We start from the raw sequence: 125963 nt of genomic DNA, 5'->3' as shown, positions 1-125963 counted from the left end.
GGGTTTTGGAACAAAATGTGCAAGTCTTGAAAGATAGAAAATTTAGTTCGCAATTAACATAGATGTTGGTTTACTAACATTATCATCATAGATGTTGGTTTACTAACATTCCCATTAATATAGATGTTCTGGTAATGTTCAAATATATATTACAACTGCTTCTCAAAAATACATTGATCTACTTATAGGCTAACCTTTTATTTTTTTATTTTTTTTTGAATTCACCCAAGCCGGGCGCCAATATATTCATCTGAAGTCAGAATAGGTTGTTACATACCCTTCCGCTGTTCATTCAGAGACAGACAAGAAGCTAGTGGTAGTACCCACAAGTGGTACATACATATAGTCCTACTCATTATACACTCAAAAGCGAAGAAATAGCGGATATCCTCCTTCGGTACTACTCCAGAGACGCTAGAAAGACATAGAGTGTTCCTAATACAAGGAATTTATTGTAATTAGACAAAACTAAAAACATAGGGATTGGGCCTAGGGCAAAAACCTAACCCAAACATAGCCAGTCCAGAGCAACATCAAGAAAAGGCCCGCCCAAGCCCATTAGGACTGGCTTGGCCCAGACCCAGCCTCCACCTCAAGCAGACGCTTAACCAACACTGTAGTTGCAGTTCCGCCGACCCACGTCGCCGCCACGACTGCTCCACCAGGATCCTTGCTGCCACGCACCAAACGTCACAACCAGAACCCACGAACCAGCCGCCACAACCCGCATCGCCCCGAACCTGCACCGATCTAGCACCCTCCGATCCTTGTCCCCCTGCATCGTCGACGACTCAGGAGCATCAAATGAGGACCATCAATCCTGCACCGCATGGCCTTGCATCCCGAAGATTTCCACTCGAAATCTGAAACCAAAAACCAGCCTGCAGGAACTCCGAGCAACACCCCTCTAGATCCCCCGGAATGTTAGCATCAATCCCCGTCCGGCAACAGACCGAGCGGCGTAGGCGGGCCTATGCCAGGGCCGCCACAGGACGAGGGTGATCTGTCAGTTGGAAAACCCGCCGCCGACTAGGGTTTTGGACGAGGACGAGTTCCTCTGTCAGTTTTCTCTCATATATTTTACTTATAGGCTAACCTAGTTAGAACTGTTGCTTCATTTATTTGCCAAAAAGAGATGTGAAAAATACAAAAAGTGACATCAATGGCTGAGAAGTTAGCCTAGTGATGATTAGCTGTGGAGGTTGTCCAAAAAGCTGCTTCCTCCATTTCTATTTACACAAAAAGTGACATGATATTTCTGTCCATTTTTTCCTTGTTCACAGTGTCTGTGGATGATGCTGCTGAATCAATGCTTCCCTCCCTGTTATTATCAAAGTAAGAAGTTATAGAAGAAGTCAAAGAAGTGATAGGTAACCAATCATATTTGCATAAAAGGATTTTTAAAACCTCTAAGCATAGCACAAAGCAGAGAAAAACATAGAGAATTCTCTTTTTAGCAGAGAATATCTAACCTCATGTCATCGAAATAAAGCAGAAACAATGATTGATCAACTCCATACAATAATCCAATAGACAATAATCCAGAAGTTGAATTGTGTGCAAGAGGTACAGATTTTTTTCTTTTCTAAAACTTCAGAAATTATCATTTTGGTTATTCAAAACTCCTTAATTACTGCAAGAGATGCATGCTTTGAGTTGCTCTAGAAACAAATTTTAAAATTTTAAAACATGCATCTGTCACACATGCCCTTGTATTGAAATATGATTGAAAATAATCTTCAATTTTGCCCAATCTGCGATCATTGTTCAATAATACTAATGTTAATATCTCTGTTAGTGTTGCTTAGGTAGATTAGATTAGATAAGTGTGTATATAATAAGCAACCCGGGCATACTTGATTGCTTCTACTACAAAATCATAATCAATTTTATAATTTGATCATTGATTAATGGTCATGAAACATTGGAAAATAATTTGTCTCCATAGAAAGTAAAAAAAGCGAGAGATAACAATCATGACAAACCATACCTCAAGAGAAAGGCAACTTCATCAAGCAAGCAAAGAACAACAATCCAAAAATCAGAGGACAGAGCAATACTACCACCTCCCGTTTTTGTTTATTCAAATCCCTACCAAATGTCATTTCATGGTTAATAACAGGGAAAGTTTCTAGAGAGAGAGGGTCCTCATTCTCTCTAGAAATTTTCTCAAATCAGCCATCATTTTGAGAGTCTCACCATCACCTCCGTTTCCACCACCACCACCACCACTTTTATCTCCATCTCCACTCCATCCACCCAGCCTTTTTCTTGACCAGATCTGCCCTATTCCTTCAGTTTCCTTCTCTTTCTCTTCCCTCTATTTCCTTCAAGTTCTCCATCTACCCATCACTTGCTGCTGCCATCATGAGCTTTGCCATGACTGGGCGAGCTCTCACTCTCACCAACCACATCACCTCTCCACCTTTTCACTCCATCACTACAACCCAAATCCTATCTCACATCAACTCTTCATCAATTTTTTAGCACAGATCTTCCTCCTCCTTTGTTATTGTTTTTGTTTGACAGGTTTGACCAATTTAGTTTTCAGATCGGCTCCATGCTCCACCACCTCTAAACAAACTTTCACCTGTTAGTGGATTTTTGTTATCTCAACTGAGGGTGCCCAGATTACCTCGGTAATCACTCCCTCTTCGGTTACTCGGTTTCTATTGGGCGTTCTTGAGCCCGGCGTGTGTCACAACTGGTGGAGAAGGCAGTACGATCTGATGCTGCGGCGGCGAATTGACGTCAAGCGACAACTTGATTACTGCGGCTGATGAAGATGTGGTGGCTGTTAGAAAGTTTAGGGTTTCTTTCTTTTACCTTTAGGCTTCTGACTTGTAATTTAGCCATACCCATTATGGGTTGTATCTTGTTTATGTTGGGCCTAAGTGCCTCTTGATGCTGGGGTCTTTTGTACCTCTTGTATTTGGATGTACCAGTTGGACCATCTAATACATATTTTTCATTGGCCAAAAAAAAAATCCCTACCAAATGCAGACAATTTTATGTTACTACAATGAAAACAAAAAACTGAAAGATAAATCACAGAATCTTAGATTAAAGAAAAAAAAAAAAAACAACAACAACAACAACAAATCAGAGCAAATACCCACCGCTTCTCTTTTTTCAATCAAGCAACAGCCCATCTCCTCTCCTTCTCCTTCTTTCAAGCAAGCAAGACCTCCGCTCCTCTGTGTTTGACAAATAACAAAACCCAAAAACAAAAAAGATTTCATCAGGTCCCAAAACAAACCCAAACTCTATAAACCTTTAATGAACAACTAAAACTGACAATCCCAAGATTATGAACAAATGGAACAAAACTCATCAAAACTATGAATCCTAATCAATAATAGACCCATATCAATTTTCGGACAAAAAAAAAATCAAAAAATCTCAGCCAAGATCGTACTCTCCGCAAAACCTCCAACAAATATCTTTCTCCACAAAAAAAGAACGATGCAGCCTAAACAATAAACGATAGTTCATAAGTAAGTCGGAGAGATCCATCATGCAGAATCAAAGGCAATAATTTAGTCCAAAATCAATAGCTCACCCACCCCTTAATCTTTAGCTGTAAATTTCTCTCCCATTTCTTCCACAATCACCCTCCATCTTCTCGCCCAAATCAATCACACACCTAAGAATCTGTCAAAAAAACACCAAATTAGACACACACCAAACAGTCTCTCACAAAAACCCAACAAATAAGTGCCCAACCGAACAAAAATGCACAAAACAACGACATGCAGAACCCATCACCCAACAACTGCATGCCTCTAGATGCGAAGAGCCCAGCCAAGAATGAAGATAGAAAGAGAGAGAGCAGATCACGTCAATCACCCCAACACCTTTTTGATCTAACAAAAACAAAACAAACAACGATGACTGTTAGCCAAATAGCCACCCTCAAGTATAATGGCCAAATTATAGTGTAGGGATTATGAGTAGGGGATATCGTACCCAAGGGATTGGAAAACCCACTCTAGCTAAGGAAAACCTAAAGGGTGCTAGATGAATATGCAAATGTGCAAATCACAAACAAGGGCACACAAGTAAACCAAAGTTCATGGTGAATATATGCAAGATGGTGTAGTGGTTTGATTTTTGTGTTGGATATGGTTTAAACTCAAATGAACACACAATAAAAACTTGAAATGTAAACTAGGCTATGCTAAACTAGATGTGATAGAATGAATGGAAGTTAGAGCTTTGGGTTGTTCACCATAGCCTCCCTTGCATGCATTGATGTTCAAACTATAAGTAATGCAATCCCAAGTATCCAATTACCCTCTTAGCATCCGGATAAGACTACTAAGGCCTACACTCCTTTGATTTTATCAATTCCCACAGGATAAGTGCGAAACTAACTATCCAAGAACAAGTTATATTACCGGATAAGTATCAATTCCTTGCTCCTAGATGCATAAAGGTTTGAGTTTAGATAATCAAGCAAGCAAACCAATTCTAGGTCTATGTGATTTTAACTCACTACATTCACATACACACCTAGTATGCTATCATGCTATTAATGTTCAAAGCTAGCTACTCTCTAAACATTGTTCATGTAATGACAAATGCAAAGTATTCCAATTAGCTAGATTCAAATACAATCATTCACTTCTTGAATTAGCATGTGAAGATGATCATGGAAATTGCATCAAATAAGATTCAAACATCAATTCATTACAAGTTTGGCTAGGGCTTTCAATTAACCCTAGCCCCAACAATAGACTACTCACACATATCTACATAAACTAGCATCAACATAGTGGAAAACATTAAGCTATCAAAGAATAGAGTTTAGAAATAACTAGGGATATATGATCACAAGTGAAGGATGATGAAGTGGTTGATTATGGAAACTTTGTCATGGAAATGATGTGGTGGCTCCTCTTGTGCTCTAGCTTCTTCCTTGAACTCCTTCTTCAAGACTTGAGATGATGATGATGCTTATTATATGTAAGATGTTATGAGTAGGGATGTAGTTGGGAAATGAAGTGGTGGAGATGAAGGTTTTATGTAGGAGATGGTCGTGGATTATGTAGAGAATAAAGAGAGAAAGATGTAGTGGCTAAGTGTGGGTGATCTCCCCTTTCTTGAGATAATGGGTGCTTAAATAGATGGAAAGAGGGGTGTCTAATGGTGTTGTGAAGTAAAAGGGAGCAGCTCACAACTTCCAAGAAGCATGGAGGTGGAGTAGAAAAGTGGTAATAGATCCCAAAATTAAGGGAAAATGTCCTGGGAGTGATGGAGTAGGAAATGATGTTTAGGGTAGGAAATGATGAGTGAGGGATGATGATTAAGCCTAAAACATGATGGATATTGGAGTATTGATGATGATGGACTTTTGGATAATAGAGTGTTTGGTTGAATTAGAACCAAAATGGTTAGAATTTGGTTGAGATAGAATGATGGTGAATGGATGTAATGACATGGATGCTATGGTACTCATCCTCCATGCTCCTCCATGAATGTGGCAGGAAAATACATGGCACCACCGTGAGTGATGGTGCGCCGCCTCTTGTGCCGCCAAAAGTGGTGGTGCACGGAAAATTTGCTGGAATTTCACTTTTTTCTCCTCTTGTCAAGATTTTCTACAAAACATGGAATTAGATTAGTCAATATTAAATTGGACTTTAGAACAAGTAATTTCCATGTTTTAGGGCAAGAATATGTATATGAATTATGATCCAACAATGACGACAGGCAGGAAACGGAGAAAAAAACATTAACCAATTGAAGCAATTCCAAACCTCATCATCCCTCTCCTTGCTAAGAACAAATTCAATTTCACAATCACCAAAACGTCAAATCAGTCACATGCAAGGAACAAACAAACTCTAAATCGAAGAAAAACAAACATGATGACGACATGCAGAACCTGTTCTCTGTAAATCTCTCCTAAGAACACAGAGGTCAGGCAAAAACGAAGAGAAATAAAAAGCATCGCGTTCACCACTCCATCATGTTTTATAGCTAGGTCAACATGAAACCGCAATTAAGCCAACAAACGAAGGGCAAAATCGTCCTTTCACAACTCCGGCTCGGCTCAAGCCAGCACTGTTACTAAGCCGATGAACAGTTAACTGAGAATTCAAAGATATGAAATATTCATCCAATTACGGTCCGTACCGTGCTTGACGTTTGGCTCCTTATAAATTTTAGTACCTCACGTTTGAAAAATATCAATACGGTACCTCAGGTTCTCAGCCCGGCCAATGATTGGTACATATGGCCGTTACCTTCGTTACGGAGCTAGCAAGCTGGCAATTTTAAACTTAAAATGACTAATTTACCCTTTTTTTTTTCTTAGTTGTGCTTCTTCATATAATAAAAAAAAGCAAAAGAAATTTTTATTGGAGGACATGGGCGGTGGCGGTAGTGCTGGGCTGGACCAAAAAAGTGGCCACAACATCAAAATCCTGGTTGGATCCAGGTTGTGGGTGGGAGAGAATGGCGACTCGGGGGAGAGTGAATTTCCACTGGGTGAAGCTCTGTGAGGTTAAGGAGGAAGTTGTAGCCGTTGATGTACTCCTTCAGCTCCGGCTTTGTCGGGTTATCGGGGATCCACCGGTAAATCGAGAACGTCTTCATTTGGATCACATACGGGGCTTGGAATGGTGACCCACACCGCTCCATCTTTTGGATACTCAATTCAATTTCCCCAAATCAAATAGAGAAGCCTTCATTTCAATTTCATTTTCAATTTCTGTTCATATTGAGATTGGGATTGAGAGAGAGAGAGAGAGAGAGAGAGAGAGATTGAGGGTTATGTAAACTCTCCCTATCTCTCTCACATGTTAATTTGCTGCAAAATGCTCTTGGCTGTTATGATTGGCGATAGGATACCTTCAGTGCCTTGGTCAATCATCATAGTGGACAATTTTAAGCTAGTAGTAATGTGTTAGTGAACACACCTGTTGTGGTCAAAATGTGGAATTTTGCATCCAGTTGCATAGATGGAAGTGTTGGATTGAAAAATGACTCTCTAAGGCCAACACAAGCTACTCCGATGATGAGGGTTCTTCTGGTGTCAACAGAGAGCAAGGATTAGAGTGCCGCATATGCTGGAAATCTTTCAATATTATTGAAAATGTGCCCTATGTTTTATGGTGTGCTGAATTAATTGTCTGAGTTTAGTTGTCTTGATTTCCTTGTCCAGATTTATAACAGAGGCGGTGGCTGAGGCGAGAGAGAGAGAGAAAGAGAAGTACACCAATCTAATGCTACTTAAACCAAGCAACGTCCCAAAACCCCAACAGTTTTATGAACCCAGATTTTGATTTATGTAGGAATTGAGGACTCAATTTTATGAACCCAGATTTTATAGAACCAATTAGCAAAATCAAATCAAAGTGACCAGGACGAATTAGATTACCAAAAGGAGGATATTAATTTGAGGCATTCACAGGACTTGTTCTCTAATCTAAACACGAACTATTTGGATTGAATCAAAGACCTAAAAGAGAGAGGGACTTGTTTTGATCTAAAAAGAGGAAGAAAGATGATAAGAAAGAAGAGAGAGGAAAAGATTTTTTGAAATAAATAAAAATAATAATAGATTAAGCCTTGAAGGGACGATGATACCCTTAAAAATTGCAAACGGGCAAATCTCTGTAACGGAGCTAACGGTCATATGTACCAATCCTCGGTCGGGCTGAGAATCTGAGGTACTGTTTTGATATTTTTCAAACGTGAGGTACCGAAATTTATAAGGAGCCAAACGTCAAGCACCGTACAGACCATTTTCCCTTACCAACTACATGAATCATTTAGTGCATGAGGCAAAACAAAAACAACAGACTTACTGATAACAAGTTTTCAGTAGAAATGCTACTATTCATCTTCATTGCACCTTGTTTATCTGAGTTATGAGAACAAACAAACCATGCTTGCTCCTTAAAATTATTACGCTTTATTCGCTTATATCATATTGGGAGGCTACGGTAAAAAAACACCACATAACATAAAATCAACTCAATTTGAGCAAACCTGAAAGCAATCACAATGTCGACAAACTTAATTAAACAGCAAAGAAGATTAATCAACTTCTATTTCCACAACAGTTTGAGAAACTAATTCAGAACACATACTAAGCTCATCATCAAGTTCAAGAGCCCTATGGAAAGGAGAGACAATGATTCAGAAAGTTTGAATGTGTCCATAAATCATGTTCGAACCTGAGAAGATCTACTCTTCAACAACACTGATTTTTACCTTTTTCCAGCAAGTCATAGAATGTCCTGTTTCTCCTCTGTTCATTTCATTGATGCATTTTCCGAAGGATTCCAGCAGCCAAAGCAAGCACCAAGCCAATGACTATCTGTCAAGGTCCTCTGAGCGAGGCATAAGCAATATGTGACAAGCCATTTCACTTAATCCGCAATTCAGAAAGTCTCACATTGTCAATTCCTTTGGATTCTTAGGTGTTTTGGATCTGTTACACATAAATGGTATGACGATGAGCAGCGGGATGGTCAACTTTGAATTTACATTTTTTGAACCATTTTTTTGTCAAGATAAAAAGAATATCATTCAGAAGCCTGATTAGGATCTTAACTTTAGCACACATAGGTTACTCGAAAGAGTTGTGGATTTCTCTTGAAAATTATCACTGCTTTGATTCATTTACATGAAAGAAACTGAGAATACGAGAACTATAACCAGGTAGCATCTCAAATTGAGTAAAACCACAAAAGGGAATCACAATGAATGAAGCAAACAACTTCTGTTCAAAACAACACTGTTTATACTTGAAAGTATCCATAAATTCATGATGGGGCTAATATAGCAGTTTAGCATCTTATTTCATCAACAAGACTGATTTCTTCATGTTTATCTAGCAAATCATAGAATTAGTACCTTCGCTTTCCTCTAGTCATTCCAGTGATGCATTAAAGCAAGCACAGTGATGCTACATATCTCATTGACAACACTTGGTCCTTCAGCATCAGCAATCTCGTTACCAGCCATTTCACTTAATCCTGCAACTCGAAAAAATTTCATTAATTACATGATAAGTATCAGGCCTATCATTACATCCAAAACATAACACAGAGAATCTATAGGAAAGTATCGCTTGTAATAATTCAATTAGATTCATATATTATAATTGTAATTAGGATTATTTACCATATATGTATTCCTAGATTGTATTAGGAATCTTGGACGTCAAGATATCTCTTGTATTAATATACTCTGTATGAATCACTGAAATCATCTTCAACCAATATTTTCTCTTTTTCATGGTATCAGAGCAGGTATCACAATCCAATCTCATCTCTTAAGACTCTGCACTCTACTTCTCGCGTGTAATATCTTTTTTTTTTCATCAATATACGTTCTTCAAGAAGGCATCACTGAAATATACTTGGACGTCAACATATCTCCTGTATTAATATACTCTGTATGAATCACTGAAATCATCTTCAACCAATATTTTCTCTTTTTCATGGTATCAGAGCGGTTATCAAAATCTGATCTCATCTCTTAAGCCTCCGCACTCTACTTCTCGTGTGTAGGTTTTTTTTTTTTTTTTTTTCAATCATGAAGAATGATATACGTTCTTCAAGAAGGCAGCAAGTCTGACATCTCCAATCCCTATTTTATTCACCACTATGATCATCCAGGGTTGGTGTTGGTCACAAAACCTCTCAATGGTGACAACTATTTGACGGGGCAAAGAGCCATGTCAATCTCCTTAAATGCCAAGAATAAACATGGTTTTGTCAATGGCACCATTAAGGCCCCTTCATCAGAAATTAATCCTCACAGTTATGCAACATAGTCTCGTTGCAATGATATGGTTCATTCTTGGATTGTGAATTCAATTACTCCAAACATCTCTGATAATGTGATTTACTACACTACTGCTGGCAAAGTTTGAGAGGATCTTCGTGACCGCTTTTCTCAAAGCAATGCTCCATGCATCTTCCAAATTTAGCGGGAGATTGCTTATCTCAAACAAGAACAACTTTCTGTTGCAACCTGCTACACCAAGTTGAAAAGTTTGTGGGATTAATTGGCCTCTTATACAAATTCAATATGCACTTGTGGAGTACAACAAGATTGTCAAAGGCAGATGCAATTTCTTATAGAACTCAAAGAGTAGTATGTTGCTGCTCGTGGACAAATCCTTCTAATGAATCGACTTCTATTGGTGCATTAAGCTTACTCTTCTATTTATCAAGATGAGTGACAACGTGCTTTTGGTACCACTCAAGGGTTAAACGACACAACCAGTGCCGCCATGGCGGTTGGGAATGGAAGACAAAATCCCTTTCCTCGCTCAAATCAACAAAATCGGTGTATTGGTTCCTCTAGTATACGTCCCCATTGCTCTCATTGTAATGAAGATGGCCATTTTATTAAAACTTGTTGGAAGCCGCATGGTTATCCTCCTAGGCATTCAAAGCATAAATCCAAGAATAATGGAAATCGTGGAAGTGTGACCTCTGTGAATAATGTCTCTGAAAGCACAAGTAACGATGATTTGAAGTCGATTGTCTCAGGTCTCTCAGATACACAAATTCAACAACTTTTGACAATGTTGAAATAAACGGCAAAGGTAGTAATGGAAAGACTCCTCAAGTTAATGCTACAGCAACACCAGGTTTGTCTGAAACTTTATCTCGCCACTGGATACTTGATAGTGGCGCTATAGATCATATAGTTTCATCATCAGGCGTGTTGACATGTAGTAATAAAAATCATACCTTTCCTCCTGTATTACTGCCAAGTGGAGAAAAAGCACAAATCACTTCTATGAGATCAGTACCATTGAATTCATATTATTATCTCAGATTAAATACTTGTTACTCCCTCTATTTTACTCCATAAAACAGTTCAATCCAAAATTTTTAAATTAAACAGATTAGTCTTTATTCTCTCTAATTATCACACAATAGCACTACAACAAAAAGTCTTTTTAGCGACCAATTTTTTTACGAGGAATTTATTTTCCTCAATAAATGTCACTTTTTATGAGGAATATTTCGATTCCTCACTAAATGTCATTAGGTATTTTGTGAGAAACATATTTTCCTCACTGTACACTACTTTCTACGACGAATGTTTCGGTTCATTACTAAAGGTGACCATAGTTTGGTCTCCTAAATCAACATGTTATTAGCGAGGAAATATGAGACTCGGGTGAGGAATTTTTTCATCGCTAAAATGACTTTCAACGAGGAAATAATGATTTCGTCGTTATTAGTTTGGCGGAAAATTATGTAAACCCGCCAAATTCAAAGGCGACAAAACTATGGTTTCCTCGCTAAAAATCTGGGTTTTACGAGGAACTATTTCCTTATCAAAAGAAGCAATTGGCGAGGAAATAACGATTTCGTCGTTATTTGTTTGGTAGAAAATTTTTGTAACACTACCAAATATCAAATAGAAACAAACCTCGATTAATACCCACTGAAATTTTTGTATTGTCATTGACTTGTGTGTTCAGATATTTGAAGCAATTCACACTGATTGAAGGAACAAGAATCACATACTAGGATGATTTATTGCTTGTATTCTTGTAGATAAGGGGAGCTTGCACTGGAAGGAGATCATTATTTGACAACAGGGGAGCTTGTGAGTCTCAGTGAGCAGCAGCTTGTGGACTGTGATCATGAGGTTTGCTCATAATTTACAATCTTATATATGTTTATCCTTAAAAGTATTGAACTTTTTATCCGCGGAACCTAAAGGCTGAAGCTTTAGCTAATTTCTTAACTGAGTTTAAGGCTTTAAGCCTAGCTAATTCGACAGTGGTAGAATCTGAATCTCCGTCATGTATATATTAGTATGTTGCTGATGGAATATTAAGTAGATCTATGATGTATCTTTACTTCAAGATATTGAACTTTTCCAGATGATTGAGTGAGTGTACATTTTGACATTACAGATTTCAAGTTGGTTGGAATTACTTACTTTTTGAAGTTTTTATCTGCACTCTGCATACGAAGATCAAACAGAAAGCATAATGTTGATTGAGATGGTTTTTTGTATATCCTTTTCCTGCTTAAAATATGAGTCTCCTCATAATCCTGTTTGTTAGGACTTGGGTGCTTCTTTTTTTTATGTGTATTGGGATTTCAAGTAGGATTCACATACATTCATTTTATAATATCTGCAAAGTTTTCAGTACTGGTGGTAGAAGCTGTGTTTGTTTAGGCAGTTGGTTGCTTTCTTATCTCAAATGGATTGATGATGCACTATAGTTGACTTGATTGTTATGATGGCATGGCATGGCATTGTCTTATGAGCCTGTACATTTTGCAGTGTGATCCAGAAGAATACGGTTCATGTGACTCAGGCTGTACTGGTACGGTTCGTGTGACTCAGGCTGTACTGGTGGACTAAGTCAAGGCTGGTGGTTTGGAGCAAGAGAAGGACTACCCTTAAAAACAGTGGGACTGATCGTGGTACCTGCAAATTTGACAAGAGTAAAGATGTTGCTACTGTATCCAACTTCAGCATTCTTTCCCTTGACGAAGATCAAATTGCTGCAAATTTGGTCCACAATGTACTTTTGCCATTGAAATATAGGTTTGGATCGTTTCCTTCAAGTCTGAGAATAATGAACTACCAAGAGAGTTGTGTACTCTAGACCATATGTAAACCATGTTTGCTGCAATATAAGTTTCTTTTGTTCCAAAATCCCTGTTATGTGCTTTTATTTCCTTTATTATTTTGTTGAATGTTTAACTAGTCTTGAATAAGAATCCTCTTTGTAAAATAAAATAATTGATATGCATCGCCAACAGGTCCTATTGTAATTAGATAACAGCAACAAAAAGAATATTTCCCCACTATAGACTTTAGATCTTATACCGATGAAAAAAAGCTTTCCTCGTTGTTGAGTATCTTTAGCGAGAAAAAATCTGAAGGATACATGTTACGATGAAATAAATTTTCTCGCTAAAAACAGCTTATAGCAAGGAAAAACTTCCTCGCCCAAAGCGATTTATAACAACGAAAAGATTTTCGTCCCAAAAACCGGAGTTTAATTCTTTTATTATTTATAGTTTTCAAATTATTAATTATCATTAGCGAGAAAATAATTAATTTAGCGACGAAATTTAATTTGTCGGAAAATATATTTAACGACTATTTTCTAATCCTCAAACTTTTTTAACGAGAAAAAAATATGAGTTTGGGTGAGGAAAAAAAATGTCGCTAAAGAATAACAACGAGAGAAATTAATTTCATTGTGAAAAGAGTTTGGCGAGGAAATTATTTTTTCATCGCTGAAGCTTTTCTTGACGAGCATTCTCCGACGAATTGAAGACGAAAAAAATTTCCTCGCAGAAATACTATAGCGACGAAATGTCGGTTTTCAGCGAGGAATAAGTTCCTCGTAAATGAGGTTTTCTGTTGTAGTGTAGGTCTAAAATGACTATTTTACCCCTCACTTTTTATTTTTTTAATTATTCTCTCTCTCTTTTTTTTTCTTTTTTGCTGCTACTCTCTCTCTCCCCTCCTAAAAACAATCCCTAGACTCCATGAAATCACAGTGATTCGATCATAATAAAAAGATCAATACTCGAAGGAGGCCTCCTTCATATCCATCTCATCAGTAAATTCAATTCCCCCAATTTTGTGTTAAGTTTTTATTTTATTTTTGTTTTATTTTTTTATTTTTTTTGTCGTTGCCCTAGTTTTGTGTATTTTGGGATTGTAATAGGTTTTGTGTTCTCAAAAATTTGAGATGGACGGAAACAAAACGATGCCTTGAAATCGCACCCGCACCCTAAAGTTCTTGGCTACAACTCGTTGTCCCATTCCGTCGTTACCGATCGACGATCTGTTATCGTTGATTAAGAAAGACTCCGATCCTTCGCCGGCTTCAGATGGCGCCAAAACTACAGATGGGTCGTTCGGGTCGGGTTTGGGTATGCCTCAGCTCTGTCAAAGGACTTGGGCAGCTACCGGATCTGGGTCGTCCTTGGCGAGTGGCTATACGGAGAAGCAGGTTACGATTGTGAGGCAATTGAATAAGAAGAAGGATTGTTATGAGATTTTGGGGGTGGAGAGGAGTTGTAGTGTTGAAGATGTTCGAAAAGCTTATAGGAAGCTGTCTTTGAAGGTTCATCCGGATAAGAACAAGTAGAAAAAATAAATAAAAAAAAGAGAGAAACATAAAAAAAAGATAGAGAAAAATTTTAAAAATAAAAAATGAGGGATAAAATAGTCATTTTGGACATATTGTATGAGAATTAGAGAGATTAAGGACAAACCTCTTTAATTTAAAATTTATGGAGTAAAGTACAGGGAGTAACAAGTATTTAATATAATATTTATCTCCATAATGTGTTATGTGTACCAAATTTTAAAGTTGACCTGATGTCTATTAGTCAGCTTACAAGAGGATTGAATTGTTCAGTGACTTTTTTTCCCTATTTGTGTATTTTGCAGGATTTGGTTTCGAGGACGATTGGTTTGGGTAAGCAACTTGATGATCTCTACTATTTGGTGGCATTAGCGACAGAGAAAAACACGTCCAAACTACACCACTCATCACCCATTCAACCTGCCTGTCACCTCACAACATCCTCTACCAACCTTTGGCATCGTCGTTTGGGCCATATTTCGTCTACTCGTCTAGATTATATTGTTAAACTTTTTAAAAATATTTCTCTTAATTCCAATCATGCTTGCGATGTTTGTCCATTAGCAAAGCAGAGTCGTCTTTCTTTAGGTAATAGTTCTATCTCATCTGTTAAACCTTTTGATCTTATTCATTGTTATATTTGGGGTCCTTATAAGCATTCTTCTCTTTCTGGGGCTTATTATTTTCTTATTGTTGTGGATGATTATTCTCATTTTACTTGGGTTTTTTTAATGCAACATAAGCATGAAACTCAATATTTGGCAAAACATTTTTTTGCTTATGCCTCAAATCAATTATGTTCTCAAATCAAAAGTTTTCATAGTGATAATGGGGCTGAGTTCCTTTCTCTTCAAATTTTTTTCAAAGATAATGGCGTCCTTTTCCATCATTCTTATGTTTATACGCCCCAACAAAATGGGGTAGTGGAACGCAAGCATTGTCACCTCCTCCAAGTTGCATGCGCTTTTAAATTCCAAGCTCTTTCCCTTCAAAATTTTGGGGAGAATGTGTACTCATAGCTGTCCATGTTATTAATCATTTACCCACTCCGCTTCTCTCTTTTAAAATACCTTTTGAACGTCTTTATTCCACACCTTTTCTCTCTTTTAAAACACCTTTTGAACGTCTTTATTCCACACCTCCTTCCTTTCATCATCTTCATGTTTTGGTTGTCTAGCTTCTGCTACCAATGTCAATATCACACATAAGTTTGCTCCTAGAGCAGTCAAGTGCATCTTCATTGGCTATCCCATTGGTCAAAAGGCCTATAAACTCTACGATCTCTTTAGTCACAAAATTTTTACTAGTCGTGATGTAGTTTTTCATGAAAATATTTTTCCATATAAGTTTGTTGATCTCAAGCGCAATTCCCTTCACATTCATCACTTGGCCCAAATAACAGCTCCCACTTCCTCCACTCAGTCAACCCAGACGACCCAGCACATCCAATCCGCAAGAATCAATAGAAAAGGCAAATCCCTTATGATATAACAAATCCGGCTTGGTTATTGATAGAGTGAATAGATCTGCCATTTTTTGAAATCTGTCTTCTGATTCAAAATCGTGGTGTAACGTGTATCCCCCCTGTTCCGGTCATGGAATAGATGAAATAAATCACAAAATAGATTTTGTTCAAGAATGAACTCTTATTGGAACTGTCCAGTTCATCCTTTGGAACCATATCACATCCCAGATCTGATGAGCTCAGTGGTGACTTGCATTTTATGAAAATGTTTTCCGGAGAGTATTTCCGGAATTAAGTACGATTTTTGATTTATTATAGTTTTCGACGAATTGTTTTCCAATGCTATTTCTAGAATTGAAATATATTTTTATTCTGTGATAGTGAGCTTTTTGAAAGATTTTTGAAAAGCGAATTTTCAATGGAAACTATACTTATCTAATAATTTATCAGCATTTGGTTTTGACATTGGGAATGCTTTAGCGATGATATCCTTGAGTTCCGTTAGAAGTCGGATTTGGATATTGTTTATGATATATTGTTTATAATTTAAGCTAGCAAGTTATTATTGATTATGATTTTCCTTTAAGAGATTTATTTAATTAGTAAATTACCACTAGCTACACTTTTAGCCTAATATTTACCATTAGCAGGCCTTTTTTTTTTTTTTTCCCTTGCGGTACTGTTCCTGACCCATGTGCAAGACCCAAACCCTGTGCGGCCTATTTCCTTACGAAAATGCCTCTAAATATACTAATAGAGGTAGATAAGCGACAAAGATAGAGATAAAGATGGAGATGGGGAGAGAAAGTCAGAGAGAGAGAGAACAAATCTAAATTGAGATCGCTCGAGATTGAGATTGAAATCAATCAAGACGATGAATTTGAAATTCTCATTCAAACTGGAAGTTTGAATAGTAAGAGAGAGAGAGAGAGAGAGAATGAGAAGACAACGAATATGAAATTCATTCTCAAAAATGAAGTTTGACTGGAGGGACCTCAGAAAAATAAAAAAAAGTGAGCTCAGCAGACAAAAGAATGAATGCATCTCAACTGTTGGCAGTGTTCCAAGCTAACCATGAAGTTTAGAATCAGGAAACCGCACCAAAAATCTGTGAAGATCTACTTTTCAGTTCAAGGATTGATTGAGAAGGTTAGTAAATCCCCTAATCTCTGTAAACATTTAATCTTCACTGTACCCTTTAGTACTGAAAGAAAAAAAAAAAAAAAAAAAAAAAAAGGAAAAAAACCTCTCCTCTCTCTCTCTCTCTCTCTCTATTGCTCATGTTTAACTCTTCGGAAACACTCACAAAGAAGAATTAAAAATTAAGCCAATATCACTTTCACAGTCAACAATTAGATGCAATTGATATTCATACAATTTCCCAAAAAAAAAAAAAAGAGATAAATTGAAAGAGCACTCAGTTTTTTCAATTACACGGTCAGATCAAGTTGATATGCAAGTCACAACAGAAAGCAAAGCAACTAAGGACGAACATAATAGGTATACTTGCAAGACACAAAACAAATCCCCAAACCCAATCACTAAACACCAATATTTTGAACCCAAACAACCAAAACACCAGTATCTTGAACTCAAATCAAGAACGAAGACCATTACCTGGTCAGATTGACCAATGAAAGAAGCAAAAACAGAAAGATTCCCCGGTACCCGTAGACTCTGAGATTTCACACTCGTTTTCAACCCAACCTCTGTATCTCAAAGCCTGATTGATGGGGTTGACACTTGACCCTGATGCTACGCTATCGGACAGATTGATGGCCACGGCTGTATCACCAAACTCAAAGGAGTAAATTTTGGGGTTTGAGGTGAATTTTGACTTGGGTGTGAGAGATTAGAGTGGCTTGTGGAGACAACACCCGACTTGGATTTGAAATCTACGATGAAGAAACGGTAGAAGAAGCTGGTATTGGAGGAAGAGCCGCAGTTGAGGAAGTGATTTAGGAAGCAGGAGGAAGAAAAGAGAGAGAGTAAGAAGTCGGTTTGGGAGGCTTCTCCTCCAGGAAGAGAGAGGGAAAAAAAAAACAATAGGGCAGTGACAGAGGCGTAAAAAAAATCCAAATGAGGGCAAAATAGTCTTTTTACCCACGAATGAACAGTAACCCTGAATGAACAGTGAACTCATCTTTTATATATAGTATAATTTGTAAATTTAACTATTTGAGGTATGTATTTATGTACTTTGTTTCTCACTTCCATTTCTGTTGAAATTCATAATTGGTTTTTCTGTATGTGGAGTTTTTTTTTTCCTTTACACATTTGTTCATTCAATTTTTGATTATGTTCGTGGTGTTGTCATCAAGTGCTAACTGATATGTATAATTTTTTTTTTTTCTAGCTAATACATTTGATTTTGCTTAATTGTTGGAAAACTATTGCTCTAGTGTGCGGTGTTTGGGTTTTCACAACTCTGTTTTGATGAAGTAGTTGGTTAATTCACGAATCCTTCTTGCTGGGCTTTTTAATTTGTATGGGGTACTTGAGTTATTTTTATATAACACAATTTGCTACAATTACATATATTGACGGTAAATTTCTTAGAATTTCTAGATTATCCACTCAATCTCTATTGACCCTCAGTAGATTTTAGCCTGATGCTATTGACCTTCAATACAATTACTTTATTCCTACTGATCCTCAATAACAATAATCCATTTTCATAATGTCCATGCGTATTCATATAGACTTGCAGTCAATTCCCTACTTACCCTCAGTGGTAGTTACACAATCTTCTACTACCCTCAGTTGCAATTACTCAATTTTGTACTAATCCTCAGTAGAAAACACGTCCTTGCTACTGACAGTCAGGGAATAATATACTACTCAATGTATCACTTACATTTAGTAGTAGTTACCCAACTTTCACTTATAATGAGCAAGTACTATCTAATCTCTCACAGATTTTATTAGCAATTACACAACTCTACTAACTGTCAATAACGATTACACAATTATACTGACTCTCAGTAGCAATAGCAAAATTCCCTACCAAACACTAAGTAGTCATCATCCAATGGATACTAATGAGTTTAAATGTCTTTCATATGAACTTTATGTATTGAGCAGATTTAATAGTTTATTTCTCTATCCATACCTATCGATAACCTCACTTTTAGCATGTATTTCATTATTATTTAGATATATAAATAAGTCGCACCAACAAATATTGCATATTAGTAAATTTATTATACATTATAACAATTGACATGTTAATGATGTGTTCATTATTTGCAGTTTCACACAATACCTACTTAGAAAGGTTCATAAATTGTGGATAACATGTAGATCGAGAGTGCAAACAAAAAGGAGGAAGTACAAACAAGCAAAAAACTCAATGTCAGGAAGAGCAGCAAGACCAAGAATATAACACAGAAGAAAATATTGTGTTACAGTGCAAGATCAATCTCAAATTTTACTTGTTATTATAGTTAAAGGTGCTTTTGGGATGTCAAAAGCTAATGCGAAATAGCAAGATTGTGAATGTACGTTACGGTTAGTCAATAGTATTGTATTGTATAACACTTGGTCTTGGTTTTGATTGAAATGGTTCAATTAAATGTTCTTAGTTTATTTTAGAGGTTTTTACCAATAAGGTAAAGGTAAAGAATCCAAGTCAAAGTACCAACTATAAATCAGCCCAACTTTTTCCATGCGCAGGCCCAATTTTAATGAAATCCACGCGGTACATCGAATTACCCCATGTGCAAGGGCCAAGCCCATGCGTCGTTCATTCCAGATTATGTATAATTCTCAGTAGTTTAAGACCATTTCAAGAAGTAGTGGCAATCTTGTAATTATGTACAATTTTAATGTTTATTTTGGTGCCTCATCGATGTTAGTGGTCTGCATGGTGCAAACGACAATTGTCTCTGCGCATGGTACTTTGACCTGGACTCTTTACCTTATTGGTAAAAACCTCTTATTTAATCGCATTGGTACTTGCATTTATTTTCCTTTGCGATTATGGATTTAATTATTTATGCAAGATTTTTTGGGAAAAGTTTTATGTTGGTTTTTAAATTATTTTCTTCACCATTCTTGGGTTGTATTTATACTGCTAGCTAGCTTATTGTTCCCCTCACAATACCTTGTGGGTTGCAGTTGAGCCATTAGTCTGGGAGGCTATTACAAGAGCCTGGGAGGCTCTCTTTATCGTATGGTGACTTTTCTTTCCCCATGTTTTACGTTTATGCTTAACCAGTGGGGTTGGTTTTTTTTTTTTAAGAAAATTACGTTTTTTTTTTTAAACATTGCATGCATCGAAGATTTTAAATAATAAAGCAAGAAAGTATTAAAGTTATTTTTTTTCTTGATTAATTAGTTTTTGTCCACTCACGCTAATGTGTTTTCGAATACTTTTCACTGGGCCATTCGATTTCAAATGCTCAATTTGCAGATTAAATTAGTTGACGTCGGGCGTACCTGGAGTCAAGGCATAATCAACATCACAACTTACATATTTACCCGATTTTTATTTTCTTTTATACCTTGTGGATTAGAATTGCTCGATAACCAATCTATTGTATAAACTAGATAATTCTCCCACGCGATGCTACGGATTTTCTTTGTCTCAAATTTGTATGTCATAGTTCAGTCCCTTGAATTTCATTGTATCACTTCAATATATGTACTTACATAACATACTTTCACTACTACTATACCATAGAATCCTAGAATATGCACAGTTTTGAACCTCCACATATTTGCTTTTGCAATCAGTGACCCGTTAAATATAGATTCTTGAGCAGCCCTTAAAGCTGCTAATTCCATCCTCAAATTTGAAATTGTTCTATCCAGTGTTCTGTATTTTGTAAGATTCATAAGATATAACATTGTGACAACATCAGTAAGAGTTAGATAAGGTTAGGTATTGGCATACTGCATAGCATGTAACACCCCGTACTCGGAAATACTATCCCTTAATTTATTTGCATTGCATTTAGATATTTCAATTCATCGTATCGTTAAATTAGTCTTCTTAATAGGAAATTATTTTTTTGGAGTTTCCATTTTTTTTTTCTTAGCATGGAAAAATAGAGCACGACAATACGAGAGCGTAGGCGCAAACGGTTCGTTAAACGGAGTTGTAACGAGAAAGTTATAAGTATTTTCGTGTGAGGGGTATTTTGGTTAATCCCCCCCCAATCCATTTTTCAAGTGAGAAACAAATCAAGGAGAGAGAGAGAACGAGCTCTAGCTCTTGCCGCCCATACTTTCCGTCGTCGACTTCGACTCCGATTCCGGCCAAATCCGGCCACAATTTTTACACCATTCTCTTCCTCTCTTCATGCATGGGCTTTCTATTGATATATGCTTCAAGACCTATCATCAAGTGTGCTCGACGAATCGAAGGAGAGAAGATTGAGTGATTTTCTGACTATTTTTCAAATTTCGGCCAAACCATTGAGAATTTGGAGAAACCCCAAGGTATAAAGTTGTTCACTACCTCATGGGCTTTCTTTTGAGTATAGTATTGCATATATATTTGAGGATTTTTGAAATTGAAATTCCGGCCACCATAAGCCACAGCGGCCTTTCATGGCCATTTTGAGCGTTTTTGAGCATTATTATGCTTCCTAGGATGTGTTAGTACTAGCCCAAGTATAATTGTTGAATTTTGGATGAGAAATTAGAATTTGGTGTTGGGAATAAATTGGGAAAATTTGTTTTTGGAGGTGTTGGAGTTGGAGGGAAGCTAGTGGAAGAGACTTAAGATGATTATTTGATGATAGAAAGACTTGGGTGACTTTACGTCGAGGAGAGGATACGATTTCCTAGGATGCATTCACGTTTCTTTACTTAGTTTTTCGGGATTTAACTTAATTTATTTATAAATTATTATTGGCTAGGTAATCCGGTTGAGCAAGCTTCCGAGGACATTCCCGAGACGGGACTCACCTAGTCACCCTTTATTGTGAGTTGGACCTTGTTTTAAAGAAATGCATGCAATTACTTCGATTCTTTGATATTTGATTTCTTTAATTATCTATTTAATATTCAAGAAGTTTATTGTGATTTCTCGTAAATTAATTGTTGTGGTCATTATGCAATTTTATAATTTGTGTTTGAAGTAAATTGCTTATTTTTGGGAAAGAAAGAACCTTTTCAAATGGTCTATTAGATATGAAGTTTTAAATGTTGTTACGTGTATGAAAAGAAAGAACCTTATATTTTGGCAAAGTAAATTGGATTTCAACTTACCTTACGAGTACCCAACCCCAGCAAGATACAGCGATACTTCATCAGTTTTCCGGTTACGTGCATGTATACCCTCATGCTCTGCTTGTGTACCGGCGGACGCACAAGTGTATGACCGGCTTCCCCGCTCTGCCTGATGCACACAAGTGTACGACCAGTTCTTCCCCCTCCCCCGCTCTGCTCATGTTGAGTTCGCTCGGCATGAGTGTATGACCAGTTGTCCGCCACGCTCTACCTATTTTGATTTAGATCATTGTAGGTGTATGACTAGTTTTTGGGTACAAGTTTGGTAATGCTTTGTAGTTTTGGAAGTTATGAAAAATGCTTTTGGACTGAGTTACCTTTTGCAAGTAAATATTGAGTTAGCCCCCAGTTATTATTTCAGTTTTCTTATGAGACATTACTAAAGCAAAGTGCTTATTTTGTTACAAGTTTATCTTACAAATGGGTATGTGAAAGTATTTGTGACTTATAACCTTTGAACTTGTCTTTTTACTATAAGTGGTCAATTGCATGCCAAAGGTTTACGAAAGAGAAATGATTTTAAGAAAAATAAGATTTATCAAAAGTAGTTTCAAATACTAAATCATTTTTGTCCTCTCACTGAGCTTGTCTCACATTTTCTAGGGGCTCTTTGGATTTCCGTTTTGCCCAGGTAGTAGATTTCGCTGAGGTCGGACCGCACCACGTTGAGGCATTCTCCTTATCCACCTTCATCCATCTTGACTTGTAGGGTTTGTTCTCTTTCGTACTCTTACGTTTCTTACTTAATTGGACCGTGTAATTTATGCTTTGATGTAACCATAAATTGAGTATTGGATTCCTAAGTTGTAATTGTTGGGTTAGAACCCTCGTATTTGGTTGGTGGTGGATGTTTTTGGAGATTTATGATATTAGAAGTATATTATTGGATTTACAGGTTCTTGGGTAGTTCATTTTTAGGGGAGCTTATGTCGAATTTTCGATAAAACCTTTCTGTAACTTGGTCTATACGGATCCACCTCGGATACCACCTTGGAATCCGGGAGCGGGTCTGACATAGCATGCATAATGAGTCTTTGAAACTTGCCCTTAAATATTAGTTGGTTCTTGTTCTACATCCCATCTAAACAAAAGAAATGAAACCAACACATCAAATTTTTGACAAACTAGCAGATCAAGGTAAACAAAAGATAACTAAAGAAGAAAAGGTGATGTACTCACAATAGATGAATCACAACAAGATAATAACTTCAGCTTGTCACTATCAACTCTTGTTGTCAAATTTAACTCACAAAAAATATACTTCCACTGAATCCATGTGTTTAAACTTTAAACCAAAGAACTTCAAGTTATGTTTAGATATGTGTAGCTTACCAATATATATCAACCCATCAGCTTGAAATTCCGATGTCGTTGCAAATGTTTTTAGCTTGATGTGGGAGCTAAAGCAATATCCTGTACAATGGATACATTGTTAGTTAAATGAAGACGACCAGTTCCAAACACGACTTATGTTGCTTCATGACTCCCGTCACGATGACCGGATTAAGAGCTTTTTCTAAGAGGTTCATGAGCTTTATATCAAGGCAAGTTACTCCTTACCGGCCCCCTTTCTAAACTTCCACGTTACAGTTCCATGATATGTTCTTAAAGTAGGACAGACATGTTCTTTATGCATTTCCACACGTTGTCTATTATAATTTCTTATCCTATAGTCGTAGGATGGTAAGAAATGAGTACAGGCAGGTTATGTATGTTCTTCCATGCCATTTTGTAATTATAGGACTTTAAATGTCAGCTAACCTGTTTAAATTAGTACACACTAATTGTCTGATGTCAAGAATAAGAGAAATTGATGAAAATTCAATCACCAAAATAGTCATTTCTCTATAGGTCTATCGATCATTTGTTTCAAAAAAATTTGTGTAGTGATCAGTAATTATAAATAGGGAAAATTTCGCAAACAGTACACCAAGTAAATGCCACTAATAATTCTTATACATAAAGTTCCAAACCAAACATTTCGGTACACGAAATCTGAAACTCGACCCACTATCAGTACACGACGTCAATTTTTGACACCAAAATGTCCATTATGCCCTCAGTTCTTTTTTTTTTAATAATTTTTTTTTTCTGTTTTTTTTTTTTTTCCTTCGTTTTTATCTCTTTCTTCTTCCTTCTTCCGGGCTCACTCCCTCGCTTCCAACGCCGCCCTTGCCCTCCAATTGAACACCCATTCCTCCACCCGAGAGCAGGTTCTGCTCTAAATTTAGGAGCTGGGTTTTTGAATTTGATTGTGATTCTTGTGGTACAACTCTGAATTGTTGCATATCTTGTTCAAAGTTTGGATCTTTCTTATCTGGGCGTGTTGCTTTTAATTCGAATTAGGAGGTTTCTCTATCTGGGTCTTTGATTTTGAAGCAGGAGTTAGATTGTCCCATTGTTTTTCTCTCTCTCTCTCTCACTTCTTCTCACTCTAAAAACTCTCACACACTCTCTCTCTCTCTCTCTCTACGAGACAAATTGTGGTCGATCTCGCAGATCAGATGAAGCTGTTGGCAACTCCAAAACATCAGTTGAAACTGGAGATGACATGGAATCATCAAAGAAAGCTATACTAGACAAGTTAGAGGAGAGGAGAAGAGAATTGGTTCGTTGCTCTTTCTTTTGATCTTAAAATTTTCTCACATCTTGTTCTTTTTTCAGAGTGCGTGTGCACCTGTGTTATCTTATTTTGGTGGCTGAGAAGTTAACAGAGGTGGGTGAGCTCGGGCTTCTTCTCACATGAAAACAGAGGTGGGTTTCGTGGAGCCGGAAGAAGGAAGAAGAAAGAGATAAAAACGAAGGAAAAAAAATAACAGAAAAAAAATTATTAAAAAAAAAAAACTGAGGGCATAATGGACATTTTGGTGTCAAAAATTGACGTCGTGTACTGATAGTGGGTTGAGTTTCAGATTTCGTGTACCGAAATGTTTGGTTTGGAACTTTATGTATAAGAATTATTAGTGGCCTTTACTTGGTGTACTGTTTGTGAAATTTTCCCTTATAAATAACAAAATGAATAGCATATACCTGTAACAATAATAAGGCTTTATTGCTGGAGATTATGGTTTATCAGGTTGGTGTATCTCTGTATCTGCAAAAGAACTTTGTCAAAGTCAGTCCCAACAAATAAATCTGATCTAAAATAATTATATTGGAACTAAACAAAGACTATTTTGCAAAAGAACAATTTTATGTGGCTATGAGCAACTTCAACTGTAATATGTTTATGTTGGGAATACTAACAGATAAGAATATCATCGATATAGACTGCTTGCAAAAAGCATCTTGACCTTTATGCATCTAGACAAAAGATTTGGTGTTTTTATGTTAAAAGAAATGATTAAATTCAGTTTACCTCCCTGAGGTTTGGGGGTAACTTCATGTTAGTCCCTGTGGTCTCAATTTAATCAGAAACACCCTTGAACTTTCCAATTTCAATTAGCCGTGTCCAATTACTCAAGCTCCGTCCAAATTGGACGTTCACTGCTGACGCGGACCCAAACTTAAGGTTAAATTACGCTTGTAACCCTAGGCTTAAAAATCAACTTCACCTTCTTCTTCCTCAGTTCTTCCTCTCCCCAATTTTGTTTCTGCTCCAAAAAAGTCACAATTTGTGTGCTTCAATATTTGCTCAATTTTATCTCTAGTTTCAAAATTTCTGTCTAGGTCTAATCATTGATTGATGCCCAATTTGGTCTGAGGTCTCAACTTTGTGTTTCATTGCTTAAGTTTTCTGCTTGTAGTCTCAAAATTTCCATCTCCCCGAAAACAACCAAAGCTTCCTCACTCCTCCCATTCTAGTCAAGCCCAGCAATCATGGAAGTCCACGAAATGGCATTCTTCCCAGAAATCACCTCAAACAGTTTCTTAATTAGCATCTTCCACTCTTCCATAGATAAAACATCCATGAATCATCTATTCAAAAAAAAAAAAAATCCATGAATCATTGAGTTCCACGCAGCCACATCCCTTGCGGACATTTTCTGAAACAAGCACTCTGCCATCTCAACTTCACCAAACTACAAGTACCCATTCATCATCGTCGTCCATGACACGACACTCTTTTCAGGCATTCCATCAAACAGCTCCTTAATTAGCCTTACCCAAATCCCCACAATCCAAACACTTTTTTGATCTTCACATTCCAAGAGATGACATCTCTCTCAGCACTAGCTCATAATAATCTCCATAGGACTCAAACAACCAGTAATGAAATTTGAGACTGAAATGAGTCTAGACGGACGAGATCCTACCCTAGGTTTCTCCGGGTATAAGAGAGAGTGAATATGTTGATTTTGGGTTTCTCGACCTGCGTTAATAGAGGGGACTTCTCCTTCGTGACGGCGCCACCATCAGTCTCTGATGCTGACGACTGCATGATTACGTTCTGCCATTGTCAATTGTCTCATCACTCATCCCAATTTGGAGTCAGGTTGGTCGGAGTAGGGGGTGGGTCTTCGGGTTTGGAGAGGAGAGGAAGGGAGTGGAGTGGACTGGAGAGGGATGACAAGTCATAGAGGGCTTGTTGGGTTCCTCGGAGCTGCCCACCAGAGCTGAGAGAGAGAAGGGGAAGAGGATCAGAGGAAGATGAGAAGGTTCATAAAGAGGGTTTCAGAGAAGAGAGAGGAAATGACCATTTTAGCCCTTATAGTAGGCCCATTATCGGAGTTAACGTCTAATTTAGACGGAGCACAGTGAAATTGGAAACGGCTGACTGCAATCAGAAAGCTCATGGGTGTTTCTGATTAAATTGAGACTACAGGGACTAACATGAAGTTACCCCCAAACCTCAGGGGAGTAAACTGAATTTCATCCTAAAAGAAAAGTATGATTCAAGTACAACAAAATAATAATAGTCTTTTAGGGTGTGTCCTGTAACATTTTATGAAACTATTTTTGTAATACTGGATTGTAGAATGAAAACGGGGAATTAAACTATAAGTTTTTAAGATGTAAATACATGTTCGGTACAAGTATTTCAAAACTTGAAATATTAAAAACATATCTATCATTTAAAAAAAAAACATATCTATAGCACTCTGTTTAGTTTTTCCTCAGTAATCATGAAAGATTGACTATTTTGTTTGTATTGATTATGAATCATTTATTGGTTGTTATGAGAAAAGAAACAGAGTATTGTGAAGGAGATTGAACAAGAAGAATCAAATCCCTCAATTTTGTTTATAAAATATATCATATGAAGTTGCAAGCTCTTGAATCTTTAGTTCAAAAAGATAATTCAATCAAATGTCTCAACCTTAGTTGTTAATTCCTCTTGCCCATGAGATAATCCAATTATATTGAAGCATAAAATACCGAACCTTTCTTCCTAAATCATCCGTATAAATTATATCTGACACGTGAAAGAGAGATTTTCTAAATCCTTCATTCTTCTCTACTGCATGATTCTGCAAGTTTCAATTGATTGAAAAAGACGGGGAGAAGAAAGTTCAAACAACAGATAAAGTAGATGAGATCATGAGAAGAGAGGATAAGTCTCAGTGGAAATTGTGGGAAAGAAAGAGAGAAAGATCAAAAGAGAGGAGAAGAGTTTGTGGATATATGTGTTTAAAAGTTAAAAAGTTTTTCTCTAATTGCAGGGCAGGTTGTTTTCAGAAAACAATGAAAACGTCAAAAAGTCATTTCCCATATTTATTCATAGTTCTTGAATTGTTTCCTAAAATTTGTTTACCTTGTTTTTCAAATTTAATGCACCGAACGCAAATTACATAAGTTTTTGAATTCGTAAAACAAAAAATAATAACTCAAAATGATACCGAACGGGCCCTTAAGTATTAGAGAAATTTCTGTAACAGCTTTCTACATAAAAGCTGTCTATAATGGTGTTATATCAGTTGGATGTAAAATAAGCATTCATCCTCAATTGTCTCAAAGGAAGTGGTGATTATGGCCATTCCTTTAATATCCCAAGGAAAGACTTATCATGGAAAAGAAATAAATGACATCAAATATTTGATGAGAAAAATTCAAAATTAATACCAAAAAGAAAAAGAAAAGTAGCAAAGCAGATGAACCAATTTCAACTATACAATATAAATGTCAGTGTTCTGTGATCACTCAAAGATATTATTAATTTACATAAGTAATATCTTCACAATAGCTGATTTGCTTCTAATGCCTATCTCTATGATATGATGCTATTAGTATTTGGTATGTATAAAAGAAAAGAACTCCATTCCCCAAAGTTATCCTCTGTTATTTTGGTGTAGTTCTGTTTCTATTTCAACTGTAACATGTTTGAGTGATGATGCTATTTCGGTATAGTTATGTTTTTCTCTGTTATTTTGGTATAGTTACAAGGGTCTTTTTCCCATTAGGTGAACATTGTAAAGGGTCCTTTGAAACAAAATATTGATAGGAACTCACATTGGCTTTGACTAACTTTAAAGCCTGAGATTGCTATAAACCGAAAAAGAGGGTTTTTGAAAACCCCAAATATTTTAACCAAATTTGAAATTTTTGAAGCAATTGCAGCTTACTCAAGGTACACCATGCAATAATAAATATCAACAAAAAAAATTTATAGAAACAAAAAGAAATAAAAAAAACTGGCAAACCAAGACGTACATTGATGGAGTCTCAGTTGAAACTACTCAAAGAACTATGGCAAGCCTTAAAATAGCTTCAAACTCATGGTGATGAAATTTTAAACAAAAAAGGGCCGAACCCAACAAAATTGATCGCAAAATTTACATAAAAAAGTTACCTTTTACCTTTGAAGATTGAAACTTTGAAGGTGAAACAGATATTCCCAAATTGGGAACGGACTGAAAACCCTCCTTCTCCTTCTCTTGATTTCTAATTTAACTATCCTGAAAACCCAATCGACCAAGACATCCCTTCCTCCTCTCTAGACTTTCCTTCAGCAAATCTTCTTCTTCTTTTAATTGGCAGTGAAACGTCCCCTCCCTCCTTCTCCCTCTCTGTCTCTCACTCTATGCAAGTCCAGCAAAAGGTCTCTCTCTCTCTATGGAAGTCGGAGCAAAACAAATAGAAGGAAGTGGTGCAAAACGATAAAGAGGCAGTCAGGGGCAAAATTGTCAAATCACTTGAAGAGTATTGTTCATCTGTCTCCCGTGTTTTAGAATAGAGAATTGTGTAATTTGGGTAGATACAGACTTTTGTATATGTTATGGAGTTTGATATGGAAATAGGGAGTAGGTAGGCTCTAGGAGTTGAGGTTGGTTGTGAAATTTCTAGAAGTGTCAATATAGTCTTCATAGGTTTTTGGGTAGTCTATTTTTAGGAGCAATTATGCCGAATTTTCGGTAGAGTTATTCCTGAAGTGGACCCTACATGACCAACTCGGATTTCATCATGAAATCCGGGGTGGGTCCTGTCAGAGTCAAATATAGTAGAACCTCTGGTTAGGTACATAATTACCTAGTAATTATTCCCCTACTCTTGTTAGGTCCTTATCATGCTAGAAAATGATGGAGAAGCATGGAAATGCACTAAAAAATCAACCTTAGCACATTTTCCTACTCCGGCTATGAGAAATCGAGCTAAGCAAGGAGGGAGGAGCGGCAGCCTGATTAAATGAACTCTAAGTGAGCTGAAATTTTACGGAAATATTCTAAACATCCTAAGGATAATTTCGTATGAAGAGTGCAAGAGCTCGTTCGGAGTGGAAGGACTTCAAAAGATCGGTGCAAGTTTCTGCACTAGAAGACGAAAACTGCAAAACTAGACCTGTACGGATTCCGGCAGAATTTTCGGTCAAACCACGGTGAACTAAACTTTGAAATTTTATCAGGATGATCTACATTCATGGAGGAACATTTGGTATGAAGAAAGGAAACGCCCATTTCGAAGTCTTGGTGGATATTGAATTGAAGGAAGATAGGAGAAGAAAGTGCCCAAACGAATGAAAAATGGGTCAACACTGGTCAACGAAGGATTCCAGCCATTTCCGGCCAAGTTAGCCGGCCAAGAACATGTGTGGAAGGCAATAAAGAGTTGTTGACTAGAGTTAGAGACTTTACGTGGGAAGATGTGGAGTATGTTGTTTTGAAATTCAAAATTTGAAATATGACAAGTGGTCCCCCTCTTACATCTTACACATTTGTCTCCTATTTATTGTCTTGTTCTTTTGCACAATGACTCTTCTACCTTTACTTTAACTTCCCCACCAAAATATCTATGGGCTTTCTAAGTCATTTTCATGTGGAGTTAAAGACTAGATCCACATTTTGTGCTTACACATTTGTCAATTACATCTCATCATTGATTCCTTTTGATCTCCACGTACCCTTGATTTGAATTGCCTTGGCCTTTAAATAGTCAATTCTCATTCCTAAAACCGGGCATCCCCTTTATTCCCTCATTTTGGAACATTAAAATCTCTCTTTTATCTAGTTTTAGGTTAGTTTTTCATAGCTTGTACATAGTTCTTTGAGTTTGTGTGAGAAATAGGTGTGTAGGCACTTGGGTTTCACCAAACCCGAACTTACTACACACTCTAAATCAATCACAACACTTGCTTTCACAAATCCAAGCTTTTGTCCTTGCTTGTTCTTGAGTTTTGTGGATGTGTATGGTGTTTTGGGTTGTAAAAACCGAAAATCTCATACCTTGAAGCAATTCTCTTATCATTTGACATCTTTGAGTGCTAGGTGGGAGCTTTGAGATCTCACTTTGACTCCACCATGAGTCAAACCCATGGGTAGTTCTTCATTTTTTCCTTCATTCTCTCTTTAATTTGATGTTCATGGCTTGTATTTGTAATAACATGTGTTGTGAATAGTTAGATTTGAGGCTAGGGCCAAACTTATGTACAAATAATGTAAATTTCCATGTGTTTTGATTTTTATGCATGTTTTGAATCTATGGGCTTCTAAACTTTAATGCTTACTAAATGTGTTTGCTAGCTTAGTTACTTAGAAAACATGTTTAGGAAACTAATGAATAAGAAACTTGAACTTGACAACTTCTTGAATCTATAAGCATAGCTGGTGGCTTAATGATTCTTATGGGAATTGTTAAGTTGTTTGAATTTCTTACTTCAAATGCCCAAGAAGGTCCACCTCTTAGACCAGGCCCACCCTCATCATTAAGTGACAAGTGAGGGTGGCAAGACACTCCTTACAAGCCCATAAAATAAGGCCCAACAACCTGAATTTGAGCCAAGGCCCAAAGACCCCAGCCCAAACCCGAGTAAACTGGGCAGAAGCCCTAGGCCGCCATCGCCATCACCAAATTGTCCCACGGCCGGCCTTACCAGCAGTCCATCAAGCGCCGAAAGCCTGCAAGTAAATTTGCTGCCTTTGCATGCACAGATCAACATCTCAATCCAAGTCCAAAATCGACTGGAGTTAAGAACAAAACCAATCACCAGCACACTGATAGGAATCAAGACCGCGTCCTCGTTGCACTGCTGATCGTGGATATTACACCATCGGCTGCTTGGAGACGACCTCCGCAACAGATCGATGTCAAACCCCTTCGGCGCGCTCTACCAAAACATGAACCGGCGACAACCCAATTCGATCGTCCGATACCCGCGACGGCGTGATCTTACCGCACTAGATCCGTCGGTCTGGCAAGGTCTGACGCCGCATTCTTCTCTGCTCAAACCCTAGAGCAGCTGTATAAAGCTGAGATTTCCGTACTTAAAATTTACGAAAATTTCGGTCAATATTGATATCCAAAAAATAATTTTGAATATATGTTGGATATTACTTAAGTATTGATAAGATCAAATTACAGAAAATTGGATGAAAATTTTAATAATTTTAAAGAAATTTAAACTCTTGTAATATATGACGTCCATTTTAAATGGCTTTGGTCCGATCATATTAAATGTAGGGACATTTGTACCGCGGAGGCTTTTGGCAGTTACCCAGAGTCTTCAACTCTTCATACGGATAGATGACTTTGGTCGCAGGCGTTTAAACCATTTTTTCCCACAGAAAAAAGAAAGAAAAAACAATCCAAAAGCAAAACGAAAACCCTAGTTGAGTTTCAAAAGTACGAGTAACAAGGAGGACGCATGGTTTGACCAGCTAGGTTTGAGTGGGTGTGGACTAAACATCCCCTTTGTGGCGGCGTTTAACACACATCCGTGAATGATGCACTCTGGGTCCCAAATTACAGAGGCACGCCTCCCCACCACTCCAAATCCGACGGTCCACCACTCCCCCAACCCAATCGTACGGCCAGAATTACAGGAATCTCTCGTGATCGCTGTACGCATTTAAGGCCGTTGAACGTTGATAAAATAAGGGCACGTTGCCTTCCTCCCTTTTTTTTACTTTCCCCAACTCCTTTTTTAGCTTCTCTCTAATAAAATTTAAAAAGTTAAATTAAAAAAAAATATATGCAGCTTTATTTTTTCCTTTTTTGTCGACGACCGCCTTAGCATCTCTCGGTTTCCTCTGAGTGTTTTCCAAATCATCTAATTAGAATCCAGGGTATTATATAACACCGCTTCTCTTGCTTTACCCTAGTTTCTTTCCCTCTGCCGTTTTTTTCGACTCTTTAGTCTCTACCACTTCATCTTCCACCGCCCATCAAGGGTCTGATGTTGTTCTTTCTTCTTGCTTTCTAGTTATTTTGGGTTCTGCTTTTCATTACGGATTGAATTTACCAACTGGGTTTTGATTTGTTTCATCAGAAACTGGACAGCTATCTTGAACGACAACTACAACAGCAGCAGAGTGCAAAGATTGGGGCCGACTTCAACAGAGCTATGGTACTTTTGTTGCATTGCTCTGCTTTGTTTTGTTGGTGGTTAAAGTTCGAATCTTTGATTCAAAGAAGGGTTCTTTTTTAGTTGGGTTGTTGATTTTTTGAATTGGTTTTTTTTTTCTTATAGGTGAGTTCGATTGCGATTGGTCGAATGGGGAAGGAAGAGGATGAGAGGACTCCTCCCTGGTTGAAACCAATGCTTCGGGCAAAGTATTTCAACTCGTGTTCGATTCATTGTGATTCCAACAAGAGTGAATGCAACCATTTCTGTTTGGATTGTAGAGGCCCTGCTTTGTGCCCTTCCTGTTTGATTCATCACCAAGGTCATCATTATGTTCAGGTTTTGTCACATTTTCCTCTCCTCTACTATTTCCGTGCTGAGTTATAGATTGATTTTTAATCCTTCGGAATCCGTCGAGCTGATGTTGTTGAATAAAGAATGTCATTCTTTAGCTATGCTTGCTAAAATGTTGAGATTAATGTGTGGTATGGTTGGTCTTGTGTAGATAAGAAGGTCGTCCTACCATAATGTGGTGAGAGTGAGTGAGATTCAGAGGTACATAGACATTTCGTGCGTGCAGACGTACATCATTAACAGTGCAAAGATTGTGTTTCTGAATGAGAGACCCCAGCCGAGGCCTGGAAAGGGGGTTACCTACACTTGTGAGATTTGCTGCAGAAGCCTGGTCGATGCCTTTAGGTTCTGCTCATTGGGTTGCAAGGTGATGAACAATCCTAACTCTAGCTTTGTTCAATGTCACATTTTTCTTTTCTTATGTTTCCTTTAGTTGTTATTCATTGTTCAAGTTCCAAACTGATTTCATGGTTTGATGGTTAGAAGTTTCAAGCTTTAGTTCAGTGGGGATTTTGACTAATTGAAATTCTGTTTCTTTCTTGACTTGAGCAAGTATACATCCATACATCATTACTTGCTTTGTGTTAATGTATTGGGTTTGAAGTTTGTGAGAAACGTGAAATGCTCTTTAATTTCGTTTGGTATCTGACAACTTGATATTTTATAGCTCGGAGGTATGGAGCGTGGTGACCATGACCTTTCATTTACAGTGAGGTTTCCAAAAGCGACTCAGATGAATCAAATGTATAACCATATAAGGGGGTCAGAATCAGATGAATCAACAACCCCAAAGAAGATTGCAAAGACAACTCAAATGTTCAACCGTTTGATGATGGGGGAAGGCAATGCTACTTCCTCTGATGATGAGGCCACTGCCAATAATCTCTCTCCCTCCACTCCTCCCCTCTACAATGATCGCAATGCTGGAAGACGCAGACGTAAGGGTATACCTCATCGTGCACCCTTCTTTTGAGGTTCTCATTCCAGTAAATCAAACCACAGAAGAATCATAAACTTTTTAATATAGTTATAGATCAAGTAGTGGAAGATGAAGTATATATCTTATAATATTTCAGAGTTTGGGAGTGATGTATAGAAGTCATGGACTCACAGTTGTGTGAATACTAGGGGAAAGATCAAAGGCAGCACGTCTCTATGGTTCTTTAATCAATTACTGTTTGTACATTAGTTATAAACTAGGGGATACATGATAAATATGCTGGCTAAGCTAGTGTGATCTTGTACAAAATATGACATATACATGGTTTTTTTTCTTTGTAGATGTTGGAGAAGATGAGAATGATTTTATAATTTTAGTTTGTGCATGTATAATGCTCTTATGTCCATAGAAGTACAGATCATTTGAGTGTTTACTTATTCTTCTACTGTTGGTGTTCTTGTGTGCATGTTATATGATGAGGCAGGACCATAAGTTTGTTGAGGAACATAGAACTGATTTAGATTCTTGATCATCCGAATTATATTCCTAGGTTGTTTGTGTGTATGATGCGATGATAAGCATGCAATTCTACTTTGGGAAGTCATCAACTAATGTTGCTTGGCTTAATTAGGATGCTGTGGTGCGATTGATTTAATTAGTGAGGAATGTATTCCGTAATTGTCTTGATAGCTCCAAATGTCTTATGCACTGTGGTTTATTGGTGTGATGTTAATTTGTTCTAGTCTGAATCCAGATCTTGAAAGTCTCGTCTGGTGGTCTTATAGTGTCTGTTGTTCAACAGAGTCCAGACTAAATCGTATGAACAGTCGACTCATGGAGAAGATACCAAACTGGTCCTTGATGATCTGATAGATTTTTCCTTTTGTTAGATATCAGTAGTTAATTACAATGATAATGATAGAATTTGGACTTTGGAGATGAGATGAGGTGTGGTGATTAGGGATGTAGCTATCAAGGAAAAAGCTTAATTGGTAGACACGTAAACCCCACCACACCACAAGAAGTGAGAAGGATAAGGACTGGTACAGAGATTAGTAGTACTAGTGCCACACCCAGATGCTCTCCTCGATCTCTTTCCCGTTGTCACTTTCACTGATTGATGACTATGAATATGATTCATATAAATGATCCTCCCATGAATGAATTTATGTATATAAACAAGTGCACAAGTGGATTAAGCAGAGCCGTGAAGAATCTGAAGGCTTAGGCTACCTCACTTGTGTCTTCCATTCCTCTCCATCCTTTCTCATCCATTCGTTTCTCAATATACTATATGATTCTTATTCTAGATAAATAAAACGTGAGAGGTGCCAAAATTGAGGGAGAAGGTTAAAGATCATGAACTTTTGGATTTTTCTGGCGAGCCAATTTAGCACTACGTGGTAGCAAACGTAGCAAGAGTGTTTAGGGAAAATCTATCGGGTATATTTAAGTATCATATCCCTTGATTCGGCTGAAAATCAAGAAAAATGTGGTAATTTAAACTGATTAGCATCAAGATAGCGCTGCGTGTACTAATGCGATTGTTGTAAAGAAAATACACGTATTGTCCTGCATGATGAATTTTATGAGGTGATGGCGAGCAAATATTGGTATAAATTTAAAATTAGACTATCTAGATCACGTAATAGTTCGGCTCATAAATTCTCTCGAAGTGACATGAACTTATTGAACTATAAACGGGTTTCGGTCATCGGTTTGTTTCCTGAGGTGTAAAATGAGTCATTGGATCTTTGTTCCCAGGGTTGCCACGTTTTGGCGATGACTGTTGCTTGCTTGACACATTGCAGGGTAGTGTCGAATGGGTTCGTTTTCATCGGGCTTTGAACCTCGTCCTGGTGTAGGAGATAGGATAGGATAGACTAGTTGAGATGAACAGAACAAGGTTGATAGTGAGGAAGGGACAAAAATATGTTTGGCTAGGAGGACAATAATTGATGGTACTAACTTAGTCTTGTGTCATCATCGACGAAGTAGTGCCGTAGTGGGATTTATCGGATGGCGGCCACTGTGGATGATGGACTCGAACCTTTTTCTTTTCAATTAGTTTTCTAGTTCAACATGCAAAAGCTCCAATATTAATACTAATGGGACATGACACGACGAATCTAAAGTGGGATCTTTTTCCATAATAGAAATGTCCCAACTTTTTGTTATTTCAGTATTGGTAAAATCCTCAAATGGTACTCAAACAATTACGAAATGCACTTTTTGGTACCTACAAATTTTCAGAGAGTCTAGTAGTACCTGTAGTATCTCTCCGTTAACCCTTTTAGTACTTCCGTCAATTATTCCGTTAAAGTAGGGATAAAATTGTAAAAACCCTATTTTTTTTACAATTTTTTTATAAAACTAAATTAAACTTGGTTTAAAAAAAAAAAAAAAGAGCTAGAATTGAATTTAATTAGTGAATATCTACATTTACCATTTACTTACTACTTCCATTGGTTAATCCTATTAATTGTTTGAGAAAAAATTATCTCATTAGTTGACCAAATGAATATATATTAATTTTTATAAAAAATAACTAAACACAAACAAAATACTTAAATTAATTACCCCAAGTAACCAGAGAATAGGGAAGAACGGATTGGGTATTATTTTTATTTTTTATGTGTCAAATTACTTTTTAATTATAGACCTTCAATATATTATAATACTATAATTCTATATATGAATGAAAATACTATTTTACCCTTGTTATTTTACTCACATGAGTCTCACATGGCCGCTACGTAGGCATTTTTAACGGAATAATGGATGGAGGTACCATAGGGGCTAACGGAGGAATAGTGTAGGTACCACTAGACTCTCTAAAAATTTATAGGTACTAAAAAGTGCATTTGGTGATAATTCGGGTACCATTTGAGGATTTTACCCTTTCAGTATAGTTTCACGTTTTAGGGCATGACCACAATTTTGATTGGATTGAGGTTGGAGGAAGATTTAAAAGAATTTGAAAGAAAAAAATTTGAGTTTCAATAAATGTTCGTAAGACGTAAGATAAGGTGAATATAAATCTGAAATTATCATACACTATAAATTCGTTGAGATAAATGTGTACAACACATGACTCACACTGCCAGAATATTTCTTCATTGTTCATAATTTCTTGTCCCTAAGAGTTTTGTTACTCAATTGAAGTTTATTACGGGTCTTGAGGTCTGTTTGTTGTTGTCATGAACATAGATGTACTAATTAGCTTCTTGCTTCTGTTGAGTTGCTTCAAGAAATTTGTAGGAAAAAGGAAAGATACCTCCATCTCCATTTCATTGGATGTCATTATGAATGTTCAAATTCTTTATGCTGATGTACAAGACTACAAGTCCTGAAACAGTAAATCAAGGAGAAACTTCTACTACTCTCTCTTGGATTTCTTGGTTTTGCGGCTTGTTTATCCTCTCACATCGACTATGACGTAGATTAGTCAATTATTAAGGGAACCACTTTGGCTATATTAAGAGTATTCATTTTGTTAGCCAAAATGGGTACAAAAATTACATATAAATTCTTATTAAATTCAAGATTATTTAATAATACAGGGGTAAGAAGGTATATAACAAAATCAAAATTGAAAAATATAAGAAATTTTTTTACTCCTCTGTAGTTAACTTCCCACCATGCATTTTACCCATGAAATTAGAAACTGTGTACAGTAACTTCCCACTTCTTTAAATAAATTTTCTCAAACCTATTTAATTAATTCTTCACACTCACCGTGTGTCTCTTTTAGTATTGACAAAGATATCGGTAAATTTGACTTCCAAAGTGTTTGTAAATTTATTATTTTTTGAATCTGGTGCTTCTTGAAGAAATCTTCCTCAATTTCAAGGCGTGTTATGCCTCGGCTCATAGTTACTTTATTCCTTTTACTTTCAAGGTACAAATGGAGAAATTATAGTCGAGTGTGACGTGGTTACGTATAGAGCTGCGAACGCTTTCTTATTTGGTTCCCTCCATTGGATGTTAGGGATGTTATCATATTCGAGGTCTATGGCTTTTCGATCAAGCCATGGTATTGGTCCGAATTTATGATGATGTTTTTGATTTGCACACGGACCCTCTTTGTTTCTTGAAAGTGTGGGTACAACTCCATAACTTCCTCTAGCTTCTTGGTTGGAAAAGGTCGCAAAGACAACTGGTTACCATGAGGAAACTATCATCTGTTGATTGGCTCAGTGTCAATTCATTCTTGGAGGTGTTATCGATTCGTATAAAACACAATATGGAAGATATATCAATTTGACTATCAACATTCTTGGGGTGGTTTTCGCGGTGCACGCTATTAGAGCATCTTGCAAAATGGGGGTCCAGTTTCTAGGTTTGTCGGAGGAGGAGTCGACAAGAAGCCGGTTGCAAAATACATTTGTGGGGAAGTAGTCTTCTCTCATTTCAGGCATATTTTTTCCAGTCTAGTAATGTACACTGGCTTGGTTGTATAATATGAGTAGTTATATTTTCAGCCAAATTGATGATTTTTTGGATATTTATAATCGTGATTTATTATTATGAATATGAACAGTTCACGTTGGACAAATTCGGTTTGTCTATTAATTTGATCTAGTTCGGTACCTTAACCATTATCAATTTGGCTGAAAATTTGCATAAGTGATCTATGCATAGAGACCTAAAAACTGAGCGGTCAAGATGCTGATATGTGACATCGTCTCGTGAAGCCGCCACCACCGTTTCTGAAATCTGGTGCCGCAATCGCTCTTGCTGCTAGCGAAATTGGATGTGCTGACCAACCACTACCAAACCTCCATGTCCAGCAAACCCAAAGAGCCAAAGATAAGGCCTGTAAACATCACTCGTCCGGCAGCAGCGCCACAAATCAACGCAGCCAAAGACCACACTGATGCAGGCCACCACCGGACGAGCTCTGGCTTGATATGCCGGAACAGAAGCGGCTGGGTCGAAAAGGTTTGTGCGGCTAGGTGAAAAAAGCTTACCTTAATTATATATATATGGGGAAATGATCATTTACCCAATTTCAACTTAAAAATTGTCCACTTGCTCCACTAACAGTTTTTTAACCCCATTTACCCAAAACACTCTAAGAGATTATTTCCCTAATACCCAGTTAATTCTTTTTTTATTCTTTTTATTTATTTTTGGGACTTTTTTGCCCTCTCCTTCTTTCTCACTTAGAGAGAAAAGTCATCCACCACATTGCTGTGCTTCGGTGACCAGTGGCCGGCCGCGGACTCCGGCGACCGATGACTGGAATCCGGCTACCGGACTGCTGACCGGATTCCGGCGTCTGAATTTATTGCCCCCTAATAATACCCAGTAACCATATTATTGCCCCCCAGTAATCATATTATTGCTCCCCAATACTCATATTATTGCCTCCAACAATCATATTATTGCCCTCCAATGAATTGCATAAACTCCCAAAACCAAAATGAATACACTACAGGCACAATTGATCAATTTATATACATATTATTGCCCCCAATACTCATATTATTGTCATCCAATAATCATATTATTGCCCATCGGTGAATTGCATAAACTCCCAAAATCAAAATAAATACACTTCAGGCACAATTGATCAATTTATATGTTCAATTTTACATATTTAATAATAATAATAATAATAATAATAATAATAATTTCTTCACGGCGGCCTACCCACCAGATCGTCCTTCGTCCCCGCCAACCCATAAGGAACTGCAGCACCGCCTCCCCTTCACCGGAGTCATCTGCAGCACCAACCACCTGCAACACCGATCCCAACCGCCTGCATTCCAGCCTTCGATCCAGCCTCCTCACCGGAGCCTCCCAGCCTTTGATCTAGCCTCCACCCACGCCTAGTCCCCCTCTTGCTCGCACAGCAGCATCCCATCGTCCTCTTACCCACGCGGCCAGCACTCCCGCGCCGGCCAACCCGCGTAGATCCCAACACAGATCGCTGCAGAATCCGGCAGCCCTGCCCCGCCGCCTGCGCAACACAGCACACCCACGTCTTGCGCAGCCCAACGCCTGCCCATCCCAGCGCCACCCCGCCTGCGCACGCCCAGCACGCTGCCACAGAGAGGGAGAGAGAGAGAGAGAGATCGGAGAATGGGGGATGAGAGAGAAAGAACAGATCGGGGAGAGTGGAGAGAGACAAGGATATGCACATGTAATTAAATAATTGAGTTAATGGCAAAATTGTACTTAAATATTAAATTGGGTAAATGAGAATAAAAAACTCTTAGTGGAGTAAGTGGGAGTATATTGATCCAAATTTGGATAAGTGGTCACGGCCCCTATATATATTCATTAACTTACAAATAATTTGTTTTTAGTTATCCATGAAAAATTTTCATCAAAAAAAAAAAAACAATTTAACTTTTTTTTTTTTTTAATAACTAACAATTAATTTAGGGAACCAAATTGTGTGAAGCATTGTCTAAATATCCACCGGGCGGGTCCCAATGGATCCCCGATCTTATTGGGAGAGATTTAGGGATGAATTGGGGAATGAAGACAGGAGCCTCTGATTTCCGCTTTCTTTTTGGGTTTTTGTTGCTTCGTTCTGAGGTCTGAGCACATCACATATCTCACTTATCACCTTCTCACTCGTGTCTCTTGGTGGGCTCGCCTCAAAGGCTCTAGTCTTCTGTGGGTGGCGTCGTGGCGACGAGTCTCACTAGCATGGAGTTTTTGTGATCGTCTCACTTTGAGTCTTTGATACCGATGGTTGGCAAGGCGGTGGTAAGGTCTATTCTTGATTTTGGGCTTTGCATTGGATCCAAAATTTGGTGGACTTCTTATGCAGGCTTGGAACTCATGTCGCCTGCGTTTTTGTACTCATTCAAGACCTTCCCTCGAAACATTGCAGGTTTTGGTATGAGAAGATAAGGAGTTTTTTTCGAGTAGATGAGAATATAAGGAGTTGATTAGGCTACCACATTTTATTGATCAATTTGTCATGAGAATTTCTATTGAGACCTCCAAATTTGCTCATTTGACCTCTCATACTCTCTACACCTCCTTTGAGCTTTTAAATACAAAAATTTACTCACTAAACCTCCTTTTGAATTCCTCAAATAACCTTAGTTATATTATTCATATACAAAAAAATAAAATACTCACTATACCTCTAATTCACTAACTACACATCCATTCCTTTTTTTTTTTTTTTTTGTTCTTTTTTGCCTGCAAACCTAAAAAATGCCCAAAATAAATATCTAGAACTTTAAATCATGAATCGAACAGTCATAACACATAAATTGATCAAGCAGTCATAAATCAAAGGGTTTGAAAATGATTCCTATGTTTCTAACCCTTATAAAAAATGAAAGGTTATTAAAAAAAAATGAAAGCTTACAGAAATTGAAATAAATTAAAAAAAAAAACTCGGAACACAAAAAAAAAAAAACAAACAAACAAAACAAAACAAAGAAAGAAATACACAGCTCATGAAGACAGAAGAAGAAAAAAAAAAACCATCATTTCCCACCCAAAACTCATCCTCCAACCAAACCTTGAACGAAGTCTATACTAGGAACTCAATAAAAGTTCAGAACAATTTCTTATTCTTTAATTTGTGTTAAAATTAGGCGGAGAGATTTGTAAAGAAAATATATATTAGTTGATTATAATTCATTGTCTATAATTGTCATTTTACAAGAGGATATATATATGTAATTCAATAATTTAAAAGATATAGAGGTCAAATGAGCAAATTTGGAGGTTTCAATAGAAATCCTCATTTGTCATTAATCTACTATGTATGAGTAGTTGCTAACCTTGTGATATTATTACTAGAGGGTCTTTATTTTTCATGTCACTTGGTACCGGAAGAAATTAGCTGTTCCCAAATCCTCTGTGCCAGTTCTGTCACACGCTCTAAATTGTGACACATGTCCTCATTAACTTAGAGGTGTTAACGCCGTTACATCTATTAATTTTTTTTTTTTCTATTAACAATACGCAGGTCGTGTTCCTCTCTTCAGCTCTTCTGGGAATTCATCTTCTTTTCTTGCTCTTTCAAAACTCGGTATCTTTTCTACCACCCCTAGAATAATAGTGATTGATAAAATCATCGAGTAATTATCAAAACCAACGAAGTTGATCTGATCAAAACTAATTCGAAAGTTGAATCGTTATTCATTGCACTAGAATAATAGGTTTATGATAAAACCCGGAAACCATTTTTTCTCTCAACTCTTGAATGAATCCAAAACAACCATAAACCTGATCTTTTTTCAGCGCCTTAATTTGGAACCTCGGTGCCTTCTCTAAATTTTGGATTCGTTTTTTTTATCACCCTCTGATTAATCATCTTTCCAGAATTTCATGTTTTGTTGTCTCCATCACCAAAATCGAAGCAAAGAGAATGAATGCTAATGATTTTAAATCTGTCCTTGAAACAGAAGAAGGTTTTGAATCAATCAGTTGAGGTTAAGCTTGCTTTTATCTTGGACAATAGAGAGATAATCTTTTTTATACATGTTGAACCAAAACAAGTTTGAATGGGTGAAAACCAATCAGAACCTCTGCAACCCAGAATCTAAGGAAGAAACAAATAAGCAAGAAATATTGATTGCATCTGGTGTGCCGCCATCTGAGTTATATAAGAACGACTGCAAAAGAGGTTCTGGGTTCTTGACATCTTTTTTGAAGAAGATGGGTCCTGTAGTAATTGAAGCTCTACAAATTTTTTTTTTCAAAGAAATGAAAAGAGGAGAAGGAAAGAAAAGGTAAATTTTCATATGTAGAAACAGCCTGAGATGCAGCACGGCTCGGTAATTCTCCAAGATACCAATATATTCAAGGGAATCGAGTTGTTAATTTTCTTTTTAAAATTATTTTTGATGGTGTTAGAGCTCGGTTAGATACAAGGATACGTGGTAATAAACTAAGCAAGTACCAGAATTGGCACAGGGGATTTGGGGACAGCTGATTTTCTCCGACTTGGTACCTATCATATTACCACATTATCAATATTAATATCCTTTTTGCAAAATGAAAAAAAATTAATAAATATTACCGAACTGAGAAATTCTTACGTAGGGCAAACGTACCAAGTAGCTGGAAGGGCTGCCCAATCAGTGAAGATGCAAGGGGGTATTTTATGTATTTCATTTTAATAAGTAAGGATAGTTTCAGAATACACTTAAAATTTTTTAGGTTATGATTGGGCTGCCCTACCGCCACGTGGTATGTTTGCCCTATGTAAGAATTTCTCGACTAAACTTATAACTCAATTATTATTTCTGCTTTTGTTTTGTTAATACTTAATAATTATAACAAATTACACATAAGTTATTGACAAAAGATGACTTAACAGATACATCCTTTAAAAATTGAATTAAACATATAAGTGTTCAAGTAAAACCTAATTTGTGTTTAGCCCAAACTCTAGGTTACTTGACCTAGTGGTAATATGGTTAAATTAGAAGAATCTAGATTCCTATTCAATGTAAGATTACTTTCCTTGTATGATTGAGATTCTATGCATTGTAATCCTCTATATAAAGAGGCCCCTATTATCAATGAGAAGACACAGGGAATTTCTCTCAATTTCAGTTTCTCTACAACACGTTATCAGCACGAAGCCCTAACCCTGAAACAAATAGCCAAACCCTGATTCAAGAAGCTAAAAACCTTGAATCCGAATACAAAACGTTGAAGCCTTTTCTGCCTCCACCTCACACATTGAAGAACTCGATCCCAGGAGTCTAGAACCGGCGGCGCCACCCCAAGAACTGGCCGAAAATCTACCGAACCGGCCACCGGAAGCTCCATACAACCCGCATCACATATGCCACCGGTTCACCATCTTCCGGACATCCAATTCCCACCAAATTTTGATAGCAGAAGCCTCTTGATCTGAAGTTTCAATAACCGGAAGAAAAACACTGAAAACCGGTCTAAAACTCACTGAACCGGACGTCTGAATCATCCGGCAGAAGAAGAAAAGAAGAAGAAAGAGAGAAGAAAAGAAGGCCCAGCCCAGAAGAAGAAATAAGGCCCAGAAGCCCACTGACCCAAGCCCAGAAGCCGCTGACGTCAGCTCTAGGACCCTCTGCCACGTCAGCACTGGACCACTGCCACGTCAGCTCGGTCAGCCCCTGGTCAACGCCGATCAACAGTCAACAGGTCAACGACCGCCGGCCACTTTTCCGGCCATTTCCGGGCACTTTTTCCGGCGTCTTTTTCCGACCAAATTTTCCGGCGACCTATTTCAATGTATTTTTTACTAAACGTTCCCGTTTTTTAGAGTTTTTTAATTCAATTTCTCTTCTTTTTCTGGGACTTGCAACCTCCCTTCTTCTACCCCCCTTTCTTCATTATAGGGGAGATCAAATTAAGCCGAACTGTGGGGGTTCGTGCTCACTCCAAGCTTAGAGCTTGTTGAGATCTCCAAACTTAGAGTTTGTAGAGAATTTATGACCGACCACTTACGTCATTGTTTCGATCTAATCCAATATCTCTTGGAATCAAATTTCTTGGAAGCGACTACGCTCGGAAATTCCTAATTTCTTGGAAGCGATTATGCTCAGAAATTTCATATGTTTTCGTGGTAGCCTATTTCGCTCCGAAACTAACCCTAATTTCTTGTTCTCTTTCAGGATGAGTAACCTGAACAAATTGGACTTTGCTCCATTGGGAACAACTGGCTCTGGATATCACAGGTGGGTTCGTGATATCCGCCAGCATCTCAAGGCTGATGGAATCCTGGATATGATTCTCGAGCCTAGCCAGGACGTGCTAACTGTTGAGCAAGCTCAAGCTTTGGAAGCAAATAGAGCAGCCTTAGAGGCAAATAAGGCGAAAGCCATCATCCTAATGACTCGTCATATGGATGATTCGCTCCAGTACGAGTGTATGAATGAAGAAGACCCCAGAAGGTTGTGGGTCTCACTCGAAGAAAGATTTGGCAACGTCCGTGACTCCTTGCTTCCTGACCTAGAAGTGAGATGGCATAGCCTCCGCTTCTGTGATTTCAAGTCAGTTCTTGACTATAACTCGGAAGCACTTCACATTAAATCCTTAATGGAATTCTGTGGTAAAGGGATCATAGATGCGATGTTGATTGAGAAGACTCTCTCTACCTTCCCCGTCTCTGCATTGATGATTGCTAAGAACTATCAAATCGATGTTAATGCAAGACGGATCACAAGGTTTCATGAGCTCATTGGAGCTATGAATGTCGCTGAAAAGCATGACAATATCTTTGTGAAGAACTATAATTAGAGATCCGTGGAAACAGAGCATATTCCGGAATCCAATTATAGTCGCACCTCTAAGAGAGGGCGCCAAGAGCGAAACCCTAATCTTAGGGATACTTCTGGACATTCTGGTCCATATAATCGCTCTACTTGGGAAAGTAACCGCCAAAATAGGCGAACACGGAACTGAAGAGGTAAACGTGGAAAGAGAGAGGGAGGCAACGCCTCTGGCCATGTTGGTGGCGCCACCAACACTAAGAGCCATCTAAATGACGCTTTCAAAGCGCCTCAATCAATGGAGTTCGAGCAAAGAGATGTATGATCTCGATGTGGAGTGTCTGATCATTGGGCACACATTTGTAGAGCTCGTGAAGAACTTGTCACCGCCTACAAAGCATATTGTGAAGCAAGAGAAGCTCACTCTGTGGAACAAGAAGATCAAGAAGATGATCTAGAGTGAAGGGTTGAAGACTATAAATCTGGCTGGGATCAATAGATCATCAATTCTGTTTAAGTCTTTATTTTTCCAAGAGATGTAATAGGCAATTGCCATATACTTTGTAGTAAATGCCAATGGTTTAGTCTTTCTTCAAAGTAGGCTCACCCAAAGTAAGTGTGATGTCTAGGAAGGTTATGAGATTAGTGGTACTTAAGCGAACCTTGCTCCACCGACATCTCTCTACTCACCTGGTCACATTTATTTTGGAATTACCGAAAGAAGTTAGACGACTACCATTGTTTTGCATTAGCTAGCATTTGGATTAGATTCTCCTAAATGGTTAAGAGACAATGATGTACTCTGTTGGCTTATGAATAAAATTTCGAGTTCTTTCCATTATGACTCCATTTTGATTCTGAGCATATGACTTTGTGACTACGATGGCTGGGCCATCAGTATTAATTCAAGGACATGGAATAGCCCAAGTTCCACTTGCCAAATGGCACCTTGATTACAGCTATCACAGAAACTCTCTACGCTCTTAGGGCAAATCGTACCCTATGAATAGCCAACGAATTCCATGCGAAAATGCATGTAGAGAACGGAAATGAATTCCTTTGCAATACCTTTAATGATTGCGAACAAAGGCGCATCTTAGAGAAGTTTATGTGTCTCTCTAGTGGACTCTATGTCACTATTCGAGCTATTAATCCAATAAAAGTTATGAGAGAAGATCTCTTGGATTTAGACACATATTGGCTTTTTCACAACATATAGATCATCCTAGTCATGATATGATGATCCGTCTACAAAAGACTTCACACGGACATCTTTTCTCTCGAGCGAAATGAAGCATGAATCAAAAGTTGATTCCTAGACTAAGTGTGACTAACGCTGCTGCCTAGGGCACCGCCTCCGTCCACCATCAGCCTAGGGCTGGCGTAGTCCCTATCCATGACGCCATGGATGGCGTCCATCATGGTGATGGCGCCCCAGGTGATGCTGCAATCACCAACTTGCTTCAGAATAGCATTTCAGACGCTCAGGCCTAACCAAAATTCTCATTGGTTGCTTCTTAAGCCTCTCGCTCGTTTTACAAAGCCCGTTCCTTAGGGAAACTAGGACTGAGACCGTCCTATGCAAAAGATATGAAAATACTCATTATGTTCTTACATAGAATCCGTAGGGATTCTCTGGACTGATTCAACCAACTTGCGGACGTTTAAATATCTCACGATGTTGGTTGACATGCAAACACGCTGGTCACGTGTTGTGCCATTGTCCACTTGTAATGCTGCTTATGAAACACTCCTAGCACACATCAAATGACAACGGGCTCACTCCCCGAATCATCCTATTCAGTCAATTAGATTTGACTATGCTAGTGAGTTTACATCGAAGACTTTCGATGGTTATTGCATTTGGGACTGATGTTGGACATCATATTCCCATGAGCACACCCAAATGGTCTCGCGGAAACGACTTCGATGGTAGTCCGGACATTGGTAATGCTCACCAACCACCTTATATCCGCTTGGGATGATGCAATATCGCATGCAGCTATGCTAATTCGTCTACGACCCACCGCCACTCAATCTACCTCTACGTTACAGCTAGTAACTGGGTACAAGTATCGTACTTACGCATCTTTGAGTGTGCCATTTATATGCCAATTGCGCCGCCACAGTGCTCTATGATGGGTCCTCACAGACGAATGGGCAACTACGTTGGATTTGAGACTCCAACAATCGTCCGCCACTTCATGCCCTTGCTAGGCGATCTCCTTACCGCTAGATTTGCGGATGTCACTTTGATGAGACAGTCTTCCCATCATTAGGTGGAGATAAGAACACAAATGTTCAGCAGGAACAACAAGAATTGTCGTGGTCTGTCCCCATTATGTCTCATCTCGATCCCTACTAAAGTGACGAGATCACACAAATATGCTGCAAACATGCCTGCAAGGAAGGACGTCCCTACGAGAGGATGTAGCTCCACCCTACACGGAGGTAGGCATGGCCCCAACGCCAAAGAGAGTGGCACTCTGGCGTTACAGGCCATGGCCCCAGCTAGGATGCATGGAAGGCCCGTGGGTTTCGAATGATACTTTGGCACATTGCAATCCTTTGATCATCGACACTCAAAATCCGTCTCATGAGTATCTTCCGGGTTATAGTTATCGTTGGGGGACGCCTCAACGTCAGAACCTATTCCTGAGAATATAGAGCTCTATGAAACTTACACTAGAGTACATGAGACGTGGGATAGAAACTCCATCATAATTGATGATGTAGTTGCGCATGAGTTTGTTGAGTCAGATGATATCGAACCACGCTCCGTTGATGAATGAATGCCAACGTAGAGAAATCTGGCCTAAATGGAAAAATGCGATCCATGTTAAGTTGGATTCTCTAACGAAGAGGAAGGTTTTTGAGCCAGTGATGCCAACACCTCCTGACATAAAACCTATTGACTAATGGGTCTTCGTTAGAAAGCGTAGTGAGAAAAAGATATGGTAATCTCGCCTTATGGCGCAAGGCTTCTCATAAAACGCCCTGGAATCGACTACGATGAGACATATTCTTTCGTAATGGATGTCATTGCATTCCACTACCCTTTCAGTTTGGTAGTTTCCGAATAACTGAACATGCAGCTTACAAATGTTGTCACTACGTATCTGTATAGGGATCTAGATACAAAATATACATGAAGGTTCATGGTGAACTTCATTTACCCAAGTCAAGTAGCTCTATGACCACGGAGCGCGTTTACAAAGAGGTTGAAACGCTCACTAAAGTGACTACTTGATTGGGAAGGAATATGCCCACGCGTTTCCATAACAAGTTTCGGATTCTATCACGGTTCATGTTGGACATGATCTTCATTAGAAGCTCTTAAAGAGTTAAGGGAAACCGCTGAACACTTGAAATCCGATTTTGAGATGAAGGATTATGAGAGAACACGATTATGTCTCGGTTTGGAACTTGAGCATCGTGTTGATAGATGCTTAGGCATTTTGACAAGGTCAAACCTTCAAGCACCCCCATGATCATCCGTAGTCTTGATCCTGAAAAGGATTCTCTTCGTTCGAAGGATGATGACGAAGATGCACTAGGGGCAGAAATGCCCTAGTTAAGTACAATAGGAGCATTATTGTACCTAGCTCAATGCACAAGACCGGACATCTCATTTACCATGAACTTGTTAGCTAAGATATAGCTCTGCACCAACGCGACGCCATTAGATTGGTGTAAAAGATATCCTTCAGTACTTGAGATGTACGATTGATATGGGCTTGTTCTATCCCTACATAGAGACGATGGATTCAAACTCATCACACACCAGGAATGCCGCCAACACTGGCCTGCGTCCATTATCCCCATCCCAAAACGACATGTGTTTTGGAAGGTTTTGCTGATATTGGGTATCTCTCTGACCCATACAAAGGTCATTCCCAAACTGGTTAATTGTTCACCATGGGTAAAGACAGTGATATCTTGGAGGCCTACAGAAATAGACCCTAGTCGCTATATCTTCGAACAATGCAGAGATCATTGCTCTTCACGAAATGGTTCGTGAATGTATATGGATTGGATCCATAATTACGCATGTTCGAAAAGTTGTGGTTTGAAGTCTACCACAAATGAGCCTACACAAATGAAGCAAGGCTACATCAAAAGCGACAACACCAAGGATAATCAGCAACAACAGACTCTCCTCAAGATCAAAATGAATTAGGTTTGATATGAGGACAGTGTGGCAGACTTGCTCACTAAGTCATTGCCTAAATTCCACTTTCGAGACTTAGTGCCTAAATTCCACTTTCGAGAAACATGTTGGTAGCATCATTTGCGGAAGTTATCCAAACTCCCATGACCGTAGTCATCAGGGGGAGATGCAGACATCAGGGGGAGATGTCTACATGTATGGTCTCGAAACGTGAAGGGTGTGTTGTGCTCTTTTTCCCCTTCGACCGAGGTTATTTTTGTCCCACTGGGTTTTTGTTACAAGGCAATGTTTTTAATGAGGCAACGAGAGAAGCACCGTGTTTGGGCAAACACAAGGGGGAGTGTTCAAGTAAAACCTAATTTGTGTTTAGCCCAAACTCTAGGTTACTTGACCTAGTGGTAATAGGGTTAAATTAGAAGGATCTAGATTCCTATTCAATGTAAGATTACTTTTCTTGTATGATTGAGATTCTATGCATTGTAATCCTCTGTATAAAGAGACCCCTATTATCAATGAGAAGACACAGCGAATTTCTCTCAATTTCAGTTTCTCTACAACAATAAGGACTAAATCTTACAAATAAGGACAATCTTCTCTCCACTTGCCACCTGTCATGAGTTAATTTACTTTTTTACCCTTAACTACTTCTTTTAACTTCTAATCCCTTTATGTTACTTCTTAAAGAAAAAAAAAAATTCTCTTTCTGTTACACGTTGCTAAGAGAGAATCTCAGAGCTCTTCGTCAAACTTCTTCTTCTTCTTTATCGCTAAACGTGTCTTTGGTTCTGTAGCAGCTTCATTTGCAGTAGCAGTAGCAGGAGCAGGAACAATAGCAGTAGTAGTAGCAAGACTAAACAGATCAAAACCCAAGCCCAAGGAAGCAGTAGCAGTAGCAATCAACAATAAGATAAACCAAGGATTTCCTCTTCTACTGCGATTTTCCATGAAGCAGAAGCAATCAACAATAAAGATCAAAACATATTCATAATCAACAAAAACCACAAGATAGAAGCTATCAACAATAAAGATCGAAACATATTCATAATCAACAAAAACCACGAGACAGAAGCAATCAACAATAAAGATCGAAACATATTCATAATCAACAAAAACCACGAGACACTAATTGAACAACCTATATTGTTTATTCTCAGCTAGTAGAGAGTGCAATTTACAGAAATGAAATTGCAACAAACAAGATAATGAATATAGGAAATTTACATAGAATAAGAGCGATAGAAGAGTAAGGGCTTACCTTATCGACCTCCATTGAAGCCAGATTCGAGCTAGCTGCTACTGCTTCGGTCCTCCAAGCCCTAATCGAAGGCGGCTTCGAATTCTGCCCTCCAATTCAAGCCGCCACAATCCCCTTACTATGCAGCTTTTAAGGACGTCGACCCCGCCGCCGGCTCCGGCAAAACCCTCGCCTTCGTGGTCCCACTCGTCGATATCCTACGCCGCGCTTCTACCAACCCCAAACCTCACCAGGTCTGATTCAAACTCAAAGCCCTAATCTATGTCGATTTTGACCTCTACTACTGCTTTGGCTCCGTCGCTTTTACCGATTATAGAGCTTCGCTAACGACCGCCATGATTGAGTAGCATTTGAGCTCTGGGTTTTGGCGTTTCGGTTTTGGGGTTCTGTTTTGGGTGTTAAGTATTGGATTCACTCAGTGACATGCACGTAAATTTTTCATCAAACCAAACATTTTGGTCAATTTCCATTAAAATTCGGAGTCAGGCCTGCTTCATTTGGTTTTTGGGCCTGGACTCGTGTTCTTATTTTTATAAATCTATTTGAATGTGGGTTTTCTGTGTTTACATCTTTGGTCTTATGCTACTGTTTAATTTTCTATAATAATTACTGGTATTTAATCTAATAGTTTCTTTGTTTTAGTTATCCAAGAAAAATTTCATGAAAAAGATAATTTGCTACCTTATGATGGGAAATGAGGTCTAAATGGCTCATTCGCATCCTTGCAAAATATATAAAAAATTGAATATTATAGTTGTTTGAATTTGAAAATTGAGTGTGGTACTCTTTCCATTACCAATGTCTATGTCTGACAGGGTTTAACGAGACCATTATAGACTCCTTGATTATAAGTATGTTTGACCAAAAAAAAAAACTATTGATTTTTAATTATTTCAATAGCTTACAACTGACTCAGGGAATCAAAATGTGTGACCTCAAAAAACTTTGTCCGAAGTAGAATTGACAAATAACTACACCGGGGTTAGGTCTTAAGATAAGCTAGCATCAATCCTTGAAAAGTTTTAAGGCATGGCATGCCATAAAAATGTAAGCTTTTCCATACTTGCAAGCTCTATTTTGAAAAAAAAAAAAAATGGAGACTACGTCTTGATCTCAAATTGTATGAATAGTAGTTCGACTTCCAGATACCAATTGCTAGCGCTGACCAGGATGCCTCTTCAGATCAAGCATGTTTAGCATGTTTACTGGAGAATGGATCATTGAAGTCCTACTTTGACAGCTGAAAGTCCTGCCTTGACATACATAGATATTGATGTAAATATTACTTAATGTTTTTATAGAGGTGAGTAGCGCATAAGAACATTTACTAAGAGGAGGGATTACTACTTTGAATGAAGCACGTTCATCATGCATTATTGAGGTAGATAAGGGATGTATCGTGCATTATTAGACAACATTTTTCAAAGGATCGAGATTATGATGGAGAAGAATATTTGGTCATCATACAATCACTTCGAAACATTCTGATTTTAAATGTGCAGACAAATTCCAAGACATGTTCGGACAGAAGCAGCGGAGCCCCATACATATCTGATCAATGATTCAAGACACGTAGATATGTTGGCTTCATTAAGTGGTTTGGTTTTGTTTTGTTTTTAACATATATATCAATTCTAACTTCTACCATCAAGTTTCAAGAGTTCCATCTAAATTTTCCTTTAAGTTCCCAGCATTAGATATGTATGGGGTATAAAAACAAGCAGTCAATAATATGGTGTATGAAAAACTATTGTACGGAAAGAATTTACGTGATCAAAATGAGAAGATATTGCTGGATTATTGCAATTATTGCTGTAATACCTTTGGACCTACAGAATTGGATAAATCTTTCATTTACCACTGAATGATCCACAGAAGGGCCTCTATATATGTTGGAAATCCTCGATCTGTTAGTGAGTGTATCACCCAAGCCATGGACAATAGATAGATTGCTTCTTTACCTTGATCAAGATACTGCCAGAAACATTAAGAATAGTTAGGTGTTAGTGGAAGATTCTCTCTCAAATCTGCTACTTGGCTACAATTAACAGTACGTAACCACCCAACCAAGCTTTAATATTTGGGGTTTGAATGTTCTTCCCAAGATCAAAATTTTCAGTTTGCTCCTTACCAGATACCACCAAACCAAGCTCTGAAAGACTCAAAAGATTTCCGTGTTGTTATTTTCCCTTGATAATTGAAGGAAAAAAAAAACAATAATAGTAACATAAAAGCTCCGTATATGCAGACCAGATCTTGCCGTGTAATTGTGAATGATTCTCAGAATCTGGAGATCCCAATTAATTAAAAAAAACACATGCTCCTTTTACATTTATATTCTGGTCCTAGTTTGTCTTCTTTCTAGGTGCCATGGGTTCCCCCAGGATTTTACTGGTTACTTAAAAGCCGGGTTTTACTCGTTTTCGTGTCGTTTGATTGGTCTCCTCAAACTGTTCTAGATGGTAACTTCTTCTCATCTTCTGTTGCATCTTTTCAGTCAACATCTGGGTTAGGCTTTGTTTTGGTCAGCTACTCTGTTACTTACAATTCCGGTCCAACAAGTTGTCGTTAGGTCTTTAGCTTGGCCGTTTGTCCCCCTTTGTCCTTTGTCCTTTGTCCTGTACTACATTGGCCGTTTGTAGCCTCCGTGGGCCCGTTACTCCGAGGAGTATTGAGTATTGACCGTGGTACATTTATTCTATATGCTTTTCTTGCATGAGAGGTAAATTATTGCTCAAGAAAACCGCAAGCTTGTTTTGATTTTCTTGTCCTGCTATAATAGCCTATTATGACTTCAACTATAATATACTAAAAATATTCACATACCCCATGAATTTAGGAGTGAAGAAGTTACCTAAAGAATTTGGGTAAAATACAGTTTATGCAGGTTTTTTTTAAAAAAAATTATTTTTTTTCTGTTATGTTCGGCTTACTTGTTTACCTTTCTAATAATTTGGTTTTATGGTATTTCAACATATAAAAGATATTCACGTAAAAAAATTTCTGCAGATGCTTTCACTTCTGTTAGTCATAATAATCTCCCTCGTTTAAAGATTTGGTTCAACTCTATTTCAAAAGCGGTTCTTTCTGCCCTTTGCTTTAATATTTTAAATTTTGATTGCCCAAAGAATTTTATGTTGTAATTTTCTTTCTCTCCTCAAATAAAAAACAAAGAAAGAAGAGTTTTGACCCTCGTGTACTTATTGCACGGAGCTTCGGAGGAAATTATTGCTCAAGAAAACCGCGCGAAGCAGCAGCATCATCAGCAGAATTTCGATTTGAAGCGCGTTTACACGTCATCGCTTAGCCACACCACTGACGAGCCCTGCCGTCCCTTTCTATCTCAAACCGTAACTTCTTGACGACTTCGCTTATTACGCCCGGACTCTCATATAGTCATATCCCACACAATAATTGTTATTATATTCTTTCCCAATCCCCTTTCCTCCTTTATTTATTGAACCGACACACCCCCTCCCTTCCTCACTTTCCTTCTTTCTCACATTCACAAACCCTCCTTTCTCTCTCCCTCTTCCAGTTCCCACTGTCGACTAGGAACTGTTTCGAACAATCTGGAAAACCAAACATGGGTGGATGCTTCTCCGTGACCGCTTTTGAACCTTCTCTTCATTCTTCGTCTCCCACCGCCAAGGTTGTCTCCGCGAACGGAAGTCTCATAGAATACCCTGTTCCCGTTTCCGTCTCGCAAGTCCTCACGCTCGAGAAGGCAGCTTCTCCCTCTTCCTCCACGGCGTCGTTTTTCGTCTGCAACTCTGACCGGTTTAACTACGACTCTTATATTCCTGCTTTGGTTTCGGACCACCAACTCGAGGCTGATCAGATCTACTTCGTACTCCCGGTTGCTAAGCTCCAGCGGCGGCTGACTGCCTCGGATATGGCCGCTTTGGCTGTCAGGGCCAGCCTCGCCCTCCAAAATGCGTCCACGGCTTCTTCCTCGGGAAAAAAGGATCGTACTCGTCGCCGGAACAAGAACCGGGTTTCTCCCATTCTCGTTGTCAAGTCGGAGCCCAGATCGGAGTACGATTTTGTGGATTACGAGGCTGATTTTACGATTGGGCCCTCCAATTCTCTTATGAAGAAGAAGGTGATGGCGCCGGAGAAGGCTGCTTTGGGGGTTTCGAGATCTGGGTCCGTCCGGAAGTTGCAGAGATACTCATCTAAAAGAGTATTGAAGAGGGCCGTTCGGTCGTTTAAACTCAGATTGACCCCAATACAAGAAGGTACCGAGGTATTTTGAGCCTGGTGATACAAGTAATGTATTGTCGTACAATCATCGAAGAGAAGAACAGTATTTTTTTGTTGTTCTTGTTTACATTTATTTTTCTTGTTTAAATGTAAATTATAACATAACAGTGAAATCGGAGTGTCTATCACTTTGTCTTGGCTTCTTTTAGCTTTCATGTATTAAACGATCAGTTATGTAAGTAATTTGTTTATCTGGAATGAGATTAAATCAAAGTGATGTTATTTTACAGAAAAGAAACCAATTACAAATTAAAACTTCGATCACAAGTTCACAACATTGAAGTTAAATTTATGTGCTTTTTTATGTAGAACATATGTCGATTTAATTTCTTAAGTAATTCAACCCGCATAAAAGTTCGTGAAGAACCTAAAATATGAAATATGGTGACTTTGATTCACAATGTTTGATTACGAAACCTCTAAATAAGTTCTCCTTTTTAGAATGGATTGGCAAAGGCGAAAAAAATTCCGTGTTATACTCGATCTCATGTATATGGTCCAGGAATTTAAATTTGCATTTAAAACTTACGGCAATTTTACGATTCTTTGTTACATTATTTAGAACTTATTGCATAGTCATGCTTTTTGACTTCATGGATTGATCTCATGTCCTCTGTTTGACACTAGATAGACTGACCTTTGTATGATTGTATCATATGTTTCAATGCCTTAATAAATCCTTAGAAGGGAGTGGAACACAATATTCTCATCACCATCCTGCAAATCTCTAGCTTCTAAATCAGAATATGCATGAAGTGTTATGGTAATTACCCTGTATCTAGTAAATTAAGATGTGATGATATAATTAGACGAAAAGAAAAGAAGAATGCGGAATATTGTGCATGCGTGACTAGTAATTGCCTAAGAAGTGGGGAGAACACAGTTTGGGAAAAACAAGGACATGACTGGTACCTTGGTTTTGAACTTTTGACACAAGAACTGAAGAAAGAGTGTAGAAGCATAGAAAAGTATGGAGTGGGAAATGAAGAAAGAAGTTCCAGCTTGCCTTAAAAGTCAACCGAGCACGCGGCATATAATGAATGCAACACATTCGCAAATTGACCGCAACAATATCTGTTTTGTCTTTCCTAGGTCCTCGTCTAGTTTTTGCTTTTACATTTGAAAGATTGAGTTAGTTTGAAACATTAGGATATCAGAGATGATAGCGACGTGTGTGCATGTCCCCCATTTTTGACCTTTGCATTACTATATGCTTTCACACAGGTCTACTTAAATTATTCTATATATTCACTTGATGGTATACGGAACTATGGATCCTTCCAATTAACCCGGTTTGAACCCGAAAACTTTTACCGGGTAGGAAAGTAGGTATGCAGGGGATTCAAGTCGTTTACTATGTGGACGGACAGAAGGTCTGAATGTTTGGTTACAAGACTCGTTCATATTTGAGATTATTCTTTTTGGTTCATCAAAATAAAGAACTTAATTTCATTGATAACGTATGGTCAATTACAACCTTACTTAATCAGAGGTAAAAAAGAGTATCATCCCCATACATCAGAAATTCTATCATTAGGTAAAACTGCTTCCAACCAAGGTGATCCAGCTTTCTTCCAAAATCTCATTTCAGTTGCCCTTAGCGCTCGCTTTGCCAAAGTATGAGCAACCTGGTTACAACTATGATGACTTTTCCTCCATTTCAAAGCTTCAAATTCTGGCACCAAGTCACCAACGTACGAATCTCATGAAAGATATATATATGGCTCCTTCAACACTTTATTTGAGACAATTCTAATTGAAGTATGTAATAACCCGTCCTTATATTTTCATTTTTTATTTTATTTCCTATTTTCTCTTGCAGATGGTATTCTTTTGAGAAACAAAATTTTCTGGTTTGAATTCTTTCATGACTTAGTAGAGGTTTAATTAGGAGTTATTGCATACAACATTATTAGCCTGGTATAATTGCGCTCTGCATCTTCACGTGAAATCAGTTAAAGATTTGTCAGTACTCAACAAACGTCTACCTAAAATGTCGGGAAAGTAAAGATGTGGGTCATGCATGAGTTGTTTCAATTACGCACTGTTATGTATGTTTGTGAAACCAGTTATATATTTATCTACTAGTTCAAAAATTTCTTTACTTGAAATGTTATTTCAAAACTAATTGACTTTTTCTTTGTGCTCTGTACTGTCACATGAAATTAGTAAAAGATTTGTCAGTAGCTCAACAAGCGTCTACCTAAAATGTTGTGAAAGTTGAAATGTGTGTCATAAGCTGTTTCAATTGGCTTTCAAATGCTACGACATATTTTCACATGAAACTGTTTAAATATTTTTCTTTATTAGTTCATCAATTCATTACCTTATATGTTATTATAAAATTAATTGGCTTTTTCTTTTTGTTGGTGATTTGAATTTTAAAATGTGTGTCATAGGCTGTTTCAATTGGCTTTTAGCTTCTACGATATATTTTCACGTGAAACTGTTTGAATATTTGTGCCTATTAGTTCATCAACTATTTATCTTATATGTTATTATAAGATTAATTGGTTTTTCCTTTCAGTTGCTACTCTGTACTTTCACATAAAATTAGTAAACGGTTTGCCAGAAATTCAACAAACGTCTGCCTAAAATATTGTGAAAGTTAAGATATGTGTCAGAAACTGTTTCAATTCACTTTCGCTTATTTTCACTCGAAATTTTTGAAAATTTCAAACTTTAACCCATTGATTGTGTCGCCCCAAAGTTCTATATATAGGTCCCAAGGGGCCAAGCTATTTCAATTTCATAGTTGCTTCATATCTTTCCTTGTTGGTCATAGATCTATTTTAATCTTGAGAGACATTTTCTATTAATTTGAGGATGAGGAAATGGAGAAAGCGGAGGGGGAAATGGTAAGGTGAGGGAAAACTTGAGAGATGTTTACAATTACTTAAGGAAATTCATTCTATTGTAGAAATGAGTGGCATGGGAAAATTGAACCAGGGGACTTGCTCCCTAATTTGAGCGTTTTTTATTCGCCTATCGCGTAACAATCAACACGGTCATCAAAGATGGGAAGTATTTACGTCCCGATTTCTCGTACCTCGAGGATTACGAGCTAGTTAAGAATCCTATGGTTCTAGATCACCGAAAATCACTTGTACAAACAAATAAAAATAGAAAAAATGTTAAATAAGGCACCGAGCCTCATTCAAGCATGACTTTGCATCACACAAAGTCACATAGCCGTCCTGGCACCAAGTAAGGCCTAGATAGGGCCATGAAACACACAAAAGGGTTGTAATGCTCATGCCCATATGGATTTACAAATGAATGGTAGTAGAAATGTAACAATATTTTTGGATTTCCAAAATTGATAAATAAAGTAACTAACTACGAAATAAAAATAAGATAGATAGAAGGATGGGATGCATCACATCAAGGGTCACCATGATATTCAAGGTCCTAGCCTCCATCCAAATCCAAAATCATATGGAATGATGATGATTAATTCAAAAGATGCTTCAAATGTTTTGTCGGATTTCCATTTAGCATTAAGAGGTCGAAAAGAAAGCTAAATTGATTGTCATAAAATAGTATTCAAACCCTAAGCAAAAACAAGAAGAAGAAAGAATACTTAGGTTTTGGATACCCTAGCCTATACTAGTCTCAAACCTTATGCCTTGTTAGGGCCATAAGTGCTCAAAACTAAATGCTTTAGGTTTCGACAATCGATTGTAACACACTCTAGCAACCATCACCACAAATAATAAGGTTGAAAAAAGTACTTGTGATAATAATTACCCTACCCAACAATTTTGAATACTATTCCGACAATCAAGGGTAATAATACTTCAAATTGGGTGATTGAAGAACCACAATCTAAGAAATCCAAATGGAAATAGAGATATGCAATGGGCAAATTCCACCATACTCATGCCATAATCTAAATTGAAATATAAATTCTCCAATTTAATATTCCAATTCCAACACACCACACATAGATTAAGGACGGGAAAACCTAAACCATACATCTAGAGTGAAGAAATTAAAGCAAGAGTACACAAATCATATGAATAAACATCAATTTTATTAATTCCTCAACAAAACCATACAAAACTAAACTTGGGTTTCAAAACCCTAAAACCATGAGAGGTCACACACAAGTATATATCAACAAACATCAAACAACACCATAAGCAAGAAATAAGAGAGAGAAAGAAGAGGGAAAGAGAAGAGAAATCCATGAAAGTTAAGGCAAAACATGTCACTAGCTATTGCCATAACTTCATGGCTTCTCTTGCTATCCTCACTACTAGAAAAACCCCCCATCACACACAGATTTAGTTCACACAGATATTCACACTAAGAAGATTCTGTGTATAGAACACTGCAAACACACAAATTTTTGTGTGCAAAACTATATTCACACAGTTTTCCATGTGAAATGAAAAGTGAAAGTGGGACCGCAAAAATTCACACTGATTTCCGTGTGAAATTCACACAGATATCCGTAGGAATTATGGTCACACACAGACTTCTGTGTGAATGTTTATTTATGTTTTAAAAATTATTTTATTTGTGTCAGACATTCACACAAAATTCCGTATGAATTAGAGTTGATACAGTAAAAAATCCGTGTGAATCTTATTTCAAAATAAAATAAAAACTACTTTACTATTTAAAATTTAATAAACATATTTATACACAGCATAATAATTCCGAAAACATTTTGTTTCACACAGATACTGTGAAGTCTTTTCGATAACTCTCTGGAAATTTCAATATCCCAATTCATTTCTTTCTTTCCATAAATTCTTTGTATACTACGTTCTCACTAGACACTCGGATCACGACATAGCTATAAGTTACTTCGTCTCACTAGATGCATCTAATGCTATATATTTTAGACTCAGAGTGGACATTGGAATTACGTACTGAAGAATTTCAAAATTTATTTAAATATAGTATTTTTATTTTATCATTTTGTCACAATTGTAGTGAAAATTGTGACAATTTTTGTCACAATTTTTTATATATTATATATATATATATATATAGAGGGACATTCCAAAGAGGACGTCCGTGAAGTAAGAAAAGTGAGGACGAAATACGTGTCAGCCAGCCAATAGAGTTAATTTTCATGCGGGGTCCCACACTCAAACAAACATCATCTTCTCCGTCTCTCACCCAGTCTCTATCTCTTACTATACTCCTTCTAGTTTGTTTTTCTAAAGATTGAAACTTGCTCTTGATCCTCATCTTGGTACTCTTGAAAGGAAACAAAACCGTCGACTGTCATCAAAAAACAAAGCTGTCACGATTCTTAACATGAAGCTCCATATCCCTTTGAGCCCTACACAAAACTTCCCTCTAAGCTTGCTTCAAGCTCCACTGAGTCAACTCGTGCTCGATGATAAAGCCATCGCCGGGGTTGACATCAACCTTGAGGAACAACAAGACCAACGACCTGCTGGCGACCTTGAACTTCTCCTCGTCATTCAAGTAGTCCTCGGCGTCCATGAAATCCTTCCACTCGATGAACCAAAACCCAGAAAAATAAAACAAACATTAAATTGTCTCTAGGCATGAATTCGAGTATTGATTATCTGGGCATTAATCTTGGCAATTGATTTTTGTTAACTAACTTTGATTTTTGATTGCTAATCTGGGTATTAAGCCGAGCTGGGAGTGGAAGAGATTGACAGAGTCGATGATGTCGACGACGTTGTTTTGGGGAAGACGTGGCCGAGGAGGATGCCATTGACGGCGGAGGTACTCTGTGTTGTTTTCGATCACCTAAAATAAAAGAACTCTGAATGCTCATCAAAGCAAACAATCTCAGATAACCAATGAATCAGAAATTCAATTTCCCGCAAAACCATCACGAAATTTGAACAAAGAAACTAAAAGAGAGTCAGAAGTCTTGAACAAGAATTTCAGAACAAATCCATCTGGGAGATCCCAAGTTCACAATCCTCCGTCCACCCAAGTGAATCCATCACCTGCCTCGCTGTGGCGTTGTCGATCTTCTTGATTTGAATCTTCTCCCGAGCAATCACCCAAATTCTTGATCTTCTTCTCTTGGAGACTCGGCGGTGGGGGCAAACTCTCGATCCAAGTGATCGTTCTCCCATTTGCGGTCCTTGCGGCGGCGCTCGATGTCGGCGACGAGAGGGTCGAATGGTGCGAGAGGGTCGAAGGGGATGGGATTGTGAGAACGGTGGTTTATATGAACACTGAGGCCCTGCCCATTTCAAGCTTTAAACTTTCTAATAAATTGTTTCTGGGTTTAGAGATCGGAGAGACGGAGGAGATCAAGATGGAGACGGAGCAAGGAGCGTGTTGACTTCCCTTGGACTGAGGGTGAGAAACAGAGAAGATGATATCGGTGGGACCCGCAGGAAAACTAAGTTGATTATTATGCTGACACGTATTTCGTCCGCAGTTTGCTGCTTCACGGACGTCCTCTTTGGAACGTCCCTCTATATATATATATATATATATATATATATATATATATATATATATATATATATATATATATATTTTATATATTTTATCATTTTGTCACAATTGTTGTGAAAATAGTGAAAATCTTGTGGCCCAAAAAAAATAAATAAAGAATCGGGGTAGGAATTACAAATTTACAACAATTGAAGGCCCATTTTGTTATCTAGGGCATCAGTACCCTCCATCCCTCCCCCCCATATAAAACCCAATCCTTCCCAATTCCACTCACCTTCTAAGCTTCTGCAGCTGCAAAAAATCCCCAAGCCGCCGATAAGCCCAGAGCTGCAAATCTCGCTCCTTTTTCTCTCGGAACACCATGGTACTCTCTCTCTCTCTCTATCTCTCCAAATTTCTCTGTCACATTTATCTCTTGTAATCTAATCTCTCTCTCTCTGTTAGGTTCATAATTACCTAGTAATTATTCCCCTAATCTAGCACTTTTGCTTAACCTTTGTGTTTATTTTTATATATTTATTATGTTTTCCTCATCATGCTAGGAAATAATGGAAAAGCTTGGAAATGCCCTAAATACTCACCTTTAACACATTTTCCTACTCCGGCTAGGAGAAACCGAGCTAGGCAAGGAAGGAGGAGCGGAAGCCTGACCAAATAAATTCCAAATGAGCTGAAAATTTCCAAATCCATTCTAGACATCCTAAGGATCATTTCTTATGAAGAGATAAAGAGCTATTTCGGAGTGGAAGGACTTCAAAAGATCGGTGCAAGTTTCTGTACTAGAAGACAAAAACTGCAAAACTGGACCTGTACTGATTCCAGCAGCATTTCTGGGTAAACCATAGTTAATTAAGCTCTCAAATTTTACCAGGATGATCTACACTCGTGGAGGAACATTTGTTATGAAGAAGTCTAGGGACAATTCCTAATTCTCGGTGGAGATTAAATTGAAGGAAGATAGAAGAAGAAAGTGCGCAAACGGACAAAAAATGGGTCAACGGTGGTCAACGCCGGATTCCCGACATTTCCGGCCAAGTTGGCTGGCCGAGAACATGTGTGGAGGACAAGGAAGAGCTGATTAGGGTTAGAGACTTTAGGTGGGAAGATTTTAGGTCTAGGTTATTTTGAAATTCAAAATTTGAAAGATGACAAGTGGTCTCATTCTTACACCTTACACATTTGTCTCCCATTTATTACATTATTCCCCTACACAATGACCCTTCTATCCTTACTTTTTCTCCTCCATCAAAATATCTATGGGCTTCCTAGGTCATTTCTATGTGGAGTCAAAAACTAGATACACATTTTGTGCTTACAAATTTGTCCATCACATCTCACCATTGATTCCTTTTGATCTCCACCCTTGATTCGAATTGCCTTGGTCTTTAAATAGCCTCTTCTCTCTTCCAAAACAGTGCATCCCCTTGGCTCTCTCATTTTGGAGCACCAAAATCTCTCTTTTCTCTAGTTTTAGGTTAGTTTTTCACACCTTGTACATAGTTCTTTGAGTTTGTGTGAGAAATAGGTGTGTAGGCACTTGGGTTTCACCAAAACCGAAGTTACTACACACTCTAAATTAATCACAACACTTGCTTTCACATATCCAAGCCTTTGTTCTTGAGTTTTGTGGATGCGTATGGTGTTTTGGGTTATAAAACCGAAAATCCCATACCTTGAAGCAATTCTCTCATCATTTGACATCTTTGGGAGCTAGGTGGAAGGTTGGGTAGTTCTTCTCTTTTTCTCTCATTCTCTCTTTAATTTGATGTTCATGGCTTGTATTTGTAATAACATGTGTTGTGAGTAGTTGGATTTGAAACTTATGTGCAAATAATGTAAATTTCCATGTGGTTTGATGTTTATGCATGTTTTGAATCTTTTGGCTACTATACTTTCATGTATCCTAAGTGTGTTTATAGATTTATCACCTAGAAGCATGCTTTAGGAAATTAATGAATCGGAAACATGAACTTGATAAACTCTTGATTCCGTGAGCATGTGTAGCTAAATAGGTGGTGGCTTAGCTTATTCCTACGGGAAGAACTAAGTTGCTTGAATTTCTTACCTTGAAATTAAAACATGATGTTGTGAGTTTAGGTTCCGGAAGAATTTAGGCTCACGGCACCGTAGGCCATTTAGGATCCGGAAGATTTGAATGGTATAAAGGTTGTGTAATTTAGCTTTACTTTGGAAGAGATTGTTAAATTGCATGACTAGTTGGTTTCTTGGTAGCTTCATCAAAGCACTAAGGGGAAGTTTGTCAAAGCATGTTATTACATCAAATATGGGTTACATTTTGTGCATGAGTAAGGTTAGGTGTGATGCCTAAGTCTCTATTCTTCTCATTGATTTAGTCTCTACATTTCTATTTGTTTATTTTATTTTATGCATTTAATTTTCTTTATCCAAATTAAAATCAACTAAGCCCGCTCACTACCACAATTGTTAATACCATCCTCATGATCTTTAGCTTCCAAAGGGCTAAGGTTGTGAATTTGTAAAAAGGTAGACTTTACATGTGTTTTCTACGTTTATTTTCACGGTGATCTAGCTAGGGTAGAGTTACTCAATCCCTTGGGTACGATACTCTTACTTTTTCCCTTTACTAAAACTTGACCCTCCTATACTTGGGAGTAGGACACATCATTCATAAATTGCATACATTTTCATATTCGTGATGCACCCAACACTCTCAGATCTATTGCCGGCAACAAAGCTGATATATGTTTTTCAGCTTTCTGCTTCCAACGTACGGTAATGAATCCGCTACCTTGATTCTTCTTTGTAATTGTTCAGAGTGTATGACTGATTTTAGTTTCTCATATTCAATATCAGTTGCTTATGGATTTAATTACGGTTTTGGTTTCTAGGTCTTTTACGATTCCTTTGACGAATCATTTGAAGGGCGCTGCTGGTCTTGATTTGGTGGTATTGTGAATTAAAAGGTCGCTTCCTTCGTGGTGGCTGTAGTGACAACAGTCCAAGAAATCACATCTAGCGCTTACATGGGTTACAATCTGGTGCACAAGGCCAACCCATATACACCATTGCCACCCTGCACCAAGCTAGAACTTGGAGAGGTTTACCATCTTGTGCCAAACCTTGTATGGCTCAATAAGGCTTCGGTTCCTTCAAAAATAGCCCTCCAAGAACAAGAAAGCGGCAAAAGACAAAAGGTGAGGATTGTGGTGACTAGAGACCAATTGGAGCTATTGTTGAATGGTGTAAAGAAGATCCGGTCTTTAAACATTGGGAGTCGTGGGTCAGAAGAGCCTCGCAAATGGAGGTCGTCTGAAAAAAAAAAAGAAAAAAAAAGGACAAAATAAATATGTAAATCTGTGAATAATTTAGTAAAATTTAATAAATATATTAGATACACACATATATTTTTGGTGATGGAACATAATTGCTGGAGTTGTAATTAAAGTGGGACCCACCAAATGCATTCACACGGACTGATAAATCTGTGTGAAAGTAGTGTTAGCAACGCCAGTAACACGTACGGATTATTAATCCGTCGTTGTACCGTGTGTATTGATGTTTTCACACGGATTTCCGCATGGAATACTGTGATTTCACACTTATTCTCATCCGTGTGTGATGGGGGCCATGGTGTAGAGAAGGTGGCCTAGATACCAGAAATGAGTGTGCCTCCTCCTTGTGCAATCTTACATGTGAAGAATGGGAGATAAAGAAGAGAATAAGAGCTGAGAATGGAGAGTTCTCCCAAATTCGGTCAAAAGGCCTAGGGTGTAGAAAAAAGGGTCTTAAGTGAAATGTGTGTGCAAAGGTGCTTAAATACCCCATTGGGTTCCAGGGTCAAGATTAGACTTGTACCCTAGATCCAAGGGCTCAAAAACAAGGAGCAAATGAGTAAAATGAAAAAACTAAAACAACATAATAAAAAATGTAGAGAATTAGAAGTTTAGAAAACATTTTGGAAAATATAAACAAAATCGGAGGGCAAAAATGTAAGTGAGTGTGTGTTTAGTGTGAACACAAATAAATATCTCTATCCATATTTGTGATGCATGAGAGGTGTGTGGTCCACTAATTATTATTGTTATTACATCCATTTTGAATTTGAAATTTGAATACAAAGATGTAATACAAATGAGCTTGGGTCTTCACTTGTGTGCTTCTTTGGTCTTAGGCCTTGGACTTCTTGCTATTGGGCCAAGTTAACTTGGTTGCCCTGATAGTCAACCAGTTGACTTTTCGTCCTTTAGTTGGAAGTTGACTTTTTGCTCGAATTCACTACTTTTTTCGTCTTTTTCCTCTCTTGACCATAATTTCCTATAAATGAAGAAAACAAAGTAATACTACAAAATAATACTTGAGTATTTGCTAATTTCAAGGTAATTAGGGCTAGAAACACACGTAAATAGCGTGTGAATCACTCCCGCAAACTCTCGAGAGGAGCTGGCATAGGGACAATAGTCGGTGCTTGTTTCTCTGCTGACTACTATCCCAATACCTGTCTCTGCGGCTCCAACTGCTGTCCCGGTATTCATCTCTGTATCGAATGATGTCCCGTTGTCAATTTCAGGGATGAAACAACTACAGATGTTTAGGCTATTCCAGAGGGAAGCGCAGCTTTTTCCAGTTTTTGCTGAAAGTAGAAGTAGTACTTCATCATCTGTTAGTGGTGATCATGGGAATGGTGAGGTTGAAGATGAGAATGACCTTGACCTGGAACTCACTATAGGTTGATATATCATTGTTCATATGAATGACTTCTATTAGAAAACTGTCCTCGTTGTATGAAAAGTAGTAACAAAACTATCCTAATGATTTTTTATTTTTTTTTAAAATCCTACACAATTGCTCAAGGCTTTTAAAATGGGAAATTTTTAAGAATAGTACATGAGGTTTGGGCCACTGAGAATTAAGGTTAATATTCTTTACAAAAACTTCAGAATGGTGCCTGGGGTTCAAAACCGGACCCAACATAAGTACATACCGTCAGTTAGTCCATTACAGCACATGTCATTATGAATCATTAGAAGGGCAAATATGTATTTTCATACTCTCTCTCTCTCCCCCCCCCCCCCCCCCCCCACCAGGGCGGCCAAGAACAACAAGACGACTGGTTCTAGTCTTCTCCGGGTCTCAAACCCATAAGAGGACTCAGCTCATCTCCTTTAACAATTTTCAGCCAAACCAAAGTTGTTAGCTCCATTAATAATCCTTCCCTCTGTTTTCGTGTTCCCCATTTCAACTTTTCTTAAAGCCCATTCTCTATCTTTTTAGAGAAAAGAGCCAAAGTAGCTTCATTTAAGAACTTTGAGATCTGGGTTTTGTCAAAGTTTTGGACCATTCAAAAGTAAAACACCTTTCGATCAGTTGCTCGTAGACGACTTCGATGCCGAGCAGATATGGCAGCAAATTGACATCCAATCCCAGCCGTTCATTGACTTGATACTCATTTACGCAAGCGTATGTATCGTTGTCAAGATAGGGAAATATTATGCCTAAAGTTATCGTACCACGGGGATTAGTGGCTAACCCACAATCCTTGGGTAGTCGGAAATAGAGTCACTAAGCAAACAAAAGAAAAAAATAATAAATAAATAAAATGCTACTCTAAGGCACCAAGCAGTAGCAATGCTCGGCTTTGGTTTGCACCGAAGCCTAATCAAAGCTATGAGCCTAGTGATGACTATTTACAATGAAGAAGAAATTGTCACTGAAAATAGTAATTTGAATTTCTAGAAACTAAAGTGCAAGTGTTGTGAAATTTAATTAATTTTAATTAAAACTCGCAAGCGCACGAATCGTCGTTAGTATAGTGTGCAAGTACGAGGTCGTTCCAACTGAGGATTGATAATTAATTTAAATTCTAACCTAATTAATCCAAACACAAAAACACATAAACAATCAAACTAAAGAAGATATGGTTTTAAGGTTTTCGACTAAACAAATAATGTGAAAATTACAGAAAGAAACAAATAATGATAAAACCTATGGTTTCAGAATCAACCACTAACAATCCTATTTATGTTTCAATGCAATTAACAGATTCTTTTGTTTCTCTAGATGATAATTCCCGTATCTAAGTCCAGGTACGGCACTTAGACCATAGTTTTCCTTAAGTGTATGATTCTCTCCAGGTACGGCAAAGGTTGTATATCCTAACATGCAGTTTATCCAAGTACGGTATAAATTTAACACTTAGGACTCATTACGTACTAGAAAACAAGAGAATCATGCAAACCATTACTTCAGGTACGACAATAATGTAATTCACAACTCTTAATCACAAGAAGCTAATTTGAATTATATTGCAGGTACACCTCAAATTCATCTTCTAATTACTAGATGCAAAGCCCTAAGGTGATCAATCAAAGAACTTAAACATAAAGCATCAATTCAAATAGTGACTAAGAATTCATCATAAAGAAAGTATAAATCCATCAATAAATCATCAAAGTACATAAACAATCACGCTAGGGCATCATCCTAACCCTAGAAAAAGGTTTAGCAAAAAAACTAACTAAATAAAACATAAGAAAAACATAAAAAGAATGGAAGGGAAAAGAAGGAAAAATGGATGAGTTGTCTCTGCTCCTTAGGCGTCTACATTGTGCTCGCGAGACTCTCCTCTCTCATGTAAATTCGTGCTCCCTTATATAGGGAAGATTTCTACTCATCTTTGGCCTCATGTTTCCTTGTAAGACTTGAGAATAGATTCCTTTCTTGATTTGGAATGGGAAAAGCTTGAAATATCTTCAATAAAAGTATGAATAAGTTCCTCATTGAATCCTCATCTGAATTAACTTCCTTGAAACATTAGGATTGACGATCTTGTACCACGGAACTTGAGTTCTCCACGAATGGTTGTAAATTCCTGAGCAGGTTTCCTGTCTGACCTATCTTCACTCAAATAATCATGCTCTAGAAGAATCGAAATTGAGATCCGTAAGATTATACAGAAAGTAGACATCCGTAGCTTTCCATGCATATAAGGCTCATTGTCTGATTCGATCTGGGTAACTCCCAGTAATTAGGCGACGTTGAGTATTCTGCACAGACAGATTCTGGGACGTGGGATTACAGTCGCCTTTCAATCCTAGTTAGCACATTTTAGCTTCTTTTCTTCTCTTTATACGAAACAAACCTACAAAAACACTAAAAGATGTAAATGAGTCATAAATAAGGAGAACTAAACATAAATGTCAATATTAAGAGGCATAGAAATATAGAAAAATATGAGCACATCAGCAAGAATTTAAATGAAAACTCAGATAATAACAACTAAATTAAATAAAGTAATGCAAAGTAAGAACTAAATATAAATTGGGGATTGGTAGCTAGGGATGAATCCTAACCCTAATTCAATGCTCTAGATGCTAATTTGATTGATATGCAATTTACTAAAGGTGGTAGAAGCCGTACCCAAGGCTTTTCAAGGCTCAAGGGTCGAAATTCCCTTTCATGGTATTCCTACTCCTGTTCAAGGGCCGTAGGAACTCACTTTGCATGAATTAGAGCCGGTTCAATGGTACTAATTCACATCAAGTGGCTTAGAGATCGAGGAATTAGGCAACCAAGCTCACAATAATTGCGATCAAGCTAATCATGTGGTGAACAATGCTTGTATTTCCCACGAATATTAAATCGGGTTTCTAGCTCTAAAATCTAAGGATGTCATCTCCTAAATTTTAATCTAGACTTATGAAAACACATACTCAAGTTGACAATTCCTAAACATGCATTCTAATCAATTACCACAAAACACAAGCATCCAATAATTAACAAATTCCATATATAAATTAAATTAAGCATCCATTACATCAAATTTGGTCTAGGGCACACAATCCTAACCCCCAACAAGGAAATTACTCACAACCCATAATCATAGACATCAAGATTACAAAATTCAAAGAGAAAAGAGTATAAAAGTGTAGGAGAAAACAAGGGTAGCCACAAATAGCTCACTATGCCAAAAAATGCTTCATACCATACCCCTCAGACGACAGAAGAGGTTTTTTCTGTTGTCTGATTTTTTTCAACGTCTTCAGACGACAGTTTTAACTATTTCTGTTGTCTGAATGGTATGAAAATCAATACTAGATCAATTTTTTCAAGTTTGTTGTAATTTAGAAAATTCAGACAACAGAATTCTGTTGTCTGAGTAAATGGAGAAATTATTTCTCTTTGTTTGGACAAAAATATGTTTTTGGCTGAACTAAAACTTAAGTGAGCTAGACCCCGAGTTTTCTAAACACTCGGTTAAAAAAATAGAAGCCTTCTTAATTTCCTTCTCCGCGAGCTAGACCCCAATTAAGCAATTGCAGCTCCCATTCTGGTTCTTCTCCCCCCGATCAGCAACATCCTTTCCCTTTCCCAATTATGGTTCTTCTCTCCCCGATCTAGGTTTTTTACACAGAAGAGTCTCATCAATCAATCTCTCCCCGATCTAGGTCAAGAAGACACTGTTGGTGGAGTTCTTCGATCCGATTTTACAAAGTATACTGTTGTTGCACGGTTAGTCTCAATCTTCGTGTTAGGATTTCGACCTTGATTTGTGTTGGGTTTTAGGGTTTCGTTGAGATATCGATTTGGGGTTTCCTTTGAAATTAGATTTGTGATATCAATTTAGAGATGTGGTGGTTGAAATAGACTTGGGTGTTATTCTGGTTTTATGGATTTGGGGATGGTTTAGGGTTCATTAAAATTTGGGTGTTTGAAATTTGCTGAAAATTTATTGTTGTTCTTGAAATCGGGTTGGGTGTTTATCTTTTGGTTCTGGGTTTATAGCTTTTGACCGAATTAAATGTTTGTTCATTATATATATGATTGTTAATTGGGTTATGTAGGATTTCTGGTCAAGGAGAGGAGTCGTTACAGATAAAAAAAAAACCAACCAAAAAGCTTCAAACTTTACCTCATTTCATCTTCGTTTTCGGATTCTGTTGAATACCCAGTTCTTTTGTTAACTTTTCTTCTATTTTCTTTTGTGAGGATTGGTTCTTGAGGTGTCTGAGAAATTGGTTCTTGTTTTGGTCAGACTATGTAGCAAGGTTTCTTTGGTCAGACTAAGCCATGGCGTTCCCATTCTTAGAAGCAGTTATTGGTACTTCTCGATTTCTATCTCTCCACACTTCATCTTCTCTATTCTTGATCCGTTCCATAGCTTGTACCTACCTTTAATTTATCATCATTGTTTTACAGGTTTTATGATATTGATGTACAACTTTGAAACTTACTTGGATTTCCGCCAACATGCTGCTCTCAAACTTCCAACACTTCCTAAAACTTTGGAAGGAGTAATCAGCCCAGAAAAGTTTGAGAAGTCGAGAGCCTACTGTCTTGAATGAAGGTATATGTGATTCTTATTGACCAACAATTCTCCCTATTCTAGTAGCCCCACTCTTTAAAAGCTCACCCCTGTAAGTGTTCCAAATATATATTGATCACTAACTGAAATCGATCCATTCACCATTAATTCATTAATTAAGTTTGGTTTTGTTGTCTTATTTTCGTACTTAATTATTTGAGACTATAGCTTCCGGAGGGTCCGCTTAGGGAGAAAAGTGAGAAGCTCGCTTCTTCCCTCATGTTTCCATTAAATTAAAGAAGTTGTTTGTCGTTGATGGATCTATAAGGTCAAGTCACAGCAATGTGAGGACTTTCACAATGTTTACGTTGTTCTGAATTTTTGTGGACTTTCTCGATCATCTTACCTATATATCATGGTACAGGCCTATATGTATGGATTTTTTAAGAACAAGAGGATTGTCCTTTATGATACACTGATCCAGCATGTATTAATTTCATACCAAAAAATTATCAAAACTTGTATTGTCTCGGTTAGTTTGTTGTTGTATATATCATTGTGGAAAAAAGGTATTTATGTGTGTAAATGAGTGCTTGCAGTGCAAAAATGATGAGGAAATTGTAGCTGTTCTAGCTCATGAGCTAGGCCATTGGAAGCTTAATCACAGTGTATACTTATTCATTTCTATGCAGGTATGTATGCTATAATTTTTCTTGCAAATGCATGTCATTTTAGAAACTAGTGACATTTATGGCCGGTTGACACTGAGTAAGCTCTTCAGTATTGCTGTGTGATTTTTCTACATTGGTGCAGATCTGTACGCTGTTACACTTTGGGGGATATGCTCTCCTGAGAAAGTCCAGCAGTCTGTCTCAAAGTTTTGGGTTTGATACCCAACCAGTAATCATTGGTCTCATCATATTTCAGGTATCAATATATAGCCCTTTTGCTAATTGCATAACTGTTCTATTTTGCTTTCACAGTAATCTGTTGGTTCTGAATATGTATAATATTAATTTGATCACATATATTAATATGACTACACTTTCTGTTTGCAGCATACCATAACACCTATCCAGCACCTAGTACACTTTGCTCGTAACCTTGTGAGCCGAGCTTTTGAATTTCAGGTGAACCATACTTCACAGTTGGCTTTTGATTTCTTTCCCTTCACAGTTGGCTTTTCTTCACAGGTGCTGACATCCCAGTTTTAACTCTGACAAATTGGTTCTTGAGGTGTCTGAGAAATTGGTTCTTGTTTTGTATCGTGCTTTGCTCTCAAAATTCCTGGAAACCATGGTAGAGATTTCTGCCTGTTTGTATACTAGAAATGTTGTATAAACCAATTTATGAGTGTTCTTATGTCATGAGTGCAGAGTGCTTACAGTTTCCTTTTACCACTCTTCGTTTCTTTTTGTTTTTGTAGTTTACAAGGATTAGTAAATATGTTTCTTTTGGAAAACTAGATCTTGTATGTTTGTAATTAGAAATGTACTTGAACTTTGCATGATTTTCTTTTGATTGACAAGGAAACACATAGCTAAACTTTGCTTAAGAGAGACTTGCTGCATATCCTGAAATCTCTTCCCCTTTAGTTCTCGGACAAAAGTTACAGCAGCACCACACTTTTAGTTGCATATGGGATTTATGTGTTTTGATTAGTTCTCATCAAAACTGTTGCAGGTACCATATCTTTTGAAGAAAGTTTTTCAATCATTTTTAGCATAGGAAGAAGAAGTTCTGGAAAAGCTTTAAAAATAAGTTGTAATTCTTTCTGGCTTGTACAGTGTTTAATGCAGCAGGAAAAAGCTGAAAACTTGATCCTTTGTAACTATGTAAAAGACATTTACTTGGTTGGTTGAAGTTGTGGGGCTTGGTAAATGTCTGATTCAGAAATCCTTTCTGCTAGTTCTGTAAGCCCATATGCATCTGTCACTTCTCATTACATATAATATAATCCTTATAAGTCTTTTTTTTGCTTTTCTGTGACTTTTTTCTTTCTTTTGGCTTGATCAATATTTATTGCCCTCTGGCCTTGTTTGGCTTTAAGCTTTAGTATTCATAGGATGATGGGATCAATTCACCTCAGAAGAGAATGAGAATGCTCAGTAAATGAGATAATATGAAAGACTTGAAGTGCAGGTATTATGTGATGTTCCGGCTTGAAGTGCAGGTATTATGTGATGTTCCTTTCTTGGTTATCTTTTTGATATATGAAAGACTGTTGTCACCCCCAAACCTAATGGCTTGATGTGTTATTCTTGAACTAGTTTCTCAATGAATTTTGTTCCAGGGGTTGGCTGTTGTTGCAATATTGAGGCACTTTAGATACCCTTGCAGGTAAATCATGTTCTGAACTAATGTTAGTTTCTGTCCAACTAATATTACTTATTGCTTGCTTTAATTTTCTTCCGAGTGTTGAAGTTATTTTAGCATTTCTTTTGTTTCATTTCTATACATAGTGTTCCATATTGTTAATGATGGTAGTGAGTAATTATATAGCCTTGCAGGTAATGTGGTATTTTTATCAAGCTGATTGTCTGGTCTGTTATTATAGGTTCATTTAGCACCTGGAAGCAAATTTAATTTTCAAAAATATATCAAAAGATCATTAGAAGATGACTTTAAAGTCTGCGCAGACTTAGAAGTTCCTTCAGATGATGGCAAAAAGAAGAAAGCCATAACATCAATCGGAATATTAACAGCAGCACTTCTGCTTCTACTTTTGGTTGCAGGTATTATGTAGAGTAAGGGCTACATAGGAGGAAAGATCGCTACAGATAAAGGTTTGAAGCATGTTAAAGTCTAGTGTGGTCAAAGTCGTAACTAGTATCTTTTATCTCCTAAGATTCAAGTTTTGCCTTGTCCACAATGTCTAAATAGTTCAACTGTTGTCTTTATGAACAAGAGATAAGCTTAATACTTTATCTTAATTGACATGGAAGCAGAGCTCAGAGAAATGGATTTGCAGACATGATTTTTTACTTTAAAACAGATATTGAAATGGTTGTAACTATGAATTGTATTTTGGATGATGTTGATGCAATGAAACGTAGGCATCATTTTGAATGCTGATTTTAGTCCAATTTTATGGTTTTGATGATTGTAAATGAATGATGTTGAAATGGTTGAAAGGCAACATATGTATATATATGCAGGTTTCACAATTTATGTTGTATCAAGAAAATAGAAACAACATAAACAAATGATCATCTGTTGTTTCTACCACGTTCAAACAATAGAAAAGTAGAGTGCAACGAGCTCTCAGACAACAGAACTAGATGGTTGATATGTTGTTTTTACCTACTTCAAACAACAGAAAAGTGGAGTTCAAAGAGCTCTCAGACAACAGAAGTAGGTGGTTCATATGTTGTTTCTACCTACTTCAAACAACATAAAAGTATATTTCTAATCATTCTCAAACAACAGAACATAACTAAAACAATGGTTTAAAGTCCAAACAAACAACAGAAAAATGAGATTGAATACTAATTCAAACAACAGAAATTTGGGTAAGACTATACTCCAAGTGACATTCAAACAACATAAAAAAACTAAAACTGTAGTTAGAAATCAAATCTAACCACAAGAATCACAATTATCTGTAGTCCAAAGAAATCTCAAACAACATAACTCACGATATAAATGTTGTTACATACGAAATCAGTCGACATATAACTGTCATTGTTCTTCAAATCAGACGACAGAAACAACATAAATATGTAGTGGTATGGTGTTTCAGACGACAGAAAGACCCCGATTCTTCAATATTAGGTACTTCAGACGACAGTACCTTAAACTGAATCTGTCGTCTGAGTGCATTATCAATGACGGAGAATATCTGTCGTCTGAGTGGCTAAGAGACGGCAGCCACCTAGACGACAGATTTTTACTTCATCAGACGACAGATATGGTCTGTCGTCTGAAGACTTTTTTGGCATAGTGGCTAGAAAGCTAGCATGACTATCCTTGAATTACAACTCCGACAATTACCCAAGTCTTGAAACTTGTAGAGGTAGAAGCCTTTGATGAATCCTTGAAGCTTTGGGTGAGTAATCCTTCAAATTCCTAAAATAAAACTAAAGAAAGTATGGAAAATGGAGGAAGATGAGAGGAGAGAAGTCTCAAATTCGGCCAAAAGGCCTAGGGTGTAGAAAAATAGGTCTTAAGCTTATGAAATGTGTGTGCAAAGGTGCTTAAATACCCCATTGGGTTCAAGGGTCAAGATTGGACTTGTACCCTAGATTCAAGGGCTCATAAACAAGTAGAAAATGGATAAAATGAAAAGACTAAAACAACCTAATAAAAATGTAGAGAATTAGAGATTAGAAAACATTTTGGAAAATATAAAGAAAACCGGAGGGTAAAAGTGTAAGTGAGTGTGTGTCTAGTGTGAACACAAATAAATATCTCATCCACATGTGTGATGTGTGTGAGGTGTGGTCCACTATTATTATTGTTATTACATCCATTTTGAATATGAAATTTGAATACAAAGATGTAATACAAATGGGCTCGTCACTTGTGCTCCTTTGGTCTTGGGTCTTGGGTCTTGGACTTCATGCTATCGGGCCAAGTTGATTTTTCGTCCTTTAGTCGGAGTTGACTCTTTGCTCGAATTCGCTACTTCTTTCGTCTTTTTCCTCTCTTGACCAAAATTTCCTACAAATGAAGAAAACAAAGTAATATTACGAAATAATGCTTGAGTATTTGCTAATTTCAAGGTAATTAAAGTTAGAAACACACGTAAATTGCGTGTGAATCACACCCCCACACTTGAACTTTGCTTGTCCTCAAGCAAACTAAATGTAAAATAATATCCGAAAATCTATTAACTAAAACACATATGCTCAACCTAAAGAAAGTGCGGTATTAGCCTTCTCAATCATAACCCTCGGAGAACTAATTATGTACATGAGCATGAAGTAGATGTAAGCACAATATAAGATTTTTGAATTTGTAAGACAATTAAGATGCACATGTGAGAAATGCTCAAGTATATGCATGTGTTGACCATGTGTCAAATCAATCCACCACAATCAAATAGGCATATAGAAGACCGGCCCGACATAACCCACTAAACTCACATAGGTTCACTAAATATTACCGCTCAATTGTGTTTAGGGGCTATATGTGTTTCACTCAAAAGCAATTTCACAACACGCGCCTTCATATGCTTGCTCTTCGATCTCATCTCCGCTAGGTAGCTAACAACATTCAAGATCAAGAGGTCTTTTATTTGGTTGTAATGGGGCTAAGGGTAAGTGGCTAATAGAAATGAAGGATAGGGAAAGACAAAGTTCATGTAAGCCGGTGAAGCAACTCTTTCTTGTAGAGATTTAAGACTTTTGCTTTCGAATGCTAACTCACTCATTCTAATCCCAATATACAACCAACACTAAACTATGTACGGTACTTTACTTTCTTTCTATTTTTGGATTTTCTTCTATTTGACTTTCTCTTTTTCTTTTTCTTTTTTTTCTTTTTTTTTCGAAACTTTCTTTTCTAAACAAAATCACTCACCCCCACACTTATTCTTTTGTAACCTCGCACTTTTGACTTTTTCTTTTCTTTTGAAGCTCTCAAACATAAAGTCATTCTCTCGAATCGCTTCGCCGACTACCACGGAAGGGTAGGATAAGAGTGTATAGGCTAGGTAGGGATTTGTGGTGCAAATGAATAAAAGGTTAAATATATAAATAGACTCAAAGTGGCAATCTAGTGGTAAATATCTTTGGGCACATGCTTCTTTGGCCATGGTGTAATTAAGCTTAATGCCTCAATCCTTTCCATCCCATCGTAAGCTAACATATAGCCTTGAGAGGTCTCAAGCAAGTTCTAGATACGTAATGTCATAAAATTGTACACACATGAAATAATAAGTGAGTGAACGATACATACACCATAGATATAGGCACAAAATCTCACAAATAAGGGCATGCAAGTCAATCAAATCATCCATATGCTTATCTGATCATGATGATGATGAACCAACTTAATCATATGCTATGTGCACACATATAGTCAAGCATAGATCACATATACGCTTAATCACAAAACAAATTCAAAGTCCTAAATCATGCTTAATCTATTCACAATCATAACAAGTTAAGTTCATGACTCGTCATTGGGGTTGGAAAAAAAGGCATTAACCACTAAAATCTAAGTACAAAAAGCTAATCTAAAAATGGAAATTTTTTTTTTTAGGGCACCCGATTCCTCACCCCCACACTTAAAACCAACATTGTCCTCAATGTTGTCAAGTGAGCTCGAAAGCTAAATTCATGTTGGATTTAGGCATGAGAGTGAATTCCGAGCGAAGGCACAAGAGTTAAGTATGAAAATAAATATCTAAATGCGGAGAAAAGTTACGGAAAACTCCCTTTGTCGACCTTCCATTGCTCACGATCTTCGGAGAAGACTAAAATAAACACCAACCTCAACGCACAAGGCCTTGACTTCCTTAATGTATTCTCCAAGCTAGCTCTAGGTGCTCATGAAAAAGTAGACTCCATTTAGAACATAGAATGTCCTAGAGCAATACGCCACACAATAGGCAAGGAATAAAGACAAGGGTCCTCCATTAAGATCATAGGCCTTGGCACCTCCAACACACCCAAAACTGCCCATAGATTATCCTCCAAAGATGAAATGAAGTGCAAAGAAGTCCAACCAACCCGAGTGAACAAAACTAGTGAGTGCAGAAAACTTTCAGTAATGACCTCTCTGCATTCAAATGCCCATATCTCAAACTCAGAAAGAGATAATTAAGTGATACCCTTAAATTGAAAAGTAGACTCAGAGATATTTTTATCAATATAAAGTGAGCCACCTATCTTCAACTGAGATGAAAACCAAAGCTGGTCAAAGTCACCAATCTGTCATGGAGTCTTCTGCTGACCCTCAGTCACCAAAACAGCAATATGTGAAGCTCCAGAGGTGCAAAGAGGGTGAGACTAATTGAATATGAAACTAGACTCATAAGACTACCTGATGGTGAAATTTCACTAAATTATCAATTTTGAGTCAAACATCGTTGGCTCCCAAACTCACTGTTGTGTTATGCAGTTTCTGTTCTGCCCTGTTTCTGACCTCTGTCACTTGGAACATTAAATCTGAAGTTAGGAAGATTCAAATCAAAAACTGTTTCTCTTGTATATAGAGGACATGTGAAGACACATCTTTGAAAAATTTTAGCTCCAAATTGCTTGGGATGTAGAAGGTGTAGCTTCCCAAAATAACTGTACAGAAGCTGTCTCTGTTCTGACCTCCATACATTGACCATTGAATAACTGAATTTCCAGAGACTCAAAAAGGCTGAAATTTTGGCACAAGATAGTAGACCCATAGGATAATAGTTTCAGAAAAAATTTTAGCTCGAATTACCATGTATATTGAAAACTATAGTTTCCCAAATTAAACTGAACATCTGAACAGAAACTGCCCACTGCAGAATTCATTCTCCTTCATATTTTCAACTCCATACACCTCCCATCCTCCCAAAAATGACTCAAAAGCTTTATTCACAACAAAAATAAACTACGAAAGAAATAAATACTACCAATGATGTGCTAGGGTTGCCTCCCTAGCAAGCGCTTTATTTAAGGACTTCATTGCCGGTCCGTAAAACGTGAACTTTGTCAAGGCGGATACTTCTCAAGTGTGACCACCCTATTGTTTGGGGCTAAGGGACTCCTTGACATGTCATAGAGGCAAGACCAAGAGCTATCCATGAATATTGCAATTGGTGACCAAAAGTAGAGCTTCTTAATCTTCCTCTTCTTCTCAATTTTTCTTCTATGAGCCAATCTTGCCCTCTCCTTCAAAAGTGGTGTAGAAATGATGCTCGTAAGAACAATAGGTGGTAGAAGCTCTTGAGTGCGATGTGAAGGGTTGAGTGCAAGTGCTCCACTTCCTTTCCAATGCATAACCTCATTGTAGAAACATTGGTCACTAAACGGTGGATTGAGAGGTAAAAGTACCTTAAGCTCAATCTTCTCATTAAGTACATAAGTGCTCAACGTTCTACTCTCCACCTTGGGAAGCTCATGATGGATCTTCGTGGATGTGGGAGGAGAGAAAGTCCTTGGCTCTTCAATTTGTTCATCATCACAAGGTATTGAAGGACTTTCTTCCTTCTTGGGAATATCGGCCTCAACAATTAATGGAATATGGTGCAAGTCTTCAAGCTCCACATCCTTCTCACTAAACAAGCTATCCTCTTCTTCGGAATCAACTTCACATACCTCCTCTTCATTATGAAAATTAGAGTTCCAATATTGCACCGATTCCTCCGGAATGTCGTCTCTCACCCTACTTGCATTGGAACTTTCATAACCAAGCTCACCTTCTTGTACATGAACATCACCCTCTCGATCTTGAATAGGCAACTCTTGCTCATGATGCTCAAAATATACTCCTTCTCTTAAAATAGGCTCCACTTGGTCAAAGAAAGAATCTTGCTTATGACAAATGGTGAATGGTGGCTCTTGTGCAAGACAAGGCTTAAGTTGCTCATTGGAATGTGAAGTCATTTCTTGAGAAGCTTGCAATTGAGCATTGAAGGCTTGCAATTGAGCATGCAATCGGGCTTGGGAGGCTAAACACTAAGCTTGGGAGTCTTGCAATTGAGCATTGGACGCTTCCAATTGAGCTAGTTGTTCTTCAAGTGATGGCTTCCTAGGCTCAAAAGCTTGCTCTTGTGGATATGCTTAGGGTACAAATGTCTCTTGATACACCCCTATATTGTACTCATACTCTTGCATAAAATCCGGGTACTCAAATCTCAAACAGCATTCAAAAGGTGAATGCCACGGAGAATTACACAAGGCACAAGGTTGGTTGTAACAAGGCATTGGGCTCTCGATATAGGGATTCCACTCTTGATAACCTTCACCATTATAACTTTGTTGCTCATATCCCCTACGATCATCCCATCCATAGCTCCATCAATCGATAACTCAAAGTGATAATAAAAATAAGTACCTATGGATTCCCAAGAGTGAGATTAGTAACCAACAATTAAAAATAAAATAGAAAACTAAGCACACAAAACATAACAACTAATTAGAATAACAAATTTTTTTTTTTTTAATAACAAAGAAACAAAAATATGCCAAAGTGACCTAGAACCGATTTACCAAGGGATTAAGGCTATTAAACCCTAATCCCCGGCAACGGCGCCATTGACTTGATTCATATACTCTCGCAAGCATACAAATTGTGTCAAGATAGGGAAGTATTAAGCCCAAAATTATCGTACCACGGGGATTAGTGGCTAACCCACAATCCTCCTTGGATAGTCGGAACTAAAGTCACTAAGCAAATAAAGGAAAGTAAAACAAATAAAAATGCTAATCTAAGGCACCAAACCTTAGCAATGCTCGGCTTTGATTTTCACCAAAGCCTAATCAAAACTAAGAGCCTAGTGATGATTATTTACAATCAGTTGGAGTTCAATATTTTGAGAGTTGATTTTAGATTAATAAAAAGTAATAAAATGTAAAGCAACTAATAAAAATGCAAACAAATTAATAAAAGCGTAAACAATATAAATGGGAATGTCGGGTGCTAAGAAGGCACGTTCACCCAAATTATGTGTGTCGGAAGCTAATCTAATGTAGATGCAAAATCCTACTTTGGCGGTAGTCGTATCCAAGGCGGTTCAAGGCTCAAGGACCGAAATTCCCTTTCATGGTATTCCTAGTCCGGTTCAAGGGTCGTAGGAACTCAATTGGCATGAATTAGAGCCGTTTCAAGGTCACTAATTCATATCAAGAGGCCTAGAGATTGAGGAATTAGACTACTAAGCGACCGCCCGCGCAATCACGCAACGGGTGTAAATCACCATACTTATAACCCCTCGAATACGAAATTGAAGGTTTCTAGCTTAGGAATTAGAGGGGGTCAAGCCTAGACATGCTCAAAATACACACCCTAGAGTTGACTAGGCTCCTAGACATGCATTTTAACCCAACAAAAATAGATATAAGCATCCATCATCTGAAAATTACATCATTGCATTAAATTAAACATTTTTTACACAAAATTTGGGTTAGGGCACACAACCCTAACCCCCAACAAAGAAATTACTCACAACCCATAATCATAAACATCAAGATTACAAAATTCAAAGAGAAAAGAGTATAGCATGACTATCCTTGAATTACAACTCGCACAATTACCCAAGTCTTGAAACTTGTAGAGGTAGAAGCCTTTGATGAATCCTTGAAGCTTTGGGTGAGTAATCCTTCAAATTCCTAAAATAAAACTAAAGAAAGTATGGAAAATGGAGGAAGATGAGAAGAGAGAAGTCCCAAATTCAGCCAAAAGGCCTAGGGTGTAGAAAAATGGGTCTTAAGCTTCTGAAATGTGTGTGCAAATGTGCTTAAATACCTCCTTGGGTTCAAGGGTCAAGATTGGACTTGTACCCTAGATCAAAGGGCTAAAAAACAAGTAGAAAATGGATAAAATGAAAAGACTAAAACAACCTAATAAAAATGTAGAGAATTAGAAGATTAGAAAACATTTTGGAAAATATAAATAAAACTGGAGGGTAAAAGTGTAAGTGAGTGTGTGTCTAGTGTGAACACAAATAAATATCTCATCCACATGTGTGATGTGTGTGAGGTGTGATCCACTATTATTATTGTTATTACATCCATTTTGAATATGAAATTTGAATACAAAGATGTAATATAAATGGGCTCGGGTCTTCACTTGTGCTTCTTTGGTCTTGGGCCTTGGACTTCATGCTATCAGGCCAAGTTGACTTGGTTGACCCGGTGGTCAACTAGTTGACTTTTCTTCCTTTAGTCGGAGTTGACTTTTTGCTCGAATTCGCTATTTCTTTCGTCTTTTTCCTCTCTTGACCATAATTTCCTACAAATGAAGAAAACAAAGTAATATTACGAAATAATGCTTGAGTATTCACTAATTTCAAGGTAATTAGAGTTAGAAACACACGTAAATTGCGTGTAAATCATTCATCTCGAGCCTCGGTCGCAAATTGAAGCGGTACTAGAAGAATCTGGCAGAGATCAAGAAGCTGAAGATGGTTATGGACGGAGAGGAGAAGGTTCTGGAAGCTAAGTAAGAGGAAGACAGAGAGGAATTTGATGAGAAATTGGAGGATGGGGTTTTGGGTTTCGGTTCTGAGCTTGAAATCTTGAACTGAAAAAAATGGGAAGCAAATGAAGGAAGGCAAGGATGACCCAGTTCCAATCTTCCCAAGACACATCCAAGGTTCTCGTACGATTTTTGGTTTAAAGAAAGTGATTGTATTGCCTTCTGAGATTGTTGATTGTGCAATTCTGGTTATCTCTGATAAAGAAAATTTGAGTATTGCTAAAACTGGAGATCAGAAACTCACACGATTTAGTCATGGAGGTTTTGTTTTTGATGATGTTATTGTTCATGGTGATGGGTTTCCAATTTGATTGGTGATCAAAGAAGATGATTGAAGAATGGAATTGGAGAGGGCGGTAGAGGAACAGAGAGAGCCGCGGCGGTTCAACTGGGTGTCGAGAGAAATTTTTGGGTGTTCATAGCAATAGCATATCAGTTTTTTTTTACGAATTTGTCCTCAAAAGATTGACGTAAATCACAAAGTAACGGGGAAACTAACGGTGTGTGTACATATGTTGGGTCAGGTTTTGAACCCCAGTCACATTATGAGGTTTTGGAAAGTAAATTCCCCTTCATTCTCAGTGGCCGATACCTCATGTATTGTTATGAAAAATTTCCTTTTAAAATATTAGATGGTTTTTCTTTACATCTTTTGCAAATTGCAATATTGCATACTGAACCTTTAATTTCATAAAAACCCGAAATCTGAAAGAAGAGAAAACAAAAGGACCCAAAAACAGGCCAGATAATTTTTGGAGCCATAAAAATAATATCTCACACACTCGTGCAATATTAAACTAGTTAATTTAGGTGGTGAGATGATTAGTCCTCTACACCAGTTAATTTGGGAACAAGGAGATCATGTGCATCAATGGAAGCTGAAGATCTGTGTTTGTAAATTGTAATTTCTTAGCAGAGTAGTAGTATCACACTAAATTGTTTTTTTTTTCTTTTTTATTCATATTCAAAGCTTCATGCACTCTTGAAGCCTAAACTCTCAATGGGTTCCAGCCATCAACACAAAAAAACATGTCTATTGGCTTGCCGTGCTTGGCAATTATCGTGAAAGATGTTTATTACTCATCCCTTTTAGCATCACATATATGTTGTAGTCATATGGGTTATTGGGAATGAAATTTTTCACATTTTTTCTTCAATCCTTACGTCACCCACATGTCTGCAATAATTGATTAATTAGCGTGAATTAAACTTGAACTGTTTAATAATTGGTCCGTATATTTTCATTTTTCATTTTATATCCTATTTTCTCTTGTGAATAGTATTCTTTATAGAAAGAGAATTTTCTGGTTTGAAAGCTTTCATGACTTAGTGGAGGTTTAATTAGTTGTTATTGCATACAACATTATTAGCCTGGTATTTTTTTTTTTTTTTTTTTTTTTTTAGGGAAACGGAATCAAGCTAATAATAACAGGCTTTTGGGAATGGATTGCTTCTTTTTTCAACGTGAGCTTGCTGCATATTAATTCAGTTCTTGAGCTTATTAGCCCCAGCCATATAAATGAAATGGTCCATTCAACTAAGCTACTTTAGGGATTTGCCTTCTGTATTGCTTTATGGTGCATATGGACAGAAAGAAATAAAGTTAGGTCTGATGGTGCATCTTTTGACCCAGTGAGATTTAAGCATCATTTTTTGGTCTCTTTAAAGGAGTCAGCATCCATTCAGTTTGTTTCTTGCACTGCTACTTCAGGAATACATAACATGTTTAATGTACTTGGCCTCTCACCATTGAGTTTGAAAGCTCCAAAGTTCATTCCTGTGCATTGGGATGCCCCCCCTGTAAATTGGTTAAAAGTTAATACCGATGGTTCTTTTCGTAATCCAGAAACTGCAGGCTTTGAGGGTGTTTTTAGAGACCACGATGGATTGTTTCAAGGTGCCTTTGCACATAAGGTTGAGGTTCCTAGTGCTATTGATGCAGATGTACTGGCAGTAATAGAGGCCTTGGGAGTTGCTTGGAGAAAGGGTTGGACTCACTTATGGCTTGAAACAGACTCATATCTTGTGGTGCACTACTTCAATAATCCTAAGTTAATTCCATGGAGATTGCGAGTGGTGTGGAATAATTGTGTTTATTTCTCTCGTCTAATCCATTTCAGAGTTACTCACATTTACAGGGAAGGTCATATGGTAGCAGATGCGCTTGCTAATTATGGTGCTACTAATGTTGGTGCTAGGTGGTGGGACTCTTTACCTACCTTCATTGCTGGATACTATGGAAAAGACTTATCGTTTGCTCTTTCTTATAGATTTCGTTAATGTCTTGGGTCTTTAGATTGGTTTGGGTTGCATTTACTTGGTTGGATTTTTTTGTTGTTTTTTCTAGTTTTTTGTATATGAAGAGGGTTCTGTCTCTTCTATGTCTGTACTTGTTGGGTTTTGGTTTGGTCCCCCCAACTGATGTAATTTTGCACTTTCTTTTAAATAAAATATAAATAGGGGGATGGGGGGTGGGGGGTGGGTTCCCAAAGAGTGGCAGACCCTTCTCCTTTGGGATTGAGGGTGGGACTTGTTCCCTACATTGTCTGCCTCCGAGGAACTAATATCGTATAATCCCTTATTTTATTAAAATAATAATAATAATAATAATAAAAAGATTAATTGGCTTTTCCTTTTAGTTGCTACTCTGCACTTTCACGTGAAATCAGTAAATGGTTTGCTAGAAATTCAACAAACGTCTTCCTAAAATATTGTAAAAGTTAAAATGTGTGTCAAAAAGTGTTTCAATTCACTTTCACTTATTTTCACTTGAAATTTTTGAAAATTTTAAACTTTAACCCATTGGTTGTGTCACCCCAAAGTTTTATATATAGGTCCCCAAGCGGCCAAGCTATTTCAATTTTATAGTTGCTTCATATCTTTCCTTGCTGGTCATAGATCTATTTTAATCTTGAGAGACATTTTCTATTAATTTGAGGATGAGGAAAGGGATAAAGCAGAGGGGGAAAGGGCAAGATGAGGGAAAACTTGAGATATGTTTACAATTACTCAAGGAAATTCATTCTATTGTAGAAATGAGTGGCATGGGAAAATTGAACCAGGGAGACTTGCTCCCGCAAACTCTCAAGAGGAGCTGGTGTGATGCCCCAGAAATTTGTATTTATTTTCCGAGGATTTTCCAGAATCTAAATTGTGGTTATAGGACGGTTTCGTGGCTCGTGGACCAAGCGGAAGTGTTTCAGACGAATTAATTATTTGAAAAGTATGGTTTTAAGGGGGTGCAAAGGTTGACTTTTTATACATTGGGATTCTCCGAAAACTTCCTTCAAGAAAGTTGTAGAGCGCGTCGATACGAGTTCGTGGACATGTGGAACGCCAGAATCGAAGTTCGTATGAGAAAGTTATGGCCATTGGAAGAAGTTTCCATTTTGGTATAAATAGAGAAAATCAGAAAATATTTTCATTTTCCACTTTCCTTTTCCGGAAACCAACTCTTCTCTCTCTTTTCTCTCTCGACTGATACCTTCGGTATCTGGGTTTTTCGACTGACCCGACCCGAACCCAGTATTCCTACCCGGTTGGAACTCCATTTTCCGGCGACCTCCGGCCTTGAAATCTGCAGAGAACGATTCGCCTCCCTTGTGCGGCCGTCTCTGTGGCAGCCTCTTGCGGCGATTCTCGGCGGAGGAAGTGCAGCAAGGCGGCGACTTTTGGAGGAATCTGACCCGATCGGTTCTCCGATCTCCGACGTCGGCGAGGCTTCAAACCGAGCTTGGGGAGCTCAGAGCAGCCTCCTTGATCGATCTTTGGTGGTTGTTTGGATCGATTCACGTGAAACTTGGTTCAACTCGGATTGAACAGTAATCCACGGCTTGTGAGGTAGTTTTCGATCCTTTATGCTTGTTTTCTGACTTCGAGCTAGTTATGAAAATTCACAAGCATGCTTAGATGAAACTTTTTGATGTTGGGAGTTTTGGCCGGCGGCGGTGCGCCACCGCCTATGGCGGCGTTCTGGTGGCTTTCCGGCCATGTAGGGAACTGTTTTTGGTATTATATATGTTCTACTCGTTGATACGAGCGTTTCGATATATAATATGCAAATTTTGGAGTTCGTATGGAATTGTTATGATTTTTACGGTTTCATACCGGTCGATTTATTCGATCCGTGAGGATTCGAGCTTCCGATCGACTTGTGGTTTTGGCATATCGATCGTAGAAGTATTCCGGAGACATTGGGTGGTCTCGGATGTGGTTTCGCCTCGATTGGTGTCACTTTGGGGATTTTAGTTCAAAACAGGGGTTTCGGACTTAAATCGTTTGTGGATTGTTGCTAAGTTGAAACCATATGTGATTAGGTACTTGACGAGGTATCCTTGGACGGTTGTTTTGCGGTGTGGCTGCCTTGTTCTGTATTGAAGACGCAGCGGGAGTTTCGAGGTGAGTAAATCTCACGATATTCGTTATGAGTCTAGTTACCATATTGTCTTGGAGTTATGAGATTAACTGTGACTATAGTGGCATTCCTGAGTGGATGACCATATATATATATATATATATATATGTATGTATTGGTGGAATCTGTGTGATGATTGGCGAAATTGTGTATTGACTTGTGATTGTAGAATATCATGTGTTGAGATACCATGGGTCTAATATGACCATCTTAAGTGAGATTTAAGATATGGTAAAGCTTGTGTAGGAATATCTGTGTGATGAATCTGTGTGATGATTGCTATCTGTGTGATGATCAGTAATGAGTCTGTGTGATGATTGCTATCTGTGTGATGATCAGTTGGATGATTGATATCTGTGTGATGACCGGTGATATCTGTGTGATGATCGCTATCTGTGTGATGACCGGCGATATCTGTGTGAAGATCAGTAGGATGATCGTTATCTGTGTGAAGATCAGTAGGATGATGGCTATCTGTGGGATGATCGATGAAATCTATGTGATGATCAGTGTGATGACAGCTCGGTAGCGGAGTTGAATTGTTATTAAGTTAACAAAGATCGAGAGGACTGCTGTGATAGTCAGAGCTACCTATGGATGTCAGAGTGTGGGGTTATGATGATTACTATGACTTGTTTTGCTTGTTTTGAATTGTGATTGCCTTGTTTTCTTCTTGATCTTATTGATTGATGGTTTGATTTACCTTGAAGACCATAGTGGTGACGATTGTGCTTTGTGTGAGGATAGGAAGGTGATTCATTGTTTTCACCTTGATGTCATGCTGATGACAAAGGCTTCCGGTGGGAAGGAAACGAGTGTGATCCTTGTGACTCACCGTTGTGCGTCAAGGGATTTCCAAACATTACCTGAGGAGGTTTTGTTTGATGGGAAATTTGTGTAATGGGATGCTAGGTTAAGAATCTGAGCATGTAGTTTAGTCATGAGTTGACCTACGTAAGCATGTTATGGAAGATTTTGAAATAGATGGTTGTAGTTGTGAGTTATGTGTTTATCATGGTTAGGTTGAGGTGACTTAAGAAATGTGTTTTGCTTTGTGGTTTTGAGTTTACTCATACGAGCTTTCATAAGCTTACCGGGTTTGTTGTGTGGCAACCCGGTGCACTATTCAATGGAATGGTGTAGGGGTTAATCCTGCAGGTCAGGGTAATCGTGGCTGAACCTGAGGTGGCGTGCTGGCAGCATTATGGTAGGAAGCCAATTTTGTGACTTTACCGTTATAAAGACTTCCGCTTGTAGTGAGCTCTGAGGAGCATTTACGTTTTATTTTGTTGTTGACAATTTAATTCTTAAGCTTATGTAATATTTGACTCTGTGGAGTGGGTCAATATTGACATAGTTGGTTCAGGGTATCAATATGTGTGTAGTTAATGGGAAAAAGTTTCCAGGTATTTGATATTGATGACTGGACGTTCACGCATGTATAATTATGAGGTTATATATCGATTTTTATTTGTGTTAAAAATCAAGGGTGTGACAGCTGGCATAGATGCAGCAGTCAGTGCTTGTTTCTCTGCCGACTGCTGTCCAAATACCTATCTCTACGGCGCTAACTGTTATCCCGGTATTCATCTTTGTATTGAATGATATCCCGTTATTGATTTCAGGGATGAAATAAAGTTTAGGTTGGTCCTGGGGGAAGCACGACTTTTTCCACTTTCTGCTGAAAGTACTTCATCATCTGTTAGTGGTGATCATGGGAATGATGAAGTTGAATATGAGAATGACCTTGACTTGGAACTCATTGTAATAAGTTGATATATCATTGCTCATCTCAATGACATCTATGAGAAAACTGTCTGCGTTGTATGAAAAGTAATAACAAAACTATCTTAATGATTTTTTTTTTTTTAAACCATAAACAATTCTTCAAGGATTTTAAAATAGGGTAAAGCTATGGTATGTTAACATTTCTCATACATCAACTATTTTTACCACTTTAAGGACTCATGTTACCACTTTGAGGACTAATATTACTATTTTGAGGACTCATGTGGTAAACTAAGAAAATTTACCACTTTAAGGACTCATGTTACCACTTTGAGGACTAATATTACTATTTTGAGGACTCATGTGGTAACTAAGAAAATTTACCACTTTAAGGACTCATGTTACCACTTTGAGGACTAATATTACTATTTTGAGGACTCAAATTACCACTTTTAAGGCAATTGTATGCATGTCATACGTTAACATTTTGTAGAATTTTCCTTTAAAATATTAGATGTTTTTTCTTTACAACTTTTGCAAATTGCAATATTGCACACTGAAACATTAATTTCATAAAAACCAAGAATCTGAAAGAAGAGAAAACAAAAAGACCAAAAAACAAGCCAGTAATTTTTGGAGCCATAAAAATAACATCTCATAGACTCATACATCATTAAACCAGTTAATTTGGGTGGTGAGATGATTAGTCCTCTACCCCAGTTAATTTGGGAGTGAGAAGATCATGTGCATCAATGGAAGCTGAAGATCTGTGTTTGTAAATTGTAATGTCTTAGGCAGAGTAGTACTATCACACCAAAGGGTCTTTTTTTTTTTTTAGGATTAAATTATGTTTAGTCCATGTACTATGACCCTTTTTTCATTTCAGTCCCTAACATTTTCAATTAATCTGAAAACTCCCTAATGTCACATTTTCCGTCTGATTGGTACACTCAGTTAACTTTCCGTCAATTTCGACCGTTAATTTGTTGATGTGGCACTCAAAGCCATGCTATCTCAGCAGTTTGCAAGCCACATAAGCTTTAAATTGACCAATATACCGCCCTTGCATTTTTCTCCATTCTTCACTGAAAAATAACTCCAAAGTGCTTGAATTTTTCACTCCAAACCCCACAACTGCAGCAGCAACTTTTCCAAACATATACATTGAAGCTTTAGCAACAAGAATCACGATTCATCGAAAACAATAAACTGAAAAGCAAACAATTTCATTCATAACAATCCATTAACTAAAAACCATTCACTTTCATTGAAACCAACAATCGGTAACCAAAACCAAATGCTCAACACCAATTTATGTACCAAATTCAAATCTTAGTCTACACATAAACATTGCATATTTGCAGATCACAATCACCGATTCACAAGCAAAGATCAAGGTCTCGAACTCCATTTTCAACTGAAATTAAACCACAAATGTGCAATCTTTGATTCAACCTAACTTGAATTGGTTTGGGGCCATACTTGAAGAGTGCCCCTCGGAATTGATTCTTCCGCATGACAGGGCCAGAAAAGTCACCACCAGAAGCAAAGTCAGAGCCCATCTTGACTGACCCGACACAGTCGAACCGGCCCTGGACAACGTCGGAGAACCAGGAACCGGCGAAAGCTGAAGAAGTAGAAGATGGAGAAGAAGACAACGAGGGATTCATTTTAGAGTCACCGATTAAATTCCATCGACGTTTAGTGCCTCGACGGCAATCATCGCCTTCTCTTTCAATGTGCTAATCCCGGATTCGAGTAGTCTCAACAACAAGCCTAAACCTATTCCTCGAACACCGCCTTGCGTGACTCATCATTTGCGGTGGGGAGGAGCGAGATGGCAGAGGTGGCTTGTTCTCAGACCCAAGGCTGGTTGTGGAAATTGAGCAGGTGGCCTTATCATACATAGTCTTCACGGAGCTAAAGCAGAGACTCCAGCGCCTTCTTTTTGAACTCGATGCCGCCGATTTGCAGCCGGGTGAAGAGGACCCAGATAAAGAAGCTGAGATTCTCTTTATCCGACCCGGAACCTGGGTGTGACAAAACGATGGCGCTTGACTGGTGGAGCACGCCAGATCTGAGTAGCAAGTCTAGGTCGCGGAGCTGGTTGGTGAGGGACGCGACGACCATGTTGAGGTCGCTCTGCATGTGGAACTTCCCGCCGGTGAACAACGTGTCGTTGCATTGGTCGGGAGGGCCTTGAGGCGCTGGAGAGTGGATAGGAGGTTGGGGAGGAGAGTGTAGAAGAGGTCGGCGACGGAGGTGTGGCTTTTGAATTTTAGGTCTGCCTAAACACCCGTAATAAATGACATGGACAATATGAATATTTTGCAATTGGAAAGGCTTACGTGGCTCTGAGTTGGCGTTGACTTTAATGCCACGTCAGCCTACAAACAGAGCAATTGGACGGAGTGTACCGATCAGACGGAAATTGTGACCTCAGCGACTTTTCAGATTAATTGAGAATGTTAGGGACTGAAACAAAAAAATAGTAATAGTACAGGGACTAAACATAATTTAATCATTTTTTTTATTATTCATATTCATAGCTTCATACACTCTTGAAGCTTAAACTCTCAATGGGTTCCAGCCATCAAAAAAAAAAAAATGTCTATTGGTTTGCCGTGCTCGGCAATTGTAGTGAAAGATGACTATTACTCCTCTCTTTTAGCATCACATATATGGTATAGTTATATGGATTATTGGGAATTAAATTTTTCACATTTGTTATTCAATCCTTACATCACCCGCAAGTACGCAATAATTGGTTAATTAACATGAATTGAAATTGATTGCCATACCAGTTTAACAATTTCCATAAATTTTAATCATGTAATAAAGTTGAGACATGTTTCAAATTCTGGGTCTAGCGGTTTTGAAAGCAAAAGTTCTACTACACAAGCGAGACGCGCTTAGGAAAAAAGCTTAGGTTCAAACTTTGGTTAGGTAAAATCCTCATATGGTTTATTCAAAAAAAAAAAAAAAATCCTCATATGGTACCTGAATTATCACGAAATGCAGTTTTTGGTACCTACAAATTTTTAAGGAGTCTAATGGTACCTGTATTATCCCTCTGTTAGCTTTTATAGTACTTCCGTCTATTATTCCATTAAAAATGCCTACAAGGAAGCCATGTGACACTCATGTGAGTAAAATGACAAGGGTAAAATAGTATTTTCATTCATATTTAAATTATAGTGTTTAATATATTGAATATCTATAAGTAAAAAATATTTTGACACGTAAAAAAAAAAATACTATCTATTCTTCATTGTTCTCAAGATACTTGGGGCAATTAATTTAAGTACTTTTGTTTGTGTTTAGTTATTTTTTATAAAAATTTAAGGATTAAATACTCGTTACTCCTCATACTTTTCCCTGAAAAACAGTTTGGTCCCTCGCCTTTTAAATTAAACTGAATAGTCCTTATTCTCTCAAATTTTCATATAACAAGTCCAAAATGATCCGAAATGACTATTATGCCCCTAATTTTCTCTTTTTTATTATTATTATTATTTTTTCTCTATTTTTTTAATTTTTCTCCCTTTTTTTATTCTCTCTCTCTCTTCTTCTCTTCCCTCTGCAATCACCCTCTCTCTCTCCCCGATCTCTATTATTCTTCTCTTCCTGCAATCACCGGAAAGAATCAATTTCAACCACCATTGACTCTCATCACTGTCACCATCAATTGAACCACAACACAAACCCGACCAAAGCCCAACCACCCCATCGCCGATTAAGGCATGACGCTCTCTCCACACTCCACCCCCCCCCCCGATTCCGATAACCACTGCCTCCAATCTTCCAGCTCTAGTTCAAGCTCTTCGATCCAACAGACAAGGAGAAAAAACTTCACCATATTAGATACGATGATCATGAAGAAGAATGGGTTGATCTTCAACATGAGCGAGCGGTTCAAGCTCTTGCTACTTCCTACTGAAGTTCCTGGTAAGGCAAAGCAGAAAAAATCATTCATGCAAATTACAAGTTCTGAAGAGAGAGAAGGAAACTTGCAACCCAGAAAAGAGAAGAAAAAGATAGACTCGATGTCGGAGGACGATAGCTGCATAGGCAGCTGTATGGATTCTGAACCTATTATTTCATGGTTGTCGCGATCTACCCGTCGGATCAACTCTTCGATCCAACAGCAAACCCAGATCGAGCTCCGAGGACCGAGGACCGAGGAGTAGGACTCGATCTTTTGAGGGACATAAGCTCCAGATCGAGCTCCGAGGACCGATGGTGTGGCGTCACGGCACCATTTTAGGTTGGGAAGCCGCAGTTGTGGCGGGGCTTATTGGTGGGAGTGGTGGAGGATGAGGAGAAGGAGAGGTGGCTGAGCTTAGTAGGGACCACGAAGGAGGTGGAGATGGAATTGTGGCGGCGGAGCTTCCATGAGGGGTGGAGGGGGCCTTGTCATGGAGGCCATGGCCGAGATCCCCAATCTGAAGAGAGAGAGAGAGAGATGAGAGAGAAGCAAAAAAAAAATATACAGAAAAATTAAAAGGGGAGAGACTGCGGCCAAGAGAGAGGGAGGGAGTGAGAAAATATAAAAAAAAAAAAGGGGAGAAAATTTAAAAAAATAGAGAAAAAATAAAAATAATAATAAAAATAGAAAATTAGGGGCATAATAGTCATTTCGGATCATTTTGGACTTGTTATATGAAAATTTGAGAGAATAAGGACTATTCAGTTTAATTTAAAAGGCGAGGGACCAAACTGTTTTTCAGAGAAAAGTATGAGGAGTAACAAGTATTTAATCCAAAATTTAATATATATTAATTTGGGTCAACTAATGAGATAAGTTTTTTTCTCAAACAATTAATAGGATTAACCAATGGAGGTAGTTGTTGGTGAGATGAGACCTGTTGGTATGTTATAATTTCAAGGATTAAATACTCGTTACTCCTCATACTTTTGCATGAAAAACAGTTTAGTCCAAATTTTTTAAATTAAACAGTTTAGTCCTTATTCTTTCTAATTCTCACACAACAGGTCCTAAAATGACTATTATACCCCTCACTTTTTATTTTTTCTCTCTCTCTCTCTCTCTATATATATATATATATATATATATACAGATCCTATCCAGAGTGAGGTCTCGCTCTGAAATTAAAGTGCGCTTTTAGAGTTTAGGGTCACTTTTCGGTCGCATATCCACATCTGGACCGTTCAGTTTTTAGGTACTAATGTATAGATCATCTCTGCAAAATTTCAGCCAAATTGATGGTCGTTAAGACATTGATAACTGTCTTAAAGCTAGTACGGTTCATGTTGGATAGATTCAGTTCGTCCATTGGTTTAAGCGTGTTAGATACCTTAAAGATCATCAATTTGGCTGAAATTTTGCAGAGATGGTCTATACATTAGTACCTAAAAACTGAACGGTTGAGATGTGGATATGAGACCGAAAAGTGACCCTAAACTCTAACCTCACACTTTAATTTCAGAGCGAGGCCTCGCTCTGGATAGAATCTGTATATATATATATATATATATATATATATATATATATATATATATATATATATATATAGTGTGTGTGTGTGTATAGAGATATATATATATATACACACACACACACACACACACACACTATATATATATATATATATAGTGTGTGTGTGTGTGTATATATATATATATCTATATATATACACACACACACACACACACGTGTGTGTGTGTGTGTGTGTGTATATAGAGAGAGAGAGAGGCAGAAAAAATAAAAAATAAAAAGAGAGAAAAATAAAAAAATAAAAAGTGAGGGGTATAATAGTCATTTTAGGACCTGTTGTGTGAAAATTAGAAAGAATAAGGACTAAACTGTTTAATTTTAAAATTTTGGACTAAACTGTTTTTCATGCAAAAGTATGAGGAGTAACGAGTATTTAGTCCTAATTTCAACATTGTAAATGTCATAGGTTCAATTCTCACTAACATATGTAACGGTCGGGTAAATTAAATATTAAAAAAAAACAAACAAACAATGGAGGTAGTAGGTAAATCTAGATATTCACTAAATTCAATTCTAGCTCTTTTTTCTTAACCTATTTAATTTATTTTAATTTAGTTTTATAAAAAATATATATAAAAAATAGGTTTTTTATGATTTTATCCCTTCTTTAACGGAATAATTAATGAAAGTAATAAAATGGCTAACTGAGGGATAATACAGGTACCAATAGACTCCCAAAAAATTTGTAGGTATCAAAAAGTGCATTTCGTGACAGTTCGGGTACCAGATAAAGATTTTACCCGACTTTGGTTTCCTGCTTATCCCGCGACACCTCGCCATTGACAGCGACGCTAGCCTGTGGCCAGGTTGGTGAACAATGGATGCTACCGGATGGGCGTTTGGTGGCCTATGTTGAGCTGGTTTCGATCTGTTGGGAGGAGTTATTGCAATCCTCCATTGTTTTGCGTGTGTGGAGGTGCGTGATGTATTTGGGTCAACCTGTTAAAACCTTACACCTAACAAGTGGTTAAGTTTGACAATATAATTACAATAGTGGGCCACGGGCCACGCTTGTCGTTGTTTAACATAAACTTCCATTATACATAATTTTTTTTTGAATCAAACCCAAGAGGGCAGCAATATCATTCATCTCAAGCCAGAATAGTCATTACATACCCTTCCGCTGTCATCTATAGACATACAAGAATATGTGTTACTACTCACGGTGGTACGTACATAGAACTAGGTCCACTCATTAGATATTAAATACATCGAAATAGCATAACTCATTTAGTACTACTTCATAAGATTCGCTCGAAACACAAAAAGTGCATAGATCCCTAAAAACTAGAGAATTATTGAAAATAGACTAAGTTACTAACATAGAGCTGCCTAAACAAAGGGAAATAAAAGAAATAAAAAAATCTAACTAACTAGACCTAGTAGCCCAATGGAAACCCACAAACAAAGTCCAAGCCCAAAGCTTAACAGAATTGGCCCAAGCCTCAAGCTCAGCAACGTCTCCTCTAGGCAGGTCATCGAATGCACAACAGCCAGCCTCACCAATCTAGGACCCTGCTGCCGCCGCCAACCAGGCCCAACACCTCTACCGCCAAACCTCAGACGCTTTCGAACATCCAAAGGCCACGACCACAAGAAACCATCAGAAGATCCGAACCCAAAACCAGGTTGAAACATTCGAGCATCAAACGCCATAGAAACTATCAGAGCCGGCGACTCTAAATGAACGATGAAGAGCAAGCATTCTAGAGGCTGTAACGACGACTTAGTGTAATAGATCGAATTCACACCAAAACCCGACGCTGAGCAATTCCATCAAACTTCGACTGCAGCCCTTCCTTCCGAGACCCTTCGAGCACTAGTATTAAAACTCATGTCAGGCAACAACCGCCAGACGTGAGCGGTTTTGCATAAATCTACTATGGTTTTAAGCGGCTAGGGTTTCAATGCTTAAGAATTGTCAAGATTATGCGATACTTGATTAATGTGGTAGTCACCTCCATTATACATCCTTGGGAAGCCATGTAATGGAAGTAAATGGAGACTTATTCAATTGATGATGCAAATAAGAGAGAAGATATTGATGGAAGTAGATGGATATTTTTCGGTAATCAGGTTCCGAACCTTTCTTTATTCTCTTACATTGGATTACTGTTTCAAAACTTGTCCTTTTGTCATTTCATCTTAAAATTGATAATGCGCTACGAGCATCTTTAGCAATGTTAACCATTCTTTAGTCAAATTTTAGCTGAAGTAGCTAAAAAATCATTATAGCTACTTTTATAATACATTTGCATCAGTTCTCTCTATTTTAGCTAGGTTTGAATTTATATTATTTATTAAATGAAGATTAAAGAGTTTAAATGTATTTATAGATTACATAAAATAACTTTAAAAAAATATTTTAAATTATCAAAAGTAATAGAGAGCCTCATCTTCCTCTCTATATTTAGGAGCAAGATAACTGAAAGTTAAAATGAATAGTCACTTAAGAGTCTGGTGTAGTTGCTAAAATTGATAAAAAGTTAAACATGCTATCCAAAATAACTACGAATCCCAGATAGAGAGTCTGTTAAAAATACTCTTAGAAGTCTTGTGTCACTGTTAAAATTATTAAAAAGCTAAACTTGCTCTCTAAAATAATTGAGGAGTCAAAATAGAGTCTTAAAGATGCTTTTAAACCACCCAATTAATTCTTTCCATGTCAACTATAGTCATACATTCACTTATTAGTTGTCTAAATTCATTCTCTAGTTGTCTATTTACATTAATGACACGTTTATTTACTTGGAATGGAAAATAATTATGAATCGGAGACAAGTGGAATGGGATAAGAAAGGAATCGGTATTGATTCCGGAGGAATGATTCCTAAACCCATCTCCCCCCTTCGTAATCGAATTCCTGAGTATTCAGGAATCGATTCCTAATAAGGAGGTGAGACCTACATCCATTCCGATTCCTTCATGTGTTAGTAAACTCAGGAATTCTTTTACCCGGAATCATTCCGATTTCTTTATGTGTTAGTAAACGCAGGAATGTTTTTACCCCGTAATCATTCCCTTTCCTTCCAAGTAAGTAAACGTGCCCTAATTGCTTGATGTTAGGAGCATACTACTTTTAGTGCTTTCAATGTAAATTTGTAATTATGTAATTAGCTAATTTTAGGATCTTATTTCCTTTAATTCGGTTTTCCTTTGAATATTTAGGGCAAACGTTATAAATGGTCCTCATGGTTTGGGGTCATGACTATGTTTGGCCCCGTGGTTTAAAAATATCCAATTTTGGTCCTCGGGTTTCATTAATCAACTAATTTTGGTCCAACTATAACATTCCGTCTAACACCGTTTGTAAGGCTCTCACGTGCGTGTCACATGTCGGGGCATATTTGTCTTTTGCATTTAAACCTCAGTTACCCACTCCTTGTTTACAACTCCAAGTTTCAACTGCATCCCTTTCGCGCGTCCTCTCTTTCGCCCTGCTCTCAAGAACACCAACAAGAATTAAAAAATTAGGGTTCCTCATGAATTGGAATCTACATCAAGGATTTCATTCCTCGATCATGGTGCAGGTAAAAATATATCTTTCCCTTGATTTATATAACTACGAAGAGGTCAAATAGAGCATATAACTATACATTAGTTCCGTGTGGTCTTGTGCATATGATGGTATGTTAAGATCAACTTAACTAGCTGATATATAAACAGCTAGCTAGAATATGATGAACTTATCACAATATATACAAATTCTGTGGCAATATGATTATTTTGAGTAAATATACAGTACTTCCCATTCTATCTTTAAGTGATAATTAAAAATCATCTGAAGTTTTTCTTTTTCTGAAGGAGTTTCAAAGGTACTTAATAGATTTTTGTTTGTGTATTTATGCTACGTCTAAACAAATTAATATGAGGCAAGCTCTATTTCCAAATATTTTCTCAATTGCAGGTGTTCAAGTTGAGACAACTGATTGGAGTGAAATCATTTTGCTTGAATGGGTGAAGAGAGATCATTGCGAAGCTTCTACTGTTGTGATAAAAACTAGGGAGATAATTGGAGCTATTATTATTTGTGAAAAATTCTATGTAGTTGTAACCCATGAATAATTGGTGTATGAATGCTTGAGGTTCTTGGGATGTTGTTGTTGTTATATATCTTGTAATATCTAGCAAGTGATCATTCTATTCTGTTTGTTTTTGTGCCAAGTTGTCTTCTAACTTGATGTTTTAAAGACACAAAAAGATACAGCCACAGCGTTCCACTACAAGACTGAAAAGCTTCATGTTATACTTTTGCTTATCAAGATTTCTTGTTTATTTTTCCTTGTCAGTGTCAAGATAAGTTCATCGCTAAATATTTCTTCTGTATCATAGATCATGAAATTATACATCAATTGTTATTACCAATATTAAAAACTAGGATTATAGGATTAAATTCAGTTTAGTCCCTCAAGCTTTAGGCCAAACATCAGTTTGGTCCCTCTCTTTTTTTTTTAATCAAACTCATCCCTGATCTCTCAAATTGCATCAACCTCGTCCAAAATTTGAATTTGACTCCGAAGATGACGTCATGCCCTGAGCTGGAGCCGACAAGGAGGTCCCACATTTCTGATTTTGAACCCACAAGAAGGGCAAAATGGACATTTCAAATTTAATTTAATTTCTAAAAAAAATTTCTCTTATTTTCTCTCCTTTCTCTCTCGCACAAATCTGAAACCTCCTCTCTTTCTTTCTACTCTCTCTCTCATTCCCAGCCGTCACTCCAAACTCACTACCCTGACTCGCTCGACTCGTTGCCGCGCTCCCTCAACATCGACTCCTAGGACGACCCTCTCCCGCCGGCGTCCAGGCTCCGGCTGATTTGCAGCTATGGCAGCCACATCGTGCCGCGGCCGCACGACAAGTCATTGTGGTACGTCGGCGGCGACACTCGAATCGTCGTCGTGGACAGGAATACTTCACTCGCAGACCTCTCGAATCGGCGATGCTCAACCGTGGCTTCTCCGACTCCGCCTCTGTTAATTGCTTGCTCGGCCTAGACTACGGCGGCGGCGGTGCTGCGAACAATTCAGATTCGAGAGGAGGAGAAGCGGAGGCTTCTGCGGCGGCGAATTGCAGGATCAGAAGTCGTTTGGGTCAACATCGTCGTCTCCGTCGCTGGCGAATTTGCCTCCGATTCGGGTCCACGTGGAAGACAGCGTTGGGAGTAGTCGCGGTGGGAATAGAGCGCAGGATTAGAAGGTTGGGATTGGAGCTGTTTGCTCAGATGTCGAACGATCCGATCACAGTGGATATCGGAAACTGCTTCCTCCTCAGCCTCAGCAACAGAGTCTACCTCCTCAGTCGCAGCCCAAATCTACTGGAATTTTTGATTTTCCATCGCCAGATTCAGTGTCAATGTATGCTTTGCTTGTCACCTACAAACTAATTTTCTTGTTTAAACTGTGCATGAATTTCTGAGGCCTTCATATCATAAACAGAATTGAATGTTCTTTGACTTGTGCTCCAAATTAGAACTTTTGTTTTCTTAGACAAATTTGTATGTTTAGATCATACTGTTATTGTTGATTGGATGATTGATTATGATCGAGTAGTTGATTGTGGTATTTTTCTGCTTTGTTGGATTTATTTGTAGTGATCATAGTTTTATCAAATCCTGCCATATCTCGCCCAAGGTTCTAAGAGAGTGTGGAGTTTGGTTGAGGTGGTGGGTAGTGGGTAGTGGGAGCTTGTGAGCAGAGATTAATAGTGGCCGGCCGGTGTTCATGGTGGCTGGGAATGAGAGAGAGAGGAGGTTTCAGATTGTGCGAGGGAGAAAGGAGAGAAAATAAGAGAAAAAAAATTAGAAATTAAATTAAATTTGAAATGTCCATTTTGCCCTTCTTGTGGGTTTAAAATCAGAAATGTGGGACCTCCTTGTCGGCTCCAGCTCAGCGCATGACGTCATCTTCGGAGTCAAATTCAAATTTTGGACGAGGTTGATGAAATTTGAGAGATCAGGGATGAGTTTGATTAAAAAAAAAAAAAGAGGGACCAAACTGATGTTTGGCCTAAAGCTTGAGGGACTAAACTGAATTTTATCCTAAAAACTATTTTTCCATCAAATTAATATTAATTGGACTGGTAAAATAGATGAGAGAAAACACTGAATTGCTGCAAATTCATATATGAATACACAATTGAAGATCATTCCAAGCTTACACAATACTGACAATAGAGTGCCAGACTCTTCTATTATGCCAAGCATGCTGCCAATACTTTTTTGAATATCAAAATAGACTACTAACTACTTAAAGATAATGTAGACACCAAAAGACCAACACAATCACCTAAAATAATTATAAATTTGATTTATGGACAGTAACAGCGCTGCTCATTTTTTCTGCTGAGGAGTCATTCCAGGTGGTCTCCATATGGGTGAAAAACTTTGTGTAGTATTTGAGGATGTCATTGAAGCCAACCCAAACTTAGAAGTTGATGTACTAGTCTTGGAAGATTTCTTTTGTGTTGGGGTTGTGGATGTGCCAAACTTAGGAGCTGAAGTTCCAGCCTTCTGTTGAGGCATAATGTTTACTCTAGAAGTTGAGGTAGTTATCTTGGAACAGTTCTTCTGTCTTGGAATTGTGGTGAATGTGCCACCTCGTGACACTCTTGTAATGGTAGTTTGACGTGGAACTTGGACCTGCAAGCAAATCACCACTTAATTATAGCTCTCTACATTCAAGGTCATATAAGTATATAACATAAGCTGTAATTAGAGATATACATAGCTAGCCTCATGTGGATTGCAATACAGCCCTTGCCATGAGTTTGTGCTTGCACTAGGCATATTTGAATTTGCAGTTAGTCCAAGGTTTTGGCATGAGTAAATGTAAACAACATAGAGAATACCATCAAAAATCAAATTCTGGTATAAATCAAATATCATAATCTTACGTTAAATAAATCAATCTTACCGATATGTTTACCCTTTTTCCTTGTCTTGAACCTCGTTCTGAAGTTTCACCACTTTCTTGACCTCTTTTTACAGGAACATTAGCTGGCCTTGGATAAGCATATCTTTTATCAACATATACATTTGGGGGGACATCTACAGGCTGATTTTTACAACTTCTCCTATTGTGTCCTTTTCCATAACACTTGGTACATGTAGTGGTCTTTCCCTTTCTACTGACAACCTGCATAGGATTGTTAGGATCTTTCTCAATTTCTTGGTCCTTCCGCCTAACCTTCTTTGGCCTGCCTGGTTGCTTTTTCACTAATGGGGGCAAGAGTGGCTCTTGATTACACTTAGGCCACATGTCAAACCCTTTAATTGGGTGAATCATAGGCTCATAAGCCTTCAAGTAAGTCTCCTTATGATAATATTTATCAACATATGCCTCTGGTTTCTCCCTATTACAATGAATACATGCAACAACATGCATGCATGGTATTCCTGTCAAATTTCACCTTCTACAGCTGCATGCCATTTCTCTTAAATTAACAACATGCCTATCTTTTATAGTCTCTCCCACTTGAAATTCAAAATTTCCTGAGTATGTTGGTGCATAGTACCTAGATGCATGAATGGCCTTGTTCAGCTTCTTCTGAATTTTGGGACATACCACATTCTGAAATTCAGCAATTTGCTGTCTTTTAACTTGATATCTCCTCATTAAATTACACCTTATCATCTCCAACATGGTTAATATGGGCTGGTCTCTAGCAGTAAGAATCCAACTGTTGAAAGTCTCACATAGGTTATTCAAAAGCATATCACAGTTTAACCTGCTTGTAAACCTAGACCTAGCCCATCTTCTAGGATCTTTTCCTACCAACGAGTTATATGCAGCTTTACTCAACTTCTTCAACTTTATCATTTCCGTCTCAAACTCAGCATTATTAGGTGCCCTAGCAGCACTCCGCAACAAGTCTTTCAAAGCCTTACCTTTGTGAAGTTTTTTGAAATTCCCATACAAGTGTCTCACACACCATCTATGATCTGCCATTGGTACCACAATTTTGAAAGCCTCATCTAAACCCTGAAAGTGAAAATGCAAAAAAAATTCGCTGAATTACGTTTTGTTTCCTAGATCTTATGTACAAAACAAGCAAAATACTTTTTTTTATGACTCAGAACTTGATTAATAAGGATAAACTAAATGGACATTGGAAATTCTATTAATTTATTAATTACCTTTTGTTGATAAGAGACAAAATTCCATCCATGCATCTCAACAGATCCAAGATCTTCAATTAGAAGTTGTAGAAACCAACACCATGTTTCCTTATCTTCACTCTCCACCACTGCATAGGCTATTGGATACATATTGTCATTGGCATCAATGCCAACTGCAGCTAGTAGTTGCCATGTGATAACGTATTGACAACTTCAATTTCTTTTACATTAATTTAGAGTAATCACAAATTTATATATATAGGGAAGTTAATATATGATAGAACTCAATACCTCCAAACACGCCTTTAAGATGACATCCATCTACTCCTATAATTGGCCTGCACCCTTTTTTGAAGCCGTTCTTACAAGCTTCAAGACACACAAAAAGCCTCTGAAAGTATGGAGGATTATCCCTCACAAACATACTGCTATTCTTATTGGTTTGCCTCACTTCTGCACAGTACTCCTATATCCTACCATACTGCTCTTTATAGCTTCCTTCAATTATTTTAATGGCTTCTTGTCTTCCCCTAGTACACTGACCATGAGATACATCCACTTCAATTTCTCTCCTGACAGTTGATTTCAAAGTCTTTAAGGACAACTTAGGGTCATCTCTAAACCGATCCAACCACTTTTTGGCAATATACTTATAGGTGACATGCTTGTTTTTATATTGCCTGCTGTAGTTGTGCACATTTAACAGAGATTTGATTTGCCACGTACCTTCTTCGTTCGGAGATGCATGAATTTTCCAAGGACAACCTGGGATACACTTTGCAATCATCCTAGTCTTGTCATTCTTTTTTATAGTTGTCTCATAACCCCCTTTGATTGAATACTCCTTAATTGCTTCCTTCACATCATTTTTTGTAGCAAATAACATCCCTATCACGAAAACAGGGTTCTCCATATCTATGGCAGCGTTAAACTCAGGATATTTAGCCATTCCTTCTTCGTCATCCTCTGAATTCACCGGACTGTTCAAATCATCTGACTTATATTCTTTCTCTGACACAATGTCATCTTGCATGAAGTTTAATGGTAATAGGGAACCAGACTCCATAGTATAGTCCTCCTCTAACACATTCTCTTGTGAAAGGTTCAGTGGCAAACTATCTTCATCTTCAACATTTGGTCTCCCTAATGGAGTCAACACAACAGTATTATCAAATAAATGATCATCCTCTATGGCAACATCATTTTCTTCATCATACAACTCGTAATCTGAGTCAGCACTTTCACTTCCATGTTCATATTGAGGCCTCTGTTGCAACTGATCATCTTCCCCTTCATTTTGCACAAAATTATCATACAAGCTTTCCTCTTCTTCTACATAATTCTCTTCTTCAGTCAAACCCCTATCTTCTTGATTTAATCCATGCTCCACTTCCCAAGAATATTGAGACGTTGACACTCCAGTAGGTTGATCATGACTGGGAACTTGCTGGTTAAACAACTCATCTGGGAGTTGAGAGAGCAAGTCATCAGAAATCTCATCCCAATTATAATTCAATGTACCATTACCTTCAATTTGATTAAAGATTTGTAAATAACAGATCAGTAATAAAACAAAGAAAAAGAAAAAGATTCCAATTTGTATACAATTATACATCAGTATAATCACTTTGAAGATTCCAATTCTAGATTATAATCACTATCTTCACTCTTTATTTGAATACTAGTATAGTGAATGTTGCAAGATGGAGTCGTGCAGTTTATATCATCATTCAAAATTTTGTTCAGTTCTAGTTAAGATTAACATTGTTGCTCTGATGCTCAATATATTTCGTATCAGTATGCATCTCAGGTTTGTTCATACAAGTTCATTATTGTTTAATAATATGTAACATTGAACAAACTCTAGCTAACGTATTCTTTCTTTGTCCACTAACAATAATTAATGTATTTGCTATTTCATCTAATCACCCAACAGTACTATATAAATCATGCACTTAAAATTCACTACATAGCCTTTGTATAAAGAAGGGTGCCCTATAAACAATGATAGCTAACTTAGAATTCAGACGCTCAAAATATAACTTTTTGGCTAACCGCATTCTAAAAAAAATAGCACAAAGAGAGATTAGGATATTCTAACCTGGGTTAGGAGGCCCTCTGTCGAGTTTCATAGAAGAGATAGTCATCTGACGAAGAAGATACGCAATGGAATTTGATTGATGTTTTGGTATTCCTAAAAGCCGTTTTAGGAAGATAGTTGAAACGTGGAGCTGTAAATAAGGAGTGGGTAACTGAGGTTTAAAAGCAAAAGACAAAAATACCCCGGCATGTGACACGCACGTGAGAGCCTTACTAACGGTGTTAGACGGAATGTTATATTTGGACCAAAATTAGTTGATTAATGAAACCCGATGACCAAAATTGGATATTTTTAAACCACGGGGGCAAACATAGTCATGACCCCAAACCACGGGGACCATTTATAACATTTGTCCGAATATTTAAACCGATCATTCCGATTAAAATCATACCGTGAAATTCACCAACTCTTTCAACTACACTCTCTTGTGTCTCATCCACAATAAAGTTTGACGCTTTGCTTCACGAGAGATAGTGCAATTAGGTATTCAGGTACGTCTTGTTGCTTATATGAATTATGAAACGACATTTGTGTAAGTTGGTTGAAAACGTGTTTTAATTTCTGTGTCTAGGCTAATTCGTGCTTGACTGCTTGGGTGTGCTAAAGTGTCATCGAGAATATTTAGAGCAGAATTTCAACTTTACTCGTGTAAAACCCAAAGAATTATTGGAGGCAATAAACCCCCCAAACCCAATACCCAAAACAACATTATCATAATGCTAAGCTTAACTACCTACATAATTGAAAAGACATTAGATTCTTCCTTTATGGTTTTGTATATTGGTTATGTGTGATGTAATGCAATGAAACCAAGCATGCGTTGCGAGTGAAAGGGAGAGAGGGTTCAATAAGAGCAGTGGGGACTATGGAGTTGGCAGACCCAGTTTACCTGCTTTCTTTTCTAATCATAACGGTCACTCTACTTCCCTCCACCTAATCAACAATGATCACTGTGTCGGTCTCCTCCTTCTTTTCCCTCCTTTATTATTTTCCCAATATTAACTAATCAATCACCTTAATTAAATAGTCAAGAGAGAGATTTAGTTGCTCATTAATCATGCTTCATAATTGTCTCCTGTTTTCTAATGCCTCGTTCGACCTGTCTCGGTGGGTGTCTGCCCCCACATCTCTCTCATTCATTATTAATCTGAGCTCTGGTTGGATATGTTTGCACACTCCGTATCTCTTCTGGTTATGGTAGATGAACTAATTAATATATTTTTGGGCCTTGGAAAGCTCATTTGTTGTCTTGGGGTCATTTTCTGATGCTTGTTTTTGTTTTTTGGGTACCCATTTCGTGCAGTATCTGGCAATGTCAGCTTCTTGACTACTTGTTCGTTTCTTGTTCGCCTTCATTCATATCTCTCCTTTTTATTAATATAAGAGATATGAATGGAAAGAAATGATTGTTTACTCTAGAGTTGAAGCTACTCTATTATAGATAAACAGGTCAACTTTCTACTTCGGTCAGAAATTTGTGATCACATCCTCCATATTTTGCTCTCTCTCTCTCTCTCTGAACTTCACATTCTGGGTGTGAATTGCCTCTCTTCAACAACCCATGAATTCCCGAAGGTAAATTGCAAGGTTTAACAGGTTTTGCATTACTGATATGAGTGAATTTGAGCTAGTGTTTCTTTGCTGATATTGATGGTGAATTTGCAGAGCTTCTGATAATGGGCTTCTTCAAAATATACTTGGCAAGTCTCCTAGACTATTCTCCTACTTTAACCCTGTAAGTTTTTCTTGCATTTCAGGCTATTCATATCTGTTCTAGTTGATTCTTTCTATTGACATAGATTAGTCAGTCACAAGTTTGTTTCAATTTAAGAGAAGTCCTTGGGATTTAGGAGGCTCCAACTCTGGTCCTCTCTCCTCTTCACTTTTAATAAGTTTGGTTCGGGAAAGTTGGAGTTAAGACATAGTTCAATGGATCTCACACCTTGCTTCTTATCGCAGTACCAAAACATCTAAGTACTTGGTTGAAGCTTTGCAGTAGTAAATGCTATGAAGTCGATTTATATTTCGCAATTCATTTTGACAATGAGTTTAGTGGATCCTGCATACCATGTTTAGGATATGATGGACTTGAAATAGTTCATATTGCTAAAAAAACAAAGGTAGATATTAATGGTTGATCGTTGCCCCTGGCGTGATACTGACACATTCTTTGTATCTTTTCACATAGATTGCACAGTTGGACAGGATTTTACCTGACCAGGCTTCCCTTTGTTGTGACTCGGAGAAGGCACTGTGTTGTAGTGTCATCAACTCTTCTGCAGATGACACTCCAACACCGAAGGTTTGTGTTTATACACCCATCTGATGGCTTTAATAGCTCTCAAAAGAGCAATCTCTCTGCTGTAGTTTCAGTGTTACATTTGCTTGTTTGATAATTAAAATTTGGCATTTGGGTTGTGAAACAGTCTTCTGCAGAGCTGGAGGAGGAGATTGCCACACTTGAGCTTGAGATTTTGCATTTAGAACGCCATCTTCTTTCACTATATAGATCAGCTTTTCAAGGATGTGCCTTTCCAAGTACCCCGGATAGCCATTTACAATTTATGACACGATCGCCATTAAAAGTTGTACAGAAGCAACCACGTTCCAGTTTGGAGTTGCAAATGCACAGAGGTGGACCTTTCCATCATGACCAAACTTCCCCTTCACATAGTCGGTTCCACTCAGATCATCACAGCAGTGCCACCAGCATAAAAGCAACACCTAAAAGGGTAAATATTCCTGGCAAGCGAGATTAGATTTATAGATTAAACAGATCATAATCATTTACTCAACTCTTCTCTCTGCCTGGCTGTTGGAGTTTCTACAATACCATGCCTGTTTTATTTTATTTCCATTATAGAATATGCTATTCAAGTTATGATTTTTCTATAATTAATTGTTTGTGCACTTGCAGGACCAGAAAACCGCTGATTCTCGTCATCGCAGTCGCAGCCTTGGGGATCATCTAGGTGCTTCTCGCATTGATAGTTCCCTTAATACTCCGGATAGAGTTTCTGAAGATATTGTAAGATGCATCTCTTCTATATACTGCAAACTTGCCACTCCCCAAGCTCAAGTTGCACTATCAGCTTCTCCTACTTCATCCTTGGCTTCATCAAGTATATTTTCTTCAAAGAATCCTTGTGACAGCTGGAGTCCACATTGCAATGACGATGCTACAACAGATCATGAAGGGTTCAAAGATAATAATGGACCATACACTACAATGATAGAAGTGTTGAAGATATGCTTAGACGATGACAGCTTCAATTATGCTGCTCAAATGCTACAAAATTTCAGGTTGTTCACATGAAGATAAATACATATTCTTCTTTTGGTAAAACAAAGCCCTGTGGACTACTAATTACATCATGTGTTTTTGCCTTGAATTTTTGGTCTGGTTGAGATTTCAAGACTGCTATAGAGTTCTGATATTCTCTCAAATGTGCTATGATTCAATGCTCCATAGGTCATTGGTTCGAAGTCTTGAGAAGGTTGATGTTCTGAAGATGAAGCGTGAAGAGAAGCTTGTATTCTGGATTAATATTCACAATGCCTTGGTGATGCATGTAAGCTTCCTGATCTTTTTTTATTTTTTGGTGAATTATGCTTCCTGATCTTAGAAATATTATGTTTTTGATTTTTAATTCATCTTTGTCTCCACTAGAACTAGAAATCATAAAATTTATTTATTTTTTGGCTGATTCAAACTTGAGTTCATAATGATAACTTCTACTGTGAAACTTACTGCTCTATAGGAAAGTGATTATGGTGAAACAGAATATTCTAATATCACGAGTATTACTTTTCTTGTGCTCTATGTGAAATGTGAAAAAAAAAATATCGAGAATATTACAATCAATATTGAATATTATATATTGATAAAGATGGCCAGAAGATTGGCCATAAGTTGTAGATCATGTCAGGTAAGGCTGATGAAATTTCTTTTGCAGGCATTCTTGGCATATGGAACACATAATCGTGCGAAAAGTACTTCAATTTTGAAGGTAGAAGTTGCGTACTTTGCTATTATTATGTATTTCAGCACATTGAACAGCAGTAAAAGCACTACTGACTTTTTAATTTTTCAGGCAGCCTACAACATAGGGGGACATTTCATAAATGCATATGTCATACAGAGCTCCATTTTAGGAATTCGAGCACACCATGCAGCACCGGTATGCACTCTTCTTTGAAACTCTTCCTACCTATATGGTCTGTGTGCTTTATGACTCTCAACATTGCTGGTGGTATAAATTTGTGACAACTAGATGATAATCAGGGAGCAAGTCTGATTGTTTTATAGTCATATAACCAAATAGCATCTGAGCATGAAAATTGGTGTGTTCTTCTGCAACACCTTTGTAAATCAATGGACAGAAAAACTTAAAGTGGCCCATCTTTCCACCCTAAAAGAAGTCTGCTTCTTTTATTCAAAGGACCATACTTAATGATCCCTTTTACATGAGGTGTCCTTCTGGAGAGCTGCATGGTATGGATGGCTCTGCCCCATGAAAATAATTAATGTGTTCCTGTTTCGGTCAAACGGCAATTCGATTTTGCTGATAGCATGTCAAGCAACCATCATTTTGAAGTCAATTTGATGCCTATCCAGCATTTCACAATCTCATTTCCTGTACGGGAACAATTTCACTTATATCTGAATACTATTTCAATGCAGTGGCTACAATCATTGCTGCATTCAGGAAAGAAGTTCAAGACAGGGAGCTTGAGGCACATTTACGCTCTAGAATACCCTGAGCCACTAATCCACTTTGCTCTATGTTCTGGGGCTTACTCTGACCCAGCGGTAATTGTTTCTTTTCTTTCTAAAATGATTTATTAGTTGCAGATTTATCTAGCTCTATGCCTAGACTTGAAATAGTTATGGCTCCTTATAAGTTAATAACTTTGCATCTATAGTCTGGTCTCAAACAGTTGTGCTTTGCTGGATGTAGGTTCGAGCATACACCGCAAAGAGTATATTCCAGGATCTGAAACTTGCTAAAAGAGAATTTATTCAAGCCAGTGTCTACACAGATAATGATACAAAGGTTTACCTCCCAAAAATTCTTGAGTACTTTGCAAAGGACATGTCACTATGTATCCGTGGACTCTTGGAAGAAATAGAGGAATGTCTCTCAGAAATTCAAAAGAAAGCTATGAAGGGGAGGCTTGAGGACAAGTCTGTACATTGGCAACCTCAAAGCTCAACATTTCGGTATGTGATCCATGAGGAATTAGCCACCGTAAGAATAGCAACTGAATAATTAAATTTTCTTTTTGTGCAAAATTTCCCAGTCTTAGAATCGGTCTATGATACCAGTACATGAAAGTATATAGGCATTGAATTACTTGTACAATCCACTGATCAAATTAATCCATTAATCCATACAAAACTTATTAGAGGATTTGGATCATCCTGAGCTTGTACTTGGTCTTGGTCTAAATCTATTTATTTTAGACTTACACTCCAATTATTTTTTGTAAAATTGAGATGAACCTCTAGACCTAAAAAACAACTTAGTTTCGGACATAAAAGGTCGATCATGCAGTTTCGGACTTTAGAAGGAGGATCTTATTCGAAAAAGTTGATTCGACTCTTTTTTTTTTTTTTTTTTTCTTTTGATCTAGAAGAAAGTGAATTCATGGTCACAAATTCGCGTTTCGAATCATGTTCAACGAAACTTTGGACGTCATATCACGTAATATATCACGAGAGCAATACAAAAATATTAGGTCTCGATTTTGTCATGAGCTGTTGATACAATGATATGCAGAGACAAGAAATAATTAAATACTAGCGCTGTAAAACCCTCTGCAGCAGCCGAACCCCTAGAAAATCCAAAACCCTGTGTTTACGTCTCTCTCTGGTTCGATGACAACGGTGGATTAAATGGCGGTGAGGCTAGCTTCCTCGTCGGCTCTGGCTGAGGGCAAAGGCCCCGTTGACTTGCGTTTGTCTAAACAATTTTTAGCTGTTTACTTAAGAATGAGGCTATGAGTTCTTAGCATGAAATTATGTTTGAATAAATAAATTCAGATTGCTCATCCACTTTTTTTTTTTTTTTTAAGGAAATAGGTCAGCCCTTTCATTAAGATTCAGCAAGCAGTACAAAAACAAAATACTCCTATGGGGTCGACAGAAAGAATCGTTCCTTAGAACCTCATGAAACCCTATTCTAGAAGAATAACATCCCAAAAAATCCCGAGTACACCCACATTTTAGGAAATTCACGCACCATTATTCTAACAAAACCTAGAAACCTCGAAGTTTACAATAAAAATGTTCCAACTAAGGCTCTGGTTTTTGCGACCCAAACAGAAATTAAACAATGCTATGGGCCAATATGACCCAATTCATAGGTGGAGCAGAGAGAAAGCATGTACTCTCAACCCCCAGTCCAGAGACAAACCAGGCCCTAAAAAGTCGTAGGACCCAATCCATCCACCTCCAGTCATGCGACAGGCCCTCTAGCCAGTTGCCGGCCCAGTAGGGCGAAATAGCTAAGGCCACCCCACAAATTCCTCCATAGCCCAGCCAGCCACCGTGGATCGCAACCGACGAGATTGCACCATCTCCAGGATCGAAAGGCACCCAAGTCAGCGCCAAATCTTGATCACCTCGAATCAATTTCCGATCAATTCCAGTACATTCTCAAGCAATGAAAAAACCAGATCCGAGATCGGGACAAAGCCGATCGGAGACGCCCAGCACAACCAGGTCACCCAAGCTTTGATCGGTCCCCTGATCTGGTCGGATCAACCCAACTCCGGCGACACTTCAACGATGCAACGAGTCCCCAGTGCCGACGGTACGATCATCCTCCAATTCCCTCGATCCAAAACCAGCAACTGACTTGAACCCCAACCATCTGTCAACCAACATGTCCGCCCTACGACGACACCCATCCATCTCTGAGAAACCAACCGGACAACTCCGATCCGTGACCCAGTCCGCCACACAGTCAGAGCACGGCCCTATAGATATCACCAGAACAACAGACCTGCCATCCCAGACAACCACCGGGAGCCAAATCCACGACGACTCTCCTAACAACCAGTCGAAAACAATAAGAAAAAAGAAACAATTAGCCACAAGGCTAGCAGTGGCCATGGCCATCAAAGTTTGAAAATTTTGGAAATTTTGTCGAAGGTGAGAGGCTGACGATAAACCCTAGCAGAGCGCTAGGTCGATAGATTGCTCATCCACTTATTCAAGCTTTTAAATTTCTGTTATTAATTAATCTTTGTTTAAGATTTTGTTATTATCTTGTAAGTTAAAGTTTTAGAATTTTCTGCTTCAAAGGAAGCCTTTTTTACTGTGTTTTAAAAACATGCCCGTTTTAGTAACCGTTAGGCAGGAGGCCGCTAGGTGAAGTTGTGGCATGTTGAAAGCTAGTTTATTTTTATTTCAAAACTTAGAACATGTTTTCCTAAGAGTTGGTAAAAATTAAAATTTGCTTACGTCAGCATAGGATATAGATGTCACTATCTTAAAAGTAAATACCATTTTAAGGGCTAGTTTGGGATTGCTCTGACTTATAAAAAAAAAACTGCTGCTGCTGTGTTGTGAGAATAATCAGCTGTGAATTAAAACAGTTTTGTGTTTGGTAAATAATATTTTTAAAAGTGTTGTCAGTACATAAAACAACTGCAGAGTATGTTTTGATCCACAGCAGTTTCTAAAAGCAACCTCTGGGCTGCTTCTAAAATCTGCTGTCAGTGACCTATAACTTTCAATTAAAGTTGCTTTTTATTTATTTACCAAACACAATAAAATCTAAAATTTTGAACAAAAGCTGATTTTTTAAAAAGTGAAGCAATCCCAAACGGGGGCCTAAGTCTTTTCCTAAGAGATTTGTGTGAGTGGGCACAATACAAACCAAGTGGTCTAAGAAGGCAAAATACAGAGTGATTTTGGGAAATGAGGAAAACCCCTAAAATATAAGGAGTGTGAAGCAAAATTATTTTTATTTATTTTTTATAGAGGCGTTTGTTAACAGTACGTTAAGAGAATGAGTTTTAATTTATTATGATTGTACACGTGTCAACAAGTTCTTGGAAAGTCAAACCACGTCAGCTTGATAAAGTGGTTTGAAGAGAGAATGGACTAGGTTGATTTTGTCACAAGCCATTGATATAATGATATACAAGGACAAGTGGCGTTGTTTTATTTATTGGTAGATGGTGCTTATACTGAAGCATCAAAAAAGGAAAGAGATGCGAATGACACGGATCAATAGACCAATTCTTTAAATGCATATATATCTGAAACATAACGCCTACTCCGGTCTTTACTCGATGAGATCTCATATATTTAATTCTAAATCAAGGGGATAAACATAATCATACTAAATTAGAGCTCATTGTTCTGGCATAGTTAAGATTTACAATTTTGTCAGTGATGGTAATTATTAATTGCATACGTTGTTCATTTGTCTTTCCTAATATCCAATATTCTCTCAATATTTGGCTTCTTGTTCAATTGTTGTTCATGTAGATTCATTTTGTCATTCTTGTTAGCCGACAAGGAAAGGTGAGGCTGACTAAATGGTTTTCAACCTATTCCCAGAAAGAAAGATCCAAGGTACAATCTTAGTCACTCGATCAAATAATCTTAATACAGTCTCCACTCCATTACGTAGGTACACATAATTCTATCACTTTTAACTATTGTAGCTATGGATTGTGTCACCACTCTAATAAGACTAGATCAACAATATACATTTGTTTCTTTGCAATTGCAAATTCATTAAGTTTTCATCATGAAGTAGGATGATGATATTTTGTCCCCACTCCTGCTGCACTATTACTTTTGCATGTTTAGGAAACTTAGTTACTTCTATGAGTCATTTTATCAAACACATGCATACATAGCGATCATAAAAAATTAAGCAACAATAAAGGGTCAACATACCCCTTTAATTAACTTATTTGACTTTCTACCATGCCGAAGTTATTGTAAATTATGTACATATTCAATTCATATCTATATATGGTACAACAGTGCATCAAACCCCTGAACTGTTGATACCTTTTTGTTTGACAACTTAAAATCAATTGATCGACAACACTTGCTTGTTTTGCACTTGTACATATTACATACCAACATTTACTTCTTGAAAGCTTAGGATAGAGCAATATGCACTTTCTTAAAAGCTTCTTGTAAATGTGAATCAATGAATTTTGTTGTTGTTGTTTTCAACGAAACACTCTAGTTCCTCAGCATTGTTTCCTAAAGAGACCATATTAGTATCCCCTAAGACATTTTATCAAACACATTACCCTAACTAATGTATTAAATATGAGAGAAAGGTTAAAACAACCCTTGTATATAACTCATTTCAGACTTACATAGCTATTATTGTCCCAAGTATGTATTTGATAATTTGGCTCACATCTTACAGCACAAAAGTATAGCACCCTCAACTTAAAGGAATTAGTGGAGCGGTATCTAGAGATTGAAGTTTTTCCATTGTTACATGCTAGCTAATAGTTACGATTGCAAACTTTTATGGAAAAAAAAGGTAATGCGGGAATTGAGTGGTATAATACTCAATCGAGGCCCCAAGCTGTGCAACTTCATAGAGTGGAGAGGACTTAAAGTTGTCTATAAAAGGTTGTGCACCTATATATGGCTTACCTCATTTGAATTTTAACATGCTAGTTGTTGTGTTTCTCTATATATAGTTATAACTAACTGGTTTAGTTGGTTTATATATGCACTGGAATGTACTTCATCAGATACGCGAGCCTCTATTTCTGTATGTGTATTGACCAAGAAGACAATGAACTGGAGATTCTTGAAATAATTCACCATTACGTTGAGATACTTGATCGATATTTTGGCAGCGTACGTAATTAAGCTTTCTTGATTGAATTGTTAGGGTTTTTTCCTCTCTTGCAATTAATGACTAATAAAGACAAGCATGTTACTAATAGCTACTAATAGTTGTAATTTATTTTGGTGTTTAATGATCTGCCTTTTGGTCTACCAAATAGGTTTGTGAGCTGGATTTGATTTTTAACTTCCACAAGGTATTCTTTTTGTTTTTATTCATCTTCACATATCTCTAGCCTCTCATTTAGTTTCAAAGTTTGAAAAGAGTACTTGAAACTTGCAGGCTTACTATATACTAGATGAACTTCTACTTGCTGGTGAGCTGCAAGAGTCAAGTAAGAGAGCAATAGGACGAATGATAGCTATACATGTAAGTATTATATATATATATATATATATATATATTCAGATGCTAATGTATAGTGTATACTTTATAATAGGGGAATCTAAAAAATGATATATAATTCGAATCATGGAATAATTAAATTATAGTGAGCTTGAAAAAGTTGTTGTCACTGTAACCTACCAACTAGTTAATATTTGAGCTCTCCAAAATATGTATAGTATACACACTATAATGGAATTTTCAGATATTGTTGAAGTATAAAGATTGAGTTTGATGAACACAGGATCGATTTGTGGAGGCTGCTAAAGAGGAGGCCAGTTCAATAAGCAATTTACTCGCACAAGTTAATATGTAGGAGCTTCAATTCTTTTAAAGGAATACTATATTTATTTATTTATTTATTTTCTTTTACCAAAATCCTCCTTTAACTTTGAGTCATTATTACATTTACCAACTCAATTGTCATTTCTTTGATGAATTGTACACAATGACTACCAATATATATATATATATATATATATATATATATATATATATATATATTCAGTGGCGGAACCAGGATTTGATCTTGGGGGGGTCCAGTCCAGACATAAAGTGTCGATCTTATAACCGAATTACTATAACGTAAGTTAGAAGTTAAAAAAAAAATATATTATAACAATAATCTAAAAATCTTATTCAATAGAATTCTTAAGCGGTAAGCCTACAATCAAGAAAAAATAAACAATAATTCGTACGAAAATTAAAAAATTTTAACTAAAAGGATGAATACAATACAATTTCAAATTAACCATATATCTCAAAACATAACTCGACGTTTTTGCATGTCTCGAAAGTAAAAAAAAAATTTTTAAGGTTAACTGAGTAGAAAGAGGGATTGCAAACCCCAACTTATAGAGATAGCAGTGAAAACTCTAATCATATAGAAATACTTATTTATTACTATTTTGACTTTTTTCTCTTATTTTATTGATTCTTCATAAACCGAATATTATTGTTTTTATTTTTTAAATATAAATCTGACAATTACGTTGGTGGGTTTAGAGAGTGGGAAGGATTAATATTTTATATATTTATGTACAATTGAATTGGGGGGAGGGGGGTCCACTTGCAGAACACAAACATATAATCCTTAGTTTAATTAATAATCTCATACAATCATACGTATCTGTCAAAAAGCTAGGGGGGGTCCGGACCCCGTCAGACCGAATGACGGGTCCGCCCCTGTATATATTGTGTAGGTGTATGTGTGTACATGAGCCCCAATTAGGTTTTTTGCAACTGGGTTCATTATAGCATAAAAGTCGGTTTTACTGCACCATCTATCTTTTGTTATTGCTGACAACAGCTTATATTTGTCCAAAAATATGTACATGAGTGTCAACACTTGACACATACATATGATTTTTCAACTATAGTTGGGAAAGAAAACTAGACATTTTAAGATGCATTAGTGGTTGGATTTTCATGCAAAGTGGTGGTATTGCAACATGTTTTCTAAAGTACAAGGAAAACTAGTACTTGTGAATTACACGAGCTATCTTTGTATGTATTTCATGATTGTCTTTAAATGTCAAGGGGTGCAAGGCAATCCAAGGTGAGTAATTTTGGTTGGGGAAAAGGGAAATGAAAGAAGTGACCGGTCAATCACTGGTGTAAATGAGAGACATGGTGTAAAAGAAAAGAACAAAGCTAAATAGTTTTAATCAAGTCATGCAAAAATGATAATTATTGGGGTGAAGCATAATGTTACGTGCAAAAGGATAATTTTTGGGTTTACCTAACTCAGACTTAAAAAAATAATAAATAAATAAATAATCTCTAATTCAACCAGCTAATGACATGTTGTTTGCCCTAATCTTACTTCATTCTTTTTGAACAATTGCAACTCTTTATCTCCATCTAACGTCCCAACTTTTCAAACAAAGTTCACGACTAGCGAATGGAGGCCTTATAATGAGTACTTAAGGTGTTGGGATCGTCAATACCAAGTGTAGGAGTTGTATATATGGTACAATAAACTCGAAAGTACGAGTGTCGAATCCAATAAAAGCAGTGTAAATATTCATATAGTTAATTATTTATAATAAGAAAACAATACAAAACATTTGTTTAAACAAAAGGTCAATGATTTTTACTTGAGATTCCACCTTTCATATACGCTAACCTTCATGCATGTGCAAAAGAACTGCACTCGTGCGTCTGTAATTTCATTTTACATTTGTAAATGTAGTAGTAGCACATGCAATTTCATGTTACAATTATACCCATTTGTCTCAACCAATAACCTTTTTAATATATAGTTTGTTACACTGGAAATAAGTGAAATAAATCTTGCAAAACTAAGTAATAGAAAAGTCATGAATTATAACTATGACAATACATGAAATCATTTCGACTTAAGCTAAAAAGAGCCTTTATCACGCAATAATACCATTTAAACCTACAAAAAGCTACATAACCACCATTCTTTTAGTTGAGCATCTTGCAGCATCGCAATTTGTTCCCATCACCAAATACATTTTCTCTTGGAAAGGGACAAGCTCTAGGCTTTGTATTCTTTCCAATGGTGATTACATTTTGAAGTCATGGAAAATCTCCTGAAGCAACTATGTACTAACAACGGTTTCCTTAATGCTTCTCCTATAATGACTTCTATATGCTCCTGGTTTACCCAATAGCAACCACGATAATAATGTCATCATCAAAAGTAATGAAACAAACCAGTCAGATTTCTTAGTTGAGTTCTTCCTATATGTTAATTATAAGAAGATATAAATGTATATGACATATATCAATAACCAGATACATTCAGTACCTTTTAACATGTGAAAGCACAAGGAATCTTATAACATCATATAACTCAATGAAACTCATCTAGGTGAAGAACAAACTAACAAAAACTTAAGCAAGTACTTCCAATTTGTCCTCCAGTATTCAAAATATTTGATCATGTTGAAGAAGAACTATTTTAACTATTTTAACATTAATAAAAAAGATGATCGCATTATTTACACTTTTTTGTTTTATTCATTAATTGAAAAGTGATGTCTACACATTTTTCTAGAATTGCATGTTCGTTTTTAGTCTAGTTGTTCTTTCTTTGACCATACCTAAAACCATTTCATTTTGACTGAATTTTAACAAATATCGTAGTAACTATTTTTGTTTTTAACATCTCTAAAAGTTATTTAAGCTATGAAGACATTCTCATTTCAAATAACTTTCCTCACACCCATCGCTCTTTCGCTTTTTTCCAAATACCTACCTTGAATTCCACTTAGTTTTCTCATTACAATGGAAATTAATCTCAATGTCCTTGAAGGCCCAGACAGCTTACCCCTACTTCTAGTTTCAAATAACCCTAATTCCAACCCTTATGTTCAACGGCTTATGAAATCACATTACATTTCCAAAGTTAGAATCGTTCACCTCCTAATTCTAATGGTTACCTTTTGGGCAGTCTTGTCCTTGCCTTCTTTTTTCACCTCCATGTCCTTGGTTCACCAAACTCCAAGTTTCCAACTCAACTCTCTTTTCCTTTCTAACTTTATCATCTCAAACACAACCTTCGGGGCTAACTGGGATATAACTCTTAAAAGAGAGAACCCCAACGTGGTCATGAATATTCACTTCGACTGCATAAAGAGCTCGATTTCGTACAAAGACAACTCTCTTGCAATCTACTCGACAGAGCCATTTAAATTAGGATATAGGGAGCATAGACTTGTGCACTTGAAGATATCAAAGTATCAGACAACGACAAAGAATGGATGGGTTTTGGATGAGATCAATAGGTAATGAGATGAGAATGGAGCTGTGAGTTTCAGCCTCACAAAAACAATAGGCATGAATGATGCGTTTTATTGTTTTGGGTTGTGGCTTTTGGAAAACAAATTAGTGTGGAAATGTTGATTTCGATTTGTTTTGAAAAGCGTTGAGATTTGGGAAAAGTGTTGAGATTTGTGTATGAAAACAATACGCATGGAATGATGCTTTTTATTGTTTTGTGTTATGGCTTTTCGGAAAACAATGATTATGGAAATGTTGATTTCGATTGTTTTCAAAAGCGTTGCGATTTGTGTAATGTTTTTGAGTCCTGTGCGACTGCTTTAATGATTTGCTCCAAGGGACTGTGCGGTCCGAGGAACGAAGGTCTATGACCTTGGGCAGAATATCAGGTAATCACATCTTTGGCCGGACGAGTGGTTACATTTTCAGTTAGAGCTCTAATCTGTCTGTCATATAGGTAATTCATGGGGTAACGAGAATTGGTTATTGATAACTCATGACATTACGTGTTTTTAGGGAACAAGGTGTGAGTTGCTTCCTTATTAACTGTTTTTAAGGGGACAAGGTGCAAGTTGTTTTCCTTATTAACGATTTGATAGAAATCAATGTGTGAGTTGCTTTCTATGGTACGATTTGGTACGATTGATAGAAATCAAGGTGTGAGTTGCTTTCTATGGTACGATTTGGTACAATTATTAGAATTCAAGGTGTGAGTTGTTTTCTATGTTATATTTGATAGAAATCAAGGTGTGAGTTGCTTTCTATGGTACGATTTGGTACAACTGATAGAATTCAAGGTGTGAGTTGTTTTCTATGTTATATTTGATAGAAACCAAGGAGTGTGTTGTTTTCTATGTTTCGTTTTAAAAGAAACCAAGGTGTAAGTTGCTTTCTTTTATTTCGATTTGAATGGGAATTAAAGTGTGAGTTGTTCTCCTTTATTTCGTGTTTTAAGGGATCAAAGCGTGATTTGGTTTCTTGATTGAAACGTGCGGGGTTCATCCCGTGATTTTGCTGTGAGTTGTTTTGAGTTACTCATCCGGGCTTGTAAAAGCTTACCGGGTTTGTTGTGTGACAACCCGGTGCACTATTCAAACAGTGTAGAGGTTAATCCTGCAGGTCAGGGTAATCGTGGCTGAAGCTGAGGTAGCTTGTTGGCAGCAGAACAGCTGAGGTAGCTTGTTGGCAGCAGAACAGGTAGGAAGCAAATTTGGTTGGCTTTGCCATTGTCATGACTTCCGCTATGTAGTAAACTCTGAGGAGCTTTTACGTTTTATCTTGTTGTTGACAATTTAATTCGTAAGCTTATGTAATATATGACTCTGTGGGCGGGTCAATATTGACATAGTGGGTTCAAGGCCTCAATACGTATGTAGTTTAAAGGGAAAAAGTTTCCAGGTGCTTGGTATTGATGGTTGAACGATCACGCATATGTAATTATGGGATTATATATCGATTTTTATTTGTGTTAAAAATCAGGGGCGTGACACTGTCGAATACAGGGGTGCATTAAGCCTAAACCCCTAATTACAATAAGCATCTAGAAATCGTCATGAAATAATATCAGGAGTCTCTACCAAAGAAATATATTCAACTAGGCATCAACTAGCAAAGAGTGCTCTACTGGCTATTCTATTTGTTTTGACATAGCGGTGACATAACGGAAATATAACTCGATATGTAACACGATTACAACGTAGCATGATTACCATAAGCACAGCTTTCCTACTATGTTGCCGCTGGAGGATAATTCCAACGACACTTAGCTTCACTCTGCGACTAGGTGGTAGCGACCATTTGACGAAGCAAATAACTCGCTGCCTAACTAGAGCATATAAGGCACATTGAGTGCATATACCGGCACAAGGCCCTACCAGTCCTACACAACAAGTGTAGACACTTATTTCACGCCAAAGACGTCACCAAAATAAATAACTGCAATAAATAAAAACATAAATAACATAACTAGCCAAGGCCGGGCCCAAAAGGAGGGCCCAAGCCCAAGCAACAATAGAGGGAAAAGGAAACCCACAAACTGCCAGCCGACCAATTGGCCCAAATCCACTACAGCCACTACCGCCGGACCTTGCACAGGACCGCCCTGCCGCCTTCGCCAGACCGCCGTCAGCGATATGTCAACGCGCCTAGGAGACCTGTCATCCCAGAACGAAACCAAACCCTGCAAAGAAACCATCTTTGTCGCACCATGGAGAAGCCGTGTGGAAACACGCCCATCCAGATCGGGATCAGATGATCCTAACTAGATCGGGTTGCTCCGATTAGCCCCTGGCCACGCCGCGCTGAATTCCTCACCGCCTGGTCGCTTCCAAGTCTGAGATCGTATCCGTTGAGTAGGCCATCGAAGAGAGAACCATAAGCCAACAGCCGCGATTTTCCCCTCCCTCACCTCACCTCACTGACATCCATTGGAATGAGAAACGTTGATGGAGAGACCCGGCCTCACACCTAACTCACGCGGAGCCTACCAATGGCCCGTCCGACGACGGCTAAGGGGCACGCTCCGGACAGGGGTGAAACCCTACTATCTTTCTCTTAAGCGCGTGCGGTGCGTTCTCCCAACTTGTAAAATTATGAGTTTTCCCTTTATAAGTGGGAGGTCGTGAGTCTGACTCACAAATGACTAATTGTTGTAATTCTCAGTTGTTAATCTAATTATAAAAAAAAAAAAAAAAACTTTGGGCTGGAGTAGAAATCTAGCAAAATAACAGTTGCCATGTTAGCTGTCAAATTCAATTTTGACACATTCTATTTGACATCTCCATCAGAGATGCTTTTATTTGCCTCTATATAACTATATTCAGTTGTGGCAAGAAAATCGAAAGTCTTGCCATGCAAGGTATAGACTTGCTCAATTAAGGGGTAGTTTTAAGAGATTGTGAGACAAGTTGATTTCAGCAACATGTATTAAATTTAAATGTTGAAATTATAATAATTAATTTATTCTTAGCCGTCAGATGCACTTGTCATTACAGTCCCTCAAAAATTATATCTTAAGTGAGCAGCCCTTATGCAAGGTATACTGTAGGTTACTTCACACTAGATATTCTTCCTTGCAGGTATGGTAAAAAAAAAAAAAAAAAAACATTTATTTGATTAAGTTAAATGAAAAATGAAAAAAAACAAAAATTAAAAATTAAAAATTGATGGAGAAGCCCTTATCCAGATGGCAACGCTCTCTCAATCCACTTCGTGGCCTCTCTAGGATATCCCTCGCTGCTCACTCTCCCCCTCCCTCCCTAGTTCCAAAATACTCTTATCAATCAATCGTCAATCTTTTACGCGACTCAGTGAGACTCCATTTGGTTGCGGCGGCATCAGGTGTGTCTCATATCTTAGATTATACATGGGTATTTGCTTGAATCATAGAATGATAAGTCTGCTTGGGGTTTCGATTCATTTCTCAAGTAGAGCTTGGGTTTGTTTGCTCTAAGAATCTGATATCTTAGTTGGGTTTTGATTGGGCTTTTTCCTCCTCCAGTTTCTTTGCGACTCTATGTGTAATGGAACTGGGTTTATTTTATATGTGTTCTCTTTGCTTGAATTCTGGAGTCAGCTTTCTCATTTGGTTTTGGCCTTTTGGTGCTTGTTTTCTTAATTTATCAGACATTTAGTATACTTTATATCAATTTCTTAAGCATATTTCACAATGTTATGCTGATTAGAGGACTTAACATATATAATTATGGAATCTTGGTTGAAAAATCCATACCAGCTCAACTTAAGCTCTTAAACCACATAGCGAGATGCATCTGCAGAAAATGCTTTTGCTACTACACATGCAGTCTACTTCAAGAGTCATAGGGGGAAAGGACATTGAGATTAGGTCGGCTTTCATTATCTCTAAAGAGATATAAAGGTTATTTTGTGCTCTCTCGATTACAAAATATACAAGATATTACAAGAGAGACAGATCAGTGTAGGAATATGTTTGGAAGAGAAAGTTGTGAAAAGGGCATTAGGAGTTTTTAAACTATTTTGATAATCTGATGTGTTTTTCTTTTTAAATTTGTCATGCTCTTATTGATTATTATACGCCCATTTCAGGCAAGTCTTTCTCAGCTGGGAGATTGCAGAACCAATTCCGTAGAGTAGTTTAGAGATAGGGCAAAATGACGGGTTCAATACTAGCTCTCACATCCTCCCTCTCTTCGCTCTCATTTTCGTCCCATGTAGCTCAGAAACCTACCACTGTTTCATTTCCCCGTTCCAGATCAGCCTCCATTGCAAACATATGTGGAACCCCTAGCCGTACCCCTCGGCTTGTTGTCTCTGCCACTGTAGCTTCTCCAGAGTTGGAAACTGTGAACCTCAAGAAATATGTGAAATCGAGGCTTCCTGGTGGGTTTGCAGCTCAGACAATCATTGGTACTGGTCGGCGAAAATGTGCAATTGCTCGTGTTGTACTCCAAGAGGGCACTGGCAAAGTTGTAATCAACTATCGTGATGCCAAGGTTTTTTTTCATTTCCTCATCTCTGACATTTTTAATTAGAGTTTTGGATTTGTTTTATGTTCATTCAAATGCATAATGTTCTGATGCTGTTTTTCCAGTGCTTGTAGACTTTGTTATTTTTTCAAGGAAAAAAAAGTTTTGCACAGTAGTGAACATCAATGATTTGTAGCATTCTGCCTTTTTCTTTTGAATTAGCTGTTTGCCAAGTACCTGTGAACGTCATGCATGGGGATTCTGATAGCATATTGCTTTTTTAAATTGGCGCTTACTCTGTCACAGTATCCTGCTAGTCATCTTGTTTTACTGTTTTTTGTTTATGGTGCTCTTTTCATGATGTGTAGGAATATCTTCAAGGCAATCCATTATGGTTACAATATGTCAAAGTTCCATTGGTTACTTTGGGATATGAAAGTAACTATGATGTGTTTGTCAAGGCTCATGGTGGTGGCCTTTCTGGTCAGGCTCAAGCTATATCGCTTGGCATTGCTCGAGCATTGCTTAAGGTAAGTGAGGACCACAGAAGACCTCTGAGAAAGGAAGGTCTGCTAACCAGGGACTCCAGAGTTGTTGAGAGGAAGAAACCTGGTTTGAAGAAAGCTCGCAAAGCCCCCCAGTTCTCAAAACGTTGATTTGGTGGTTTATTTAGTTTCCTTCCTTGTTATTTGTTATAGCTCGTTTCTATCAAAGATCTTGACTTTCATTGTAAATTCAGTTGAGATTCATATGTTATGGTTGCTGAAGATTTAGATTGATTTAGGCTCCATATTCAGGTCCAAACTCTTTTGAAAAAACTTTTGGTTTAGGCTCCTGAAGTTTTATGTACAACCCAAACATATGATGGCTTTATCAAGTAAATGTGAAAACAACTTTGTTAAGTATTTAATAGGGGTTTTGTCCATTTACACCATTTTTAGAGATTTTTTTCCCACTTACCCTATTAAGTTTTTTTAATTCTCTCTTACCCAAAACACTCTAAGGAAGTCTTCTCTAATACCCCATTAAGATTTTTTTTTTGTTTTTTAATTTTTTTTTTAATACCATTTTACCCTTACGTACCCCTTTGTTACTTAGAGAGAGAGAGAGAGAGAGAAACCAAGGGAGACTTCGCCGGAGCCCGGTCACTGGCCCGGTGACCGGATTCCGATCAACTTTCGCCGGATTCCGGTCACCGGCCACCGGAATTTGCTGAAAATCTCACCGGAAAGTTTTTTTGCCCCCAATAGACCTCTATTGCCCCCCCAATAGACGTCTATTGCTCCAATAGTCTACTGCCCCCCAATAGACGACTATCAACCATGTATTGTCCCCCAATAGATGACTATCAGTCATGTATTGCCCCCCAATAGAGGGACCCCCAATAGACGACTATCAGCCATGTATTGCCCTCCAATAGACGACTATCAGTCATGTATTGCCCCCCAATAGACGTCTATTGCCCCTCAATAGGACTTTCAGTTGCCAAAATGAGAACTAATCTCCCTAATTTTAGACAAATAAAACTTTGATTACAGAAAAAAAAACAAGGAGATTACATAAATTCAAAACGTCTATTGCCCCCCAATAGCCGTCCATTGCCCTCCAATAGAGGGGTAATAGACGTCTATTAGAGGGCAATAGACATTCAAAACTTTTTTTTTCTTTCCTTCTGTTCTGTTACTTAAAAAAAAAAAAAAAAAAAAAACTAGAAATTGATTTGGGCACCCAGAGAAAAGCTCTGGGCACCCAATCACCTCTCTCCTCTGCCACAGCCTGGGTCGAGCACCGGCGGCGTCCAGGAGGCCATCGAAGACGTCGTGTGGTCGTCGTTGTCAGCGCCGGCCGAGCTTGGGTGAGTTGCAGCAGAATCCAGGCAAAAGTCGACCCGCACCGGCGAGGCGGTTGGACGCGGTCGAGCTCACCTGCGAGTTGCAGCGGAACCTGGGCGAGAGGTCGAACCTCGCCGGAGTTGGAGATCCGGGAGTGATGAGAGAGAGAGAGAGACGGAGAGAGAGCAGATCAGAGAGGAATGAGAGAGAGAGAGAGAGAGAGCAGATCGGAGAGGGATGAGAGAGAGAGAGAGAGAGTTCAGATCGTGGAGAGAGGAGAGAGACATAGAGGCAGATGTAATTAATTAATTAAGTGAAGGGCAAAACTGTCATTTTGCTTTAAACATGGTAGGTGGGAATAAAAATTTGTTGTTGGGGCAAGTGGGATACTTTTTGTCAATTTTGGTGCTTTGGGTTAAGGACCCTATTAAATATTTTAGTCCTATCTTTGAGGGATCCCATGTTTTGATTTCATCTACGTGATGATCATGTGCCGTTACTACTGGATGTAAGGGCTAGTTTGAGATTGCTGTGACTAAAAAAAAAAAAAAAAAAAAAAAACCGCTTCTGCTGTGACTGACTTTTTTTTTTTTTTTATGACAGAAAAAACATTACACCAATCTAAAGCAACAAAGTTAGCTTCTCGAAAAATATGTCTAAAAATGATAACTTGGAATTGCTCCGCCAGAAGCCTGATATCTCTAACTAAAAATCTTGCGTTTGGATGAGAAAATTATAAATTCCGTAGGAATTTGTAAATGATGAAATCTTTATTTCCATCAATCTAAAATTCCATTAATTGCAAATTCTATTGTTTGATTGTATCTATTTAGGATTTGAAATGTGTAATCAATTAAGAAAGTTTAAAACAAATAAAAAAATAAAATGAAAAAAGCCTTGTTTTGGAAATAAAAATTGAATACTGCAAAGGAATTCGTAAATGACACATATTTTGGTGGAAATTGAAGTGGAGAATTTAAATAATGAATTCCTTCGTTTTTTTTTTTTCCATAGAGAAATTTAAAATTTCTAATCTGATAATGCCAAACGAAGTAATTGGCTTTTAGGAATTATGAAATCCTCACTTTCAATTAAATTCTATCATTTTTTCTCTCATCCAAACACACTCTTATAGTCCAAGGAATAGAAGCTTTGCTCAAAATGCATGACAAGTTTAGAATCGCCTTCAACCACAATATTAGACACGTTCTGGCAGCAGCTTTTAGAAAGGTGATAGAGTTAATCTCTTCAGCTCACATCCTCGACCATCTTTTGTTAAGTAGAGTATTGGCCCAATAGGCCCAAGTTAATTATCAGCTGTAGGATCTGATTGATGTGGTCCCCGTGCACATGTCAATCCTCTTTTGTATGAGACTAGATGCAGACTATATATGCTGTACCCCATCTCTCCAAGTTGGTCAATGAAAAAGATGTTGAAAACTTAAATTTCATTTCTTTCCAGTTTATCATTTCAGTTTCTACCATCTGGTATCAGAGCATGGCTCCTTCACGGACTGTGCAAACTTCCGCTCCCTCCACCACCCCTACATCCTCCACATTTGTCCCACCCCTACCCTCTCCCCCAACAACCTCGGAGCCACCCTCTGCCTCCTATCAAACAGGAGATGATACCCACCTGCACCGAGAAGAGTTTCACCATTCTCTTGAGCTCCTTCAAGAAGAATTTCACCAATCTATTGATGCAATCAACCACAATCATGTTGCCTTCCAAAACCACATATATGACTGCTCAAATGGCAGCACTCCAGAGTACTCTAGTCCAAGCTCTCACAAACCGACACCAACCTATTCACTCTTCCCCACCATTATCCAGTCAACCACAAACAATTTCCTTCCTCCCCACTCCCCAAACACCTTCCACCCTTCCACAGATTACATTTGGGACCATCAAAGCTTTCATTACGGTTGATCTAGTGTTTATGAGCTTTCTTCCTTGACGGCTCTACGCGGGTTTTTTCTTTAAGCTCTATGAGTGCTTGGGATTTTGAGGTCGAAGGCGAATTTTTAAAATGAGAAATGAGCAGTATTATAGGCCTAACGATCCCAAATCCCAAATTTTCACACGTGCCGGATCAGCTTCTAGTGCGATTCAAAATTTTCAGGATGGAAAAAAAAATGAGTGAGATTAGCTTAGGTTGTCGACACGTGTCCGTATCAATTTTTGAGGCCGTTGCTGGGGATCGAACACTCAGGATTCCCCGGCAACAGAGCCAAAAATTGATATGCTCAAAATGAGTGCTCAAAATTAACCATGCATCAGATAGTA

At 37.7% G+C, this 125963-nt stretch overlaps 5 protein-coding genes and 6 long non-coding RNA genes across 13 annotated transcripts; 9 read left to right on the top strand and 2 right to left on the bottom strand.

Annotated features, from left to right (window-relative positions):
• The first annotated feature begins 11383 nt into the window (after window positions 1–11383).
• Window positions 11384–12663, top strand: LOC133745938 (uncharacterized). Its single transcript, XR_009863870.1, has 2 exons — window positions 11384–11637; window positions 12286–12663. It is a non-coding gene; the product is annotated as an uncharacterized LOC133745938 (long non-coding RNA).
• An 8122-nt stretch (window positions 12664–20785) lies between these two features.
• On the top strand, window positions 20786–22675 carry LOC133742243 (uncharacterized). 2 transcript variants are annotated; one of them, XR_009862446.1, is made up of 3 exons: window positions 20786–21026; window positions 21449–21513; window positions 22453–22675. It is a non-coding gene; the product is annotated as an uncharacterized LOC133742243 (long non-coding RNA). The 2 variants fall into 2 exon arrangements; XR_009862447.1 differs by having other exon boundaries at window positions 22425–22675.
• Window positions 22676–23099: 424 nt separating this feature from the next.
• On the bottom strand, window positions 23100–28794 carry LOC133743123 (uncharacterized). The gene is made up of 3 exons (XR_009862973.1): window positions 28552–28794; window positions 24852–24915; window positions 23100–23234 (listed from the first exon to the last, which is right to left on the bottom strand). It is a non-coding gene; the product is annotated as an uncharacterized LOC133743123 (long non-coding RNA).
• A 3414-nt stretch (window positions 28795–32208) lies between these two features.
• LOC133746514 (protein RGF1 INDUCIBLE TRANSCRIPTION FACTOR 1-like) lies at window positions 32209–34169 on the top strand. The gene is made up of 5 exons (XM_062174686.1): window positions 32209–32362; window positions 32461–32538; window positions 32662–32874; window positions 33041–33256; window positions 33557–34169. The coding sequence occupies exons 2-5, from the start codon at window positions 32536–32538 to the stop codon at window positions 33860–33862; spliced, it is 738 nt and encodes a 245-aa protein (XP_062030670.1). The 5' UTR covers window positions 32209–32362; window positions 32461–32535; the 3' UTR covers window positions 33863–34169.
• A 17141-nt stretch (window positions 34170–51310) lies between these two features.
• Window positions 51311–52968, bottom strand: LOC133707377 (uncharacterized). The gene is made up of 2 exons (XR_009845090.1): window positions 52266–52968; window positions 51311–51693 (listed from the first exon to the last, which is right to left on the bottom strand). It is a non-coding gene; the product is annotated as an uncharacterized LOC133707377 (long non-coding RNA).
• Window positions 52969–53882: 914 nt separating this feature from the next.
• LOC133743600 (uncharacterized) lies at window positions 53883–54971 on the top strand. Its single transcript, XM_062171581.1, has one exon. It carries the CDS (start codon window positions 54031–54033, stop codon window positions 54700–54702), a length of 672 nt encoding a protein of 223 aa, XP_062027565.1. The 5' UTR covers window positions 53883–54030; the 3' UTR covers window positions 54703–54971.
• Window positions 54972–70160: 15189 nt separating this feature from the next.
• On the top strand, window positions 70161–71328 carry LOC133707344 (uncharacterized). 2 transcript variants are annotated; one of them, XR_009845063.1, is made up of 5 exons: window positions 70161–70203; window positions 70302–70449; window positions 70636–70751; window positions 70832–70894; window positions 71007–71328. It is a non-coding gene; the product is annotated as an uncharacterized LOC133707344 (long non-coding RNA). The 2 variants fall into 2 exon arrangements; XR_009845064.1 differs by having other exon boundaries at window positions 70636–71323.
• A 700-nt stretch (window positions 71329–72028) lies between these two features.
• LOC133707457 (uncharacterized) lies at window positions 72029–73493 on the top strand. The gene is made up of 2 exons (XR_009845123.1): window positions 72029–72747; window positions 73143–73493. It is a non-coding gene; the product is annotated as an uncharacterized LOC133707457 (long non-coding RNA).
• A 30989-nt stretch (window positions 73494–104482) lies between these two features.
• LOC133745346 (uncharacterized) lies at window positions 104483–108825 on the top strand. The gene is made up of 11 exons (XM_062173404.1): window positions 104483–104611; window positions 104718–104989; window positions 105080–105149; window positions 105603–105716; window positions 105841–106146; window positions 106332–106717; window positions 106887–106986; window positions 107371–107424; window positions 107509–107595; window positions 108099–108227; window positions 108376–108825. The coding sequence occupies exons 2-11, from the start codon at window positions 104976–104978 to the stop codon at window positions 108685–108687; spliced, it is 1572 nt and encodes a 523-aa protein (XP_062029388.1). The 5' UTR covers window positions 104483–104611; window positions 104718–104975; the 3' UTR covers window positions 108688–108825.
• Window positions 108826–111742: 2917 nt separating this feature from the next.
• Window positions 111743–114110, top strand: LOC133706960 (AP-1 complex subunit sigma-2-like). Its single transcript, XM_062132506.1, has 7 exons — window positions 111743–111827; window positions 111921–112007; window positions 112948–113039; window positions 113165–113273; window positions 113423–113458; window positions 113545–113631; window positions 113891–114110. The coding sequence occupies exons 1-7, from the start codon at window positions 111825–111827 to the stop codon at window positions 113960–113962; spliced, it is 486 nt and encodes a 161-aa protein (XP_061988490.1). The 5' UTR covers window positions 111743–111824; the 3' UTR covers window positions 113963–114110.
• Window positions 114111–120579: 6469 nt separating this feature from the next.
• LOC133743813 (small ribosomal subunit protein uS9c) lies at window positions 120580–122634 on the top strand. Its single transcript, XM_062171850.1, has 3 exons — window positions 120580–120738; window positions 121465–121871; window positions 122213–122634. Exons 2-3 carry the CDS (start codon window positions 121530–121532, stop codon window positions 122498–122500), a joined length of 630 nt encoding a protein of 209 aa, XP_062027834.1. The 5' UTR covers window positions 120580–120738; window positions 121465–121529; the 3' UTR covers window positions 122501–122634.
• The last annotated feature ends 3329 nt before the right edge of the window (window positions 122635–125963 follow it).

Source organism: Rosa rugosa, chromosome 4 (assembly GCF_958449725.1).
Source record: "Rosa rugosa chromosome 4, drRosRugo1.1, whole genome shotgun sequence".
NCBI lineage: Eukaryota > Viridiplantae > Streptophyta > Magnoliopsida > Rosales > Rosaceae > Rosa > Rosa rugosa.
Note: the sequence above shows the minus strand (reverse complement) of the source record. Positions and strands in the feature narration are given on the sequence as shown.

Coding starts and splice junctions, on each gene's coding strand:
- LOC133746514 (XM_062174686.1), top strand. Junction 32,875..33,040: donor AAGGTCATCATTATGTTCAG/GTTTTGTCACAT, acceptor GGTCTTGTGTAG/ATAAGAAGGTCGTCCTACCA. Junction 33,257..33,556: donor TCTGCTCATTGGGTTGCAAG/GTGATGAACAAT, acceptor GATATTTTATAG/CTCGGAGGTATGGAGCGTGG.
- LOC133743600 (XM_062171581.1), top strand. CDS start 54,031: ATGGGTGGATGCTTCTCCGTGACCGCTTTTGAACCTTCTCTTCATTCT.
- LOC133743813 (XM_062171850.1), top strand. CDS start 121,530: ATGACGGGTTCAATACTAGCTCTCACATCCTCCCTCTCTTCGCTCTCA. Junction 121,872..122,212: donor TCAACTATCGTGATGCCAAG/GTTTTTTTTCAT, acceptor CATGATGTGTAG/GAATATCTTCAAGGCAATCC.
- LOC133745346 (XM_062173404.1), top strand. Junction 105,150..105,602: donor TATTCTCCTACTTTAACCCT/GTAAGTTTTTCT, acceptor CTTTTCACATAG/ATTGCACAGTTGGACAGGAT. Junction 108,228..108,375: donor GGGCTTACTCTGACCCAGCG/GTAATTGTTTCT, acceptor TGCTGGATGTAG/GTTCGAGCATACACCGCAAA.
- LOC133706960 (XM_062132506.1), top strand. Junction 112,008..112,947: donor CCCAGAAAGAAAGATCCAAG/GTACAATCTTAG, acceptor TGGAAAAAAAAG/GTAATGCGGGAATTGAGTGG. Junction 113,040..113,164: donor CTTAAAGTTGTCTATAAAAG/GTTGTGCACCTA, acceptor GTACTTCATCAG/ATACGCGAGCCTCTATTTCT.